This window comes from Mytilus galloprovincialis, chromosome 12, assembly GCF_965363235.1.
Source record: "Mytilus galloprovincialis chromosome 12, xbMytGall1.hap1.1, whole genome shotgun sequence".
Taxonomy (NCBI): Eukaryota; Metazoa; Mollusca; class Bivalvia; order Mytilida; family Mytilidae; genus Mytilus; species Mytilus galloprovincialis.
The window spans coordinates 53,932,373-54,076,551 of NC_134849.1; the positions used below are offsets into that span (position 1 = coordinate 53,932,373).

Consider the following 144,179-nt stretch of genomic DNA (forward strand, 5'->3'; position numbering starts at 1 on the left):
ATACGCTTTATCCGGTTAGCAATAATCTTTGGTGACTTGTTTAATTTGTACTTTGAACTGATCTAATGCATTGATATAAACATTTTGTTTTAATATTTTCCTTTTATACCACTGTCCAAAATAAGGGTTGAGGAAAGTAAAACCATTCAATAACATGTAATGCGTCTATAACCAGTAACTAGAGGCTTTAAAGAGCCTGTGTCACCTACCTTGGTCTATGTGAATATTAAACAAAGGAAGCAGATGGATTCATGACAAAATTGTGTTTTGGTGATGGTGATGTGTTTGTACATCTTACTTTACTGAACATTCTTGCTGCTTACAATCATCTCTATCTATAAAGAACTTGACCCAGTAGTTTCAGTGGAAAATGTTAGTAAAAATTTACAAATTTTATGAAAATTGTTGAAAATTGACTATAAAGGACAATACTCCTCAGGGGGTCAATTGACCATTTCGGTCATGTTGACTTATTTGTAAATCTTACTTTGCTGAACACTATTGCTGTTTACAGTTTATCTCTATCTATAATAATAGTCAAGATAATAACCAAAAAAAGCAAAAATTCCTTAAAATTACCAATTTAGGGGCAGTAACCCAATAACGGGTTGTCCGATTCATCTGAAAATTTCAGGGCAGATAAATGTTGACCTGATTAACAATTTTATCCCTGTCAGTTGCTCTAAATGCTTTGGTTTTTGAGTTATAAGCCGAAAACTGCATTTTACCCCTATGTTCTATTTTTAGCCGTGGCGGCCATCTTGATTTGATGGGCAGGTCACCGGACACATTTTTTAAACTAAATACCCCCAAAGATGAGTATGGCCAAGTTTGGATTAATTTGGCCCAGTAGCTTCAGAGGAGAAGATTTTTGTAAAAGATTACTAAGATTTACGAAAAATGGTTAAAAATTGACTATAAAGGGCAATAACTCCTAAAGGGGTCAACTGACCATTTCGGTCATGTTGACTTATTTGTAAATCTTACTTTGCTGAACATTATTGCTGTTTACAGTTTATCTTTATCTATAATAATATTCAAGATAATAACCAAAACAGCAAAATTTCCTTAAAATTACCAATTCAGGGGCAGTAATCCAACAACAGGTTGTCCGATTCATCTGAAAATTTCAGGGCAGATAGATCTTGACCTGATTAACAATTTTACCCTGTCAGATTTGCTCTAAATGCTTTGGTTTTTGAGTTATAGGCCAAAAACTGCATTTTACCCCTATGTTCTATTTTTAGCCATGACGGCCATCTTGGTTGGTTGGCCGGGTCACCGGACACATTTTTTTTTTACTAAATACCCGAATGATGATTGTGGCCAAGTAGTTTCAGAGGAGAAGATTTTTGTAAAAGTCAACGACGACGGACGCAAAGTGATGGGAAAAGCTCACTTGGCCCTTTGGGCCAGGTAAGCTAAAAACGAAGGTCGGGATTGATTTTTGGTGTTATGGTCCCAACAGTTTAGGAAAAAGGGACCAAATAAGGGCCCAAATAAGCATTTTTGTAGTTTCCAGACAATATCTTGTGTTAGTTTATGAATCTGTCGGAAAATATACCACAAGATTCCACACCCCAAACAGATGGTTAGTATTGACTTTGGGGGGTTATGGCTCAAACTTTAAGTAGGAGCAAATAAGGTGAATCAGAAATGGTTTTGCTGATTTATGAACAATTTAAAAGCAGTGTAAGGGAGGTAATCCAAATACATTTATAGTACGTTGTGAATGTATTAATTTACCTCCCTTACACTGCTTGTAAATTATGTAAAAAGAAATGGTGCATTGTCTTAAGATAATTAGTCAATTTATTTTTATCATTTACTATTAATTTATATTAATTTCAGCCATGATTATTTATGTAAAATTTTCTATTTTAAAACTTTTATGATGTAGTAAAATTGGTAGTTTGAGAGTAAATAAAAAAAATGTGGGAGGGGACAACTTGTTCTCATTTCAGATTTCAGATATTAAAAAGATAATTTCTTCAAATACATATATATATATATATATATATTGGGGGGGGGGGGGGGCAACTTGCAACAACAAAGTGTATTGCAAATAAGCAAATCATTGAATATAAACTCAAATCATATAAACAATTCCATTTACAGTTATTATGTGTCAGAAACCTATTATGGTTCAAATATTTGATTACAATCCAAATTCAGACCTGTATCAAATGCTGATATTGTGTTCATTTTTGCCCCAACTGTTCAGGGTTGGACCTCTGCAGTCGTGTCCAGCTGCGCTTAGCAAAGCATATTATTGCATATTGAGATTCTGTCTTGAATCAATAAAAGTACCCCGGTTTATGCCCCAGTATAAATTTTACTATAGGCTTATTACAAATGACAGCTCCTTAAGTAAAGAAATCTTAATGGCGGCAGAAAAATGAGATACATATGTTTCCCAAACATTTAGAATTATTAGTTTTTTTTAGTAGTAAAAGTATTTAGTGTTTATAAGTATAACTGTTGCTACTTTTTTTTAAAGATTTTGACAGAAAGTGCAGGAACTGAACTTTAAAGACTCATGTGATGCTATAGGTAAACTGGACTTGCTAAATTAACTCTAAAGTCTGGTTTGCATCATATGATTCTGGTAGATTGGATCTTAACAAATGAACATCGAAGCTACAACTCAGGTAAATATGGTTTTTTAACTTGTTAATTTCTTTATTTCATTATTACACATTATTACACATTTACAAACAAATTTCCACTAATACATGTACAGGTACATGGTGATTATATAGTTGATATGGAATTAGCAATATTAAGATGACAATTTCTGCTGCATGTGATCACATTTTAAAAATAGTCATTAACAATCTAATATTGTACCAAATTGAATAAATAATTCATCAGAATCATGTCTCTATTATAAATGATTGCCTCCTATCTAAAGAGGCTTGGTCTTCTGCAAATCTGTTGACATGGCAGTATAGTACAATGCATATGTATTTCCCATGACGTGTATGTTTGATTTAGTGTTCAATTTCAACTTCAATCGTCATACCTGAAATTAAACAAATTAAACCTGAACAGATACAATAAGTTACTGATTGATTGATTATTGTTAACTCAACGTCCAGTAAAATTATATAATGCACGTTGATAGGGCCTTGGTGACAAAGTGTTCTTAGAAGTCGAAGTTGTTGTCATTTCAATAAAACTCATCATAGATACCAAAATTTAGTATATACGCCAGACGCGCGTTTCGCCTACAAAAGACTCATCAATGACGCTCGAATAAAAAAAAAGTTAAAAAGGCAAAATAAAGTACGAGGTTGAAGAGCATTGAGGACCAAAATTCCTGAAAAAAATGCCAAATACAGCTAAGGTAATCTATGTCTGAGGTAGAACAGCCTTAGTATTTCAAAAAATTTAAAAAAAATTTAATAGCAAATTTATAAATATAACCATATCAATGACAATTCATGTCAGCACATACAGTGCTGACTACTGGGCTTGAGATACCCTCGGGGAAATAAATCTCCACCAGCAGTGTGGCATCGACCAAGTGGTCCAATGTCTGGGTTTTGTGCCGGGAACTCCAGCTTCCTCCACCAAAAAAGGGGCAAATGTTCTCACACAGAGTATCAGATTTAGCGTCCCAATTCTGACTAGACATGGCCAATTATTAATATATCTCGTAAATTCAGACTCGATTTCAGGCGTAACAAAACTCACAGTTGGCAAGAAAAATCTCAATTTGATGACCAAGGACACATTTTAAATCACATGGAATCATCCCTTCGTCAAATTGACTCTCAGTATTCACTGCCGGTTTCAAGAAGACCAAATATGATCATATTTCTACTCCTATTTGTTGTTTCTGTTTGACAGAATAACTTTAACTGACCGAATAAGAAGACGAAGCTAGAATGATTATTTGTATCAGATAAAGTAAAAACTGCCTTAAACATGACTGGTATAATTATTAAACATTAATAAATAGTTGTCGGCATACACTTATACTTGAATACAAACAAGTCTTAAATAAAAACAAAAGGACATTCAAAATTACAGGAGAAAACCACAATAAAAGCTCCAAAATCAAAATATTTAAAGTACATTTACCTAATATTGAATTTTCAATTGATTTAACATCCTCAGCAGAAACCATTTTAGCCAATATTTTGTTTAGTTCATCTGTATACAGCCTTGTTGGTTTAATGTGGTGATCAAACCGGTTTAAAACGTCGCTTAATATATTACATAATTCATAGAAACGTATTTCGTCAAGCTTAAAAAACTGAGAATGCTGTAATTCGTTTCTTGTAAGTCTTATGCGCTCAATATCATCTCCAATAGCTATGTCCGTATGCAGAATATCTTGCCAACATCCTCCCCATGGCCCAGGAGGACATCGTCGGTTGTTTGAATTACTTGGAACATGTTTATTTAGTTTCCTGTGCTCACTGTATAAGTATGTTATATCGCAATAACACCTTGGTCGTAGATGTGGTTTATCTGGTTTCAAAAGATCATATAAAACATCAGCAAGAATATTCAGTGCTATCATTCCCATCTTTGTAAAATTGATTTCCTCTTTTGTGAACTGGAAAGATATAAGAATGAAGAATTGTGATGTACAATATGAAAAAGGCCAATATAAATTAAGTCTTAACATTAGTTTTGGTTGAATCAATTGTCAGTTAACTTGCCCAAATACTTGTAGAAACCGCTCACCTTGATATAATTATGTGCATATCAAACAAAGGATACTCTCCAACATTGTAGATGAGAATAGACTTCATGACAAAAACCTCTATTTTGTTGATATTGAATTACTGATCTTTTAGTCTGTTTGAGCGTTCTCTATTTTCTTTAGTGTTTGCTCAAAACCTAAACAAAAGCCACCTTTAAGGGCAACCATTCCTATGAGAGGGACAGTACTAACTATATTGGCAAAATTTGATTTTTCAATAGATCTTGCCTTTCTGACCACCTTTTTAGTCAAAGTGTGTATTTCTCTATTATAATTCAAATCTTAAAAAGCATAAAGGGAAAAAAATGCTTCTCTCTTAATATCATAGTTTTCAGAATAATAATCAAAAATGAAAAAAATGGTAAAATTTGACATTTATGGGCAATAACTCTTATTAGAACTTGTTTAACAATTTGAACTTATATGTACAATTGGGAGAGTTCATTAATCAGAAAATTTTTGCTCTTTTCAGATTTTCTCTATTTATAACCTGCATTATTTTTAGTAATGTCTTAGGACAATGTTTTTAAAACTTGATATCCAAATAATGATTTCGGCCAAGTTTGGTTAAATTTGTTTCAGTAGTTTCAGGAGTAGATTTTTGGTGAAGACTACAAAAAAAATAACAAAAAAATTACTATTAAGTGCAATGACTCTGTATTGGGCAAACTGACCATTACTTATTTGAAGATCTTACTTTGCTGAACGGTTTTATCAACAATTTATCTCTTTCTATTTTAAAATTTAAGAAAATAACCGCAAATTGCCTTGAAATTACCAATTCAGGGTCAGAAACCTAACAGCGGGCTGTCTAATGCATCTGAAAATCTCAGGGCAGATATATCTAAATATATATTTCACTTAATTTCCGATTTGCTCTGAAAGCTTTCGTTTCAGAGATATCAGACAAAAACTTCATTTTATCTCATATTCTATTTTATGCCATGGCAGCCATCTTCTTTGATGGGCAGGGTCATCAAATACGTTTTTAAACTAGATATCTAAAGACGATTTAGGCCAAGTTTGGTTTATTTGGCACACTAAGTAGTTTCAGAGGAGAAGATTTTTGTAAAGTTAACGGACGATAAAGACGGACGACGAACGCCAAGTGATGAGGAAAGGTCACTTAGTCCTTTTGGGTCAGGTGAGCTAAAAAGGGCAATTGCATCAATCTTCAAACGTTAGACTTTCTCAACCAACTGAACAAAAGATATACCTAAACGTCTTCTGTTTTATTCGTTTTAATTTTTGAGAACTGAATTAGGCTTTAAAATACAATGTGGTGTTACATACCCCTGTAAAACTGGATGTACCTGTTGCCTCTGTATTGACATTTGAAAATACTCTATCACCAGCCTGGACATGGACACATACCTACAAAGAAATAAACAGAAAACTTCAGGAAAAGATAAGACAGAAAACTTTGTTAATATGAATAGCAACTATCATTTCTTTACACTCTGTTTTGATAAACAAAGTACTGGTTTAATTATTCAACACGGCTAACCATGCTATGTCTAAATTCTTGGGCTTATGCATTCCTTTGTTATACAAAAGAAGAAATGAAATCCGTGATATTAAAAATAAACATACCTTGGTGGATGTTTCAGATCTTTGTATTTTACCGGTGCTCTCTGGGTAAGGATTCAAACTTGAAACATTTTCAGAACTTTGTGACATCTAAAATAATTGAAAAAATAAAAGTTACTAAATTAATCACTATTGAATGTACATTTACCATGTGTACACCACCGTTTAAATAAGACATCTCTCTTCTTAAAACTATACATCATTATGAAAACTAATAAAAACATTAACTTTTATATAATTTTAATTAAGTCTTTCCACTTTTCTGTGGAAAGACTTATTGTTTTTCTTCTGATTATTATTTTTTTTTTTTTTTTCCGCCAAATTTTGTTCTTGCGATAAATGTTTGTTTCGCAATATGTCGCTTAGATATTTCTCATATTGTAACGTATAGTTTATGCGCTTTTAAATTTCACCCTGCTAAACCGAACCATTTTCTATGTAAGAGTTATCTCCCTATTCACTGTTTATCATCTGTGTGCATCTCCTTCGCAACAAAAAAAGATAGCGACAAAATTCTTTTTACAAATTGTTCGTTACATCCTCAGGAATTTTTGGCTCATTTGGATCGAAGCGATTCGATGAAATTTTATAGGAGTTATCTACCTTTACAAAATAAATTTGTCGGTATGTTTTTTTAACTCATAAACAGTTAACCGTATAACCCTGGAATGTTTTTATTTGAGTCCCCAATGTCCTAACTTAGAAAATGAGGTCAAGGTCAAAGGTCAAGGTCAAGTTCTCAATTGTGACTTTTGCTTGTTTTTGCATTTTCTCTGACACTTTGAAAGATACATATAAAAGAACAATTGCAAAATGTCTGCTTAATAGTTATGAAGATATGCTACATTAAGTCTGATACAATTTAATGGCATCTTGTAGGAGTTAGTGCCCCTAATATGTCTTGATATGAAGTTATTTGATTATAACTTCAACTAAGTTCATTATAAAGGCATTTGACTTTAAACAAAAGGTTAGGTGACAAATGACCTTGAAAAATGACTTCCGGAAGTGACCTTGAGAAAACCGGAAGTAGCCTTTTTTGCAATTTTTTCATATAAGGTACTCAAAATCAATATATTTTGTTATATAGATACATAAACTGATTACTGAAGTCTAAAAATGACTTCCAAAAGACCGGAAGTAGCCAATTATCTCCCATTCTACATACAAAAGTATATAGAAACTATATATTTTTGGAATCAGTGTGAAAGAAGCTATGATATGAGACTGGAAGTGACATTCATTTCACCGGAAGTAGCATATTATCTCCCTTTTATCACTCAAAAATATAATTAAACCATTATTTATTGTATCAGTATGAAGAAACTATCTTCTTATAATAAAGATTTCTTTGATGTGGAAAGACTCTCTGGCGTTGTTCAAAATTCATCTGACGTTGCAATTTTAATCGTGACGTCAATCATGTGCAGCCCATGTTCTATTTGAATTAGAACATGGCTTTGTACCCAAAGCTTAAGAAGAACATCATATCAGAATATTCAGAGAACAATTGGTTTTTAATTCTGATATGATGTTCTTCTTAAGCTTTGGGTACAAAGCCATGTTCTAATTCAAATAGAACATGGGCTGCACATGATTGACGTCACGATTAAAATTGCAACGTCAGATGAATTTTGAACAACGCCAGAGATCAAAATGGACATTTATGTTGGTGTTGCTCGCTAGGAAATTAAAAAAAAATCATTCTAAAAGTAAGTTTAAATGTTTCCTTTTTTTTATTGATAAACTACTGATTTTCTATAACGTTTTTGGTTCATGAAATCAAAATGGCAACATTCCAAGTGTCTACTACAGGTCTGCTTTGAAGTGAAAAAGTTCAAATATTCCCTATTTGAATCGAAATAATTCTATCCTGCCATGCTCTATGCTCATTTTAACATGGGTAGGCATTATATTTGTAAACATTTAAAACCTCGCTGACGCTCGGTATTAAGATATTAACAAATATAATGCCTACCCAAGTTAAAATGAGCACACAGCATGGCAGGATAGAATTATTTCTTAATTATAGCATACATGTAGCATCTTGCACAATCAAATGTAAGCTATTTTACCAATAGTAACTTAAATAATCGTCTTTTCTTGATTTAAATTCTGAAGATGTTGAATTTAGAATAAAAGTTGATAATTGATATGTCAAGGACAGAAAATCTCTTTTCAAACTATAGATTGTGTAGTCCTTTTATTTTCTGAAATATTCAGAGTATAAGATGTCACTATCAGTGACCGCTGCCTATTTCTGAATTTAAATATATTTTTACTTCTGTTATCTTTAAAGAAAAAAATTGAACTGTCAGCTTTTCCTTACTCCTTACTTAGTTCCTTTCTTAAAAGCTTACATACAAAAGACCTGATTAACAGAAAAAAATGGAACTGTCAGCTTTTCCTTACTTCTTACTTAGTTCCTTTCTTAAAAGCTTACATACAAAAGACCTGATTAACAGAAAAAAATTGAACTGTCAGCTTTTCCTTACTCCTTACTTAGTTCCTTTCTTAAAAGCTTACATACAAAAGACCTGATTAACACCCGTGTATCAACAAACAGAGATGCAAGAATTGTTGATGATAAAGACATCAGGCAATATGAATCAATCATTGTCCATATTGGTGGGAATTATGTTCGCAATGTCAAAGAAGAAGATTCCTTAAAATGTGTGCGATCATAGACATAGTAGATTGGCACGTTATGGCAAAGTCTCGTATGGCATTTTCAGTCAGAATTCTATCTGATTATCTCCCCATTACGCAAGCAAGTGTTTTCAATCGTAAAAATAGAAGCCATTGTGGGGATAACGCGCTTCCAACCTAGCTCTTGAAAACCGACAAATTTATTCACATAGCACTATTACGATCCTTATATGCCAGTTATATTTCAAAAGACAAATGTATCTTTTTGCTAAAAAGCATCATTTAATGTACTTTCTGCATTTAGTTAACTTTTGATTATTGATTGTTGGGTGGTGGGTTGATTTTCAAAAGATCAAAATCATTTGAAAAAAAAATCTAATTGAATATTTTGGTGGACTAAAAAGATTGAAGGATAATAACCAAAGATGACAAACACAAAAATGATGTTTTTTAAGCATTTTAAAGGTCCACTCGTAAGGTCTGTCGCCAAGTACTTTAAGTAAAAAGTTAATATTCAACCACTCTGTTGGTATGACTCATTATAAAGGTATTTCACTTGAGCCATATATTTCATTTATTAGAACTGTGAAATTTTAATATTATTTAATCAACATTTAGTCTAAATATATAAAAAAAGATAGTATCTGAAGCGAGATGATGTATCAGATATTATTGTACTTTTACATTTTCAAGACATTATAGTTAACACAAACACGCCCGAACATAACACAGGTGCACTTGACTTTCTCTTTTCGATTTTTGGGATTTTATTTCCAAGAAACTCTCGCCATGGGCAGATATGCAAATAATTGCTTTACACAGATCAATCTATCATCTTTCTGTGGTGTTCTTTTCGGTGCAATTGATGCGTATGCACGGAAAAGTTCCACTTGTATGTGCACCTAACACAATCATCTGCTTTATAAAAAAAATTCTATATTTACAGTTTCCAAATATCTTGAAGGTCCAATTTTTAATTTAAGTAAAAACCTGTATTTACGATGCATGAAATCCTATATTATGCATCTATGCAGTTATTTAACTTGTACATGTTGTAAAGACCATATAAACATATGTAAACAATTCAAGTGTACCATTTTGACTTTATTCCCTTCTCTAACAAAAAGTTCCATTTCTTTTGTATAATTTCAACTGGATGTTCGCCTGTTTTAGGATAGATGATCCAAATAATCTATTGACACAGAGATATGTCGTGCCTGTCAACACAACATTTAAAAAAAGACAATCTGATGGACATCAACATCATGACATTGCTTATCATCTCAAAGATAATGAACTAAAATTTGGCAGGTGCTCGGAATGTCAACAAACTGAGATGTACAGACAGTAATGTAACTTTATTGAACATAGATTTATCTTTTGTAAGTATATAGTTCCTTTCAAACTAACTTAACCAGAACAATTGACATTGAAAATTGATTATCTTGCATCTTAATTATGGTGTAATCTTTTTTCTCTAATTTTTGTGCAAATGATTAGTTGAAATTTGATTATGATGTCTAAATGTTTTGTTTTCTTTTGAATTTTCCTATTGTGACGTCATGAATAAAGGGCTGCGCTTTAGCGCATGATACGCCTGTTGCTCTTTTAACTTGTCTTTTATGCTTTAAATGAATTTATATGATCAACTAGAAATATATATACAAATCAAAAGGGATGTTACATTAATATATTCACCAAAATTTCATAAAATCCCCCTTTTTTAAGTATAAAAATTCAGTACTTAAGAAAACGTAAAATCTAAAATGTATAAAAATGGAAAGGGAACTTATGTCAATAGATATAAACAATTTATCAAAGTTGCATAAAATTTTGTGAAAGTGTTAGTTATTGTCCCAAAATTGGAAAATTCCCCCTTTTTTTAAGCATAAAAATTCATAACACGGAAATGTAAAATCTGAAATTTATAAAAATTGAAAGGGAGCTTACATCAATAGATATAAACAATTCACCAAAGTTTCATGGACATTGGTGAAAGCCTTTTTGAGTTATTGTCCGAAGTGTTGAAAAATTCCAACACTACAACAAGTGTATTACGATATTTCTCACTCGCGACAGTTAAATTTTAGTTATTTAAAGACCTCGGCAAGCCTCGCGCTTTAAATAATAAAATTTAACTGTTTCGAGTGGAGAAATATCGCAATACACTTGTTGCAGTGTTGGAATCTATATACATGTATACCGTCTAAGATATACCACTGAAAGAAATCTTCCATTTTGATATTTTTTTCAATATCAGGTCATCTTTACAAATTAGTTTGAATACTTTTAATTTACTAGATCAAATACTCCCATAGTAATTGTGTTTGTCAATTGTATATGAGGTTTTTGATTCTGCTGTTTACCACACATTGACATAATTGAATCATTGTTATCAAAATGCGATCGTTGACAGCTTCTTATCCAAATTTTAAAACGCGTTGACGACAAAACTACGAAAAATTATAGTTGCCTAAATTGCAAACGAAAAAATAGTATATTTTTCTTCTTGAATTAGGATCCAAGGGGCTGTAGATTTATCCCTGACGCTGGACCATGAGTTAGGAGGAATGTCCTGGAAATAGTTTTCAAACTAATATGTACTGATAGTAATGCAACTTCATACAACATATCATTGATGCATCACAAGTAGTTCCAATCGAACCAATTTTAGCAGAAAACGTGCCATTGAAAATTGCTTATTAATTGAAAGCCGCTTGTCCATGACCTATAGATCAGGACCTTAAAATTGAACTGATAGTAATGCTACTTTATACAAAATATCATTTGATCTATCACAATAAGTTCTTTTTTAACTAACTTAAGCAGAACTCAGAGTTCAGTATTTTTGTGATTTTAACTTTTTTTAACAATTGTTGACGCCAATGCCAACATCGATGTTGCAGGAAAATCAATACATATGTCTCACCTTCCATGACTTTTATCTCAGTTGAGACAAAAAAAAGTTTTCTTGGACAGGCAGATGGAAGAATAGATAAAAGTTAACCAGTACACCATATGATAACCAGATGCTCCGCAGGGCACAGCTTTATACGACCGCAGAGGTTGAACCCTGAACGGTTGGGGCAAGTATGGACACAACATTCAAGCTGGATTCAGCTCTAAATTTGGATTGTGATTAAATAGTTGACACAGCATAGGTTTTGGACACAGAATGAATGTGGTCTAATGAACTTAAATTTTTTTTGTTTTGCCTTTGAGCAATTCACTATGTTGTTGAATATTAATCCTCTCAAAAAAATGTTTGAAGAAATTTTCTTTTTATTTATGAAATCTGAAATGAGAAAAATTTAACCCCCTCCTCATTTTTTTTTCACATCCCCCTTTCCCTTATTCCAAAACTGATCTCAATTCAAATTTCATAACTACTCATTTAAATACATCATAAAATATTAAAATGTAACAAAAGGTGCTTGTTGTCACTGAATGGTAAAGATTGTTTTAATTTATCAGTTGGTAGTAAAAGTGAATATACATTGTATATTGTATAAAACAATGATTTAAGTTGATTCAACTACTATTCTGGACAAAGAAAGATAACTCCAATCAATTGAAAATTTCTTGCTATTGGCACAATATTGTGCAATTAGATATTTCTTGCTATTGCGCAATACTGTGCAATTGAAAATATTTGCTATTGCACAATACCGTGCAATTGAAGATTTCTTGCTATTGCTCAATACTGTGTAATTGAAAATTTCTTGCTATTGCACAATACTGTGCAATTGAAGCTTTCTTGCTATTGCTGAATACTCTGCAATTGAAAATTTCTTGCTATTGCACAATACTTAATATAATAATTTTGGATCCTGATTTGGACAAACTTGAAAACTGGGCCCATAATCAAAAATCTAAGTACATGTTTAGATTCAGCATATTAAAAAAGCCCAAGAATTCAATTTTTGTTAAAATAAAGCTTAGTTTAATTTTGGACCCTTTGGACTTTAATGTAGACCAATTTGAAAACGGGACTAAAATTAAGAATCTATATACACAGTTAGATTTGGCATATCAAAGAACCCCATTTATTCAATTTTTTATGAAATCAAACAAAGTTTAATTTTGGACCCCGATTTGGACCAACTTGAAAACTGGGCCAATAATAAAAAATCTAAGTACTTTTTATATTTAGCATATCAAAGAACCCCAAGGATTCAATTTTTGTTAAAATCAAACTAAGTTTATTTTTGGACCCTTTGGACCTTTATGTAGACCAATTTGAAAACAGGACCAAAAATTAAGAATCTACATACACAGTTAGATTCGGCATATCAAAGAACCCCAATTATTCAATTTTTGATGAAATCAAACAAAGTTCAATGTTGGACCCTTTGGACCCCTTATTCCTAAACTGTTGAGACCAAAACTCCCAAAATCAAACCCAACCTTCCTTTAGTGGTCATAATCCTTGTGTTTAAATTTCATAGATTTCTATTTACTTATACTAAAGTTATGGTGCGAAAACCAAGAATAATGCTTACTTGGGCCTCTTTTTGGCTCCTAATTCCTAAACTATTCAGACCTCAACTCCCAAAATCAATCCGAACCTTCCTTTTGTGGTCATAAACCTTGTGTTTAAATCTTATTGATTTCTATTTACATATACTAAAGTTATTGTGCGAAAACCAAGCATAATGCTTATTTGAGCCCTTTGTTGGCCCCTAATTCCTAAACTGTTTGAACTAAAACTCCCAAAATCAATCCCAACCTTCCTTTTGTGGTCATAAACCTTGTGTCAAAATTTCATGGCTTTCTATTTACTTAAACTAAAGTTATAGTGCGAAAACCAAGAACATGCTTATTTGGGCCCTTTTTGGCCCCTAATTCCTAAAATGTTGGGACCAAAACTCCCAAAATCAATCCCAACCTTCCTTTTGTGGTGTTAAAATTTCATAGATTTCTTATCACTTTTACTAAAGTTAGAGTGCGAAAACTAAAGGTTGCATTTCTGTAAATATTGACAATGCAATTTCCCATAGGAACTCCTTTTACGGCTAAAACTGTACCACTTTTACTATGAAGGTTTGAAAAAAATCTTATCCTAGAATTGAAAGTTCATTTGCGCCACAATTTTTTTCAAAGGTCAAAATATAGGGCTGTGCGGCATATTTTCAACGTTTATATGTCCCGAACTTCTCAGAGTTGAAACTTACACTAATTTTCTTAACTACCCCTACCTCGAATGAAAGGTTACCACAGATTTCAATGTAAACAATATGCACGTGTTTATTTACTGGTAACATTCCCCAGTTCTGTCTCTGCGATATGGAACACAGAGAGCATAACTGGGAACCAGTATGTAAACAAAATTAATTTTCTATGAATATTCTATTTCTCCCCAAAAGAGGCGTGTTGTCAGAAACAGCTGTATTTACAAAGTGCAACCTATACAGACATTTATTCAAATAGAAAACTCTCTAAAATCAGTTTTTCTCACATTATGACTCATTTATCAGAATTATAGTCTTAAAGAAATCACTGTGTATACTCTAAGTTTTTCTTTACTATACATTTTATACCCCCTCCCCTGTTGCAATTTTTTAAAGAATTTGAAAACAAGACTTTAATTATTGCCAGCTTACCCTATTTACATATTTTCTGATAAAAAATACCTAGAACCTGTTAAAAACTGTTTTGATAACATATTGAAAGCATATCAGAATATTATAAATGTAATGTTTAGCAGTCAATCATCACAACATTCAAGATTATATAAAGTATCCAATCCAGCCTCTGTCTCCAGTCCACATCTTACTGTATGCCTATTTGTCAATTAAAGAACACATTTTCTGCCTCAAATGGTCAATTTAGAATTCTTGTCACAACAGTATCATCTGTAACCATATATCTGACACAATTTAGCTACTATATATACTAGAAGTGTTCAAACAAAGCCATATTTGCAATAGTTGTATGTATGCAGATACCAGTCTGAGATATAAATTCACTTAAAATGTTGTAGAGATGACTGCTAACATCTGATTTTTGCATAACTTCCAAACATAGTTATTGTTTCTATATCAAGAACTTTAAAATCAGAAAATCATAGCATTTACAAGTTAAATTATTTGTTTTATGACCCAGGGGGTAGGCAATTTTCTATGTTTTTTGCCCCCGGGGCCTCAAATTTCCTAAATCATTCTGCTGTTTCTAGCAATTTGAAATATTTAGTACATATTCAGGATAGAACACACTATTGTAAGTTTTCTTGAGATATTTTTGTTTTTCTAGCTTGTATTTGTTATGCCGTGGTGACAAAAAAGAAGAATTAGGTGTTGCGGCTTAATTTTGGGTTATCGAAAGGATACAAATACTCCATAAATAATATTCAGGAAGGATCTATGAGTTTCAATGACTGCGAAGAGTAAATATAAGCACTTTTTAACAATTTTACTTACAAATATGCAAATGTTATGAATTAATTTTGTATCCAGGACTTTAAGTAAACTATGTATACTGTAAACTGTGAATTTATGCTGAGTCATCATATCTAAGGCCCAGGATTCTATCAATCTTCATTAAATATTTATAAAACTTCATATTTGAGTTAATTTCTTTAAAATCTGTGAAATAAAGCAAATTTGGTTAAATTCTGAATGTTCCCCTTTTTCACCCTATATAGGTTGCATTTCTGTAAATATTGACAATGCAATTTCCCATAGGAACTCCTTTTACGGCTAAAACTGTACCACTTTTACTATGAAGTTTTGAAAAAAATCTTATCCTAGAATTGAAAGTTCATTTGCACCACAATTTTTTTCAAAGGTCAAAATATAGGGCTGTGCGGCATATTTTCAACGTTTATATGCCCCGAACTTCTCAGAGTTGAAACTTACACTAATTTTCTTAACTACCCCTACCTCGGATGAAAGGTTACCACAGATTTCAATGTAAAAAATATGCACGTGTTTATTTACTGGTAACATTCCCCAGTTCTGTCTCTGCGATATGGAACACAGAGAGCATAACTGGGAACCAGTATGTAAACAAAATTAATTTTCTATGAATATTCTATTTCTCCCCAAAAGAGGCGTGTTGTCAGAAACAGCTGTATTTACAAAGTGCAACCTAAAAGTATTCGGACGACGACGACGCCAACGTCATACCAATATACGACCAAAAAATTTTCAATTTTTGCGGTCGTATAAAAATCACACTATCTATGTAATATATAATTTTTTCACTTACACGAGGCGTTCTAACTTTTAGATCTGACCATTCATTGTTGAACTCGTGTGTAGTTGTACATGCCTCACAATAATATTCGGTATCCTGCTCTGCACTAAATTCAATCAGTCCGGTAACAGAGTCTGGGTTTTTAAGGTCACATTTCCACTTTTTCTCAAATTTTACATTTGACATCTTGAATCTTCTATTTATTATCTTCTGTATTTCTTCTGTTACAAAGGACGCAATGTTTTTGTACATGCCTGATTTAATTTCCTTTTTGAATTCTAAAATCTGAATTTGAATCAAATTTGGACATGCCATTACAAGTAGTTTTCTTAACTTTATTGTCTCCTGTAATTCAAAGACAGCAATACCTCTGAAAAGAGCAACTTGACTTTTCTCCTTTTCAGTGGTATCTACTACTGCAATTTTATACTTCCTGCTCAATGAAGCAATCAAATGATTAATAAGATGTGGTGGTAGAAACCTAAACTTAAAACATAACCAGGTGGATTTCTTACAGGTATCATTGGTCACATTGAACATCTCATATATGTCATATTTAGGTTTTGATTTGACCATGCAAGGTACATAGTAGCAAGGTTTTTCATCAGAACTGCTTCTGGTTGCAGGTATGATAATATCAAATTTCTCCATAATATTCAGAATATCATCTTTATGTTGCTCTTGTTTATACAAAACATTTCTTTCATCTTTAAATATGTTGTCTAAAACCTCAGTATGTAATATTCCTCTTACATTTAAATCCTCCAATTTTTCCTTCATTTTATGTCTGCTTACATCAAATTGAAATTTCTCTGCTGTTACTATGCATTTAAATGCGTCAGACAACCACTGTGTATCTAAAATGACAAAATCAGGAAGATCCTCAAAATATACTATAGCTCTTATTTCATGGTGATATTTCAAAAACAGTATAAGTTCTTCATCATTCATTGGCATTGGTGTTTCAAGAGAGATTTTCATCAGTTCATGAAAAGTTATAATTGGAATTTGTAACTCTATCTTTTTCTCTTGAAGACATTTTTCCAGTTGTGTAAATTTCAATGGATAGTCTTTATTCCATGATTTCATTCCTCTGGCTAAGGTTAAGATGTTCAGTTTTATTTTCTGGAATTCACTATCATCATCTTTTGTATTTGAAATGAAGTATTCAGATCGTATATGACCACATGCATCATCTGAAACATCTTTCACGTAGCTTTTAATCTGCTTCTTGCATTCAGTTCCTATCTGTGATAAAAAAAAATATTTACTAAGTCTGTGGTAAAGGAAACTGAAAAAAACATGTTATTGTTAAAAAATTCTACTATGAGGTTAACTGACATAAATATATTAGAAAGGGAAGAAAACAGTCAGCACTCATGGCTATCTACCTGTATACTTTGAAAAGTAGTACAGTACTACGGGAATACTAAATACATTGTTTAACTGGTAAAGTCTTAAAAAATATATATATCCGTCAATGCCCACAAAAGGACTAGATTATGATACTACAAAAAATGGAGGCATTAACAAACAGTGAAAATGATAAGGTTGCAAAAAAACAAACACTCAAAACACAACATTGTGTTACAAATGCCCTACCTCCATGACAAATATGTTTTTGTCCCCACAAATAATGCCCCATGCAACATTGATTTATTGGATAAATAACATTACATGAAGTGCTTGATAATTGAACTAGGTATTGGCAATGCATTTGGAAAATCAACATATATCCCATGCCCCTTACCGAGAAAGAAATCCTGGTTAAAAATAGATATATTCATTCTGCCTACATTATATAAGTATCCCTACACATAAAATTATACTATTGTGTCCTCCAGGTCCTTCACAAAACCTCTTTCTGAATTATTATCATCAATTTTACCAACAATCAAGGCTGGACAATACAGTAATGTAAAGGCGATCTGAATCAATTCCAAAGATCTTTTAGAGTACACACAATCAAAAACTATTTGATCTTGCAAACATTTCTACCGTTTTCACAAGTATTTCCCAATTAAAACTTAAAGACTATTTGAAAGAATTGGTCCCGCATTGTTTCATAAAAAAGAACTGCCAATGTATATACAAGTACCTTAGGAAAGGATACACGGTGTACCTTGTAAACAATCACTCTGATGAAAACAAACAAACTGCGGAAACTGAGATAACTATGGTTGATTTCGTGATTGACAACATAGTTGTTATGATTGGGGGACGTGATTTTTTTTTTATATCCAGCATATAGAGAATATCTTCTTGAATATAGATAGATCTTAGTATTATACAACTAAACAATACATTACATAAAAAGACATACATATAGATTGATTCATACGACTTTTGTTATTTCTGCTCACATCGTAACGTTTTTTTGTTGTTATGTGTGTTTACTTTCTCACAGAATTCCTGTGAAGTTAGAATCTACTTATTCTAGTATAACAATTTGAAGGATTTATTTGTCAAACTCACATGGTTACCTATGCTATGGCTAATGGAAATAAATATAAAAGTAAGTTATATGATGATATTAGATACAAATCAATAAATTATATTTTCAACGATGTATTTTTTGGCACCTCGTAGTATATTATTTTTACATGGAAAGTCGTTTTGTGAAACATATGCACTACAAATAACACTAACAGGGATAACATAAGTTCTAGTATTCATTTTCCCAGCAATATGTTGGCCTTTTGTGTTTCAAAGGCAGATGAAGGAAGTCCACTTAGAAGTACTGTGATTGTATATAAGGGTACAATATGTTTCTTATTTATCTATGAAAAACTGCAGTGTGTATATTTACCATGTTTACAATATAAGTTTTGAAACCCATTGAAATTTGTTCTAAGAGAATTATTAGAAAAAACTTTCAAAATTTTATTAAAATGGTATAGAATGACGGTGGGCAAGGATAACAAAAATAAGCTCCGTTGAAAGTTGGTCATGATACAATTTGATTTCAAAGAATAGTCCTGTTTCAGCCTCATATCATGATTGAAATCTAGAAATTGACAATGAGGGTCGGTTGAAAATAGAACTTTAAGACAAAAGTGATGATTTTAGCTTCCCAATTGTCAACTTTCAATTACTATTAGTAGCAACATTCCGACAGTGCCTACGGACATAATATATATCTGTTTATTGAAACGATATTTCCGGGCTTGTTTTTCCTACAATGATTTTCGTTATAGAGGGTAGCTGCTTACAAGGACGCTTTTGCACCAAGATTCAAAATACAGTCAAACCTGTTTTAAGAGACCACTTAAGGAAGAACTAAAAAGTGGTCTCTTAATACAGGTTCAATTTTTATGCAATGTACTACAGAGGGATTTAAAATTGGTGGCCTTTAAATCAAGCATGACTGTACATTATTGAATAAATCCAACTTCACATGCAGTTTTGTGTGTTTGTACAAGTCTATTTAGAAAATAATGTTTGTATTCAGGTAAGTAAATTAATGAGGGTTGGATTTATCTAAAAAGAAGTTTAAAGGTCCTAGAGAAAAAAATACTCAGAGAACAACCATCGCAATAGCTATTTTATTTATTCAATTGGAGAATAGAACTAGTCCAAAGAGTTTTAATACCTTTGCCAAGAGGAAATTACTTTGTTGAAAAGTAGCATTTGTTTCCGAAATTTATACACTTTCAACAAATTTGCCTCTCCCTTTTCAGAAATATTGATTTGTTGTTTTTTTGCCAACACAATTACCTAAATCTTTTTAATTTCTGTAATCCTAACCCTGTTTTTATATTAATACAAATACATTTTTCTCTGTTTTACTTATGGATATTTTGATATTGTACATGTTGTATGCATGTTTGCCTGTGATCTCACATACCGTTTCTCCCTTTGAATGTTTGACTTTGTCTTTATGTGAACCAACAAGAATTACTGGTGGGTCACACATGTTCGTATCCTCTTTCTCCGTACTTTCATCAATTTTAGCAGTAAAACTTTTTGGTTTATTTTTCTGATCATCAAGTCTACAGTAGCAATGTATTGAGTTCATCCACAACTGAAACATTTCTACAAAATAATGATTGCAACATGTATCAATTTCAAGAGGTGTTCATTTTAGTTATTATCACCCCTTGCTTACATTATAACATGTTACTACAGGAATTTGACAAGAAACAAATATTTTCGTGTTTAACAGGGATCTACCTAGCATAGACTAGTATTTTCATATGAAGCTTTATACCAAATACAGAAAGCCCTTACTTGTAGTTCTCGCAAGAAATCCATTATACATAAACATTATACGTAATAATATATAGACATGACAGATGTTCAAGATAATAATAAAAAAACTAGATACATATAGGAACATTCATAATAACATAATAATGCAAAATATATCAGCCAAATATTTTTAACAAAAACGTTTGAATATGTTGCGTTTGGTACTTAAAACTAAGTAAAAGGACAAATTTACATAATTGACAGCATGGTAATTTCAAACACAAAAAAACAACAACATCATAATAGGATAAAACTTTCTGATAATAACAGCTACCTGTAGTTTCTTTTAGTTAATTTATTCCGTAAACAATGATGAAAAATGGAAAATCATGAAAATAGGGTATTTCAAAGGGGCGTTGTTAAAAAAAGGAGCTCAATATGATCTTTATTCCGATTGGTTTACTTCATCTTTATTGAAAGCACAAAAAAAAATTAAGTTGTGATTCTGTGATTTTTTTCACGATAAAAGCCTAAAAATAGGTAAACAATGATGAAAAATGGAAAATCATGAAAATAGGGTATTTCAAAGGGGTGTTGTTAAAAAAAAGGAGCTCACTTTGATCTTTTTCTTCACTCAATATTTTTTTTTTCTGACAGTATAAACCAAAAAAAATCATGATCGGAAAAACAAAATAATTCAAGAAATGTTTGGCTCCTCTGGTTGATAAAAATGTAGTGTTCTAACATCATATATCAATAGTTACCTTGTGCATTTTTGTCATCAGCCTCATTCAGTTTTGTTACAACAAGATAAATTGCATCTTGGGACAGAAATGTTTGGTGTGTGTGGTAAAATTCTTCATCACCAGCAAAATCCCATAATAAAAAGTTGACATACTCCTCTTTGTCATGTAAATCAACTTTAAATTTGTTCATCATGGAATTGATATCCTTATATGCTTTTGCTAATGGTAGGTTTTGTTGCTGTTGATGGTTAGTATTGGTTTCTTTGGACTTTGGTTTATCTTGAGTGACTATTGGAGGTTTCATTTTTTCTTGTTGCTGAGAAAACGTCTTTGAATCCTTTGATTCATCAACACGACTGTACAAAATGGTTATGTGGGTATTGTCTTCAACAGTTTTATGAGCTCCATTGGAATGTTTAACTTCAGTGTTTTCTAAGTTTTTTTCTGTATAATCAATGGCTACTAGGCATTTAATTTGAGTGTCTTCTGGTGGTTCTTCTTTATATTCAGTGCCTACTGGATGTTTTAGTTTTGTAGGCTGAGACATTGATAAAGGTTCCTTTGATTCATCAAAATCTTTCGGTGAAGTGGTGTCCTTAACGGTATTGTGGGCTGCTTTTTCAGTACTGGCTAGGCTATTCTTATTGGCTAGTTTTTCTTCGTATGGTTTTAATAATCTAGCATGAAGTTCAGTTTCTCTATAATTGTCTATAATAAAATAAAATTCAACTACTATATTTTGCCTTTAAAACGTGTTAAAAAGATATGAGATGAACTATTCGTGTTTTTTTTTTAAAGAAATATGTATATGAGGACACCAATACTTTATCTCAAGCTTTGAAATATTCCAATTCAAAAAGGAACACAACTATATAACAGAAAACGACTTATAGCACTAATTAAGGTCTTTCCCCTACGCGAGGAAAGACCTTATTGTTTTTCTAATGTTTTTTTCTTCTTTTTTTTTCTTTTTTTTCTTCCAACATTTTTTTGACATGCCCGCCCCTTCATTCTGTTAAAGTTACCAAGACCAATATGGACCATTGATAGACCTCATCATGCAGTATTACCAAATGACCCTATTAAGGATTTCATCATCCTCTTTAGAAGTTATCTCCCTTTTATTGTTTTTTTTCAACACGGCACCCCCTCGTTGTTTTTTAAGATATCATGACGTTATTTGGACAATAGGTACATCTTATCATGATTTATTACCATATGAGGTTGAATAGAATTTCATTGTTCCCTATGAGAGTTATATCCCCTTCAAACAATTTCTTTCCTTTGCATTTTTCTCTAAAAGTATGAGAGATAGAATCGATTTGAAAACGGCAACATGTACAGGAACAGATGGCAATGTTAATGAACATATACAATCATTTTGTTATTAACCCTTATAAGGAGTTATTCCCCTTGAAACATTGTGTACAATTTTAGAAAAATTGTATTTCCAGAACCGGAAGTCGTAGAGACTTGGGACCTTCACCAATAATCTTTAATTCATGTGACCTTTAATATGCACCCAAGGTCAAAGGTCACAGAGTGCAAAAACTAGAGGCTCTAAAGAGCCTGTGTCGCTCACCTTGGTCTATGTGCATATTAAACAAAGGACACAAATGGATTCATGACAAAATTGTATGTTGGTGATGGTGATGTGTTTGAAGTTCTTACTTTATTGAAAGATTTTGCTTCTTACAATTATATCTATAATGAATTTTGCTCATTAGTAACAGAGAACTATATTTGGTAAAAATTTACATAAATTTACCAAATTAATGAAAATTGTTAAAAATTGACTATAAAGGGCAATAACTCCTTAAGGGGTCAATTGACCATTTAGGTCATGTTGACTTATTTGTAGATCTTACTTTGCTGAACATTATTGCTGTTTACAGTTTATCGCTATCTATAATAGTATTCAAGATAACCAAAAACGGCAAAATTTCTTTAAAAATTACCAATTGGAGGACAGCAACCCAACAACCAGTTGTCCAATTCATCTGAAAAATTCAGGGCAGATAGATATTGACATGATTAACAATTTAACTACTTGTCAGATTTGCTCTAAATGCTTTGGTTTCATAGTTATAAGCCAAAAACTGCATTTTACCCCTATGTTCTATTTTTAGCAGTGGCGGCCATCTTGGTTGAATGGCCAGGTCATCGGACATATTTTTCAAAATAGATACCCCAAAGATGATTTTGGCCTAGTAGTTTCAGTGGAGATTTTTGTAAAAGATTACTTAGATTTATGAAAAATGGTTAAAAATTGACTATAAAGGGCAATAACTCCTAAAGGGGTCAACTGACCATTTCGGTCATGTTGACTTATTTGTAAATCTAACTTTGCTGAACATTATTGATGTTTACAGTTTATCTTTATCTATAATAATATTCAAGATAATAACCAAAAACAGCAAAATTTTCTCAAAATTACCAATTCAGGGGCAGCAACCCAACAACGGGTTGACCGATTCAACTGAAAATTTCAGGGCAGATAGATGTTGACCTGATAAACATTTTTATCCCATGTAAGATTTCCTCAATATGCTTTGGTTTTTGAGTTATAAGCCAAAAACTGCATTTTACCCCTATGTTCTATTTTTAGCCGTGACGGCCATCTTGGTTGGTTGACCGGGTCACGCCACACATTTTTGAAACTAAATACCCTAATGATGATTTTGGCCAAGTTTGGTTAAATTTGGCCCAGTAGTTTCAGAGGAGAAGATTATTGTAAAACTTAACGACGACGGATGACGACGACGACGACGACGGACGACGACGTACGCCGGACGCCAAGTGATGAGAAAAGCTCACTTGGCCCTCTGGGCCAGGTGAGCTAAAACATTACGCTGCAATTTCAAGCTTACATATTAGGAAAACGATAAGACTTTGCTGCATACATACAGCGTATAAAATGTTCCTCTCGACAAGCTCTACATTTTATACAAAAGCCCAAAAATGTCCGACCGTCTGTTCAAAAGTTACAACGGGCTGATTCTTAAAAGTATAGTATTTTGTGTATATCTTTTTAAAGGTCACAGATATCAACCTACTATAAACTTCAAAGATGATCAGTAGTTTAACACCTTCAATTTGAGGTCAATGTCAGGTCATAATGAAATTTCATCTTGACCTTCACATTATAATATGACCTTGACCTTGTGATATTTGAAAGGTCAAGTGGTCCTGAGTTGAATGGTGATAGTCCCATGTCTCAATGACTTCCTGTTCTCAAGTTTGGTATTGCATCATATATTTGATGATTAATTGTAACCTAGGTGAACTTTGAAATTGTCCCAATTTTTTTTTTCTTTAATGTTGTCCTTTAACTGTAGATCATTTACCATTTAACAGATTTGAGATATCTATTGTCGTTTTAGAGATAATGCAGTTTGAAATTTTGCGAGTGGCGGCATGTATTTCTGAATCAACAACAGCTTACCACTTAAAATGTTTAAGAAATTGAAGAGGTTCACATAGTTATATGTTTGACCAAATACCAAAAACATTCAATGGAAAAAAACACCAAAAAACCATTTTGAAATTTTCATGTTTTGCATTGACTTTGTAAATTTCATAACTTCTATTTATATCGTTGATATTGCATCATTTTTGACACTTTGTCAAATGGGGTCAACTGATATATCAAATTGAAGGTCTTAATAAACTCTGCTTAAAAATGAAAATTTTAAATCTCTTTTTCATTCCAGGGGGAAGGGTGGGGGTCATTTAGTGCAAAAATTCAAATTTCTTAGATGGTAAGGTTGTCGCATATCAAATGAAAGAACATAAAGCGTACATTTCAAATTTCAAATTGACGTCCCCCAAAAATTGTTTGGATGTGGTCATTGAGTGCAAAAAAAAAAACTTTTACTATAGGGTTGTTGTTTATCAAATAAAAGGTCATGATGTGTACATTTGAAATATCAAATTCCCGACCTCCAAAATTTAGTTGGATGGGGTTATTAAGTGCAAAAATCAAACTTTCTAGAACATGGCGTTGTCGCATATCAAATGAAAGCTCATCTATCCTGTGTTACATATATCATACTTCCGATCTCAAAAATGTAGTCAGATGAGGTCATTAAGTGTAAAAAGTGAAAAGTTTCAGAAGGTATGCCTGTCGTATATCAAACGAAAGGTCGTACAAAGTACATTACGAAAACATCACTTTTACAGGAAAGACCTTTCAATTGTTTTACAAACAATTGAGATACTAGTTCGAACTTTGATTTTGTGTTGTGTATGAGTTTCCTAAAATTTGCATGATGCACACTTAAGTTGTAAGTCAACACTTAAAGATTTGAAACAATGCAATGTTTTCAAAGTCATAAAGAACGTCAATTGACTAATTTCCAAATGCGATTTTTGGTTCTTAGCATTGTGTATATGTTTCGTAAAATTTGTAATAGGCAAACTTAAGTTAAAAACAGAAAAGAAAGAAACAAGTGAAACTGCGAGCTACTGCTCACTGATGATACCCCCGCCGCAAGTGGATAATATTAATAGTGTAAAAATATGCAAGTGTTCGGTAAACAGGAAGTTGTCGAGTGATGAATCTGAAAACGCATCACACGGTGTAGCTGACTTATATAAATCCTGAAACCAAATTTCAGAAATCCTTGTATTGTAGTTCCTGAGAAAAATGTGACGAAAATTTTCAACTTGGCTATCATGTGTAAAATCAGACAAGTGTTCGGTAAACAGGAAGTTGTCAAGTGATGAATCTGAAAACGCATCACACGGTATGGCTGACATTTATAAATGTTGATACCAAATTACAGAAAGGGTGGATGTGTAGTTCCTGAGAAAAATGTGACAAAAGTTTCATGGGACGGACTGACTGACGGACTGATGGACGGACTGACGGACGGACTGACAGACAGAGGTAAAACAGTATACCCCCCCCCCCCTTTTTTAAAGCGGGGGTATAATTACAATATTCCATGTAATAATGGAATAACTATAGAATGGTAAGTAACTCCCTACCTAAATTTAAACTCAGTGTGCAAGTTTTGGTTTATGAATTTTGTAAGATTTGGATGACAATTACCTAAGTTAAATGCAGAAACTCAAATGGGAAAATCAAAACCCGATCTAGGTGTCCAAAATTCGTTCGATTCAATGAAGGTTAAGCAAAGTTATTTATGACTGAAAAACTGTAACCTCAAATTGATAATGAATGCTAAATGTAAGTCTAGTTACAAGGAAAATTTTTGCTCTGGATACATTGTACTGTATTTTGGTCATTAGCCTGTGTCCAATTTTCTTTATTTAAGTTTTGCACTAATACATTATAGTATGCAGTTTTTTTTGGTACGACAAAAAAGAAAATATTTGATTGAGGGTAGGGAATCTCACTCTTTTACAAGATATCTCAACATTTGCATATGAGAGGTGAAATATATGGTTTCGGGGAAGGGATCGATCTCAATCCTTTACAAGATTCTTGAGCTTCTTAGATAGAAGCAGTTTAATCCTTGGTGACCCATTCTATGTTTCATTTTATTTTTCTTGTCATGTTTAATATGTTCCGTCTCTTTTATTACATCAAAGCGCTGTAAGCACTGCAGGCAGTTCACCAAAAACAAAGGCAAACATAATTATGATAACTGGCAATGTTGCTTCAATATTTTTTTAAAGATTTAAAAGAACAAACATTAAACATTAATATATAATTGTACATTTATGTTCATTTAATCAATTAATCATTAAGGCAAATAATTCATATTTTATCAAGGTTTTCAATAGCAACGCATATATCAATTATATTTTTTTTCGTGGTCATGAGTCTTGAGTCAGCTGTGGTACACATTAGCAATGATTGCAGTTCTTCTGGTTGATCGTAATTGTTAGTATTAGTTGACTGTTAGTAGTTCAAGTTGACTTTAGTACGAGCTTGTAAAAGTATGAATGGACTTGCTTCCCTAGAAAAAAACTGAGTTTGTGTTCTACGTCAGTACAAAAGTTATGAGACACAAATCAGACAAATGTTTACTACTACAGGGATCAATGGTGAGGTCTGACTGACCTGTCCATAGTAAATGTAAATGACTCCCACCTTCACCCCAATTGTTATATTGTCCCATACATGAATATATATGGTTTAGGGGTGGGGATCTTGACCGTTTTCAAGTTATCAAACAGGAGGGGTGGGATGACCCACAGGGACTCCCCATATATTTCATTTGATTTATTATATTGTCCCATACATGAATATATATGGTATAGGGGTGGGGATCTCCACTGTTTCAAAGTTCCCAAACAGGAGGAGTGGGGTGACCCCAGGGACCCCCCTGTATTTCATTTGATTGGTTATATTTTCCCATACATGAATAAATATGGTTGAGGGGTGGGGATTTTGACTGTTTCCAAGTTCTAAAGCAGGAGGTGGTGGGTGACCCTAGGGACTTCACCTATATTTCATTTGATTAGTTATATAGTCCCATACATTAATGTATATGGTTGAGAGGTGGGGATCTCATCCGTTTCAAAGTTATCAAACAGGAGGGGGTAGAGTGCCCCAAAGGACTCCACATACATATCATATGATTTGCTTACATTCAGCTATCATATAATCTAGTTGCACTACATGTGTAAAATAAGAAACTTCCAGCTATTTTAACTGACCCATCAAAATTGAGAAGAAAAAAATACCCATTGAAATTGCAGTTATATGTTTAAAAGCATCTAACTTGCTTTACCAACATTTATCACTGATAAAGAAAATTGATACTGTCAACAGGACCATATATATTGTTAGATATACTGTTCCCAGCTGTCACAAAGACTCACATTGTATTGGATTATGACATTAAATTTTGTCAAAAAGTAATTTTGAGTTTCAGTACAAAATATTTTCTGTTTTTTCATTATTTTACATATATCTTTTGGTTTCAATTCTAGTGTATATTTATTTACCATTCAAAGATGTATTTTGTCATCTGCCTGATTTTTTTAAAAGTTGATCACCAAAATCCGGAATTATCCATATCCGCTTCCGGAATCGGATCCAATATTGTAATTTTCTTCTCACGTCAGCCATTTTCTTTATGTTATGTTTGTCAGATACAATTTTGCTCGAATTTACACATTATTTGTCGGCGATTTTCTGTATAAAGCTAGCGGTTGAACAAAATGAACATCGCTGTCATGAATAATAATGCTAAAAACAAGTTTTGAGATCGTTTGTTAGTAGACTTTGGTAAAAAGGTTTGCAAAGTTATTTTTTATTTTCTCTCAAGTAGGGCATGTCGAGCGTAGCTAGTAACCAAGTCGAAAGTCCGACTGCAAAAGTGGAAGGTCGCAGACCTCGGACAACCGCTAATTTGAACCCCTGTCTCCAAATTGAAAAGATACAAAAATTTCGTCTTATAATTTAAAATTGCCGCCAACAGCATGAACAGTGGAACTTATTTTAAGACTACTGACGAAATTGACTACGTATTGACGACAAACAATATTCCTACGACTTTTGCCATTTGGGAAATCTAAACTACTTGTCTTTAGAGATTTTCGGCGATTAAACATTTCATACATTTGTTCTTTGACAGCTTAGCTAAAATCTCAGGGGATAACAAATTACATAAAGATTCCTAATGTGCCCTACTTCCTATGTGCAACTTCAAAACTTTTGGATAAACCGACGATCATTTAAGGTTTTTCTGGTCATATTTTTTGTTATCAAGAATTAATAGTATCAAAAAACTGTCCAATTAGTTATAAATAACATAACATCCAGCTAGATAATAACAATGGCACATATTTCAGCATTTATTGGGTAGAACACAAATCTAGGAGGCTGGCATAAGGCAGCTTAACTGCCTAAAATACAACGTTTCAAGTCAAAGTCAAAGGTCATTGAATTGGTTACCATTGACCCTTTAGCCATGTAATCCTAGGATCAGAATTGATGACCTCATATCACGTAATAATCCCAAGTAAAAATCATTTAAACATGAAAATAAAAGTGTCATAATAGGATTCTACTGTGAACACTTATCTTCTATTTGGCTTCTTTAAGAATCTCTTAATACATTGCCATGGACAAACAATGCACCAAATACACAACATACATTAAATTCTAACATACTCTTGAACCTGAGGTACATCTGGCTTACACTTAATTTTTAGGACTACTGTTCACACGTTCAAGAGAAAATAAAATGGTTAAAAGAAGAAGATTTCAAATTATTATACTACAGATAATGCACAAAAAACACAACAGGCATTAAGTTTTAAAATACCCTTGAACCTGAAAAACATCTTAACTTACATTAAGTTTTTTAGTCCGGCAGCTACAAGCATATTTCAGACGAATTGTGCACAACCTGCTACAAGCATGAAATTTGGCATAGACCTTCCTCAACTATTACTCTTTTATTTCAGATAGGGAGGCATTTGAAAACCAGATGCTCCGCAGGGCGTAGCTTTATACGACCGCAGAGGTTGAACCCTGAACGGTTGGGGCAAGTATGGACACAACATTCAAGCTGGATTCAGCTCTAAATTTGGATTGTGATTAAATAGTTGACACAGCATAGGTTTCTGACACAGAATGAATGTGTTCTAATGAACTTAAAATTTTTGTTTTCTCTTAGAGCAATTCACTATGCTGTTGAATATTAATCCTCTCAAAAAAATGTTTGAAGAAATTTTCTTTTTTATTTATGAAATTTCAAATGAGAAAAATTGAACCCAATTTTTTTAATCACATCCCCCTTTCCCTTATTCCAAAACTAATCTCAATTAAAATTTCTAACAGAGTTTGCAACAATAACTACTCATTTAAATACATCATAAAATATTAAGATGTAAAAAAACTGCTTGTTATCACTGAATGGTAAAGATTATTTTAATTTATCAGTTGGTAGTAAAAAGTGAATATACATTGTATATTGTATATAACAAAGATTTAAGTTGATTCTGGACAAAGAAAGATAACTCCAATTAAAAAAAAATCTTGCTATTGCACAATATTTTGCAATTAGATATTTCTTGCTTACTATTCTGGACAAAGAAAGATAACTCTAATTAAAAAAAAATTTGCTATTTCACAATATTGTGCAATTAGATATTTCTTGCCATTGCGCAATACTGTGCAATTGAAAAGACTTGCTATTGCACAATACTTAATATAATAATTTTAGATCCTGATTTGGACCAACTTGAAAACTGGGCCCATAATAAAAAAATCTAAGTACATATTTGGATTCAGCATATCAAAGAACCCCAAGATTTCAATTTTTGTTAAAATCAGACTAAGTTTAATTTTGGACCCTTTGGACTTTAGTGTAGACCAATTTGAAAACAGGACCAACCAGATGCTCCGCAGGGCGTAGCTTTATACGACCGCAGAGGTTGAACCCTGAACAGTTGGGGCAAGTATGGACACAACATTCAAGCTGGATTCAGCTCTAAATTTGGATTGTGATTAAATAGTTGACACAGCATAGGTTTCTGACACAGAATGAATGTGTTCTAATGAACTTAAAATTTTTGTTTTCTCTTAGAGCAATTCACTATGTTGTTGAATATTAATCCTCTCAAAAAAATGTTTGAAGAAATTTTCTTTTTTATTTATGAAATTTCAAATGAGAAAAATTGAACCCAATTTTTTTAATCACATTCCCCTTTCCCTTATTCCAAAACTAATCTCAATTAAAATTTCTAATGGAGTTTGCAACAATAACTACTCATTTAAATACATCATAAAATATTAAGAAGTAAAAAAAACTGCTTGTTATCACTGAATGGTAAAGATTATTTTAATTTATCAGTTGGTAGTAAAAAGTGAATATACATTGTATTGTATATAACAAAGATTTAAGTTGATTCTGGACAAATAAAGATAACTCCAATTAAAAAAAATCTTGCTATTGCACAATATTTTGCAATTAGATATTTCTTGCTTACTATTCTGGACAAAGAAAGATAACTCTAATTAAAAAAAAATTAGCTATTTCACAATATTGTGCAATTAGATATTTCTTGCCATTGCGCAATACTGTGCAATTGAAAAGACTTGCTATTGCACAATACTTAATATAATAATTTTGGATCCTGATTTGGACCAACTTGAAAACTGGGCCCATAATAAAAAATCTAAGTACATTTTTGGATTCAGCATATCAAAGAACCCCAAGATTTCAATTTTTGTTAAAATCAGACTAAGTTTAATTTTGGACCCTTTGGACTTTAGTGTAGACCAATTTGAAAACAGGACCAAAAATGAAGAATCTACATACACAGTTAGATTTGGTATATCAAAGAACCCCATTTATTCAATTTTTGATGAAATCAAACAAAGTTTAATTTTGGACCCCGATTTGGACCAACTTGAAAACTGGGCCAATAATCAAGAATCTAAGTACATTTTTAGATTCAGCATATCAAAGAACCTAACTGATTCATTTTTTGTCAAAATCAAACTAAGTTTAATTTTGGACCCTTTGGACCTTAATGTAGACCAATTTGAAAAGGGGACCAAAGGTTAAGAATCTACATACACAGTCATGACAGTTAGATTCGGCATATCAAAGAACCCCAATTATTCAATTTTGATGAAATCAAACAAAGTTTAATTTTGGACCCTTTGGGCCCCTTATTCTGTTGGGACCAAAACTCCCAAAATCAATACCAACCTTCCTTTTATGGTCATAAACCTTGTGTTTAAATTTCATAGATTTCTATTTACTTATACTAACGTTATGGTGCGAAAACCAAGAAAAATGCTTATTTGGGTCCCTTTTTGGCCCCTAATTCCTAAACTGTTGGGACCTAAACTCCCAAAATCAATACCAACCTTCCTTTTGTAGTCATTAACATTGTGTTTAAATTTCATTGATTTCTATTTACTTAAACTAAAGTTATTGTGCGGAAACCAAGAATAATGCTTATTTGGGCCCTTTTTTGGCCCCTAATTCCTAAACTGTTGAAACCAAAACTCCCAAAATCAATCCCAACCGTTCTTTTGTGGTCATAAACCTTGTGTCAAAATTTCATAGATTTCTATTAACTTAAACTAAAGTTATAGTGCGAAAACCAAGAAAATGCTTATTTGGGCCCTTTTTGGCCCCTAATTCCTAAAATGTTGGGACCAAAACTCCCAAAATCAATACCAACCTTCCTTTTGTGGTCATAAACCTTGTGTTAAAATTTCATAGATTTCCATTCACTTTTACTAAAGTTAGAGTGCGAAAACTAAAAGTATTCGGACGCAGGACGACGACGACGACGACGACGACGACGACGACGCCGACGCCAACGTGATAGCAATATACGACGAAAAATTTTTCAAATTTTGCGGTCGTATAAAAATGAAGAATCTACATACACAGTTAGATTTGGTATATCAAAGAACCCCATTTATTCAATTTTTGATGAAATCAAACAAAGTTTAATTTTGGACCCCGATTTGGACCAACTTGAAAACTGGGCCAATAATCAAGAATCTAAGTACATTTTTAGATTCAGCATATCAAAGAACCTAACTGATTCATTTTTTGTCAAAATCAAACTAAGTTTAATTTTGGACCCTTTGGACCTTAATGTAGACCAATTTAAAAACGGGACCAAAAGTTAAGAATCTACATACACAGTCATGACAGTTAGATTCGGCATATCAAAGAACCCCAATTATTCAATTTTGATGAAATCAAACAAAGTTTAATTTTGGACCCCTTATTCTGTTGGGACCAAAACTCCCAAAATCAATACCAACCTTCCTTTTATGGTCATAAACCTTGTGTTTAAATTTCATAGATTTCTATTTACTTAAACTAAAGTTATTGTGCGAAAACCAAGAATAATGCTTATTTGGGCCCTTTTTTGGCCCCTAATTCCTAAACTGTTGAAACCAAAACTCCCAAAATCAATACCAACCTTCCTTTTGTGGTCATAAACCTTGTGTTAAAATTTCATAGATTTCCATTCACTTTTACTAAAGTTAGAGTGCGAAAACTAAAAGTATTCGGACGACGACGACGACGACGACGACGCCGACGCCAACGTGATAGCAATATACGACGAAATTTTTTTCAAATTTTGCGGTCGTATAATAAAAATAGAAAATGACATCATAGTCATGTCTGGCAAATGTCCAACATACATTATCTAAAAACATTTTAGATAAGATGAGGAAAAAAAGCTTCATCAGCAACATTTTATATTGGCAAATTTCCATTGAAGTTATTTACATAAAGTTATTGGCAAATAAAAATAGAAAATGACATCAGTCATGTCTGGCAAATTTCCAACATATATTATCAACTACTATTCTATACAAAGAAAGATAACTCCAATTGAAAATTAATTGCTATTGCACAATATTGTGCAATTAGATATTTCTTGCTATTGTGCAATACTGTGCAATTGAAAATTTCTTGCTATTGCACAATACTTGATATGGAATCCTGATTTGGACCAACTTGAAAACTGGGCCCATAATCAAAAATCAAAGTACATATTTAGATAAAGCATATCAAATAAGCCCAAGAATTTAATTTTTGTTAAAATCAAACTTAGTTTAATTTTAGACCCTTTGGACCTTAATGTAGACCATTTGAAAACTGGACCAAAAATTAAGAATCTACATACACAGTTAGATTTGGCATATCAAAGAACCCATTTATTCAATTTTTGATGAACAAAGTTTAATTTTGGACCCCGATTTGGACCAACTTGAAAACTGGGCCAATAATCAAGAATCTAAGTACATTTTTAGATTCAGCATATCAAAGAACCTAACTGATTCATTTTTTGTCAAAATCAAACTAAGTTTAATTTTGGACCCTTTGGACCTTAATGTAGACCAATTTGAAAACGGGACCAAAAATTAAGAATCTGCATACACAGTTAGATTCGGCATAGCAAAGAACCCCAATTATTCAATTTTTGATGAAATCAAACAAAGTTTAATTTGGACCCTTTGGGCCCTTTATTCCTAAACTGTTGGGACCAAAACTCCCAAAATCAATACCAACCTTCCTTTTATGGTCATAAACCTTGTGTTTAAATTTCATAGATTTCTATTTACTTAAACTAAAGTTATTGTGCGAAAACCAAGAATAATGCTTATTTGGGCCCTTTTTTTGCCCCTAATTCCTAAACTGTTGGAACCAAAACTCCCAAAATCAATCCCAACCTTTCTTTTGTGGTCATAAACCTTGTGTCAAAATTTCATAGATTTCTATTAACTTAAACTAAAGTTATAGTGCGAAAACAAAGAAAATGCTTATTTGGGCCCTTTTTGGCCCCTTATTCCTAAAATGTTGGGACCAAAACTCCCAAAATCAATCCCAACCTTCCTTTTGTGGTCATAAACCTTATGTTAAAATTTCATAGATTTCTATTCACTTTTACTAAAGTTAGAGAGCGAAAACTAAAAGTATTCGGACGACGGACGACGACGCCGACGCCAACGTGATAGCAATATACGACGAAAAATTTTTCAAATTTTGCGGTCGTATAAAAATGTCTAACTTCCGGTAACATCCAAAATGACAGACATCATACTTTAATCGGCCCAATATCGAAGACTAGTATGTGAAAAGGTATTATTAGCATGCTGCTATAATAATTTTTGGCACAAACCTTTGTTATGTACTACTTTTTGATATATTATATAGATCAGTTGTTTTTAAAAACCCTACTTCCAGTAAAATCCAACATGGCAGCAATTGTACTAAAATAAGCTTATTTTTAGGGGGGTTATTGAAATGTGTTTTTACGTATTGTTACTATCATTAAACTGTGCAAGAACCTTTCTTTGATGCTTCTAAGGGATACAATGTATAAGACATACGTCTTAAAATCCTTACTTCCGGTAATATTCAAAATGGCGGACATAGAAATATTATTTTTTTATTTTCATATTCAACTTCTTTTCAAAATGTGAAGAAAGTGTGTTCTTGTCATTAAATTTTTGGCTTTCAGTTATCCTCTCAACCATAAATCATGTTCTGTAGTTGATATTTAAATACAAAGTTAACACTTCCGGTAAAAAAAAAAACAATATGGCGTAAATGTCAAAAGATGAGTCCTCTATCCATATCTTCGATGTAGAGTTTTGGATAGATTGATTAAAACAAAATAAAATCACTTAATTACTTAAACATATCTGGCCAAAAAAACATGTTAATTCCCAGTCACCACCACATGCACACGACGCAGGGCACGGAAGACTTGATTTTCCACATTAACGACAACCGTTGCAACCTTTCTTACATCCACAATGTGCAAGCTTCTGACAAAATGATGAGGCCTCAGAAAGAGTTTTAAAAGTGATCCTCTTTCATGTCTTTGTCCCTTCGTCATCCATTAGCACCTAGACTGGGTAGCATAAGAGCCAATTTCAAGCTCGTCCCCTAAACTCGTGTCTTGGTATATTGTACGTTTTGAATGCTGGAAAATACTAGACTAAGTTAAGGGAATAGCCTCAATTAGCCTTCCCTTTTGCGTAAATAGTTCAATTATCATTCTTTATGTTAAAGTCACATCTTCAAATGCCATCAATGTCTCCCACGCAGTCTTTTTCTCCCCTTTTCAAGCAAACAGAAAACCGTATCACAACTGGTAAATACATGGATCACAATATGTGTGTGTGATCAGTCATCGCTAGTGCATTTGAAAGGTCATTGATAGATATTTTTCCAAAGCTTTTTACCCCTCCTAAACACAATCCATAGTTCGTCCACCCCTAGATCACGGAATAGCGAAACAGTAATGACAGCATCATCAGTAAAGACTCGTTTAAGTTCGTGTTTCATTGCATCAGACACATGCACCATGATTCTAGTTTTAGCCTGTTAATGTGAATATGGTGCTTAACTTGAAATACATCACGTGGTGGTTAAGATAGAATATCCTGAACATGTGTTGAAACAACTACCATATGCATCCAAGACTTCATCTACTCTTGTAGTTTCACGGGTTTTTTTTACGGTAAGGGCAGAATACCCTATCAGCATACTCGTTATAAAACACCTTGAAACTGTAACAACAGTGGGTGTAGTCTCGGATGCGTAAATAGACAATACCGGTAGTTTGAAGGCTGCTATAAGATACAAAAGCTACATTTAGGGGAAAGGGATACATAGACGAATCCAGGTTCAAAACAAATTTCTCAAAATTGGCAAAGTTTTCTGAGAGATGACGACATTAAGAAATAACTTTTTAGTTTTTATTCACAGGAGGTTGCTCTATAGATTTTGAGGAAAAGGTAGTTGTAGCAACAAATGCTCAGGCTGTTCTGTGTTATCCACAACACAATTGTGTTTCAGATGTAGCCCCATGTTTACGTGAAGAGGCTTATACTAGAATCAAGATACATGTGTCTGATGCAGTGATACACAAACTTAACTGAGTCAGGACTCGAACAGTCGATACTAATGTTGCTGTCATTGCTGTTTCGTTATTCCGTGTCATAGGGACAGACGAACTTTTGCTTGCATTTGGAAGTGGGAAAAGCTTTAGATATATATCTATCCATGACCTTTCAAATGCACGTTTACTTGAAAGGGAACTTCGTTGTTGACACAGATGGCGTTTGAAGAAGTGACTTTATGATTTAGAATGATGATTGATCAGCCAACATCACCAGATATGGATTTGATAATGTCATTGATAATACGATACCTGGTTTTGTAGTTAAATCAAACAAACTTATCAGATGGGGTTTAAGCTTTGGAAGAGGAAAGACTTATTGAGGCTATTTGAACGACTCGGTCTAGTTTTTTTCAGCATGTAAAACGTGCAATATACCATGGCGGATGTGGATGAGTAACAGGCTTGGAATTGGTTCCTATGCTTACTAGTCCAGACGCTTATGAATAGCGAAGGGAAAAATATGATCCATTGGAACCCTTTTGGACAACTCTTTGAGAAGCCTCTTCACCTTATCAGGAGCTTGTACATTATTGATGTAAGAAACAATACCACGGTCTTAATGTAAATGAGGAAAATCAGCTCTGCGATTGTGAATAAACATGTATTTGCGGCCATGAATCAGTTATTTTAAAGATGTTTTAGTACTTTAGTGAATTTATTTTATTTTAATCGATTTATCCAAAACTCTACATCGAAGATATGGACTGAGGACTCATCTTTGAAATGTACGCCATATTGGGTTTTTTTACCGGAAGTGTTAATTTTGTATTTAAACATCAACTATAAAATATAATAAGTGGTTTAGAGGATAACTTAAAGCCAAAATTTAAATGACCAGCACAAAAAAAAAAAACCATGTTCTTTACATTTTGAAAAGAAGTTAAATATCGAAATAAAATAGTGATATTTCTATGTCCGCCATTTTGAATATTACCGGAAGTAATGGTTTAAAAGACATATGTCTTATACGTTGTGTATATTAGCAGCATCAAAGAAAGGTTCCTGCACAATTTAATGATATGATAGTAGCAATACGTCAAAACACATTTCAATCACCCTCCCTAAAAAATAAGCTTATTATAGTACAATATCCGCCATGTTGGATTTTACCGGAAGTAGGGTTTTTAAAGACATCTACCGTAATCTATATGATATATCCAAAAGTAGTACATAACAAAGGTTGTTACCAAATATCATTATAGCAGCATGATAAAAACATCTATTCACACACTAGCTTCTGAAACGGCTGATTTAAGTGTGATGTACGCCATTTTGGATTTTACCAGAAGTGAGACATTTTTTTCAAATGCCTCCCTATCTGAAATAAAAGAGTAATAGTTGAGGAAGGTCTATGCCAAATTTCATGCTTGTAGCAGGATGTGCACAATTTTTCACAAAGCTGCCGTACTATTTAGAACTGCTGAACTCACATTCATGAGAACAGAAATGAAAAAAAGAAGAGAAGACTTAAAATAATTTTACTATCGGCCTAGCCACAATCAGATGTGCATTTTGTGTTTCACATGAAGTCAAAAATGAGTTTCACCTCAGGGAAAAACTCTGATCTTACACTTCCGGAGCACCTAATTAGATCACCCCTAGTTTTTGGTGGGGTTCGTGTTGTTTATTCTTTAGTTTTCTATGTTGTGTCATTTGTACTATTGTTTGTCTGTTTGTCTTTTCATTTTTAGCCATGGCGTTGTCAGTTTATTTTCGATTTATGAGTTTGACTGTTCCTTTGGTATCTTTCGTCCCTCTTTTTTAACTCCTTGGCTAGAGATCAATCTCGCCTGAATGATGCGTGTTTCTGGTACCTTCGAAAACTATATTCAGATAGCGAAAGGAAATGAATATAAACATTAACCAGATGCTCCGCAGGGCGTAGCTTTATACGACCGCAGAGGTTGAACCCTGAACAGTTGGGGCAAGTATGGACACAACATTCAAGCTGGATTCAGCTCTAAATTTGGATTGTGATTAAATAGTTGACACAGCATAGGTTTCTGACACAGAATGAATGTGTTCTAATGAACTTAAAATTTTTGTTTTCTCTTAGAGCAATTCACTATGTTGTTGAATATTAATCCTCTCAAAAAAATGTTTGAAGAAATTTTCTTTTTTATTTATGAAATTTCAAATGAGAAAAATTGAACCCAATTTTTTTAATCACATTCCCCTTTCCCTTATTCCAAAACTAATCTCAATTAAAATTTCTAATGGAGTTTGCAACAATAACTACTCATTTAAATACATCATAAAATATTAAGATGTAAAAAAACTGCTTGTTATCACTGAATGGTAAAGATTATTTTAATTTATCAGTTGGTAGTAAAAAGTGAATATACATTGTATATTGTATATAACAAAGATTTAAGTTGATTCTGGACAAAGAAAGATAACTCCAATTAAAAAAAATCTTGCTATTGCACAATATTTTGCAATTAGATATTTCTTGCTTACTATTCTGGACAAAGAAAGATAACTCTAAAAAAAAATTAGCTATTTCACAATATTGTGCAATTAGATATTTCTTGCCATTGCGCAATACTGTGCAATTGAAAAGACTTGCTATTGCACAATACTTAATATAATAATTTTGGATCCTGATTTGGACCAACTTGAAAACTGGGCCCATAATAAAAAATCTAAGTACATTTTTGGATTCAGCATATCAAAAAACCCCAAGATTTCAATTTTTGTTAAAATCAGACTAAGTTTAATTTTGGACCCTTTGGACTTTAGTGTAGACCAATTTGAAAACAGAACCAAAAATGAAGAATCTACATACACAGTTAGATTTGGTATATCAAAGAACCCCATTTATTCAATTTTTGATGAAATCAAACAAAGTTTAATTTTGGACCCCGATTTGGACCAACTTGAAAACTGGGCCAATAATCAAGAATCTAAGTACATTTTTAGATTCAGCATATCAAAGAACCTAACTGATTCATTTTTTGTCAAAATCAAACTAAGTTTAATTTTGGACCCTTTGGACCTTAATGTAGACCAATTTGAAAAGGGGACCAAAGGTTAAGAATCTACATACACAGTCATGACAGTTAGATTCTGCATATCAAAGAACCCCAATTATTCAATTTTGATGAAATCAAACAAAATTTAATTTTGGACCCTTTGGGCGTCTTATTCTGTTGGGACCAAAACTCCCAAAATCAATACCAACCTTCCTTTTATGGTCATAAACCTTGTGTTTAAATTTCATAGATTTCTATTTACTTATACTAACGTTATGGTGCGAAAACCAAGAAAAATGCTTATTTGGGTCCCTTTTTGGCCCCTAATTCCTAAACTGTTGGGACCTAAACTCCCAAAATCAATACCAACCTTCCTTTTGTAGTCATTAACATTGTGTTTAAATTTCATTGATTTCTATTTACTTAAACTAAAGTTATTGTGCGAAAACCAAGAATAATGCTTATTTGGGCCCTTTTTTGGCCCCTAATTCCTAAACTGTTGAAACCAAAACTCCCAAAATCAATCCCAACCGTTCTTTTGTGGTCATAAACCTTGTGTCAAAATTTCATAGATTTCTATTAACTTATACTAAAGTTATAGTGCGAAAACCAAGAAAATGCTTATTTGGGCCCTTTTTGGCCCCTAATTCCTAAAATGTAGGGACCAAAACTCCCAAAATCAATACCAACCTTCCTTTTGTGGTCATAAACCTTGTGTTAAAATTTAATAGATTTCCATTCACTTTTACTAAAGTTAGAGTGCGAAAACTAAAAGTATTCGGACGCAGGACGACGACGACGACGACGACGCCAACGTGATAGCAATATACGGCGAAAATTTTTTCAAATTTTGCGGTCGTATAAAAATTAAACAATGGTAAATTATTTGATGGACGGATTCGATCCATAAAACTCATGCTTATACAGATACATACGATGATTAAAATATATGTTTAACCTATACATGCTATACTATGTAATAAAATGAACCTAGACAATCCAATTACAAGAGGTTGCTATGTATTCACATTGATGTTTATGATTATATTGCGTATATGACCATCGGCAGCATTCGGGGGTCAACTCAATAGTCAATTAGATAGCATCTACACTAAAATACACACGGAACGATGATACATATTATAGAGACCAGAACTTGTAGATGGTTAATTTAAGACTTTTTATAATTTGGATATACCTTTAAGCATGTTATAAAGCAAATATGAGAATTTGAGTAGAATCGGTTGGACAATAAATAACATTGAACTATACACCATTATAATGAGTTCAAGGTCAGAGGAAGGCTTCCAAACAGACATGTACACACAATTTTTTTACACACCAGATATAGTTTAAGGAATGTTTCCTTCAAGTCATGCTCTATGTTCATTTTAACATGGGTAGGCATTATATTTGTCTATAATATACACTGAGCGTTCGCGAGGTGTAAAAATAAAAAGAATACAGAAACTAAGAAATATGATGCAAGACTATCATTGGTATGTCTCTATCTGCAACTTTTGTCACAAGGCAAAACAAAAAGGCTTAATATGGATGGTAATAATGATTGGTGGCTGCTTAACATACAACCGTGAATTAAATGAATGATAAGGATGAGAACAGGTTTAATGTAATGTGATTAATTATCCTTCTTTGAACAAGAAGAACTTTCTGAGCCGGATTGTTCACGACCAGACTCAACCTAGCAACCAATTCCAATTTATGTAAATACATATAAGATAATGTATAGTATGTTTGTGAATGCAGCGGAATAAAAATCGTTCGTGAACAAAGGATGTATTAATATGAAATGAAATGACATGTATGTACGTTGTGTAGTTCCGGTGAGATAGGCGACGAATTTCATTATGTGTTTTGCTGTTCGCATTTGAGGAACGAAGACAATTATTTCTACAAACTGAATTTTCAAATATTCTAAACATAATTTCATTTTGCTCACTAGTTAATAGTAAAAAGCAATCTGTTTGAAGAAAACTGTGTTTATTTATCAAGCATAAAATATAAATGTAATCGCATAAGCATCATACTGATCTTTTTTCCATTCTATTTAATTTAATTATACATGTCCCTAAACATGTATGCCATCATAATTTTATTGTATTTGTTTTCTCTCTCTCTCTTTCTCAAGTGGTCGATGATATTGGTTGCAAGCTTGATTGGTCTCTGGAATTGACCTCTGGCTCGAGTCTGGATTTTTTACATGCTAATTCCCAAGATTCATAGGAAGACATGTCATCCTACCCAGACACCGAGCTGATGAGTTTTTGTTCTTTCTTCTTAATGCTTAATGTTGATCAGAGAAGCAGGAAATGCAAACTTTTAAATCTTTGATTGATGACACCAGTGTTCAAACCCATAACCTTTCGCATTTGAGGCGAACAATCTTCACGAGACCACAAAAGCAGTTTCTTGAAATCAGCCAACATTTTTAACTGAGATGCACAAAGTTCAAAAGGAGTAATCTATTTTTTTTAACAGAAATGGATAGTGGATAGTGCTATACATTTAAAGCAATTATTAAATAGACATGGTGACTAAATAGAGCTGAATCTAAAATTAGTATGTTGCGTTTTGATTCAGGTTGAAAACTTACATCCATACATGTATGTGTTAATTTATTACATAATTTGTGATAATAGCTCTGATCTTTGATGATATAATGGCTAATTCATACATTTAAACATGTCTGATAAAAGAAATTCAGTGAGGTCAAACTTCCTAAATGTTAATACCATATGTGCCATACCTTCTAATTTATTCCAAACGCTATCACCGGAAGTTGCTTTACATTTTGTCACATGAATTTCTATTCCATTCGTGCTTGTTACATCTGCATTATTTTTTCCAAACAATCTTTTGAAAAACGATGTTAGTCCACCATCTTTCTTTCCTTCTTTGAATAACCTGTTAACCAATGAAGTCTTACCCGCACCTTTCATCCCAACTATTACTAAACGTATGTCTCTTTTTTTCTCAGATCCAGACTCGAGTAATTTGAGGTACAAAGTAAGAGATTTTCTGTAGGTCATTACTTCTATTTCAGTTGGAACTTTATTATCTACAAAGATATGATAAAGAGCTGTTTTCATAAATGAGAACATTATTCTTTTATCTATTTGAAATAATATGTTATCAATGAATGGAACTATCAAACATTCCGTTTAAAGTAAAGTAAATATGCTTAACTGCATGTAAAGCTAGACCGTCTCGACATTTTAGCTCCATGTTTGAGGACTCACTGAGGATTTTAAACTAGAGGCTCTAAAGAGACTGTGTCGCTCACCTTGGTCTATGTGCATATTAAACAAAGGACACAAATGGATTCATGACAAAATTGTATTTTGGTAATGGTGATGTGTTTGAAGTTCTTACTTTACTGAACATTCTTGCTTCTTACAATTATATCTATAATGAACTTTGCCCATTAGTAACAGAGAAAAATATTTGGTAAAAATTTACATAAATTTACCAAATTAATGAAAATTGTTAAAAATTGACTATAAAGGGCAATAACTCCTTAAGGGGTCAATTAACCATTTAGGTCATGTGGACTTATTTGTAGATCTTACTTTGATGAACATTATTGCTGTTTACAGTTTATCGCTATCTATAATAGTATTCAAGATAATAAACAAAAACAGCAAAATTTCTTTAAAAATTACCAATTGGAGGGCAGCAACCCAACAACCGGTTGTCCAATTCATTTGAATATTTCAGGGCAGATATATATTGACTTGATTAACAATTTAACTCCTTGTCAGATTTCCTCTAAATGATTTGGGTTTCAGAGTTGTAAGCAAAAAACTACATTTTACCCCTGTTCTATTTTTAACCGTGGTGGCCATCTTGGTTGGATGGCCAGGTCATCGGACACATTTTTCAAACAAGGTACCTCAAAGATGATTGTGGCCAAGTTTGAATTAATTTGGCCCAGTAGTTTCAGAGGAGAAGATTTTTGTAAAAGATAACTAAGATTTACGAAAAATGGTTAAAAATTGACTATAAAGGGCAATAACTCCTAAAGGGGTCAACTGACCATTTCGGTCATGTTGACTTATTTGTAAATCTTATTTTGATGAACATTATTGCTGTTTACAGTTTATCTCTATCTATAATAATATTCAAGATAATAACCAACCAGATGCTCCGCAGGGCGTAGCTTTATACGACCGCAGAGGTTGAACCCTGAACGGTTGGGGCAAGTATGGACACAACATTCAAGCTGGATTCAGCTCTAAATTTGGATTATGATTAAATAGTTGACACAGCATAGGTTTCTGACACAGAATAAATGTGTTCTAATGAACTTAAATTTTTTGTTTTCTCTTAGAGCAATTCACTATGCTGTTGAATATTAATCCTCTCAAAACAAGAATGTGTCCTCAGTACACGAATGCCCCACTCGCACTATCATTTTCCATGTTCAGTGGACCGTGAAATTGGGGTAAAAACTCTAATTTGGCATTAAAATTAGAAAGATCATATCATAGGGGACATGTGTACTAAGTTTGAAGTCGATTGGACTTAAACTTCATCAAAAACTACCTTGACCAAAAACTTTAACCTGAAGCGGGACAGACGGACGGACGAACGGACGGACAAAACGGACAGACGGACGGACGCACAGACCAGAAAACATAATGCCCCTCTACTATCGTAGGTGGGGCATAAAAATGTTTGAAGAAATTTTCTTTTTTATTTATGAAATTTCAAATGAGAAAAATTGAACCCAATTTTTTTAATCACATCCCCCTTTCCCTTATTCCAAAACTAATCTCAATTAAAATTTCTAATGGAGTTTGCAACAATAACTACTCATTTAAATACATCATAAAATATTAAGATGTAAAAAAAACTGCTTATTATCACTGAATGTTATTTATTATAATTTATCAGTTGGTAGTAAAAAGTGAATATACATTGTATATTGTATATAACAAAGATTTAAGTTGATTCTGGACAAAGAAAGATAACTCCAATTAAAAAAAAATCTTGCTATTGCACAATATTTTGCAATTAGATATTTCTTGCTTACTATTCTGGACAAAGAAAGATAACTCTAATTAAAAAAAAATTTGCTATTTCACAATATTGTGCAATTAGATATTTCTTGCCATTGCGCAATACTGTGCAATTGAAAAGACTTGCTATTGCACAACACTTAATATAATAATTTTAGATCCTGATTTGGACCAACTTGAAAACTGGGCCCATAATAAAAAATCTAAGTACATTTTTGGATTCAGCATATCAAAGAACCCCAAGATTTCAATTTTTGTTGAAATCAGACTAAGTTTAATTTTGGACCCTTTGGACTTTAGTGTAGACCAATTTGAAAACAGGATCAAAAATGAAGAATCTACATACACAGTTAGATTTGGTATATCAAAGAACCCCATTTATTCAATTTTTGATGAAATCAAACAAAGTTTAATTTTGGACCCCGATTTGGACCAACTTGAAAACTGGGCCAATAATCAAGAATCTAGGTACATTTTTAGATTCAGCATATCAAAGAACCTAACTGATTCATTTTTTGTCAAAATCAAACTAAGTTTAATTTTGGACCCTTTGGACCTTAATGTAGACCAATTTGAAAACGGGACCAAAAGTTAAGAATCTACATACACAGTCATGGCAGTTAGATTCGGCATATCAAAGAACCCCAATTATTCAATTTTGATGAAATCAAACAAAGTTTAATTTTGGACCCTTTGGGCCCCTTATTCTGTTTGGACCAAAACTCCCAAAATCAATACCAACCTTCCTTTTATGGTCATAAACCTTGTGTTTAAATTTCATAGATTTCTATTTACTTATACTAACGTTATGGTGCGAAAACCAAGAAAAATGCTTATTTGGGTCCCTTTTTGGCCCCTAATTCCTAAACTGTTGGGACCTAAACTCCCAAAATCAATACCAACCTTCCTTTTGTAGTCATTAACATTGTGTTTAAATTTCATTGATTTCTATTTACTTAAACTAAAGTTATTGTGCGAAAACCAAGAATAATGCTTATTTGGGCCCTTTTTTGGCCCCTAATTCCTAAACTGTTGAAACCTAAACTCCCAAAATCAATCCCAACCGTTCTTTTGTGGTCATAAACCTTGTGTCAAAATTTCATAGATTTCTATTAACTTAAACTAAAGTTATAGTGCGAAAACCAAGAAAATGCTTATTTGGGCCCTTTTTGCCCCCTAATTCCTAAAATATTGGGACCAAAACTCCCAAAATCAATACCAACCTTCCTTTTGTGGTCATAAACCTTGTGTTAAAATTTCATAGATTTCCATTCACTTTTACTAAAGTTAGAGTGCGAAAACTAAAAGTATTCGGACGCCGGACGACGACGACGACGCCGACGCCAACGTGATAGCAATATACGACGAAAAATTTTTCAAATTTTGCGGTCGTATAAAAACGGCAAAAATTTCCTCAAAATTACCAATTGAGGGGCAGCAACCCAACAACAGGTTGACCGATTCATCTGAAAATTTCAGGGCAGATAGATCTTGACCTGATAAACATTTTTACTCCATGTCAGATTTCCTCTAAATGTTTTGGTTTTTGAGTTATAAGCCAAAAACTGCATTTTACCCCTATGTTCTATTTTTAGCGGTGGCGGCCATCTTGGTTGGTTGACCAGGTCACGCGACACATTTTTTAAACTAGATACCCCAAAGATGATTGTGGCCAAGTTTGGATTAATTTGGCCCAGTAGTTTCAGAGGAGAAGATTTTTGTAAAAGATTACTTTAATTTACGAAAAATGGTTAAAAATTGACTATAAAGGGCAATAACTCCTAAACGGGTCAACTGACCATTTTGGTCATGTTGACTTATTTGTAGATCTTACTTTGCTGAACATTATTGCTGTTTACAGTTTATCTCTATCTATAATAATATTCAAGATAATAACCAAAAACAGCAAAATTTCCTCAAAATTACCAATTCAGGGGCGGCAACCCAACAACCGATTGACCGATTCATCTGAAAATTTCAGGGCAGATAGATCTTGACCTGATTAACATTTTTATCCCACGTCAGATTTCCTCAAAATGCTTTGGTTTTTGAGTTATAAGCCAAAAACTGCATTTTACCCCTTTGTTCTATTTTTAGCCGTGGCGGCCATCTTGGTTGGTTGACCAGGTCACGCCACACATTTTTTAAACTAGATACCCCAAAGATGATTGTGGCCAAGTTTGGATTAATTTGGCCCAGTAGTTTCAGAGGAGAAGATTTTTGTAAAAGTTAACGACGGACGACGACGACGACGGACGACGGACGCCGGACGCCAAGTGATGAGAAAAGCTCACTTGGCCCTTTGCTGAACATTATTGCTGTTTACAGTTTATCTTTATCTATAATAATATTCAAGATAATGACCAAAAACTGCAAAATTTCCTTAAAATTACCAATTAAGTGGCAGCAACCCAACAATGGTTTGTTTGATTCATCTGAAAATTTCAGGGCTGATAGATCTTGACCTAATGAACATTTTTACCTCATGTCAGATTTGCTCTAAATGCTTTCGTTTTTGAGATATAAGCCAAAAACTGCATTTGACCCCTATGTTCTATTTTAAGTAACGGCGGCCATGTTTTTTGACGGATCAAAAATCGAAGCACACACTTTGTGCAGGATAATCTAAGGAACAATCATGCTAAGTTTCATTCAAATCCATTCAGTAGTTTCAGAGGAGAAGATGTTTGAAAAATTATTAACGGAGACAGACGACGACGACGGACGCCAAGTGATGAGCTCACATGGCCTTTTAGGCCAGGTGAGCTAAAAAGGAACGAATTATATGTATGACCTCCATTAATTAAAAATACTTTTTTTTTACAGATTTGGGGATACTTAGTTTAAGATCCACAATGCCTTTTAACTTTATACGTTTAACTTTTTTAGGTATGGATGATAATAACTTGAAGAACTATTAAGTTTTGCTTATTTTAAACAAGGTATAATAGTACTTAATAAAATATAAGAATGTGAAGTGTCTGTTAAAAACTTTGCCCACCAAAAGTAACAAGTTCGTTGTGCAAAAAAAAAATCAAGCAGCATTTCAGTTTAACAGTTATGAACTCATGTTTGGATCAGGATTTTCGAGTAATATCGTCTGTTACTTAAAACTAGAGGCTCTAAAGAGCCTGTGTCGCTCACCTTGGTCTTTATGAATATTAAACAAAGGAAGAGGATGGATTCATGACAAAATTGTGTTTTGGTGATGGTGATGTGTTTGTACATCTTACTTTACTGATCATTCTTGCTGCTGAAAATTATCTCTATCTATAATGAACTTGGCCCAATAGTTTCAGTGAAAAATGTTAGAAAAAATTTACAAATTTTATGAAAATTGTTAAAAATTGACTATAAAGGACAATAACTCCATAGGGGGTCAATTGACCATTTCAGTCACGTTGACTTATTTGTAAATCTTACTTTGCTGAACATTATTGCTGTTTACAGTTTATCTCTATCTATAATAGTATTCAAGATAATAATCAAATACAGCAAAATTTCCTTAAAACTAACAATTCAGGATCAGCAACCCAACAACGGGTTGCCTGATTCATCATAAATTTCAGAGCAGATAAATCTTGACCTAATAAACACCTTTACTCCAGATTTTTTTTTTTTCATTTTGGTTGGATGGCCGGGTCACCGCACACATTTTTGAAACTACATACCCCAAAGATGGTTGTGGCCAAGTTTGGATTGATTTGGCCAAGCAGTTTCAGAGGAGAAGATTTTTGTAAAAAAATTACTAAGATTTACGAAAAAATGGTTAAAAATTGACTATAAAGGGCAATAACTCCTAAACGGGTCAACTGACCATTGTGGTCATTTTGACTTATTTGTAAATCTTATTTTGCTGAACATTATTGCTGTGTACAGTTTATCTCTATCTATAATAATATTCAAGATAATAACCAAAAACAGCAAAATTTCATTAAAATTACTAATTCTGGGGCGGCATCCCAAAACTGGGTTGTCAGATTCATCAGAAAATTTCAGGGCAGGTAGATCTTGACCTGATAAACAATTTTACCCCTGTCAGATTTACTATAAATGCTTTGGTTTTTGAGTTATAAGCCAAAAACTGCATTTTACCCCAGATTCTATTTTTAGCCATGGCAGCCATATTGATTGGATGGCTGGGTCACCGGACACATTTTTGAAACTACATACCCCAAAGATGGTTGTGGCCAAGTTTGGATTGATTTGGCCAAGTAGTTTCAGAGGAGAAGATTTTTGTAAAAGATAACTAAGATTTACGAAAAATGGTTAAAAATTGACTATAAAGGGCAATAACTCCTAAAGGGGTCAAATGACCATTTCGGTCATGTTGACTTATTTGTAAATCTTACTTTGCTGAACATTATTGCTGTTTCCAGTTTATCTCTATCTATAATAATATTCAAGATAATAACCAAAAACAGCAAAATTTCCTTAAAATTACTAATTCAGGGGCAGCAACCCAACAACAGGATATACGATTTATCTGAAAATTTCAGGGCAGATAGATTTTGACCTGTTTAACAATTTAACCCCTTGTCAGATTTGCTCTAAATGCTTTGATTTTTGAGTTATAAGCCAAAAACTGCATTTTACCCCTATGTTCTATTTTTAGCCATGGTGGCCATCTTGGATGGTTGGCCAGGTCACCGAACACATTTTTTAAACTAGATACCCCAATGATGATTATGGCCAAGTTTGGTGCAATTTGGCCCAGTAGTTTCAGAGGAGAAGATTTTTGTAAAAGTTAACGACGCCAGACGACGACGGACGACAGACGACGGACGACGGACGACAGACGACGGACGACGGACGCCAAGTGATGGGAAAAGCTCACTTGGCCCTTTGGGCCAGGTGAGCTAAAAAGATATTTTATTTACCTTGATCATGTTTGGATCCGCATTTGGCAACAAAATCTTATTATCTTATGTTGTTTAATGAAATTTACCTCACACATTTCTGTTAATTATTTATTCATGAAAATGAATTTGGTGACCCCCTTTTAGATGTTTATCAATAAAATGAACATAATAATCTGAGTTGGTTCACTTCAAGGGATATCAAATATATTCCCTGGAAATACATTTTGTATTTGGACTCCGATAGCATTCTCGTTAAACAAATTAAAACAGATCAATCCTGAATTGTACACACCTTAATGTCTAAAAACTAGAGGCTCTAAAGAGCCTGTGTCGCTCACCTTGGTCTATGTGAATATTAAAGGAAGCAGATGGATTCATGACAAAATTGTATTTTGGTGATGGTGATGTGTTTGTACATCTTACTTTACTGAACATTCTTGCTGCTTAAAATTATCTCTATCTATAATGAACTTGGCCCATTAGTTTCAGTGGAAAATGTTAGTAAAAATTTACAAATTTTATGAAAATTGTTAAAAATTGACAATAAAGAACAATAACTCCTAAGGGGGTCAATTGACCATTTCGGTCATGTTGACTTATTTGTAAATCTTACTTTGCTGAACATTATTGTTGTTTACAGTTTATCTTTATCAATAATAATATTCAAGATAATGACCAAAAACAGCAAAATTTCCTTAAAACTAACAATTCAGGGTCAGCAACCCAACAACGGGTTGTGCGATTCATCTAAATATTTCAAAGCAGATAAATGTTGACCTGATAAACAATTTTACCCCATGTCAGATTTGCTCTAAATGCTTTGGGTTTTGAGTTATAAGCCAAAAACTGCATTTTACCCCATGTTCTATTTTTAGCCATGGCGGCCATCTTGGTTCGATGGCCTGGTCACTGGACACATTTTTCAATCTACTAACCCAAAAGATGATTGTGGCCAAGTTTGGATTAATTTGGCCCAGTAGTTTCAGAGGAGAAGATTTTTGTAAAAGATTACTAAGATTTACGAAAAATGGTTAAAAATTGACTATAAAGGGCAATAACTCCTAAAGGGGTCAACTGACCATTTCGGTCATGTTGACTTATTTGTAAATCTTACTTTGCTGAACATAATGGCTGTTTACAGTTTATCTCTATCTATAATAATATACAAGATAATAACCAAAAACAGAAAAATTTCCTTAAAATTACCAATTCAGGGGCAGCAACCCAACAACGGGTTGTCAGATTCATCTGAAAATTTCAGGGTAGATAGATCTTGACCTGATAAACAATTTTAACCCACGTCAGATTTGCTCTAAATGCTTTGGTTTTTGAGTTATAAGCCAAAAACTGCATTTTACCCCTATGTTCTATTTTTAGCCGTGGCGGCCATCTTGGTTGGTTGGCCGGGTCACCGGACACATTTTTTAAACAAAATACCCCAAAGATAATTGTGGCCAAGTTTGGATAAATTTGGCCCAGTAGTTTCAGAGGAGAAGATTTTTGTAAAAGATTACTAAGATTTACGAAAAATGGTTAAAAATTGACTATAAAGGGCAATAACTCCTAAAGTGGTCAATTGACCATTTCGGTCATGTTGACTTATTTGTAAATCTTACTTTGATGAACATTATTGCTGTTTACAGTTTATCTCTATCTATAATAATATTCAAGATAATAAGCAACTAGAGGCTCTAAAGAGCCTGTGTCGCTCACCTTGGTCTATGTGAATATTAAACAAAGGAAGCAGATTGAAAATTGACTACAAAGGTCAATAACTCCTACAGGGGTCAATTGACCATTTCGTTTATGTTGACTTATTTGTAGATCTTACTTTGCTGAACATTATTGCTGTTTACAGTTTACCTATATCTATAATAATATTCAATATAATAACCAAAAACAGCAAAATTTCCTTAAAATTACCAATTCAGGGGCCGCAACCCAAAAACAGGTTGTCCAATTCATCTGAAAATTTCAGGGCAGATAGATCTTGACCTGATTAACAATTTTACTTCATGTCAGATTTTCTCTAAATTATTTGGTTTTTGAGTTATAAGCCAAAAACTGCATTTTACCCCTATGTTCTATTTTTAGATGTGGCGACCATCTTGGTTTGATGGCCAGGTCACCGGACACATTTTTTAAACAAGAAACCCCAAAGATGATTGTGGCCAAGTTTGGATCAATTTGGCACAGCAGTTTCAGAGAAGAAGATTTTAGTAAAAGATATATAAAATTTACAAAAAATGGTTAAAAATTGACTTTAAAGGGCAATAACTCCTAAAGAGGTCAACTGACCATTTTGGTCATGTTGACTTATTTGTAAATCTGACCTTGCTGAACATTATTGCTGTTTACAGTTTACCTATATCTATAATAATATTCAATATAATAACCAAAAACAGCAAAATTTCCTTAAAATTACCAATTCAGGGGCCGCAACCCAAAAACAGGTTGTCCAATTCATCTGAAAATTTCAGGGCAGATAGATCTTCACCTGATTAACAATTTAAACCATGTCAGATTTGCTCTAAATGCTTTGGTTTTTGAGTTATAAGCCAAAAACTGCATTTTACCCCTATGTTCTATTTATAGCCATGGCGGTCATTTTGGTTAGTTGGCGGGGTCACCAGACACAATTTTTAAACTAGATACCCCAATGATGATTGTGGCCAAGTTTCAAATAATTTGGCCCAGCAGTTTCAGAGGAGAAGATTTTTCTAAAAGATTACTAAGATTTACGAAAAATGGTTAAAAATTGACTATAAAGGGCAATAACTCCTAAAGTGGTCAACTGATCATTTTGGTCATGTTGACTTATTTGTAAATCTTACTTTGCTGAACATTATTGCTTTTTACAGTTTATCTCTATCTGAAATAATATTCAAGATAATAACCAAAAACAACAAAATTTCCTTAAAATTACCAATTCAGGGGCAGCAACCTAACAACGGAATGTCAGATTCATCTGAAAATTTCAGGGCAGATAGATCTAAACTTGATTAACAATATTACCCCATGTCAGATTTGCCCTAAATGCTTTGGTTTTTGAGTTATAAGCCAAAAACTGCATTTTACCCCTATGTTCTATTTATAGCCATGGCGGCCATCTTGGTTAGTTGGCGGGGTCACCGGACACAATTTTTAAACTAGATACCCCAATGATGATTGTGGCCAAGTTTGGTTAAATTTGGCCTAGTAGTTTCAGAGGAGAAGATTTTTGTAAAAGTTAACGCCGGACGCAGGACGACGACGACGGACGACGACGACGGACGCCGGACGCCAAGTGATGAGAAAAGCTCACTTGGCCCTTCGGGCCAGGTGAGCTAAAAACTGCAAAATTTCCATAAAATAACTAATTCAGGGGCAGCAACCCAACAACGGGTTGTCCGATTTGTCTGAAAATTTCAGGGCAGATAGATCTTGACCTGATAAACAGTTTTACCCCATGTCAGATTTGCTCTAGATGCTTTGGTTTTTGAGTTATAAGCCAAAAACTGCATTTTACCCCTATGTTCTATTTTTAGCCATGGCGGCCATCTTGGTTGGTTGGCCGGGTCACCGGACACAATTTTTAAACTAGATACCCCAATGATGATTGTAACCAAGTTTGGTTGAAATTAGCCCAGTAGTTTCAGAGGAGAAGATTTTTGTAAAAGTTAACGACGGACGACAACGACGATGACGGACGCCGGACGCCGGACGCCGGACGCCGGACGCCGGACGCCAAGTGATGAGAAAAGCTCACCTGGCCCAAAATACTAACATATATATTAAGGAATTTCTTTATCAATATATTTTATGATAAATTAATGAAAAATATTTTGGTTTAGAAAATAAATGGAAGCGATAGTCATATCTAAATTTCAACCTTTATAAAGAGAGATTCTGAAAAATTCTGCTCTCAATATATCTGAAATTGACAAAAACATTTCCTTATAAATATATTCCCCGCAACAAATATATATAATAGAAAGATAGATAAACTATAAAGAAAGATAACTCGAATCGTAAATATGATAGGTATGGGATTCGTTTGTTAGTACGTGATTTTATGTCAGTAAAACAAAGGAGGGAATCTGGAAAACCATGTAATAACTAAAAATACAATATCAGTATGTATCAGTTTTCGTCATAATGAAATTATTTCATATGGAGGAACATTCCATTGGAAAAAGCCTTGGAATACTTTATTCAAACCTTAGCGACGCATCCAATCAAATTGGATGCTTGGCAATAACCCGTCCAATTACGGCCGTTGTCGAGTTACGTATGTATGCCATTTTATTGGAAATCTCTAATAATGCAATAAAAAATACCTATTATCCTTTGTTCAGTAGTCTGAAAAAAATAAAATATATTGTGAGTATATCAGGAGACTTGTAGAAAAGTTATATATAAAGTATATAAAACCCCAAAACATAGTCTGCATAACCAATTATGGAAAACAAATTGATTTATTTTTGGTGTCCAATGCTACTTTATGTATAACTATTGGCTAATTCTTGCTTCCCAACTTTTATTCGGTCAGGAAGCTGGAGTGCACAAGAACAACATTACTATGACAGGATAACTGGCAAGTTTGACATCCATGAGATCAGGACTAAGCAGACAGGGCCAAATTATCTCAATGGTAATAAGATAACAGTAGAAATCAAAAGCAGTGATTAGCAATTGAATAAAAATATCACTACTTCAAGCAAATCTTATATAAAAGTATCAATAACATTACTTGCTGTAGCCTCCTGATGGGGTATTTAATAAATTAAAATAAGTAGTTCATCTGACACTGGCCTAATCCCTAACTCTAACATGTAAACAATGTATAAAAGTCAGTAGACTATTACTGAAGGGTTGGGGCCAATAAATCTAAATGAAAAGAAGATGCATTATTGCTAACACAACTGTATTTCTGCTGGTATTAATTCCTAAGGGCGAAGACAGAGTTTATTACTACTGTTTGTTAGAGTTCAAAAGTGTATCATATGCCAAGTAGACGATGTTAAGTACAACTGCTGGCAAGGGTACCCAAGTTTAACATCTTTAGACAGTGTCTAAAGCCATTGATGATATATAAAATTGAAAACAGAAATGGGGAATGTGTCAAAGAGACAACAACACGACCATAGAAAAAACAATAGCAGAAGGTCACCAACAGGTTTTCAATGTAGCGAGAAATTCCTGCACCCGGAGGCTGGCCCCTTAACAAATATATACTAGTTCAGTGATAATGAACGCCATACTAATTTCCAAATTGTACACAAGAAACTAAAATTAAAGTTATACAAGACCAACAAAGGCCAGAGGCTCCTGACTTGGGACAGGCGCAAAAATGCGGCGGGTTACATATGTTTATGAGATCTCAACCCTCCCCTATACCTCTAGCCAATGTAGAAAAGTAAACGCATAACAATACACACATTTAAAATTCAGTTCAAGAAAAGTCCGAGTCTGATGTCAGAAGATGTAACCAAAGAAAATAAACAAAATGACAATAATACGTTAATAACAACAGGCTACTAGCAGTTAACTGACATGCCAGCTCCAGACTTCAATTAAACTGATTGAAAGATTATGATTTCATCATATGAATATCAGGCACAATCCTTCCTGTTAGGGGTTTACTATCATACCATCATAACATACATGTATATGAGAAGAACATAACCCGTGTCATGCCAACAACTGGTTTTTGAATAAATGTGTTTAGTTCCGATGCATAGACCCTATAAGTGAATCAATATTAATGCCAAAATATGCAATCTTTAATGACTTGACAACAGTATCGTAACTATATCCCTTCTTAATAAGTCTATTTAAAGGTTTTGTTAGTTTCTGAGGTGAATACTGACATTTTTGTGCTTTATAAAGAATATTTCCATAAAAATTGGATGTGAAATACCTTAACGTATAAGAAGTCTGCATGTAGAGCTATATTTACGAATAATTTCCTTATACCGATGATAAAATTTAGTAAATGTTTTAACTAGTTTGTGATATCGAAAACCCTGGTGTGATAATTTTTCAGTAATACAAAAAATTTTCTCATTAAAATCTAAAACATTGCTACATACACGAGCGAATCTTTTTATATATACATGTATCACAGTGTATCATCTATCCAGTAGAGTGTTTTGCATCACTGTTGGTAAGAGTACCTAAGTGTATTAACTACCCTGTAGATTGTTTATCACCACAGTTGATAAGGGTGCCTAAGGTAAATTCATGGTATACCACAATCTTGGATTGTACAATCCCAGTACAAAATTGGTCTAGTTATTTGCCCAAATCTTCTAATTTGGAGACAGGTTTTCAATTTTTTAATTAGACTTTATTTCTGTAGAGAAAAACTTGATGATTTATTTTGTAATCCAAAATATTTAAACAATAATCAAATTTTGTGATATAGGAATCATTTTTTCAAATAAGCCATTTAAGGGGAGATAACTCTTTAAGTAAAAAATATAACCTGAACTGATAGGGAAATTAAAAAAAAAATTAAGAAAACAAGTTCGGTGACACCATTTCTAATTTTTATTTTCTTTAAAAATAATACATTGGATTATAAAACCTATCTTCTCACAAGTTATTTCAACATTCGATCTCATTTTTTTTTTTCATGCACACAAATGTGTTTTTTCATGAACAGTCTAATCGATTGTGTTTGGTATGCTACTGGTGCTAATATTATCTACCTAACAGACTGTGTTTAGTACCAATACTGGTAATGATATCAATTATCATCTAACTAACAGAATGTGTTTAGTTCAACTGCTAAAAGTAGTATCTACTACATAAAGGACTGTGTTTAGTACCAATGCTGGTAATGATATCATCTACCTAACAGACTGTGTTAAGTACCGCTGCTAGCAAGGGTGTTATCTACTAAACATACTGTATTTACTTAAACAGCCATTAGTTGTATCATTTACCTTACAGAATATGTATAATTCAACTGCTAATAGTAGTATCATATACCTAACAGACTGTGTTTAGTACCGATGCTGGAAATGATATCATTTAACTAACAGACGGTATTTAGTTCAACTGCTAATAGTAGTATCATATACATAACAGACTGTGTTTAGTACCGATGCTGGTAATGAAATCATCTAACTAACAGACTGTATTTAATTCAACTGCTATTAGTAGTATCATCTTCCTAACAAACTGTGTTTAGTTCAGCTGCTATAAAAGAGGGACGAAAGATACCAGAGGGACAAATAAACTCATTGATTGAAAATAAACTGACAAGGCCATGGCTAAAAACAAAAAAAACAGAAAAATAATAGTACATAAGACAAAACATAGAAAACTTAAGACTAAGCAACACGAACCCTACCAAAAACTGGGGTTGATCTCAGGTGCTCCGGAATGGTAAGCGGATTCTGCTCCACATGCGGCACCCGTCATGTTGCTCATGTTACAACAAATCCAGAAAATAGTCTTATTTGGTCGGTCACATTCGTGAAAAGGGAAGGGTATTGTAGTTACGACATAAGGAACATATCCGATACCAGAGGTATCATCTACCTTAAACAGAATGTGTTTAGTTCAGTTGCTTTTATTGGTATTATCTACCTAACATACTGTGTTTAGTTCAATTGCTATCAGTGGTATCATATAAATAACAAACTGTGTTTAGTTTAACTGCTATTAGTGGTATAATCTTCTTAACAGACTTTGTTTTCGTTAGACATATTTCTTTTTGTATCCATCTGATGGGTTAAGTCTTTTTCAACTGATGTTTATAGTTAGTTCATATGTTCTACTGTTGCATCACTGTCTCAGGTAAGAGGGAGGGTTGGGCTCCCGCTAACATGTTAACTCATCAACAGTCTGTATCATGTGTATGTATGTGCCAAGTCAGGAGTTTTCGTTTGATCATGTGTTTCATATTTGTTTTCCGTTCATTTTTGTTACATTAATTAGGCCGTTAGTTTCCTAGTTTTGAATTGTTTTACATATATCATTTACATAACAGACTGTGTTTAGTACCCTGCTGGTAAGGGTATTATCTACCTTACAGACTGTGTTTAGTACCCTGCTGGTAAGGGTATTATCTACCTTACAGACTGTGTTTAGTTCAGTGGTATTATCTACCTAACAGACTAGGTTTTTTTTAAATTTAATTTCAAGCCTAGTTTACTCTCCTGGAATATCCTGGTTTTGTGGCCTTTTCTTACAGTTATATCTCTTTAAATTGTGTAAATGAAAAAAAATATAAATGAATTTGTACCCGATTTATTCTAACTGTAACATGTGTAATCATTTGAAATTCCCAATATGTACCTCTAAGTATTCCATCACTTCTTTATACTTCCTCAATTTTCCTCCTGCTGCTGCTAGATCGTATGGAGTCTCACCCTGAAACACAGACAAATCTATTTATTGCTTTAATCTGTTAAATTCAGACTTTTGTAACACATATTATAACAGTTGGTAAGACCAGTAGTAGCTGAGTGGTGTTTTTATTTTTTTTTACAGCTGCTACTCTTATTATTTTCATGTATAAAGTATAACTCATAGAACAACATTCTGATTATTTTTAAAGCATTCCTGTGGTCTTTTAAATTTTTTAGCTGTTTATTGCTGTTTCTAAAAGAATATGAAATAATGCTCCATCTGTGAGCATTTTTTTAACTTCCTTGTTGCAGTTATTTTAATGGGGTAAATACATCTTTATGTCTACATAAAGGTTGTAGGGTTTGGTAGGTCTTTTAACTATTTCATGTTTTATTTTTGGGACAAATTGTTCTCATTTTTTTTTATATATTTCATTATTCCCGTTATTCTCTTTTTTATATTTTTGCACCCATTATTTTCTAGTCATTATCTGTTTGTCCATTTTTTTTCCATTTTAAATGTTGTTCCTTTATTCATGATTGTCTGCTCCTTATACCCATCTACACCTTCCTAAATGTTAATATTGTTATTTAACAGCATTTGATGGTTTGTAGTGTTATTATTGACATTGTATAAATAAGGAAATTAATGAATTATGGCAATCATCAGAGGTTTTTCTGCAACTATTTTTACTAGATAGCATGAATACAAAAATTTGGAAATGTGCAGTCCTAATAGGATTATCATCTTCAAACTATTACACTAAATATTTTCAAACTGCTAACAATATGAAAATTATGTTGATGCACCTTTTTATTTCCCTTATTCGATCCGTAGAAATATTTTCTGGTAGTGTATATTTCTTTATTCAAAACATTTTTGCCCAGCATATATGTTAACTATTTAAAGGAACCTATGCCAATGTATTGCTTATACTATTTTCATACTTTATATCTTTGTTATCAATGTCACGACAACAGATTGGTGTATGTGTTTTTTGACAGTTTGTTTATACTGGTTTTATTGACAGCAAGAGCCATATTACCAGGTCTAATTTTGCATCAATACAATTTATTATTTTTGATATCAAAAACTATTTCATCTATTTACTATTACGTTATTAAGTCTTTACCCTAAAACTGAGATATTTATATGATTTGTCTTACATATTTTGAAATCATCAAACTATTCATTTTAAGTATAAATTATTACCCAAAGTGTGTTAGTGGTCTAAACGAAATCATTATGTTTTTGAAATGTTGAAAACAAATATTGGATTTCTTTTATAAAATAACCCATGTTTATGTGTTTTATAGTAAAACTTAGCCATTCAAGTCTATAAAATATTTTCATATCTTTAGTTCAATGTCTATTTATAATCTTTGGGAAAAAATCAAGTGTACCAAACATACCTTAAACATCCTTTTAGTGGTGAATACTTACTTCATGTAGCAGTCGTTTAAAAATATTGGGCATATACTATATAATATTACCTGATGTGTTTTAATCATGGGATTACTACCTCCTTCTTCTACGAGACATCTTGTGATCTGTAGATGTCCCCACTCCGCAGCTAGATGTAAAGCTGTTTTTCCTTCATTCTATAATAATACCATATCTAAATGAGATCTCATTTTATATTTATATAATTCTAGCAAGTATTTGTTGACATAGTAATGAAATCTGTCTGATTAACAGGGTTCATAATAATGATCAATTTAAAAAAAAACTTTTTCAAAGAAATATGAAGAACAGTTACATTTCCTGATTAAGTACGAGCAGACAAGAACCAGGTGCTCCGCAGGGCGCAGCTTTATACGACCGCAGAGGTCGAACCCTGAACAGTTGGGGCAAGTATGGACAAAAAATTCAAGCGTGATACAGCTCTGAATTTGGATTGTGATCAAATTTTTGACATTACATGGTTTTTTTTTACACAAAACAAATGTCAAGATTTTACAAATCAATTAAAGATTTCTTCTTCAAACTTTTTAAATCTAAAATTAAATAGTTGACACAGCATAGGTTTCTGACACAGAATGAATGTGGTCTAATGAACTTAAAAGATTTTTTTTGCCTTTGAGCAATTCACTATGCTGTTGAATATTAATCCTCTCAAAAAAATGTTTGAAGAAATTTTCTTTTTATTTATGAAATCTGAAATGAGAAAAATTTTTTCACATCCCCGTTTCCCTTTTTCCAAAACTGATATCAATTCAAATTTCTAATGGAGTTTGCAACAATAACTACTCTTTTAAATACATCATAAAATATTAAAATGTAAAATAAAGTGCTTGTTATCACTGAATGGTAAAGATTGGTTGGTGGTAAAAGTGAATATACATTGTTTATTGTATAAAACAATAAAAAAAAACTTCATCAGCAACATTTTATATTGGCAAATTTCCAATGAAGTTATTTACATAAAGTTATTGGCAAATAAAAATAGAAAATGACATCATAGTCATGTCTGGCAAATGTCCAACATACATTATCTAAAAACATTTTAGATAAGATAAGGAAAAAAAGCTTCATCAGCAACATTTTATATTGGCAAATTTCCAATGAAGTTATTTACATAAAGTTATTGGCAAATAAAAATAGAAAATGACATCATAGTCATGTCTGGCAAATTTTCAACATATATTATCAACTGCTATTCTATACAAAGAAAGATAACTCCAATTGAAAATTAATTGCTATTGCACAATATTGTGCAATTAGATATTTCTTGCTATTGTGCAATACTGTGCAATTGAAAATTTCTTGCTATTGCACAATACTTGATATGGAATCCTGATTTGGACCAACTTGAAAACTGGGCCCATAATCAAAAATCAAAGTACATATTTAGATAAAGCATATCAAATAAGCCCAAGAATTTAATTTTTGTTAAAATCAAACTTAGTTTAATTTTGGACCCTTTGGACTTAATGTAGACCAATTTGAAAACTGGACCAAAAATTAAGAATCTACATACACAGTTAGATTTGGCATATCAAAGAACCCATTTATTAAATTTTTGATGAAATCAAACAAAGTTTAATTTTGGACCCCCATTTGGACCAACTTGAAAACTAGGCCAATAATTAAAAATCTAAGTACATTTTTAAATTCAGCATATCAAAGAACCCCAAGGATTCAATTTTTGTTAAAATCAAACTAAGTTTAATTTTGGACCCTTTGGACCTTAATGTAGACAAATTTGAAAACCGGACCAAAAATTAAGAATCTACATACAAAGTTAGATTCGGCATATCAAAAAAGCCCAATTATTCAATTTTTGATGAAATCACACAAAGTTCAATTTTGGACCCTTTGGGCCCCTTTTTCCTAAACTGTTAGGACCAAAACTCCCAAAATCAAACACAACCTTCCTTTTGTGGTCATAAACCTTGTGTTAAAATTTCATTGATTTCTATTTACTTATACTAAAGTTATTGTGCGAAAACCAAGAATAATGCTTATTTGGGCCCTTTTTTGGCCCTTAATTCCTAAACTGTTGGAACCAAAACTCCCAAAATCAATCCCAACCTTCCTTTTGTGGTCATAAACCTTGTGTCAAAATTTCATAGATTTCTATTCACTTAAACTAAAGTTCATGTGCGAAAACCAAGAAAATGCTTATTTGGTCCCTTTTTGGCCCCTTATTCCTAAAATGTTGGGACCAAAACTCCCAAAATCAATACCAACCTTCCTTTTGTGGTCATAAACCTTGTGTAAAAATTTCATAGATTTCCATTCACTTTTACTAAAGTTAGAGTGCGAAAACTAAAAGTATTCGGACGACGACGACGACGAAGACGACGACGACGACGACGACGCCAACGTGATAGCAATATACGACGAAATTTTTTCAAATTTTGCGGTCGTATAAAAATGAGACTCCACTTTATATGATTCTGACAAACATGAGTTGTCCATTTCACCTGTCTAATTAACATGGTTTTGTGTTGATTATAAGTAATGTGATCAAATTTAGTAGATAACATACTGTTGTGATTTCTGTTTTACATCTGTTCTCCAGGAGAAATTGACACACTTCCAAATGATCCCACCTGGCAGCCCACATTAATGCTGTCCATCCATTACGCTGAAATAATACAACTGACATCAAAACTGGTCTAATACACTGGAGAATGTTGTGTTATAAATATAAACAGAAATGACCAGTCACATCAATTAAAACTGTATGATTAGCAACATGATTCTGTATAGATTCAGTTTAATCACTTATTTAAATAAAGTAATTTTTTCAACGAAAAGACAAATATTTGTTGTCCATTAAACCTGAAAAATTAACAACATGAGTTTGTGTTAACAAGATTTAGTGTAGATTGAGTTTAATCATCACTTTTAATAAAATAAATTATTCAAAAAAGCATGAAAAAAAGTTTTATTTTCTGATTTAGTACAACACAAAGAGAGGAGACCTCTTTAAAAAATATTTATCATTATTATAATTATTTTTATTACAAAAATTTGTTGTCCATTAAACATGTCTAATTAACAACAGGATTTAGTGCAGATTCAGTATAATCATTAATTTTTTTTAAAAATCAAAGAAAAGTAGTACAGTGAAACTTCTCAAAACCGGCCGCCCGTCGGACCACGGGATTCGGCCGGTTTTCAGGGGTGGCCGGTTTGTTGAATTTGAAATTAACAAGAGTTACTTCCCTTCAATATTTGTGCATTTGGTTTTTTCACCATGTATTGTACCTCAATCATAAAGTTTGTTTTGTTGTGTAAATTTAGCTTTGTATTCTAAATTGATTATGAAATAAATATTAAAACATCATTTGTATCTTTATTATTTTTTTATTTTGCAGGAATAACAAATAAAATGCAACTATATAACAAAACAGTTTTAATATCGATATATTATGTTATTGAACTTAATTGACATACATTCATCATCGGTACCATACGATGATAATACATAATAAGCAGTACACCACCTTACAGCACTACACATGTTCCCAAATGCATAACGACGATATCTATTTACAATTTATTTTGAAAGATCAATGTGATAAATTTCTGTATAATTTGCCTAAAAGTTATTTTTTTTTAAATGATGAAATAAAGTAGCCAAATTAAAACATTTAATGAAAATTAATTATCATCATTGATTAGCGTGGGTGAAGATCATAATCTGTCAACCGATAATTTATTCGGGTATTGATTTGACATTGACAGGTAAACACTACTCAGTGGCCATGCAGGTGTCTAATTGACCGGATTAACTTGTTTGTTTATATAACAGTATTACATATGGACTAATGATTACAAATGACAAGGCCGGTTTTATGAGGTGATATTTTATTGATTTTGATTACACAAATACACAAATATCGGCCGGTATCCGGTTTAAAGGGGTGGCCGGTTTTATAAGGTTACCTGACCGTTTATTTACATACACGCCGGCCGGGACTTGTTATTTTGGCCGGTATGAAGGGAGAACCGGTATTTAGAGGGACCAGTTTAGAGAAGTTTCACTGTATTTTCAGATTCAGAACAATTATATGAGAAAAACGGAATTACATTTTATAAGAATCTAAGGACTATTTGTCCTTTTTACAAATTGTTTCTACATTAGATCTTTATACATATCAATATCTGACCAAAGTTGTTAAAACAACATCATGTGAAACCTTAGTGTATAAGATTGTTTCTTGTCAAGAAGCAAAATAAGAACTTCACGAACCAAAACACAAACAAAAAGACAAATATTTTAAAATTAAACCCTGCATGCATTTTTTCCATTAAAACTGTCTAATTAAATTCAGAATTTTGATTTAATGTTGATTCAGTATAATGACTAAGTATCAGTTTCCATACAGACCTATGCTATTTCCTCATTGTCGGTTTTATAATTGTGTGTTTTATTTCTAATACCAATGGTCTAAACCATGTGTTGTTTGTTATATTTGTTTGTCAATCTACTCTGAGTAGTTAGGTCAGGTCCAGACCATGTGTTGCGAGTTGTTATATTTGTTTGCCTTTTTACTCTGAGTAGTCAGGTCAGGTCCAGACCATGTGTTGTGAGTTGTTATATTTGTTTGTCTATTTACTCTGAGTAGTCAGGTCAGGTCCAGGCCATGTGTTGTGTGTTGTTATATTTGTTTGTATATTTACTCTGAGTAGTCGGGTCAGGTCCAGACCATGTGTTGTGTGTTGTTATTTGTTTGTCTATATACTCGTCAGGCTAGGTCCAGACCATGTGTTGTGTGTTGTTATATTTGTTCATATATTTACTGTGAGTAGTCAGGTTAGGTCCAGACCATATGTTGTGTGTTGTTATATTTGTTTGTATATTTACTCTTAGTAGTCAGGTCAGATCCAGACCATGTGTTGTGTGTTGTTATATTTGTTTGTCTATTTACTCTCAGTAGTCAGATCAGGTCCAGACCATGTCCATGTGTTGTGTGTTGTTATATTTGTTCATATATTTACTGTGAGTAGTCAGGTCAGGTCCAGACCATATGTTGTGTGTTGTTATATTTGTTCATATATTTACTGTGAGTAGTCAGGTTAGGTCCAGACCATATGTTGTGTGTTGTTATATTTGTTTGTATATTTACTCTTAGTAGTCAGGTCAGATCCAGACCATGTGTTGTGTGTTGTTATATTTGTTTGTCTATTTACTCTCAGTAGTCAGATCAGGTCCAGACCATGTCCATGTGTTGTGTGTTGTTATATTTGTTCATATATTTACTGTGAGTAGTCAGGTCAGGTCAAGACCATATGTTGTGTGTTGTTATATTTGTTCGTATATTTACTGTGAGGAGTTAGGTCAGGTCCAGATCATGTGTTGTGTGTTGTTGTATTTGTTTGTCTATTTACTCTGAGTAGTCAGGTCCAGACCATGTGTTGTGTGTTGTTATATTTGTTTGTCTATTTTAATTTTACACTGAGTAGTCCAGACCATGTGTTGTAAGTTGTATTTGTTTGTTTATTTACTCTGAGTAGTCAGGTCAGGTTCAGACCAGATGTTGTGTGTTGTTATATTTGTTTGTCTATTTACTGTGAGTAGTCAGGTCCAGACCATATGTTGTTTGTTGTTATATTTGTTTGTCTATTTACTCGAGTAGTCAGATCCAGACTATGTGTTGTAAGTTGTATTTGTTTGTCTATTTACTCTGAGTAGTCAGGTCAGGTCCAGACCATGAGTTGTTAGTTGTTATATTTGTTTGTCTATTTACTCTAAGTAGTCAGGTCAGGTCTAGACCATGTGTTATCTGTTATTACATTTATTTGTTTATTTATTCTGAGTAGATGCAGAACATATGTTAGTATTAGTATGTCAGTGTTATGCTTTAAAAAATAGTAGGTTTCACATTCAGTGAAGTACACTGATTACATGAATGTTTCAGAGTTGTGTCATGATGTGTCTCATTTTCTCTGTGGAATACCAGTGGTGTGTCCTGTTGTGTCTCATGTTCTGTGTTGAACATCAGTGGTGTGTCCTGATATGTGTCATGTTCTGTGTTGAACAATAGTGTTGTGTCCTGATATGTGTCATGTTCTGTGTTGAACATCAGTGTTGTGTCATGTTGGCTCTCATGTTCTGTGTCGAACAACAGTGTTGTGTCCTGATATGAGTCATGTGCTGTGTTGAACATCAGTGTTGTGTCATGTTGGCTCTCATGTTCTGTGTTAAACAACAGTGTTGTGTCCTGATATGTGTCATGTTCTGTGTTGAACATCAATGTTGTGTCCTGTTGTGTCACATGTTCTGTGTTGAACATTAATGTTCTATCATATGATTCATGTCCTGTGTTGAACATGTTGTTTCATGTTGTGGCTCATTTGTTGTGACGAACAACAGTTATGTTATGATGTAGTTGGTGTTCTATGTTGATCTTCAATGTTCTGTAATTATGTGGCTCTTTTTTTGTGTTGAACACCAGTGTTGTGTCATGTATCTCATGATATGTCCCATCTTCTGTGTTGAACATCAGTGTTGAACATCAGAGTTGTGTCATGATGTCATATTTTGTGTTGAACATCAGTGGTGTGTCAAGATGTGACTCACATTGTGTTGACCATATTTGTGTTACATGTTGTGTTTTACACCAGTGTTGTGCCATGATGTGTGTTTTATGTTCTGTGTTAAAAATCAGGGTTATATTATAATGTATCATGTTTTATGTTGAACAGCGTTGGTGTGTCTTGATAAGTTTTCCTACATTCTCGTGGGATTTTGTCTATATGTGTTACATTTTAGTGTTATGTCGTTGTTCTCCTCTTATATTTAATGCGTTTCCCTCGGTTTTAGTTTGTTATCCCGATTTTGTTTTTTGTCCATGGATTTATGAGTTTTGAACAGCGGTATACTACTGTTGCCTTTATTCCTACTTTGTTACAAGTTTACCTACTTTGTTACAAGTTTACCTACTTTGTTACAAGTTTACCTACTTTGTTACAAGTTTAGCTACTTTGTTACAAGTTTACCTACTTTGTTACAAACTTACCTACGTTGTTACAAGTTTACCTTCATTGTTACAAGTTTACCTACTTGATATTCAATGTTACAAGATTACCTACTTTATATTCAATGTTACAAGTTTACCTATTTGATAGTCAATGTTACAAGTTTACCTCTTGATCATTAATGTTATCTCCGTACTCTAGGCAGAACTTCAAATCTTCTACTTTTCCTTTTTGAGCAGCTTCAATAAGACTTAGTGTCTGTAAGAAAGAAATAGAGTTGACATTTAACAGAATGTAAAGAGTGTAGTAACTTATAAATGTTTTTTTCACCAGACAATAAATATTAAACACTTTAGAATGACCGATTTTTATTGGTTAATAAAAAGGAGACATTGTAGTCTTTAGTATACAACAATGTGACAAACAATAGTTAGGGAAACATTGAAATGGCGAAAATATATTTTCTTGGCAAAGCGTGTGGTGAAAAACAAAATAGACCCAGAGGAATTCCTGATTATGATTAAAGCGTATATTATTCCTAAGTTTTGAACAAGGAAAATACTTTTTTAAAAACATTTGATCCTCACATAAAAAAGCTGATATGAGTGAAAATTGTGTTTCAATATCTAAGGCCACGGTTTTTTAATTTGTTGGTTTACGGATTTTTCGCATAAAAAAGTCGGGTCGGTCGGTCGGAAAAAAAAAGAAAAAAAATATCTTTCAAAACAGAAAAAATATGCAAAATAAAATATATATTTCACCTTACTAACAAAATGTTGGTCTTATATGCTGTTTTATCATCATTTCTTAACATTAAGTTCGTTGAAATATTATTGATCAGTGATCATGAACATCGCATGACATCGTTTAATAATTTCCTGTAAAAAAGGGGGGCTGCACGGACAAAGACGAAATTAAATCGTCATTTCACAAACAAGAAAAACAGATTCGCGTAGCTCTCAATCAATTCCAGAAAACTTGGTGAATAATGATCTTCAAGCACAAAAACTGATAAAGAAAAAAATATAAAAACGTCGTACAAAAATAAGTTTCAACACACGTGTCGAAAAACGTAATAGACTCGTCCACTGGAAAAACGACAATATCGGGTTAATCAGTTGTCATGCAATCCGGTTTTTATCCCAATGATCGATATTTTTTGTTATCTATGAAACATGAAAATTTCAAATGATTTGTTAATATTCAGTACTTTAATTGATGTATTCCACCTGTCCACATTTGGACAAGTCTATTTTCTCTGAGATGATGCATCTTACGGACTGATGACAAATAAGGGAAACAAACTTATTTTGTAAGTGGTTTTAAACACAGGTTTCGTTCCACAAAATTATTTGTGCAAAAGACATTTCAAGGTCAGTTATAATTGATTTGTCTATTTTTAGAAACGTAAATTATTTTTCACAACAGAAAGGGTTACAGTCAACTTTGTTAATGATTAATGCATTTCATTTCATAATAAAGAAAAATTTAATTATTTTTCAGGGATAATGCATTTAAAAGGGTCGGCGGGAATAAAAAAGCATGAAAAGTCAATTTTATTTTTATTCTGAAAATCAGCAAAATCTGGTCAGCGGATCCGTAAACCAACAAATAAAAAAACCGTGGCCTAAAGGAGCAGTGTAATATTTTTATGTTTGATGATATAATTTTATTTGACAGATTTACTTTGAATGTCTCTGATAAAGACATAACAGTGTTGTTTTTAATATTTAAGCCCAAAAACATATTTTCAATGAAGAAAAAGAAATTAATAAATAGTGACTATTTAATGACCAAGTAGCCTTTTTGTCTGTGAGAACATATTTGACACTTATGTGTTTTACAGGTATTAATCACTACCTTAAGTTAAATGACAAAACGTAAGGTAAGCTTGGGTAATTAAAATGAATAGACCGCTCTCTAGTTCGTTGCATTTCCGTCAAAAACTTTTGTTTTCGTGAAAATCATTAGACGTGCATTTTGGTTCTTCACTTCTTTCCCATGTAAAGTGAGCAGTTAATAAATATAATGCTGTATTGTACAAGCTACATTGGTTACTGTTTTTTGTTTATAAAAAAGCTTCTGTCCAGGTTTCTTAAAATTCAATGAAGGTTTGACAAAGTGATTGATGTATAACCAGGTGCTCCGCAGGGCGCAGCTTTATACGACCGCAGAGGTCGAACCCTGAACAGTTGGGGCAAGTATGGACAAAACATTCTAGCGTGATACAGCTCTGAATTTGGATTGTGATCAAATTTTTGACATTACATGGTTTTTTTTTACACAAAACAAATGTCAAGATTTTACAAATTTTACAATTAAAGATTTCTTCTTCAAACTTTTTAAATCTAAAATTAAATAGTTGACACAGCATAGGTTTCTGACACAGAATGAATGTGGTCTAATGAACTTAAAGGGGCACTAGCTACGATATATATAAAAAAATAAAGTATGATTTTTTTTAGATCAATCATTAATCAAATTGGAATAATGAAATAATAATTGGCTTTAAGCAATCAATTTCCTTTAATTTTTTTGAAATAAGCGATTAAACATAATTTTTGACTGATTCACTTGCAAGTGAAAACGTCATCATCATTCTAACCGGTATTCATGTGAACTTCAAGTTAACCCCTAGCTAGAGATTGACAACGCATGCATTGTACGTGTACTGGTTATTTAAAGGAAAAGAATGTCAACAATGAAAGTGAAACTACGGTAAACCATTTGATTACTAATTCGATGCACATAAAATCATTCTTATATGGTTAAAAACAATGAAAAACATCTATTTTTAATCTGTAAAATAAAATCAAACAGACCTATAAAAATGCAATTGCACGTGTTGGTTTAATCTATTCGTATCTTTATTTTTGTTTACATCGCTTATATAGTCATCTGAGGTCAAATCGATAGTTAATTAGATGGCGTCTGGACTAAAATACACACGAAACGAACCTATATATTATCTACCCCATGCTCTGTAAACTGTTTATTTTAGACTTTTGATAGTTTGGATAAATGTTTTACATTGTTATAAACCAAATATGAGAATTTGAGTCAAATCGGTTACAATGAATTTGACAGCTAGTGTCCCTTTAAAAGTTTGTTTTTGCCTTTTAGCAATTCACTATGCTGTTGAATATTAATCCTCTCAAAAAAATGTTTGAAGAAATTTTCTTTTTATTTATGAAATCTGAAATGAGAAAAATTTAACCCCCCCCCCCCCTTTTTCACATCCCCGTTTCCCTTTTTCCAAAACTGATATCAATTCAAATTTCTAATGGAGTTTGCAACAATAACTACTCTTTTAAATACATCATAAAATATTACCAGGTGCTCCGCAGGGCGCAGCTTTATACGACCGCAGAGGTCGAACCCTGAACAGTTGGGGCAAGTATGGACAAAACATTCAAGCGTGATACAGCTCTGAATTTGGATTGTGATCAAATTTTTGACATTACATGTTTTTTTTTACACAAAACAAATGTCAAGATTTTACAAATCAATTAAAGATTTCTTCTTATTTAAATCTAAAATTAAATAGTTGACACAGCATAGGTTTCTGACACAGAATGAATGTGGTCTAATGAACTTAAAAGGTTTTTTTTTGCCTTTGAGCAATTCACTATGCTGTTGAATATTAATCCTCTCAAAAAAATGTTTGAAGAAATTTTCTTTTTATTTATGAAATCTGAAATGAGAAAAATTTAAACCCCCCCCCCCCTTTTTTCACATCCCTGTTTCCCTTTTTCCAAAACTGATATCAATTCAAATTTCTAATGGAGTTTGCAACAATAACTACTCTTTTAAATACATCATAAAATATTAAAATGTAAAATAAAGTGCTTGTTATCACTGAATGGTAAAGATTGGTTGGTAGTAAAAGTGAATATACATTGTTTATTGTATAAAACAATAAAAAAAACTTCATCAGTAACATTTTATATTGGCAAATTTCCAATGAAGTTATTTACATAAAGTTATTGGCAAATAAAAATAGAAAATGACATCATAGTCATGTCTGGCAAATTTCCAACATACATTATCTAAAACATTTTAGATAAGATAAGGAAAAAAAGCTTCATCAGCAACATTTTATATTGGCAAAATTCCAATGAAGTTATTTACATAAAGTTATTGGCAAATAAAAATAGAAAATGACATCATAGTCATGTCTGGCAAATTTCCAACATATATTATCAACTACTATTCTATACAAAGAAAGATAACTCCAATTGAAAATTAATTGCTATTGCACAATATTGTGCAATTAGATATTTCTTGCTATTGTGCAATACTGTGCAATTGAAAATTTCTTGCTATTGCACAATACTTGATATGGAATCCTGATTTGGACCAACTTGAAAACTGGGCCAATAATCAACCAGATGCTCCGCAGGGCGTAGCTTTATACGACCGCAGAGGTTGAACCCTGAACGGTTGGGGCAAGTATGGACACAACATTCAAGCTGGATTCAGCTCTAAATTTGGATTGTGATTAAATAGTTGACACAGCATAGGTTTCTGACACAGAATGAATGTGTTCTAATGAACTTAAAATTTTTGTTTTCTCTTAGAGCAATTCACTATGCTGTTGAATATTAATCCTCTCAAAACAAGAATGTGTCCTCAGTACACGAATGCCCCACTCGCACTATCATTTTCCATGTTCAGTGGACCGTGAAATTGGGGTAAAAACTCTAATTTGGCATTAAAATTAGAAAGATCATTTCATAGGGGACATGTGTACTAAGTTTGAAGTCGATTGGACTTAAACTTCATCAAAAACTACCTTGACCAAAAACTTTAACCTGAAGCGGGACAGACAGACGGACGGACGGACAGACGAACGAACGGACAGACTGACGGACGCACAGACCAGAAAACATAATGCCCCTCTACTATCGTAGGTGGGGCATAAAAATGTTTGAAGAAATTTTCTTTTTTATTTATGAAATTTCAAATGAGAAAAATTGAACCCAATTTTTTTAATCACATCCCCCTTTCCCTTATTCCAAAACTAATCTCAATTAAAATTTCTAATGGAGTTTGCAACAATAACTACTCATTTAAATACATCATAAAATATTAAGATGTAAAAAAAACTGCTTGTTATCACTGAATGTTATTTATTATAATTTATCAGTTGGTAGTGTATATTGTATATAACAAAGATTTAAGTTGATTCTGGACAAAGAAAGATAACTCCAATTATAAAAAAATCTTGCTATTGCACAATATTTTGCAATTAGATATTTCTTGCTTACTATTCTGGACAAAGAAAGATAACTCTAATTAAAAATAAATTTGCTATTTCACAATATTGTGCAATTAGATATTTCTTGCCATTGCACAATACTGTGCAATTGAAAAGACTTGCTATTGCACAATACTTAATATAATAATTTTAGATCCTGATTTGGACCAACTTGAAAACTGGGCCCATAATATAAAATCTAAGTACATTTTTGGATTCAGCATATCAAAGAACCCCAAGATTTCAATTTTTGTTGAAATCAGACTAAGTTTAATTTTGGACCCTTTGGACTTTAGTGTAGACCAATTTGAAAACAGGACCAAAAATGAAGAATCTACATACACAGTTAGATTTGGTATATCAAAGAACCCCATTTATTCAATTTCTGATGTAATCAAACAAAGTTTAATTTTGGACCCCGATTTGGACCAACTTGAAAACTGGGCCAATAATCAAGAATCTAAGTACATTTTTAGATTCAGCATATCAAAGAACCTAACTGATTCATTTTTTGTCAAAATCAAACTAAGTTTAATTTTGGACCCTTTGGACCTTAATGTAGACCAATTTGAAAACGGGACCAAAAGTTAAGAATCTACATACACAGTCATGACAGTTAGATTCGGCATATCAAAGAACCCCAATTATTCAATTTTGATGAAATCAAACCAAGTTTAATTTTGGACCCTTTGGGCCCCTTATTCTGTTGGGACCAAAACTCCCAAAATCAATACCAACCTTCCTTTTATGGTCATAAACCTTGTGTTTAAATTTCATAGATTTCTATTTACTTATACTAACGTTATGGTGCGAAAACCAAGAAAAATGCTTATTTGGGTCCCTTTTTGGCCCCTAATTCCTAAACTGTTGGGACCTAAACTCCCAAAATCAATACCAACCTTCCTTTTGAAGTCATTAACATTGTGTTTAAATTTCATTGATTTCTATTTACTTAAACTAATGTTATTGTGCGAAAACCAAGAATAATGCTTATTTGGGCCCTTTTTTGGCCCCTAATTCATAAACTGTTGAGACCAAAACTCCCAAAATCAATCCCAACCGTTCTTTTGGGGTCATAAACCTTGTGTCAAAATTTCATAGATTTCTATTAACTTAAACTAAAGTAATAGTGCGAAAACCAAGAAAATGCTTATTTGGGCCCTTTTTGGCCCCTAATTCCTAAAATGTTGGGACCAAAACTCCCAAAATCAATACCAACCTTCCTTTTGTGGTCATAAACCTTGTGTTAAAATTTCATAGATTTCCATTCACTTTTACTAAAGTTAGAGTGCGAAAACTAAAAGTATTCGGACGCCGGACGACGACGACGACGACGACGACGACGCAGACGCCAACGTGATAGCAATATACGACGAAAATTTTTTCAAAATTTGCGGTCGTATAAAAATCTAAGTACATTTTTGGATTCAGCATATCAAAGAACCCCAAGATTTCAATTTTTGTTAAAATCAGACCAAGTTTAATTTTGGACCCTTTGGACTTTAGTGTAGACCAATTTGAAAACAGGACCAAAAATGAAGAATCTACATACACAGTTAGATTTGGTATATCAAAGAACCCCATTTATTCAATTTTTGATGAAATCAAACAAAGTTTAATTTTGGACCCCGATTTGGACCAACTTGAAAACTGGGCCAATAATGAAGAATCTAAGTACATTTTTAGATTCAGCATATCAAAGAACCTAACTGATTCATTTTTTGTCAAAATCAAACTAAGTTTAATTTTGGACCCTTTGGACCTTAATGTAGACCAATTTGAAAACGGGACCAAAAGTTAAGAATCTACATACAGTCATGACAGTTAGATTCGGCATATCAAAGAACCCCAATTATTCAATTTTGATGAAATCAAACAAAGTTTAATTTTGGACCCTTTGGGCCCCTTATTCTGTTGGGACCAAAACTCCCAAAATCAATACCAACCTTCCTTTTATGGTTATAAACCTTGTGTTTAAATTTCATAGATTTCTATTTACTTATACTAACGTTATGGTGCGAAAACCAAGAAAAATGCTTATTTGGGTCCCTTTTTTAATTACAGACCAATATTCTGAAAAGAAATTTATTTTCATCTTTTATCACATGTTAAATTGAACATTATATTCGGTGCTGATTTCAATTCTTTAGAAAAGGTGTGTATCATATTTCAGGTAGGTAACTAAGACCATTATTTTGGATTAGCTGTCACAAATCAGAAAGGATTGTTTTGAGATACTGGAAATTCAGAAATTATTGTAAGGTTTTCATAAGGTTTTCATAAATGCGAATAATGCGACTCTGTGGGTACAGCAATAAAAAGATCTTGCATTCTAATATCTAGTACATATATTTTTATGCTGTTTTATTTCCTAAAATCCCAATACTTAAACTCACATTCTTGCCCATTCTTCAGTAATTGCAATAATAAATGCATGCAACAATTTCTGAATTAACAGTATTTAAAAAAAAATGCAATTGTCATTGCAACTGTGGCAAACATCTTCTTTACAAAAAAATTAAGAGTATTCTGGTATATATCTGTAGGACTCTAAAGTGCGATGGTACGCTAAAGTGCGATGGTCACGCTAAAGTGCGATTGTCTACGCTAAAGTACGATGGTGTATCACGCTACAGTGCAATGTCTGTTTTTTACGATGAAGTACAAGGATTTTATCACGCTTAAGTGCGATGGACCAATTGGGTATTTAGGATCGAGGGATTAAACGTTAAAATGCATGGATTTTAAAAAAAAGTCGTGTTGTAAACGCTAGTAAACTAAGGTATAACATATTTTATAGCCTTTATAATTTATCAGAAGGCTAAAATGATTGTTTCTAAATTTAGTAGACCGACCACGTAATAATTGCCAAAAAGGTAATTTAGGTGTCACAAAATACTGTATTTCCTGTTAAATATTTTTTTAAAACTTCAAGAGTATTAGATATGTTGATAACTGGTGAAGCTTGCCGCTCATTCAGTCTATAAATAATGTGAACTCCTTCCCTTTCAGTCGTCATTGTAAATAAAAGCACAAAATGCGTTCATTGCCGGAACAAGTAACATTTTTTTGTACATGGCTTTAAGCTTGGAATAAAATACAAGAAAAATGCGATATTCACGGAGCTTTCTTTTTTTTCATATCGAGTACAAATACATGTTGTATTTTCCTACACTGTTCACACTATGTTTTAGCTGTCAATGTATAAATACGCTTAAGAATATGTATCTTTATTTTACTGACTATAAAACTCAAAACGAAAATATTTTAAAGGGACTTCAACGTACAAAATGATTTAAATGTATTCTTTTGCTTCCAATAGAATCTGCATACACGACACCTATGCGAATACTAGTTTGTATCTATATAGTAAAATGGTCAACTGCAGGACACATTGTCAAGTCCTTCTTCCCGAACCCAATTTAAACACATTTGCTTCAGCCGACAAATGCACGGTTAGGTCTGAAATTAAGTCATGGACATTTAGATTAAAAGTTGTCAATCAAATATTTGTCGTTCAGCATATTCAGTTGGAAAGCATGTCCTTGGCTCATTTTTTGGTTTGTATAAACAACTGTTAACGTCATAATCCAACTACGTTTCTTACGTCCATACTTTCGCAGACCATCGGACTTTAGCGTATTGAGGCATCGCACTTTAGCGTAGACCATTGCACTTTAGCGTAACCATCGCACTTTAGCGTACCCATCGCACTTTAGATTCCTACATATCTAAACTATTTTCCCAAGTAAACATGAACCATTGTCAAGTGGATACCTTGCACCAATCATACTTTCACATTTCCTTTCACATTTCCTCATTCAGTAAACAGGGAAATTAGGGTAAACAAATTTGGCATTTAATTTTAAAAGTTGATTTCACAAACAACCTTTAACTGATACAGAAGAACAAATAGGCTGAATGTAAAGCACATTTATTCATAGACTAGAAAACAGAATGACCCAAACTAAAAAAAGGCATGCTTTAACATTTTTAACCCCACCACATTCTGTATGTATGTGCCTGTCCCAAGTCAGGAGCCTGTAATTCAGTGGTTATCGTTTGTTTATGTGTTACATATTTGTTTTTCGTTCATTTTTTGTACCTAAATTAGGCTGTTAGTTTTTTCATTTGAATTGTTTTACATTGTCATTTTGGGGCCTTTTATAGCTGACTATGCGGTGTGGGCTTTGCTCATTTTTGAAGGCCGTACAGTGAACTGTAATTGTAAATTTCTGTGTTATTTTGGTCTTTGGTGGAGAATTGTCTCATTGACATTCACATCACATCTTTTTTTTTTATATGCAATAAACACTTACAAATCTTGCTTTAGGAATCTTGCTGGGAGAAATTTCTGTACCTGGTTTAATCTGAGCATCTTTTCTCTGTTGTTGCTATAAGTAAATTGAAAATACCTCTCTCAATCTTGGTTAAATATACAAAATCTATTAACTTCTGAATTACAAGAATAGGACATCAGCTATTTAAAAGTGTTTAAATCATCTCATTTACTGCTTATAAATTCCATGAATTCATTAAAATTGAAGGCAAAATTAAGCTGTCAATTTTGGTTAAATAACATTACCCGATACAAGATATTCATAACTTCCATAGCCTCTAAAAACAATAATTGCTTTTCAATGGAAGGTATCTTATTTTTCACAAATCTTTTAAAAATTATTTATTGTTGATAGACAAACTATAATTGTTTACAGAATTGATCTGATGACATCCATGGATCAATATTTAATATTTCATTTGAAAATAATAACATTGCATTTAAATGCAAGATTCTAAGATAAAAGTACAAAAGAAGTGATAAAATCATCACAACAATAGTACATCATGGACATTCTTAATACAGTCAAAACTGCTCAACAGGTCAACTCTTTTAAGCGAAAATATATCTTGCGAAATTCACCCTCTTTTATTTCACACTGTAGCAATACATTCGCATTATGAACTTTAAAGGTCCCTTCTCTTATATAAGTTCAGTTTTCTCTGGTCATGAGGATGATCTTTGTATACAAGTTTGACTGTACCGTACTTGAAACAAATAATGGATCTAACTGCTGCCAGATTGCCTCATTTGATTCTCACTTCTTTCAATGGTAGAAAATCTCTTAATCTACATGTCAGAACTTATTTATCTCTGTCACTTCTGTTGTAGACAGTAGTGTAACGATTGATATTAAGGTGGTACTTTAAATTCAGAAATTATTGCGTGCATTTATTATTGCGATCTTTGAACAATGGACAAAAGAGCCAGATTAATTATTGCGATGTCAGGAAGATCTGCATACAGATGTATGTATCAGATATAAGAATAGGAGTTCTTAATATTGAGATACTCACTCAAGCGCATTATTCGCATTAATTAAAACCTTGCAATAATTTCTGAATGTACAGTACATAACACTACAGGGAGATAACTCTGTAAAAATCAACTGAACGTTTTTATTACAGTCTATGGTTTCGAAAATATTAAGCTTCTCAATGATCAAAATGAGTGTTTGTCAAATTGCAGTATATCCAATGAAGCTTTCTGATAAAGTGAGTGGTTAAAGTGTTGATTTTTTTTTTACTTCGTCAGAGGGTTTAAGTAAACAATGATATTGTTTGCCTCAAATTACAGCCCAAATTCGGCCTTTTCCCCTAGAGAAAATTCCCAATTACTAAAAAATATGGCTTAAAATTCCTCCCAAAAAGTTTTACATTTTCCCAAAACAGTGATGGCATTGGTAGTAATGTATATAAATATCTTATTCATGTTATTATTTTGATATTAGAAAGCACTTTTGGGATCCGTTTTTTTTTTTTATCAGAATCATCATGGTGTTTGCAACACATGTAGTTTTCAATGCATTAAGTACCATCATTGCTTCTGTTTCTTTCCCCTCTCCGAAAAGTACCTTTCAGGTTGAAAATGTCTGACAACCAAAATATACATGAAAAAACAGTGCAAAAAAGACAGCTAAGGTCAGGGCTATTCCAGTAAAAATTATCCAGGGGGGGTGGAACGCCACTTATTTTTTGACCCCCCACCTATGGAAAAGATTAAAAAAATACACCCCACCTAGAACATGTATTTTCTTCCAAGACCCCCTACCTAGAGAAAAAAAATAAAAGTTAGCTAGTTTTTTAAAGTATACAAAAATGTTGCATCCTGTCAAATAAATGTAAAATTTGTTGGTTTATCTATTTCAGTGCATCCAAAAAGGGGGGGGGCCCGGGCCCCCCCTAAATCCGCCTCTGGTCTCAATGGCAATCATACCACATCTTCTTTTTTATACTAGCTATGTTGCTATTAAAATATAAAATGAAACATGTAACAATGTTATGGAGCAGCAGACGACAGATGCAACATGACGGCAATAGCTCACAGTGACCGAAAAAGGGGGGTGCGATTTTAATTATGGCCCATTTTATTTTTAAAACTGTCAATAACATTTTCAGGTACGACATATTCTTCAGGTGGGGAAACTGGTTGGCACCAACCATTTGATGTTTCAGAGTTTAGTTTGAGCCATAAAATATTTTTGGTAGGCACAATGTAATTCTTTTTTTATTTTTTGTATTTCTTATATACATTTTTTTTTTCAATAGGCAAATGTTGAGGAAGATGATATACTCTCCTGTGTAACAAGGCCATATTTTTCCGCAAAAATTAGGCCATTTTTTCCCTTCAATACCACCCACGCAACATGCGCAATAAAAATCTAATTGTCTGTGCCAAATATAAATATTTTTTTATGGACCGCATAGTTTGGATGTCACCCACACATATTTTTTTGTGGGGAGACGGTATACAAGGGAGAGGGTACTTGAAGTTGTTATAAACTGTATGCAATAAAATATTATTTGGGACAAAAATTGCAAAGAATTGGCCAGTCCACCTTATTAAGGACATATTCTTTGCAAGGAAAGAGATTTAAGTACAGCAAATTCTGCCATTTCAATTTCAATGAATATACAATAACTTCTTCCAACCGCAACAATATTTAAGTTAACCTTTATTTACAATGTTTAAACTGGTACTGTTGCCTTGTTCATGTTCATGTTGGTTTTTTTTACATTAAATTTGGGTCTTCGTCGATACCATACTTATTCCAGACGTTCCGTATCAGAGGACATTTCAGGCAATTCCTCTGCACTTCTTGTATCATTATATCTTCATCACGGTGACAAGAATAACAGTATAGAGTACCATTAATTCATAGAACAAAACAACAAATCGCTGAAGAAGTCATGTTTACAAAATGTCAAAATGAGCCAAAGACCAAAAAATGACAAGGACAGTTAAGCGTCTTTTATGGAGACAAAAACTATATTCCTAAAAAGTCTTTGGGGTTCTTCAATCGAAATAATAGCAAGCTAAACTAAATGAGATTATTATAAGGGCTAAATCTCGTCTGTACTAGCCAAATTTAACAAATTTAAAGTTGTTTATAAAAAAAATATATATCATGAATGATGGTTAATTATTACGTTTTTCGGGTTATCAGTTAGACCGCATGGTTTTATTATTACAATAGGAAAACACCCGAGACGTGAAATCGCATGGTTCTATTATCATAGGTAAACATCCGAGACGTCCCAAAAATATATAGGTGCTCCTATTATTGGAGGAACATTACACAGTTGTGTACACACACATGGCGGCATGGAACACGATCGGAAATTCATTTGACGATATCTAAACGTTTCGAAACGAAGTGAAAAGTATCGTGCGCCACGTGGGCGCTTACATTTGTCACTGTATGCGCCATTTCTTGTCAATATGCGCTATAGGCGCAGGGGGCACGTCCTTCCCGATCACTGGTTTGACAAGAACACGAACGGACGCTTAAAATTAGTGGTCTGCCAACTTTATTTGCAGTCGGATGACCTTTTCAGGAGAATCTTCCTTCATAACAGGGGGAACAATATGTTTAACCTATCATTCAGAAACCCCCCACCAACAGAAATGAATTTAAATCGGGACCACCACCCTCCAGAATACAATTATGTTGATAACCCCCCACCTATGGAAAAAAATATCGTCGGCGTTCCGCCCCTCCTAAGTAAATTTTACTGGAATAGCCCTCAGCAAAAAATCGGAGATGTGTTTAGAATAAAATATACAAATTTCCCAATTTCAATAAAAAATATGCATTTTTCCCAATAAAAAATGGTAGAGAAAAAAAGACAACAATATCACTGGTAAATAATTTGTCAAAATTTTATAAAATTTAAGCGATTTTATGAAATTTTAGTCCAGGTGTTTGATACCATCTTCTTAAGTTTGTTGCAAACCTTTGATTCAAGTTGTTCCTTTTCCCACTCTTCTGTTTCTCTGACCATTTCTTGTTCCTGTGGACACAACAACAAACTAGCATGCAAAATCAAATGTTAACAAGCAAATCATGCACACACTCGTCAATAAAACAAAATCAAAATCAAAAGTAAGCTTGGCAGCCATAGCCTGACTGTTCCTATATTTTAATCAGTTTTGATCAACAATTCAGGTCTATTTGTTTCCCTCATTCAATTCTCATTTTAAAATTTTCTGAACACTACATTTTTTTTAATTTCAACAATCAGTCAAACTATGGCAAAGTATTTAAGTCTGGTTTGATAAAAACATTCATATTCTATTTCAACTTATGCATTCCCTGGAGAAGATGCATGTATTTATTCCCCAAGAAGGAAAGGATGAGGGTTAAAGCATTTAAGGATAATTGAATTAAAAAGCATTTTTTTTTGTAATTAGGCAGATATTTTATCAGCAAAGAGCAAAACAAACACAAGCCAAACTATCATAACTTATATAGAAACTTTATGCAGTCTGAGTCACTCTTGCTCTACCATACTATACTATTATCTACTTTTTCGTATATAAAAAAGTACTGTACCAATTGGATCAGCTAGATCATTACTTGACCTCCCAATAATATAAATAATTTTGTCTTCTTTTTAGTCATTCAAGATTTGGCTTTCAAAAATGGGACATAAATGGGACACAGAAAAGGCACTTTGAAATTTCCTTTTTGAAGGGTTATCAAAGTACAGTGGAAATGCGAAACTCTTAATTTGCCTATATATAGGTGGTGACCTAATTTTGATAGTGAATACTCTAGGTACCATGCATTTTTTAAAATTTTACTATTCTATTCTTGATGTTGAAAAACGAACAAAGTTTTCTATTGATAAACATTTTTGTGCCAATGACTTCCATTTCCAGTTTTTATTCTATTTAAACACAATTTGAGTATTTACTCAAGGTTTTTTGTTATATAAGCATGATAAGGAAAATGCAAGAAATGAATAATAAGCTAAAATACAAACAAACATCAACTCTCTCACATAAAGGTGTAACTGTTTATGAATTAGTCATTAAATCTACATATTAAAAGGAAATCATCACACAAATGTTACTATGGTTACCATAGATTGGTTCCAAATTCTGTAAACATGGTAAGTTTCCTGAAGTTTTGTTAAATTTCATATTCATTGTTTTTATCAAATTTTGCAAACAAAATACATAAAAAACTTAGAAAAATACCACAAAAGATTGTAATTATTTCTTTAAATACAGGAATTTATTCAATGATTTCTCCTCAACTTGCATACTTAGAGCGCATTTGTTTCTAACCTAAACGATGTAAACGACTACACGTATAGTCGTTTAATCCATTTGTTTCTTACATTTTTTGGTCAACGTTGACATCGTTCACATAAACAATGTACGTGCAAAATAGTCGCGTAGTCGTTGATCGTTTATCGTTGAGACGTGTAAACGATCAATTTGTTTCTGCATCTGTCGTTTAAATAATTACGAGCACGTGTTGTTTTCGCAAAGTCTTGGTTATTTATTTCCCGCACTTTTACCTGTTTGTTTACAGTGCGTGAGTGTAATCTATTTTTGTCTGACAACGTGGAATCGAAAAAGTTTATTAATTTGTTTCTAGCAGCTTAACGTTTACTAAACGATAGTCATCGATGACAAAATTTCGGGTTAGAAACAAATGCACTCTTAATTCTTTAAAATTAAGATTGTTTTTCTCACATTATCTCTGCTTCAATATGTAGAAAATGCTATAAGCAATGTTTTTTATTCTTTGAAAAAATAACTAAAATCTGCCATAAAAAACTCATGTATCCATGTGAATCACTATAACAGGTTAATCACTTACAGATCATGCTTCAACGACTTGTGCACGCATCATGCTTTTAAAACAGTTTCTACCACACGATAAACACAACATACTATCATTTATCTTACCTTGCGAATAATGTTATGGTCTTCATCATCTTTGTCAATACTGGACACAGATCCGTCTCGTAACCTTGGCGGTACTGGAGCGTTCGGTGAATCAGGTGATGTTAAATTAGGTGAATCTGGGTCCTCCCCCTCGCAGATCATAATGATCATTTTGTCTGTTACACTACGGAGAGCACGGACAGCTTCTTGATGAGTACTTCCTATCAAACTTGTACCGTTCACCTTAAATTAAAAAAAACATTGGATCAAAATCATTTTTATTCAGCATTTTTTACCTTCCCAATTGTCAGCACTTTTGTGTTGATGATATGGTCATAAATGTAAATTACTGTTTTACAAAATATTGAAATACTACCGATTTTCTACCTCAGTAATAGATTATATTACTTCAGATGTTTGTCAAAACCTTATGAATTTTTGGTCTTCAATGTTTTTCAATATGATTTTTTTTTTACCTTTTTAAGGTTTATATGAATTGAACATCAATGACGAGTATTTTGAAGACCAAACAGACGTCTGGCATATTTTTTCTGTAATCCTGGTATCTAGCTATGATGAGCTTATTTGCAACATAAAGAAGTAATGGTCAAGGTAATAAAATTATACATATATTGAGGATCAATTATATGATATAAAATAGCCTATACAGGTTTTAAATTGTATACATTTTTTAATCAAAATTGTTCTGTTTCAGATTCTTAGAATTTGATTGTAAGTTGAAAAGTTATCAGTTCAATACTTTTCTCTGTAAGTAACCTACCTCCAGAATTCTCTGACCTACTTTCAATCTACCATCTCTAGCTACAGCTCCATCACTAATGATCTATAAATAGAACATTAGCAAATTATAAGCCATTTTACTGTACACAATTTATAAAGCACTTGCTATATACCATATAGAGATATTCATTCTTGACCTACAAATGTTTATTTTTCAATATCTTGTATTGGTGGTAAGCAGGTTTCTGTATTTTTACCATATATTGCAATTTCGTCATATATCACAATTATATGTAGATTACAGTCCAGACTTAATAATAATCAAAGTGCTTGATAGCACTGAATGGTAAAGATTGCTTCAATTTATCAGTTGGAAGTAAAATTAGATATTGCATTGGTTGTTGTTGATTTAACAGCTATTCTAGACAAAGGAAGATAAATCAAATTTTATTTAAAGATGAGGTTAACAATGACATTATTTATATTGTTTATCAGATATAAGATTCCTGCACCTTGCAAAATTTATGTAATTTTGTTGACAAGTGAAACATCATTTCCTGCCTTGAATATCTGAGCATATATTACATCGATAAATTTCTGGAAATGTTCATGCATAGTATGTATAGAAAGTTATGATCAATGCTCTATATTTTGTGTATCAAAAAGGTAATGATCAGCCTTGGAACATTTAGATATCAAGTCAGTTTCATAAGGTTTTGATTGTATTTTATGCAATCTTTACCTAAAAAAAACATAACTCATCAGTTATATTCATTAATGTAATAAAGTAAAATGTATTCCTTTTTTTTTTTGCTCATTGTTAAAGGAAGTACAGTGACATATAGTTGTTAATGTCTGTGTAATTTGGTCTCTTGTGGAGAGTTGTCTCTTGGCAATCCTTCCAATTTTTTTTTTATTTTGACATCAAAACTCACCTTAGAGATAAATATTCCTTCATCTAATTTTTCGTCAGGATTGTATGTTCCCTTAGAACCTCCTTTTATACTCATCCCTAACTTTTCACCAGGTGACTTGAATACTGATAATTCCTGAAAAATATGCAAAACTCATGATTGATATTATCGAGGGGAGATAATAACTCATTATTGATGAGTCAAGGGGAAATAATTAAGACTGTTTATTGTCGTTTCGAAATTTTACCAAAATAAGCATTGGCTTTTATACTGAGGCAGAGTCTCTCAATGGCTGAGAGAAAAATTGAACTTCATAATCCATTATACTTAACTGAAAAAGAAATTATTGTTTAACACCAACATGCAGAATACAAAATATTAACAAGGTCTATTTGAGAGAACCAACCTGTAAGCCTTTAGGAGGAGGGTCATGTCTTACAACTAGATGTATATGTGTTCTAATGAACTTAAAATTTTTGTTTTCTCTTAGAGCAATTCACTATGCTGTTGAATATTAATCCTCTCAAAAAAATGTTTGAAGAAATTTTCTTTTTTATTTATGAAATTTCAAATGAGAAAAATTGAACCCAATTTTTTTAATCACATCCCCCTTTCCCTTATTCCAAAACTAATCTCAATTAAAATTTCTAATGGAGTTTGCAACAATAACTACTCATTTAAATACATCATAAAATATTAAGATGTAAAAAAACTGCTTGTTATCACTGAATGGTAAAGATTATTTTAATTTATCAGTTGGTAGTAAAAAGTGAATATACATTGTATATTGTATATAACAAAGATTTAAGTTGATTCTGGACAAAGAAAGATAACTCCAATTAAAAAAAAATCTTGCTATTGCACAATATTTTGCAATTAGATATTTCCTGCTTACTATTCTGGACAAAGAAAGATAACTCTAATTAAAAAAAATTTGCTATTTCACAATATTGTGCAATTAGATATTTCTTGCCATTGCGCAATACTGTGCAATTGAAAAGACTTGCTATTGCACAATACTTAATATAATAATTTTAGATCCTGATTTGGACCAACTTGAAAACTGGGCCCATAATAAAAAATCTAAGTACATTTTTGGATTCAGCATATCAAAGAACCCCAAGATTTCAATTTTTGTTAAAATCAGACCAAGTTTAATTTTGGACCCTTTGGACTTTAGTGTAGACCAATTTGAAAACAGGACCAAAAATGAAGAATCTACATACACAGTTAGATTTGGTATATCAAAGAACCCCATTTATTCAATTTTTGATGAAATCAAACAAAGTTTAATTTTGGACCCCGATTTGGACCAACTTGAAAACTGGGCCAATAATCAAGAATCTAAGTACATTTTTAGATTCAGCATATCAAAGAACCTAACTGATTCATTTTTTGTCAAAATCAAACTAAGTTTAATTTTGGACCCTTTGGACCTTAATGTAGACCAATTTGAAAACGGGACCAAAAGTTAAGAATCTACATACACAGTCATGACAGTTAGATTCGGCATATCAAAGAACCCCAATTATTCAATTTTGATGAAATCAAACAAAGTTTAATTTTGGACCCTTTGGGCCCCTTATTCTGTTGGGACCAAAACTCCCAAAATCAATACCAACCTTCCTTTTATGGTCATAAACCTTGTGTTTAAATTTCATAGATTTCTATTTACTTATACTAATGTTATGGTGCGAAAACCAAGAAAAATGCTTATTTGGGTCCCTTTTTGGCCCCTAATTCCTAAACTGTTGGGACCTAAACTCCCAAAATCAATACCAACCTTCCTTTTGTAGTCATTAACATTGTGTTTAAATTTCATTGATTTCTATTTACTTAAACTAAAGTTATTGTGCGAAAACCAAGAATAATGCTTATTTGGGCTCTTTTTTGGCCCCTAATTCCTAAACTGTTGAAACCAAAACTCCCAAAATCAATCCCAACCGTTCTTTTGTGGTCATAAACCTTGTGTCAAAATTTCATAGATTTCTATTAACTTAAACTAAAGTTATAGTGCGAAAACCAAGAAAATGCTTATTTGGGCCCTTTTTGGCCCCTAATTCCTAAAATGTTGGGACCAAAACTCCCAAAATCAATACCAACCTTCCTTTTGTGGTCATAAACCTTGTGTTACAATTTCATAGATTTCCATTCACTTTTACTAAAGTTAGAGTGCGAAAACTAAAAGTATTCGGACGACAACGACGCCGACGCCGACGCCAACGTGATAGCAATATACGACGAAAAATTTTTCAAATTTTGCGGTCGTATAAAAACAATGACAACAGAATGAAATTTAATGTTGAAGCCGTCGAGGTAATTTAGGTTTACATTGTCTCGCTTTCACGACATAAATGTTGCAGGCTCGATAAAAATCACTTGACTGTTTGACTATAAAGAACAAGAAATTTTACCTCATTCCAATCTTCCATATTTCCTATTTCATGGCAGTTGAGGCCGAGCTTGTGGTAGGCATTATTAATATAAATGCGGATCATGGAATATTAATTATTGGTCTATATATGCAAATAGTGATAAAAATATTTTAATAAATGACTACATTGCAAAACTAGATTTGCATATGATTGGAATAACTGAATCTCAACTTTTGAAAAATAATATTATTAAAATTGACAATTACAAATGGTATGGAAATAATCGTAGTCATATCCATACCCGAGCAAAATCTGGATCACGAGGCGTCGGTCTTTTAGTTAAAGAAGAATTACTATGTTCACATAGCATAAATGTTGAAGATAAATCCACAGATGGAATAATATGGGTAATATTCAGCGATAAAACAAATAATATAAATATATTCTATGTGTGCGTTACATATTTACCACCTGAATTTTCAGCTAGATCTACTAATGTACATGATTTTTTTGACACCCTTATGTCACAAATATATTCTATCCCCAATGATTACGTTCTATATATGTGGTGATTTCAATAGTCGGAAAGGTGAAATAGAAGATTTTATTCCAGGAGTTGATCATTGACCTATCCGAGAAGTGATTGATTTTAAATCCAACACCTATGGAGAATTGTTTTGTGATTTTTTGTCAAATACAAATTCTAATGCAACAACGTTTGTAACGTTCATTTTGATTGGATAGCGTCACTTTCTTACATGGCATCAATTGACAATTGATGCTATGGGACGTACGCGCAAGCGCAGACGGCATATGACAGATTTTAAATACATGTTTTAACGTTGTTTTCTGTCAGTTTCATTAGAATGGAGATAACAATATTGTATTTTAAGCTCCGACGGCATCAATTTTGGATTTGATGGTCGCAAATACCCGTTTACTGTCTCCGCTAACGCGTCGCCAGTAAACTTAATTTGCGACCATCAAATCCCCAATTGATGCCGTCGGAGCTTACAATACAATACAGTTATCTCCTAATTGTTGTGTATTAAATGTTAGAAATAGTATGAAAAATGATTTAACCTACATATCAACACGGGGTTCATCAGTTGTCGATTATTGTGTCGTACCATATGAAAATTTAAATTGTTTCAAGAAATCTGAAGTAATTAGAGCTAGTGAAGTAGGTAATGAAAGTGTTTCTATAGGGTCAGTTGAACCCAGATTTATTCCTGATCATTCCATATTATGCTAGGAAATGGAAAGTTATATGTGTGGTAATATTGAAAAAGAAAATATCAATGTAAAAATCATAATGTTCAGAAACGTGTTATACATGTATATGATGTAAAAAATATTCCAAATAGTTGGTTTGAAGATGGAAATGTGATTAATAGTATAAATTCATGCATTAGAGATATAGAAAAAAGTAATAGTGATCAAGATGATGAAGATAATATACATTGTGAATTTGTTAATATGATGCATAATGAGAGGAATTCCAAACTGAATACAAAAACAAAACTGTTGAACAGAACGTAGTAACAATAAAAGAAGACGTTTCAAGAAACCGTGGTGGTCCAATGACTTGACTTCAAAGTGGAATGAGACATGTTCCGCCGAGAACTGTGTTGTACGAACAATAGCAATAAATCTGCATTAACAACTCTGTATTTGAACAAGAGAAAGAACTTTGACAAACTTGTTTAGAAATCTAAACTCTGTTTTTGGCACCAATGTCAAGAAGACTTGTTATATATGAACACTAATCATGCTAATGACTCCAAACAATTTTGGCAGCAAATTGGTAAGTTAAACATTGGTATAGGAAATGAAAGGCAATCATCTATTCCGAATGAAGTTGTGCTTTCAGACAGCTCTGTAACAAACAATTTGGACTCAGTATTGCATAAATGGAAGGATTGTTTTTATAATTTGTTAAATCAGATAACAACTCAGATCCTAAACTTGTAAAAGAAGATTTAAATTTAGAAAATATTATTGTTTCTGATTTATTAGATAATGGAATAACTGTTGATGAAGTTCATAATATTGTCATGAGTTCAAAGAATAATAAAAGTCCAGGTGTAGATTTGATTCAATCTGAATTGTGTAAAAGTTTCTTAGTTATTTGTACTTTTACAAAATTATTTAATTTATGTTTTAAATCTGGTAAAATTCCAAATACTTGGAATAAATGTATAATTAATCCAATACCAAAATGTTCAACTTCTGATCCTAGAGATCCATTGTCATACAGAGGTATTACTTTAGCACCATGTGCATACAAATTTTATTGTAGTGTTTTGAATTATATTAACAGAATGGTTAGATGAAAGGGAGATAATTAATGATGAAGAAAATGGTTTAATCAATGGCAGGAGTACTATTGACCATGTCTCCACTTTAACGTCAATAATTGAAACTAGAAAAAAATGTAAATTGTCAACTTTTGTCTCTTTTATGATTTTAAGAAGCATATGATACAATTGACAGGTCACAATTGTTTAACAGATTTAGGTATAAGTACAAAGTTTATGTGTGCTTTACAAGCCATTTATTCAAATATAGAATGCTGTGTTCGTGTGAACGGAAATACTACTGATTGGTTCAGTGTAAATACTGGTTTGAAACAAGGATGTGTTTTATCCACAATCATGTTTAATATTTTTATTAATAACTAAATTGATGATATAAAAGCATTAAATATTGGTATAGACATTGACGTTAAAAGGTTGTTATTTTATTATATGCAGATGATCTTGTTTTATTGTCTGCAAATACAGAAGATATACAGTAATTGATTAATGTATTTGGTGTATGATGTCAGTGGCGTAGCAAGGGTTGAAATGATGTGGATGTTCCGCCGAGCCGAGCAATGCGGACAAAAAATTTTGGACCTTTTCATGCAGAAAATTATTTTTTTATTTAAGCACATGTAGGTCCCCAGAATCCGACACTAGTTAGATTTTTGTTTAAATTCAAAATACCCACCAATTCATATATTTATATTTTTAATCAAATTTTACTATTTCCTCGAAACTGCCATCATTCAATTCATAAATATTTGATGTAAAGTTTTTCACCCAATCTTATATTTGACATATCAAAAACGCACCCCATTACAGCAGCAATTCTGTATAATTTAGGAACTTTGGAATATAGGAACTTTCCAGGAATTTGAGTCTACAACCTTGGGTTTTGATTTTTTATTACTGAGCTAAACGCATTGCAGGAGACATAAAAAATGTGAAGCTTTTATTTCTTTTAAGATTTTGAAAATAAAAAAGAAAAAGAAAAAAGTGTTTTTTTAGTTATTCCCTTGTTCCTGGCCCTTTGATAGATAAAATATGACATGTCACTTTAAACTAAGGCAGGGTGAAATAGTATAAAACTAAAAGTAACTTCAAAATAAAGCACAGTGAAATAGTATGAAACTACAAGTAACTTCAAAATAAACCACAGTGAATCAGTATAAAACTAAAAGTAACTTCAAAATAAAGCAGAGTGAAGCAGTACAAACCTACAACAGTGGCGGATCCAGGGGGGGGGGTTCCGGGGGTGCGCACCCCCCCCTTTATTTTTGTCGATCAATGCATTTGTATCGGGACATATGTTTTGCACCCCTTGCACCCCCCCTTTGCCCTGGGTTAGCACCCCCCCTTTCGAAAATTCCTGCATCCGCCCCTGTACAAGTTACTTCAAAATAAAGCACAGTGATATAGTATAAAACTACAAGTTACTTCACAATAAACCAAAGTGAAACAGTATAAAACTATAAGTAACTTCAACATAAAGCAGAGTGAAGCAGTACAAACCTACAAGTTACATGAAATATTAGTATTTGAACCTAGATAGAAACGGGAATTCATAAGCCTAGGACTTATCATAATCTATTACAAATTGATTTTTTTATCATGTCGTTTACCATGTTGCGAGAAACAATATCAGGATATGGTGTTTTAGTTGTTAGTTGCTATAGTCAAATGAGAAGCCATCACTCCACAAGGTTCAATTTCAGATGCGTATCAGTCCTCTCTGATTGCCTATGTCGATGATGTAGACTGTTTGACGAACAAAAGTTAACTTAAAACACTATTCTGCGGTTAACATAAACTAAATTATCCTAAATGAAAGACCAGGCATACTGCTTCAAAAATGACTGGACCTTATCCTCATATCCTCAGCCTTGTTACATTTGGATACTTCCGAGTTAAACCGCTGCTATTTTTTTTTGTCAAAATGATGTGGATGCTTGAGCATCTGAACATGCATGCAAGCTACGCCACTGCTTTAATAAACTATTGAATCTGAATCTCAATCCTAAAATAGAAAAAAAACATTATTAGCCTATTGAGTAATTATTGCCAGGCTAATTGTTACTGCTAATTGCAAATTATCAACAACCACATATTATCTGAAACGGTAAATACATAAGTGATACTGAACCTTGCCTGTGTTTAGTGCTCAATAACATACCTTTACCATTTCGTAATGTATATCAGCTGGGTTTTTTCTTTTTCCTCAAGATACCAAAAAATCTTTTAATTTTCCAAATGACCAAGGACCATAACTCTAGAAAAGAACACACCAAAATGACTAAAATAAAATTTCACCATTGCTTAAAGGTATAAAAAACACACTGGAAAGCAAAGAATGGCAAACTGTAAAGTTGAAGGAATTGTAAACATACGAATATACATCTTTATCATGATTCTGTACGGGGGATATAATCATAAGAAGACCAGATACTGATATTATTTTCCATTAAAATTTGCAAAACTTGAAAAAGTGTATCTCTCTCAAATATAAGAAATATTGAGTATGCATTGTGTACCCATGGTAGCAGTTTATAAACCAAAATGTCATGGTACATGTAATACATCCCCTTAGAATTAAAAAAAAGGAAAATTCTATTAGTAAATAATGTTTCTTAAATTTGGTTTAATTGATCAATCAATATATATACACTTTCAAAGGTCAACACCAAATAACTATGTAGCAGGATTTTTTCGAAATTATTCTACGTGCAAAGATTTTGAGGTTCGACTTATATTTATAGAGGATCCGAAGCAGGTAAACTCAAGATTTCTCAACTGAAAATGGTACATATGTATATAAGGGGTAACAACTAAGACTAATTTACCTAAATACATGTGGATACATGGTTTCAATTAAAATAATTTTTGTATTAACCATTTCTTGTTTTAATGTTATCTTTACTATAAATTGAATATCCAGCACTAAATAGGGTGACACGTTGTTGCTACACTACTTTAAATATACACATGTCATAATTACATTGGCCTGAGGGTAACTTGATAATTAGAGCATCAAAGGATTTATTTTAAGACAATCAAAGGCAGCTATCCCTATATTTTATTACTTTGTTGATTTTATGATTAAAAAGACGTTATTTGTTACATAGATTTGAAGAAAAATACCTTTTCACCCTATCATATACATAAGATTTCTTTTTTTTTGAAAATGACAAATGCTGAATCTAAGGATATTGCAAACTTTATTTCCACATCTGTACCTAGTGCTCAAATGTATAGCATTCTAAATGAAAACTGGAATCCACCTAGTTATTTCCCTTTCATAAACGTAAAATGTACGGGTTAAACAGATGCTTCTAATATGCGTGGCTGCACTTTTTTCCATGCATTGTCTATTCAACTTCACAGGATGGATTTTTTTGCAAATTGTGCGTTTTGTTCGCAAACCCAGACAGTTTGTTAAAAAACACGTTCAGAATTGGGTAAAGCAAATGGTGAATGTTAATCTCACAAACAAACATAAAAATACCACCAAACAGCCTGATTAAGATAACAAAACTTTACCAACACACATGATAAGACGCGGCTAGTGGAATAGATGCAAGGAGTGATACAGCAATTGCAGAACGGGTAGATACGATCTGTTATTAAATCATTAAACTAATCTAAAAAGTTTATTTAGAGTAACCACATGCCGGATAAACAAAAAGTGTGCCAATTATTGAAAAAACATATGGTTTGGTATAACAAGAAAACCTCTCTTGTGTTCAAAAACATTTCTCAATTTCAAGTAAAAATAAAACGGAATTTCTTGCTCGTCGTTTTACCATTAAAACAAAGGCATTTCTTTTAAAATAACCAACAAATTCCACTGTATGTTGCAACATAGTTCACATACAACATGTACAAAAAAAATAGAAGCGAAAAGAAAAATAAACTGTGATAATATTTGCAAAAAAAGAAGAAGAAGACAATTCTAGTAAAAAGAAAGAAAGAATGTCTACCTTTCTAACATGACTGTGCAAGTGTTGTTGTAAGTTTATCATGATGAATACATATGAAAGTTAATCTATTAAACAAGTGACTAACCAGATGCTCCGCAGGGCGTAGCTTTATACGACTGCAGAGGTTGAACCCTGAACGGTTGGGGCAAGTATGGACACAACATTCAAGCTGGATTCAGCTCTAAATTTGGATTGTGATTAAATAGTTGACACAGCATAGGTTTCTGACACAGAATGAATGTGTTCTAATAAACTTAAAATTTTTGTTTTCTCTTAGAGCAATTCAATATGCTGTTGAATATTAATCCTCTCAAAACAAGAATGTGTCCTCAGTACACGAATGCCCCACTCGCACTATCATTTTCCATGTTCAGTGGACCGTGAAATTGGGGTAAAAACTCTAATTTGGCATTAAAATTAGAAAGATCATATCATAGGGGACATGTGTACTAAGTTTGAAGTCGATTGGACTTAAACTTCATCAAAAACTACCTTGACCAAAAACTTTAACCTGAAGCGGGACAGACGGACGGACGAACGGACGGACGAACGGACGGACGAACGAACTGACAGACGGACGGACGGACGGACGCACAGACCAGAAAACATAATGCCCCTCTACTATCGTAGGTGGGGCATAAAAATGTTTGAAGAAATTTTCTTTTTTATTTATGAAATTTCAAATGAGAAAAATTGAACCCAATTTTTTTAATCACATCCCCCTTTCCCTTATTCCAAAACTAATCTCAATTAAAATTTCTAATGGAGTTTGCAACAATAACTACTCATTTAAATACATCATAAAATATTAAGATGTAAAAAAAACTGCTTGTTATCACTGAATGTTATTTATTATAATTTATCAGTTGGTAGTAAAAAGTGAATATACATTGTATATTGTATATAACAAAGATTTAAGTTGATTCTGGACAAAGAAAGATAACTCCAATTAAAAAAAAATCTTGCTATTGCACAATATTTTGCAATTAGATATTTCTTGCTTACTATTCTGGACAAAGAAAGATAACTCTAATTAAAAAAAAATTTGCTATTTCACAATATTGTGCAATTAGATATTTCTTGCCATTGCGCAATACTGTGCAATTGAAAAGACTTGCTATTGCACAACACTTAATATAATAATTTTAGATCCTGATTTGGACCAACTTGAAAACTGGGCCCATAATAAAAAAATCTAAGTACATTTTTGGATTCAGCATATCAAAGAACCCCAAGATTTCAATTTTTGTTGAAATCAGACTAAGTTTAATTTTGGACCCTTTGGACTTTAGTGTAGACCAATTTGAAAACAGGACCAAAAATGAAGAATCTACATACACAGTTAGATTTGGTATATCAAAGAACCCCATTTATTTAATTTTTGATGAAATCAAACAAAGTTTAATTTTGGACCCCGATTTGGACCAACTTGAAAACTGGGCCAATAATCAAGAATCTAAGTACATTTTTAGATTCAGCATATCAAAGAACCTAACTGATTCATTTTTTGTCAAAATCAAACTAAGTTTAATTTTGGACCCTTTGGACCTTAATGTAGACCAATTTGAAAACGGGACCAAAAGTTAAGAATCTACATACACAGTCATGACAGTTAGAATCGGCATATCAAAGAACCCCAATTATTCAATTTTGATGAAATCAAACAAAGTTTAATTTTGGACCCTTTGGGCCCCTTATTCTGTTGGGACCAAAACTCCCAAAATCAATACCAACCTTCCTTTTATGGTCATAAACCTTGTGTTTAAATTTCATAGATTTCTATTTACTTATACTAACGTTATGGTGCGAAAACCAAGAAAAATGCTTATTTGGGTCCCTTTTTGGCCCCTAATTCCTAAACTGTTGGGACCTAAACTCCCAAAATCAATACCAACCTTCCTTTTGTAGTCATTAACATTGTGTTTAAATTTCATTGATTTCTATTTACTTAAACTAAAGTTATTGTGCGAAAACCAAGAATAATGCTTATTTGGGCCCTTTTTTGGCCCCTAATTCCTAAACTGTTGAAACCTAAACTCCCAAAATCAATCCCAACCATTCTTTTGTGGTCATAAACCTTGTGTCAAAATTTCATAGATTTCTATTAACTTAAACTAAAGTTATAGTGCGAAAACCAAGAAAATGCTTATTTGGGCCCTTTTTGGCCCCTAATTCCTAAAATATTGGGACCAAAACTCCCAAAATCAATACCAACCTTCCTTTTGTGGTCATAAACCTTGTGTTAAAATTTCATAGATTTCCATTCACTTTTACTAAAGTTAGAGTGCGAAAACTAAAAGTATTCGGACGCGGGACGACGACGACGACGCCGACGCCAACGTGATAGCAATATACGACGAAAAAATTTTTCAAATTTTGCGGTCGTATAATAACTTTTTACAGAATGTGTCGTAAAATATTGAATATATCCTCATTACGTACCATATAATTGAAAACATTCTGCTATGTTGTGTCCTTTGTGCTAATTAAATATACCAATGTGCTCCTTTATTCAATAAGAAGGTCTTTTTTGGTAATCCTACGGATTTGGAACTTTCCAAAATACAGCCAAAAGAGGGGTTTGTATAAATATTATGACGCTAATTTATTGCATTATAATTTGAACTTGTCTGCGGGCAACCCATACAAAAATAAAATACTTGTCAAGTTGTTCAAATCTACGAGCTGGGAATAGCCATACATACACATAATAAATACCCCCACTTAAAAAAGTGAATTTGATATATGTAGCTTAGTTAAGAAATGACCCTTTATCGAATCTTTTACAACATAAAATAAGATGTGTTCTGAATGCTAATTACGCATGTCTCCACCAGATACCAAATGACATAGAAGTCAAAGACTATAGATCACCTCACGGCCTTTTACTATAAGCAACAACTGTACCGCACACAGGGATGGGTTCGATTACTTTAAAATGTCATCGATTAAATTACATTATCTTTCAAATTGCAAATTTGATGTAATTGAATACATTACAAATACACCTAAATTAATATTTTTTTCATGATTACTTTAGATTACTTTCATGACTTTGTATACTGTGGTATTGAAGAATAATTTTGTTTCTTCATATTTTAAAGATAAACATAATTTTTCATATGAAAGTTATTTCTTTATATTATAGTTTGGAAAATAGTAGGAAGAAATAAAAACAATCAGTAAAATTTGACATTGAAGGGCAATAACTCATATAAGAAGTCGTCTTATTGTAAACAAACAGCAGGTAGATTTAATGTTTATAATAGCGGGAAGGGTCATCTGACATTTTTTTATTTTGCTTTTTTGTTTCAAAAGATGTCGCTTATTTTTTCATGTTTTTCATATATATATATAATATCATACATCTAATATATGCTTTTAAAACTGACCTGTTTAACCGAACACTTTTCTGTTTAAGAGTTATCTCCCTAAACACTGTTTTCTTGTTATGAGATTTTCTTTGCAACTGTAAAAGAAACCGACAAATGTTTGTTTTTCAAAATGCTCAATATGTCCTCAGGTTGTTACGTTTTATTTCGAACGAAGCTATCCAGATACTCCAATTTGGAGTTATTTCCCCTTATGTATTTGATATAACTGAGATGCATTTATAACTAGTAACCCTTAAGTGATAGGGACTAAGGGTCTTTTGATTTGAAGGGGGGCATCGGTGGCAGAGTGGTCTAAGTAGTAACTACTATAATCACTAGCCAGTCAACACTGAGGTTGTGAATTCGAACCTCGCTTGTGCTGGTGCACTCGAATCCAATCTTAATTGACTAGGATTGTAAGTTTTCCTATCTAAGGTCGGTGATTTTCTCTGGTCACTCCGGCTTCCTCCACCAATACAAACTGGCAGGTATGAAAAAGCTTAAAAGTTGAGTCAAACACCAAAAATCAAATCTTTTTACTTGAGGTACATAATGTACTTGGTTCAAAAAAAGGAAATTAGATCAAGGTCAGAGGTCAATGTCATATTTTAAAGGTAGATTTTGGCTTATTTTGAAAAAAACGTGTAAGATACCGACGACATATTTTTACTAAAGTTAGTTGAGACATGTCGTAAAACTTACATTTTGGTTGAAAAGGTAGGCAACAAAAACAAGGGGTGATCTTAGGTGCTCCGGAAGGGAAAGCAGATCCTGCCATGTGGCACCCGTCGTGTTGCTCATGTTATAACAAATCCGTTCAGCCGGTAAATAGTCTAATTCGGAAGGTCTCATTCATGAATGGGAAGGGGATAGTAGTTACGACGTTAGGAACATATCCGATATCATCTGTGAAAAGATTATTTCATAATGGTCAACCAACTCGTGATGGTGTCCGTAAAATTTACGAAGGGATGATTTCAAATTCACCATTTGAAACTCTTGGTTTAAGGTTCATCATAACAAACGAACAACTATGGCTGTATTTACATGCTAAAAACTACTATGAGTACAGACTTACCTGTGAAGTTGGAAAAGTTTTAATGTCTGGCATCCTCTAGATGCCTATATTAAATTTAAATGCATTTTGTGATTCAGAAAGTTAAAATCTCTTTTGGATTTTGATGGGCATTTTTTTCCTTCATGCTTAAGGTGTGAAAATTAACTAATTAACTAACATAGATGGTCCGCAAATAGTCAAAAAATAACATAAGGACCTAAGAGCTACGGTTCCATAGATGGTCCGCAAATAGTCAAAAAATAACATAAGGACCTAAGAGCTACGGTTCCGCAGCTACTTCCTGGTGAGCAGCAACCCTGACAACCCTCTATCAAGAAAACCATGATAGGAAATACAAGCACGGGAATATCTTACAATGCGGAATAAGTTATATTTTTATCTTGTGTAATTGGTGCAATCAACAGTTTCTTTTCTATGACGTCATATAATTTTTAAGAGGGACATGATGATGATGCATAAGTGACCCTTAGTGGTGGAAAGGTTATGATACAGGCACATATCACATTATCAAAACTGTATGAAATTCATAGATTTTTACCTGGCATTGCAAAAAAAAAATCTAGTTTAGGTCTTTTTGGGATTCAGTGTCAAGTAGGCTATCCGAAGAGATCATTTTCATAAAGGGAAGTAACAAATTATCTCCCTTATATAAAAAAAAAATGGGGAAGGTCTAAAACGCGGAAGTGAAAAATGGGTGTATTATAACTAATATCTCTGGAACTCTGGAACGGCTTAAGCTAAATCGATAAATAAAACTGATTCTGAAAGCTATTATAATAGGCTATAAGATGAAATTAAAAACATATTTATTTAAATATGCTTTTTTACCGGAAAGTTGACCGGAAGTCTTTCTTAGTGTGACTCTGGCAACACATTTTTGAACATTAAAACTTAAATTCACGAAAAATCATATAACCCGGTCAAAATCTGTAAATTGATTCTTGAAGACATTTAAATGACAAATAATATGATATAAACAAAAAAATAAATATATTACTATAAAAGGGCAAAAAGTTGACCGGAAGTCACCCTTGTACACAAATGTTGAAGTGAAATTTTCAACTTTGAATTAAAATTCACAAAAATATAAAAAGCCCAGTCAAAGTCTGTCAATTGATTCTTAAAGACATTTAAATGACAAATAATATGATATAAAGAAAAAAAATATATATATTACTATAAAAGGGCAAAATGTTGACCGGAAGTCACCCTTGTATACAAATATTGAAGTGAAATTTTCAACTTTGAATTAAAATTCACAAAAATATAAAAGGCCCGGTCAAAATCGAGAACAAGATTAGAAAAGACAATTTAATAACAAATGATTTGATATAAATAACAATAAAAATATATCAAACTAAAATTGCAAAAACTTGACCTGTGGCCTAGCTTGTGTTTTAATCTTGACCCCCCCTTTTATGGAAAAAAAATAATGACTAAAACTAGATATAAAATACTTGCTATTTTTATTTCATTTAATCAAATTTCAATAGTATATCATTTCCATTTATTTCTGGAAACTCAAATTTCAGAAGATTTTGCGTTGAAATAATGATATCAGAACATAGATACTTATTATTTAAAATATTTTGTTTGTGCTGTTGACTGCAATACCCTATCCACGGGAGATCTGATAGAGTTTTTGTTTTTTCAGTGGGGTTTCCATTTCATCTAAGTTGATATCGTCTATCTTCCTTTTTTTTCACAGGGAGTGATTTATTAATTTCGGTCGAATTTTTTTTCTCATCTATAATATGTGTTTCCCCCGTATCTTCTTCAATTACACTAAGTTCAAGTTTTTTTTTCGATTTAGGAGTTGAAAATTCTGTTGATATTTTAGGTGTTTTATTAGGTTTTATGCTACCATTCGTTGAAGGTGTTGTCATCAATTTTTGCTTTAAAGGAGTATTTATAGAAAATTGTGAATCTGGCGCCGATTCGAATTCAATTCCATAATCATTTGCTCTTGGTTGTTTTCTTCCTGATTTTTTGTCAATTATTTTGTTGCTATTTTTTGAAAGTGCCCTTAAACTAACGACGTTATCTGTTTGTGTTGGCTGTAACCCTATACTCATTTTTGCAGCCAAAATATGAAAACAAGTAGATGAGGATTCACATTGACATGTTTCTTTTGGAAAAAGAGTTACACAGTATTTTCCTTTCCTGCCATTTACAATAAACGCACCTTGTTGTGGAACCAAAGTAATTAAATTATTGTCAACAATAAACCGTGCCAAACTTTGTTGACTGCTACTACAATGGCGGACAAGATAGAAGGTGTTGAGTGTCGCTCTTAAATTTTTTTAGTTTAATATGAAACCAAGAAATAATTCTGAGTTATGACCGTGTACTATCATTAATATATTGGATATTGAACATTTAATTCTACACAAAAAAGCAAGTATGTACAACAGAGCCAAGTAATTAACATAAAATGATACTCTGAAATTGACCATTGTTTACAATTGTAAACAAAAATGGCGGACCCTGAAAATCGCATTGTAAATCACTCATTAGTGGACACTCCTGTTGGAAATTCAATCGAAAGTGCACGTCAAGTTTTATATGGACAGCATCTTAACTATGTACCTTTCAACACACCAGCAAATCTGCATGGCAACCCACAACAGAAATTGGTTTTCTCCGATCAACCCTCCCCTCAAATTTCGAACGCACAAAATACACAAATATGTCTAGAATCTATATTAAATGACATTTATACAAAACTGTCACATCTTGATGTTTTACCGTCGATTGATAAACGTCTTGGGGGGATCGAAAGCAGATTCTCATCATTAGAAACAGAACTTGCCGAGGTCAAGCAAGATATGAAGCAAATAGAAGGCAGAGTAACTGGATCTGAACACGTAGTTAAAAAGATTGAAAACAGATTTTGCTTTATAACGGAGGAATTCGATAATATGAGACAAGAAAATATGGAACTAAAAGAAAAGCTTCTCGAAGTTCAGTCAAGGTCGATGAGGGAAAATCTTCTTTTTGGTGGTATACTCGAAGATCCGAGGGAAAAAGATGACTATGATAATATTGAAACGGAAACAGTCCTTAAGAAATTTATCAAAGAAAAACTTAAGATAAACGAAGAAATCAAATTTCATATTGTTCACCGCCTCCGACCACGCAAGGACGCTAAACCAAGAACCATAGTAGCTAAATTTGAAAGTAGAAAGGATAGAAACAAAGTTCTTAGAGCTGCCCCTGCTAAACTGAAAGAAACATCTTTCAGCGTCTTTGAGCAATATCCATACGAAATGGTAGAGAGAAGAAATGTTCTATGGCCTATTTTCAAACGAGAACAACGTCTAGGAAATCATGCACGTCTTAAGGAAGACAAGCTATACGTCAATGGTCACAGAATATATCCTGAAGATGTAATTGAAGCTCAGAAAAATGCATCCAATGTACCCAACAACCCTTCGCAAGACAACATGTATCCATCTCAACAAGGCAGTCAATTTCTAAGGAAGCACTTTGGCTCACGAGACGAATCAAGAGCAGGTTTTGGCCGTCCCCGCCACATATAGGACAGGCAAACAAGAGGACAGTTGAACTTTAAACCCAGTATATGTAACAATTCTCACTCATTAAATATTTCATGCTTAAATGTATGTGGCCTAAAAAATCGATTAATATTTAAAGAATTTACTGATTTGATTGAACTAAATGACATTTTTGTATGTATTGAGTCAAAACTAGATGATTTAGACCAGCTTAACTTGCCGAAGGGATATGATTATTTTACCAAAAATAGAAAAAAATTTGAACGAAAATCTGGAGGTATAACAGTTATTTTTAAAAAATGTTTAAAAAATTTTCTTACAGACTCTTACAGACTCTGAGTTTGTACTTTGGGTTAAAGTAGATATTCCAATGCAATTAACTAAAATTATGTTTGGTTGTATTTATGTACCTCCCGAAAATTCAAGGTACTCCTCCAAGGATGCCTTTGATGAAATTGAAACAGAATTAATTACGTTAAAAGATCAAAGCACTGCAACTGCACTACTTGGTGATTTTAATGCCAGAACAGGGTCTCTTTGTGATTATATTATACCAGACGATGAACTTTCAAAAATTTTGAATTATGATGGAATAGATGAGATAGATAGATGTTTATATGACTATTACAATTTATGTTTATATAATGTATCCTTACAAAGATCGTCTGAGGACAAAGGTCGCATCAAAGTATATGGTAACAAACTGTTGCAATTATGTAAAAACAATTGTTTATATATTGCCAATGGCAGAATTGGTAACGACAAAAATATGGGCAAAGTAACTAGCAAAGAAACTAGTCTAGTTGATTACTTAATAGTATCAGGAGATTTGTTCCCCTATATTACGGAATTTGAAGTTATTGATTTTGATTCGTTATTTTCTGATATTCATTGTAGATTGCGATTCAATCTTTCAGCGATGTTACCTGATGATTTGCTTGATAAAAACAATTCACCGAATGTGCCTAGTAAGCATATTCGTTGGATTGGTGACAAAAGAGATCAATTTGTTGACAGCGTTGAAAGTAAATTGACCATTGATAACTTGTCGAACCAGTTAGACACGCTTGATATAACTAATGAAAATTTTCAAACTGACCTTAACGAATTAGTCGAAAGTTTAAATAAAGTGTTTCTTGATTCAGCCATCGAAAATTTCGGAAATAAACCCGCCAAAATTAATCGAAATTCAAAACAACATCAACCGTGGTTTAATGCGCAATGCCGTTTAAAACGAGATAATTTTCATCAAGCAAAGAAAACACATAATTTATTTAAAACAGAGGAAAGTAGATACGATTTGAAAAAAGCTAGTAAGGCATATAAAACAGTAATGAACAAAAGTTACGAGGAGTTTCAATTTAAAGCTGAAAACGAGCTGCGTAGTATGGATCAACATGATCCAAAAAAATTATGGAATGTTTTGAATAATTTTGAAAGACCACAGGATAAAAACACACCGATCGATCTTGATGAACTTCACGCTTATTTTAAAAATTTGAACACAAACGGAGAACGAGATGATGTAGATTTTGAAATACCAGATTGCAATGACGAACGTGTAAATGCAATCTTAAATGGTAAAATTACAGAAAATGAAATTTTTAAAGCCGTTAAAGATTTAAAAAACGGAAAAGCGCCAGGTTACGATATGGTCATCAATGAATATGTGAAATCTACCATTCAATTTATGATGCCCCTTTATCTTAAGTTATTTAATAAAATATTAGACTCTGGAGCCATTCCTGAAGCTTGGACATTAGGTATTATTTTGCCATTTTTCAAAAATAAGGGGGACCCCCTTAATCCTGACTCATACAGAGGAATTACTCTAGTATCTTCTCTGGGAAAATTATTTACTGCCATACTGAATGGGAGACTTTCAAAATATGCAGACTTATTTGAAATAATTCCAAAAGCACAAGCTGGCTTCAGGAAAGGCTATTCAACTCTGGATAACATATTCTGTTTACATGTGCTGATAGAATTATATTTATCATTTGGTAAAAAACTTTATTGTACGTTTATCGACTTTAAGAAAGCGTTTCGATACTGTTTGGAGATTGGGGTTATGGCAAAAGTTGGTAAAAAATCAAGTTACAGGAAAAATTTAAGAGTGATTTTTAATATGTATGATAACATTAAATCTTGTGTCAAAAAGGGAAATGATATTTCTGGCTTCTTTTCGAGTGATCTCGGGGTACGCCAAGGAGAAAATTTATCACCTTTTTTGTTTTCTATTTTTCTTTCGGATCTAGAAGAATTTTTGTGTGAAAATAACATAAATGGACTTGAAACAGTATCAACGCATTGTCAAGAACATATTGGACTATATTTACAAATTTTTATCTTATTTTATGCAGATGACACTATCATACTTGCTGAAACAGCAAGTGATATGCAAAATACATTAGATATGTTTGAATTATATTGTACTCAATGGAAACTTTCTGTGAACACAGATAAGACAAAGATTATGATATTTTCAAAAAGAAAAAGCAAAAGAAACCACTTACATGATTTTAAATTATATGGTTCTGATATTGAAATAGTAGATTTTTATCCTTATCTAGGCTTGCTGTTTAATTGTAACGGTAGATTTACAAATGCCAGAAAAAAATTGATAGAACAAGCAGAAAAGGCACTCTATGCTCTCTACAGAAAAATAAGGAATTTAAATATTCCTATTGATTTGCAACTAAAATTGTTTGATTCTTTGGTTGAACCCATACTGATTTACTCTTGTGAAATATGGGGTTTCGAAAACATAGATGCTTTAGAAAGAGTTCAGTTAAAATTTTTGAAAAGAATTCTTTCATTAAGAAGCAGTACTCCTAATTATATGGTGTACGGTGAAACTGGCACGTATCCCTTGGAAATTAAAGTACGATTACGAATTTTATCATTCTGGTCAAAATTATTGTTAAACAGCACGAAATTATCAGGATTATTATACCAATTTTTGTATAAGATGCATAATTCTGGAAATATTGTTTCTAAGTGGATTAATTGTATTAGATCTACATTAGACAACACAGGTTTAAGCTATGTATGGAACAATCAATGTATTTTAAGAAATGTTGACATCAAAATATATGTTAAGCAAATTTTACAAGATCAGTTTATTCAAAAGTGGTTTAGTGATGCTGAAAACTCTTCTAGAGGTGGATATTATTTACTGTTTAAACACGCTTTTTGTTTAGAAAATTATTTGGTAAGATTAAAAAAAGAAAATAGAATATATATTACCAAACTTAGATGCTCAAATATCAAAATTCCACTAGAAACTGGTCGATGGCATAATATTCCAAAAGAGGAAAGACTATGTACTTTGTGCAAAAATAATTGTATTGGAAATCAGTTTCATTACTTATTTGTATGTCAAAATGACGAGGTTAAAAAATTAAGACGTGCATATATCCCAAATTACTATATTGTTAACCCCTCAGAATATAAAATGAAAGATTTGATGTCTTTATGTAATGTAAAAGTCTTAAATAACTTGTCTATTTTTATCAAAAAACTTATGAAATATCTATAATTTTAATATATTATCACTTACATGTAATCGACTGGCTATCTCAGATCCCATTATTATAGCTTTGAATAATTATCACTGTTATGTATGTGTATACTTGTGTACAGAGAATTAGGTATAATGAACTATGTATGTATATTTCTTTCTATCTTGTTCACCATTGTAATTTAAATTATTACTTGTATTATTTGTCTGCCTCTTGTTACAGTGTAAACTGTCTAGAGTGTTAATAAAAGTTGAAGTTGAAAGTCGGGTATTCTATGACCGGTTGTTGATTACCTATTACCTCATTATTTTCTAATTTGACCTGATTAGTACTAGTGTTCTCATCAGAGTTTGTTTGTTTTATGATTTCCTGTGAATTTAAATTGCCTAAAGGATCAGTGTCAGATTGGAAATTAAGAATTAGACTGAAAAAGTGGCTTGTCGTTTTTTAAATATTCAATTACTTCATCAGGACTTACAATTCTTTTTGGAAATATAACATCTGATGGTGAAATAAATGCTCTACTAAACTCTTTTTTCAAATGATAATTTTCTAAACCAGAACGTCCACGTAAAATTTCATAATTCTCAAAATTTTGTATGTAATAAAAACCCAAAGCCAGTAAATCTGCTGGTAGCTCTTTCCAATCCTTTTCTCTTTTTAAAACGGCATTCATACTTTCGGAAAGATTGTTTGTTATTCCAGAATAAGGATCAAACATGCCGGGATATTTTTCAATTAACCATTTACCAGAGTGATTTTGAATTGCCGGAGATATATGTTTATTGAAATGTTCTAAAACTACGGGAGTCCATTTTGATGTTAATTTCAACTTTGTTTCCAAAAATTCTTCTTCATTATCAGAATGCAACATCTGATTTAAATAATCTATATAAATTTTAATATTATCACTATCTACTTTGCCTTTTAACCAGAATTTAAAATCTTCTTTTATATGATTCCAACTTAAAACATAATCGGACAATTCGAAAAGGTAAACGGACAGAAAGTCACAGGACATAAAGTCACAATTTTGGTAGGACAACAAGTCACAGGACAAAAAGTCACAAATAATTTATTGACAATTGTTTTAATATATAAGAATATATTTTGAAATATTTACTTTTAAATACAAATATTCATATTAAAGTTTAGGAAATGTGTCATTATACTTAAACCAGATGCTCCGCAGGGCGTAGCTTTATACGACCGCAGAGGTTGAACCCTGAACGGTTAGGGCAAGTATGGACACAACATTCAAGCTGGATTCAGCTCTAAATTTGGATTGTGATTAAATAGTTGACACAGCATAGGTTTCTGACACAGAATGAATGTGTTCTAATGAACTTAAAATTTTTGTTTCTCTTAGAGCAATTCACTATGCTGTTGAATATTAATCCTCTCAAAAAAATGTTTGAAGAAATTTTCTTTTTTATTTATGAAATTTCAAATGAGAAAAATTGAACCCAATTTTTTTAATCACATCCCCCTTTCCCTTATTCCAAAACTAATCTCAATTAAAATTTCTAATGGAGTTTGCAACAATAACTACTCATTTAAATACATCATAAAATATTAAGATGTAAAAAAACTGCTTGTTATCACTGAATGGTAAAGATTATTTTAATTTATCAGTTGGTAGTAAAAAGTGAATATACATTGTATATTGTATATAACAAAGATTTAAGTTGATTCTGGACAAAGAAAGATAACTCCAATTACAAAAAAATCTTGCTATTGCACAATATTTTGCAATTAGATATTTCTTGCTTACTATTCTGGACAAAGAAAGATAACTCTAATTAAAAAAAAATTTGATATTTCACAATATTGTGCAATTAGATATTTCTTGCCATTGCGCAATACTGTGCAATTGAAAAGACTTGCTATTGCACAATACTTAATATAATAATTTTAGATCCTGATTTGGACCAACTTGAAAACTGGGCCCATAATAAAAAATCTAAGTACATTTTTGGATTCAGCATATCAAAGAACTTCAAGATTTCAATTTTTGTTAAAATCAGACTAAGTTTAATTTTGGACCCTTTGGACTTTAGTGTAGACCAATTTGAAAACAGGACCAAAAATGAAGAATCTACATACACAGTTAGATTTGGTATATCAAAGAACCCCATTTATTCAATTTTTGATGAAATCAAACAAATTTTAATTTTGGACCCCGATTTGGACCAACTTGAAAACTGGGCCAATAATCAAGAATCTAAGTACATTTTTAGATTCAGCATATCAAAGAACCTAACTGATTCATTTTTTTGTCAAAATCAAACTAAGTTTAATTTTGGACCCTTTGGACCTTAATGTAGACCAATTTGAAAACGGGACCAAAAGTTAAGAATCTACATACACAGTCATGACAGTTAGATTCAGCATATCAAAGAACCCCAATTATTCAATTTTGATGAAATCAAACAAAAGTTTAATTTTGGACCCTTTGGGCCCCTTATTATGTTGGGACCAAAACTCCCAAAATCAAACCCAACCTTTCTTTTATGGTCATAAACCTTGTGTTTAAATTTCATAGATTTCTATTTACTTATACTAACGTTATGGTGCGAAAACCAAGAAAAATGCTTATTTGGGTCCCTTTTTGGCCCCTAATTCCTAAACTGTTGGGACCGAAACTCCCAAAATCAATACCAACCTTCCTTTTGTAGTCATTAACATTGTGTTTAAATTTCATTGATTTCTATTTACTTAAACTAATGTTATTGTGCGAAAACCAAGAATAATGCTTATTTGGGTCCCTTTTTGGCCCCTAATTCCTAAACTGTTGGGACCTAAACTCCCAAAATCAATACCAAACTTCCTTTTGTAGTCATAAACATTGTGTTTAAATTTCATTGATTTCTATTTACTTAAACTAATGTTATTGTGCGAAAACCAAGAATAATGCTTATTTGGGCCCTTTTTTGGCCCCTAATTCCTAAACTGTTGAGACCAAAACTCCCAAAATCAATCCCAACCGTTCTTTTGTGGTCATAAACCTTGTGTCAAAATTTCATAGATTTCTATTAACTTAAACTAAAGTTATAGTGTGAAAACCAAGAAAATGCTTATTTGGGCCCTTTTTGGCCCCTAATTCCTAAAATATTGGGACCAAAACTCCCAAAATCAATACCAACCTTCCTTTTGTGGTCATAAACCTTGTGTTAAAATTTCATAGATTTCCATTCACTTTTACTAAAGTTAGAGTGCGAAAACTAAAAGTATTCGGACGCCGGACGACGACGACGACGACGACGACGACGACGACGACGCAGACGCCAACGTGATAGCAATATACGACGAAAATTTTTTCAAAATTTGCGGTCGTATAAAAATGAAGATTTATTTAATTCTAATCATGCAAAAGATGTTTTTCTTGGCACCATGAAGCCATTTAAGTGCCAAGTCACTTTGACATTTTGTTTTTTTTAACAATTATTTGATAATCTTTGATATTTTTTTGATATATTTTGTTTAAAAAGTTGGTTTATATACAATAGTTTAAGAAAAATACAAAAATATTTTTGTAGAAATAAGCGTTTTTAATTCAAAGAAAATAATCAGTAAAAATGAATTGTGACTTTTTGTCCTGTGACTTTTTGTCCGTGACTTTTTGTCCTGTGACTTTCTGTCCTACATTCAAAATACAAAATTTGGAAAAGTATCTCGAATTTCCCTTTTTAAACCTGGTTCTTTTATAGTAATATCAGGGGTCGACTTAAGAAAAAAGAAGTACCTGGCCCAAAGGGCCCAATTTTTTTTTGATCAGCTGGCCCACTCAAAATCTTACTGGCCCGAGAAATGTCGGTCCACGAAGTGGGCTGATGCGGTGGGGGGGGGGGGGGGGGGGGGGGGGGGTTTGCCCCTCCAAAATTTTTTTATTATTATTGGCACAAAATCCTGCAATCTGAGAGCTTTTGATGCATTATTTAACTCCATTTTTCTTTTTGATTTTTCATATTCTTTTCCTTTTTGGTTGCTATCGGTTTCAGCTTTTCTTTTTTGGGGGTAGTTCTTTAGGAAACGTTCCATATCATCAATTTATTTAATTTAACTAGGGGCTGCCATTTTTAACTCGACAAATCCCGAATAACGAATCTCGTGCATTTTTGGGGAACCTCGGAATTGTCGATTTTTACCGAGTAATTTGATTGGCCGGCTATTATTACCAGTTGATTTCAATAACACGGAAGTATATGCAATCTTCCGCGTGGTAGAAAATGAAAGTTGCTGGCCCAAGTGACCCGAGAATATTGACTGGCCCGTCGGGCCGTTCTTTGTTAAGTTTGACTGGCCCGACAGTAAATTTACTAGCCACGGGCCAGCGGGCCAGCGGTTACGTCGACCCCTGAATATATTTATTTTTTAGTCTATATCATATTATTTGTCATTTAAATATCTTTAAGAATCAATTTACAGACTTTGACCGGGTTATATGATTTTTCGTGAATTTAAGTTTTAATGTTCAAAAATGTGTTGCCAGAGTCACACTAAGAAAGACTTCCGGTCAACTTTTCGGTAAAAAAGCATATTTAAATAAATATTTTTTTAATTTTATCTTATAGGCTTTTATAATAGCATTCAGAATCAGTTTTTATTTATCGATTTAGCTTAAGCGGTTCAAGAGATATTAGTTATAATACACCCATTTTTCACTTCCGTGTTTTCCACTTCCGCGTTTTAGACCCTCCCAAAAAAATGTGGGGTTACACTAATGACTGGACCGAATGACAGGACCGAATGACAGGACCAAATGAAAAATGCTAATAACTTTTTCATTTCTCCAAGGATTGATCTCAAATTTGAAATATAATAAGATTTCATCATTTGATAAATAGATTTAAGAAAAAAATAAAAAAGTTTTGTAAGAAACTTTAGAAAATGTGACATGACCAACTTTGATAATGACAGGACCAACATCGAGAATGACAGGACCAAATAAAAATGGTAATAACTTTTTTTTTTTTTCAAAGGAATTATTTCAGATTTGAAATATAAAATGGTATGTCATATTTTGAAACCAAAATGTTATAAAAATTATAGATTTATTTTCAAAAACTTTCGAAAACGTGACATGACCATCGCTGATTGACAGGACCAACATCGACAATGACCGGACCAGATGAAATTGCTAATTTCTCTTTTATTTCTCAAAATATTTTTCTGAAATTTGAAATATAATAAGATTTCATCATTTATCAAATAAATTTTTAAAACTAGAGGCTCTAAAGAGCCTGTGTCGCTCACCTTGGTATATGTGAATATTAAACAAAGGAAGCAGATAGATTCATGACAAAATTGTGTTTTGGTGATGGTGATGTGTTTGTACATCTTACTTTACTGAACATTCTTGCTCCTTACAATTATCTCTATCTATAATGATCTTGGCCCAGTAGTTTCAGTGGAAAATGTTAGTAAAAATTTACAAATTTTATGAAAATTGTTAAAAATTGACTATAAAGGACAATAACTCCTTAGGGGGTCAACTGACCATTTTGGTCATGTTGACTTATTTTTAGGCCTTACTTTGCTGTACATTATTGCTGTTTACAGTTTATTTCTATCTATAATAATATTCAAGATAATTACAAAAAACGTCAAAATTTCCTTAAAATTACCAATAATGGGGCAGCAACCCAACAACCGGTTGTCGGATCCATCTGAAAATTTCAGGGCAGATAGATCTTGACATGATAAACAATTTCACTCTGTCAGATTTGCTCTAAATGCTTTGATTTTTGAGTTATAAGCCAAAAACTGTATTTTACCCCTATGTTCTATATTTAGCCGTGGCGGCCATCTTGGTTGGATGGCCGGGTCACCGGACACATTTTTCAAACTACATACCCCAAAGATGATTGTGGCCAAGTTTGGATTAATTTAGCCCAGTAGTTCCAGAGGAGAAGATTTTTGTAAAAGATTACTAAGATTTATGAAAAATGGTTAAAAATTGACTATAAAGGGCAATAACTCCTTAAGAGGTCAACTGACCATTTCGGTCATGTTGACTTATTTGTAAATCTTACTTTGCTGAACATTATTGCTGTTTACAGTTTATCTCTATCTATAATAATATTCAAGATAATAACCAAAAACAGCAAAATTTCCATAAAATTACCAATTCAGGGGCAGCAACCCAACAACCGGTTGTCGGATCCATCTGAAAATTTCAGGGCAGATAGATCTTGACCTGATAAACAATTTTACCCCATGTCAGATTTGCTCTAAATTCTTTGGTTTTTGAGTTATAAGCCAAAAACTGCATTTTACCCCTATGTTCTATTTTTAGCCATGGCGGCCATCTTGGTTGGTTGGCAGGGTCACCGGACACATTTTTCAAACTACATACCCCAAAGATGATTGTGGCCAAGTTTGGATTAATTTAGCCCAGTAGTTCCAGAGGAGAAGATTTTTGTAAAAGATTACTAAGATTTATGAAAAATGGTTAAAAATTGACTATAAAGGGCAATAACTCCTTAAGAGGTCAACTGACCATTTCGGTCATGTTGACTTATTTGTAAATCTTACTTTGCTGAACATTATTGCTGTTTACAGTTTATCTCTATCTATAATAATATTCAAGATAATAACCAAAAACAGCAAAATTTCCATAAAATTACCAATTCAGGGGCAGCAACCCAACAACCGGTTGTCGGATCCATCTGAAAATTTCAGGGCAGATAGATCTTGACCTGATAAACAATTTTACCCCATGTCAGATTTGCTCTAAATTCTTTGGTTTTTGAGTTATAAGCCAAAAACTGCATTTTACCCCTATGTTCTATTTTTAGCCATGGCGGCCATCTTGGTTGGTTGGCGGGGTCACCAGACACATTTTATAAACTAGATACCCCAATGATGATTGTGGCCAAGTTTGATTAAATTTGGCCTAGTAGTTTCAGAGGAGAAGATTTTTGTAAAAGTTAACGACGACGGACGCAGGACGACGACAGACGCAGGACGACGACGGACGACGGACGACGGACGCAAAGTGATGGGAAAAGCTCACTTGGCCCTTCAGGCCAGGTGAGCTAAAAATACACAAAAAATATGTAAGAAACTTTAGAAAACGTGACATGACCAACTCTGATATATAATGACAGGACCAACTTCGACAGAAAGTACTGTTATAGATAGAGATAATTGTAAGCAGCAAGAATGTTTAGCAGTCAGGGGACTTACTGAAATAAGTGATTTTTAAATCACTTATTTGAGTAGCAAATTCGAGGTTTTGTCACAAATTGGGATTTTGAAGTTTTTTTTAAATTTTAAACACATAGGTTTAAATAATATCTTTTAATTAGTAAAATTTAAAAAAATGAACTTTTTGCTTCTTTTAATTTAAGGAGCAAGGTTTATGCCTTTGATGCTATCATTTAGCTAAAAATTCTATTTAGTTGAAAAAAATGCTATAAAAAATGGCTTTACATAATGAACTGATACTTTCTTAAAAGATTTTTCCCAGCAGTGGGAGTATTTTTCCTGTGAAGTTCAAGGTTTCATCTTTCAGATTATGTAATAAAATTCTACTGTTCGCGATAAAAATTTCACTGTTCGGGGGTGTTGAAATTAGTGGGGGTTATTAAAAGAATGATACTTAAAGAAGTGATTTTTGGGAAGGAAATTGAGGTCTGATACTTAAACGAGTGATTTTTATGTCATTATCCTAGATTCAGTACAAGGTCATCACCTGAAATGACCTGGTCATCTAGACAACACAGATGTTGGTTCTGATAAGTTTAGAAACATAATTAGTTCCTGGATCATTAGTATTCTATTTTTAAAGGTATAATAAAATTAAATCACTTCTTCTAGTGATTAATTTGTACTACTTAAATCGGTGATTATTAAAGAAAGACAACTCTAACTTCCAACCTTTATGGAAATAATATTACTTGAATCAGTGATTTAGAAAATCACTTATTTAAGTAAGTCCCCTGACTGTTTAGTAAAGTAAGATCTACAAACACATCACCATCACCAAAACACAATTTTGTCATGAATCCATCTGTGTCCATTGTTTAATATTCACATAGACCAAGGTGAGCGACACAGGCTCTTTAGAGCCTCTAGTTTTAAATTATAGTATTTTCTACTTAAAAAACAGTGCCTCAACACTAGTACAGGCTATTTAGGAATGAAAATTAAATACATGACCTGCTTCATTAATGCAATGATTCAATCTTTGTTCTTAACATGATTTTTGTCTTGAACTAAAGTCCAGTGGCAAATATCCCATGCATATTCAACAGTTCAATAAATAACTGAACAGCTAAATGGGGAGAAAATACACCCTAACAACAGCTTAAGCCAGAAGGAACATACTGAGACAGGCTTACAAACTGGAAAGTGTTAAATAATAATACGACTTCGCAGGTGTTAAAAGGTACAGATACATCTGGCAATTATAACCAGTTAGCTGCATAGGACATGTTGCTTGCTGATATACCTAATCTGCAAATTACACTGATACAGCAGGGGCGGATCCAGCCATTTAAAAAAGGGGGGTCTTTACCCAGGACAACTTGAACTTGTAGAATTTGTCATTTGAAGATATTTTTTTTTGTTGTTGTTGACTACACATCTCCATTCTTGCTTTGTTGGGTTGCGTTCTAATCAACATATTCTGTTTTCAACTATCGCGGAATTTATGATGTTTTGTCCTACCTATTTCTCATTGGCTTGATGTCAGTGTGGGATATAGCCTTAGCACTCAATCATGTCAATTTAGATGGAGTGAACGTTAAACAGTATGGTTGTGTTACAGTGGCGAATCCAGAATTTTTCATAAGTGGGGGCCCGCTCCAGTCACGCTTCAATGATTCCCTATATAAGCAACCAAATTTTTTCCAAAAAGGGGGGCGGGCCCCCTGCCCCCCCCCCCCCCCCCCCTAAATCCGCCTCTGTGTTCTACTGTCTTTTTAAGATAGTTGATTAAGCTCCGGCAAAAAACTCGCATTTTTTTTAAAACCTGACATAAGTTTACATATGAGTTCAACCAATCTATTTTTTTTAGGGGAAATAATTTTGCAATAATGTCATCATGTTCTCTGGCTTGTGTGTCTTGTTTACTATAAAATATAATTATTGGTCTCAACTTTAATATCATGAATATTGTTTAAACTATTTGTTAATTATCTCCCCTTTTAGAGTTTGAATATTTTACATTCGAAACAAATTTCAGTAGGACATGATCCTATGTAGTTCACATAATTTATAATGTACTTACCCATAACAACAGTCTGGCAAGACAGGGACCAAATCCACTGGACAAGGATCAAATCCACTGTACAAGGTTCAACTTGACTGGACAAGGATCAACTTGACTGGACAGGGATAACATAAATACTGATTAGATATAAGTTTAGAATGAGAATATAAATGTTCCTATTTTAGGGTGAAATAATACTTAGCTAAAATGTTATCAAATTGTGTGTGCATTGCTTAATTCAATTTTCACCTCTATTTGTTTGGTTACTGTCTCATTGATATATATACCTCTAAATAGGCGAAAATGAACTTAAATTTATATTAAAAAATAATAAAATCGCAAATCACTATATGCATAGATTTTTCTTTCAAAATTGATATGTAAATAAATATTTTTCCGTTTTGATAATTTGAAATAATGAGACAGTTCAAAGTTTAAATTCTATTTTCAAATCGCCGTCTTCCTACATTTTCCTACGTGTAGGATGAGAGGTTTCCGCTTCTTCGAGAATAAGCTCTTTGATCATGTATGTCATGAAGTATAAAGCTAAACACAAGTCATGTTGATAAATAAAATCAAAGTACTGAAGTACTGAACATCAGAGGACCTCAAGTTGTGTTGAATTATTGATAAATGACAGGTGTTTATATTATACCTACCAGACAGATATGTTCACCATACAATATAGTACAAATATTAAATATAATATATGCTAACATATCTGAGATACTGACTTGAACTAGGAAACTTAACTTTGTGAATTATCAATGATTACTTGGTCAAATGAGAACTGTTAGATTGGCATTATGACCATATAGTTGCACACATACAAAAATCGTTAACGTATAACTTATAATAGATAATCAACATAGCAAACAATTCTTCGAGTAGCTATATAGTCACTCACTGAACTATGAAAAAGAGGTTCAAGACAATCATATCAAAACAGATAAATTGTAATATTGTGGCTAATTAAAAAATAAAGTGGGGAAAAATATATTGTTTTGGCAAAAGGGGTGGCGAAAAAAATAATTGACCCAGGGGAAACTTTGGGGCTAAAGATACCAGATGAACAGCAAACTCATAAATGGAAAATAAACTTACAATTCCATGACTAAAACTGAAAAAGACATGCATACAAATAAAAGTACACTAGAAACAACATAGAAAACTAAAGACTGAGCAACACGAATCCCAACAAAACAGGTGATCTCAGGTGCTCCGGATGGGTAAGCAGATCCTGCTCTACAAATGGCATTAATTAACAATGTTTGTACATGTAGTATCCAGGTCTTTTTTCTGAAACATTTAGCTTTTGGATCAATTGCTAATTAAATGGATGTTAACACAGCAAGATTACTATCCCTTATTCTAGATTTTTGTTGCAGTCAACACAAACTCTTTAAAGGTTCATAAATAGCTTCACTGAGTTACATTTGTATCATCAATCATTTATCCATTATATTTTTTTTTTAAATTAGCAGCTATACATGTACATTGTAGGTTCTGTTTTCTAATTAGGTCTTTCCACCTTTCCGTGGAAAGACCTATTGATTTTGTTCTGATTATTATTTTTTTTTTTTCTTCCGCCTAATTTTTTTTCTTGCGTAATTTTGTTGTTTCAAATAATGTCGCTTAGATATTTGGAATATGATATCGTATAGTTTATACGCTTTAAAACTGACAAACGCGCAACTAGATACTTTGCGTTGTAAGAGTTATCTCCCCAAACACTGTTTTTCTTGTGGCCACTACTCCTTCGCAACCGTAAAAGATTACGACAAATTTATTTTACCAAATTGCTCGTTACATCTTCATGATTTGGAGTTTAGTTTTTTAATCGAAGCTATCCGGATACTCCATATGAGTTATTCCCCCTTATGTATTTGATATAAGTGATTTGCATTTCTAACTGGTAAACCATAAGTGCTAGAGACCTAGGGTCTTTTAATTTGAGATCCTAGGTCCAAAAAAAAATGAAAATTAGGTCAAGGGTCAAGGTCATATTCTAAATTTTTTATTTTGGCTTATTTTTACTTATTTTCAAAACCTTATAACATATCTACATCTTATTTTCACTAAATTGTTAGTTGCGACATGCCGTTACTTATAAATTTTGGTTGAAAGGGTGCGTAAACAATAAATAGGAGTTTTTGCCCATCTTATATTTAGAATTATGTGTAAAGTCATATAACTCATTAACCATACATAATAAAGACCTAGGGTCTTTTGATTTAAGATCCTTGGTTTATGACCTTGAAATTGAGGTCAAGGTCATAGGTAATTTGCACGTTCTAGATTTTGACCTTTGCTTTAAATTCATATTTATATATTATAAAGCCATAGGAACTGACATTTTAGATTGATTTTTAATATTTTGATAATAAAATAGATCTTCACTTGTGGAAAGACCTTCAATTGTTCTTTTTAATTATTAAACGGTTCATTGTAAATATTACAATGTATTATATGTAGATAGCCATTTGCTAATGATGGTATTTTTGTTAATTGAATATCACAACATTTGGATAGTTTTTCAACTGTTAGTTTTTTTTTACTTTGTTAGGTTTTTTTTACTTTGTTCTGGATTTAATACTTTGGATACCACTGGTTTAGCAATGAGAACATTTTGCACTATACATATAGAACACAACTACCATATGAATGTGTCGGTCCTTTGTAAGAAACCTGTAATTCAGGCCTTGTAATTTTTTGGTGTATATCTTGATTTCCCGATTGTACATTGATGTGGTCATTAGTTTTCTTGTATATATTGTTTAACATTTGACATTTCATGGCTATTTCTAACTGATTTATGTATAGTTTTTTTCTGATTGTAAAAATGTTGTATGGTTATAAGCTTTATTTCTTTTTCATCATTTTGTCTAGAGCTGGTGTCTGATTTATACCAATCATACCTCCCTTTTCTCTTTTTATGAATAATGACAAGTTTGGTTTTAATTTTCATTTATGTATGTACATGTAACAATATAAAACAGTATATATACATGTATAATCTCATTCCAAATATTGGTCATTGTCGGTATATATTTATCTTTAAGTTTAACAATGTACTGTGAAAGAGCTATCTTCTAACAGATACTTAGTATATAATGGTTATTGTGAAACCACTGATTCAAAGGACAAGTTTCACTTATTGCCCAAAATAGCCTAAACTATAAAACTCCAAAAAGTTCTCAATTTGGTTCGTAATTTGGGTCTATTTCAAAAGTCTTAACACTCAATAAATCAGTTCTTTTCATAAAAATACATTTTATGTTCCAAATTTGTCAAAATGTGATGATTTTGGGCAATTTTCAGACCTGAAAGCTTTAAGCCTTTAGGAATAAAGATTTGGCCGCTACCTACATGTACCATCCAAAATGTTTTGTAACCAAAAGAATCCAAATCTGATATACATAATTCATCAATATAAAAACTTTTTAGATCTTGGATGGCAGCCAAGTTTAATTATGCCAAAAACAATTAAAGTTTTACCATAGTTATCTGTGGTATAATTTTCACAATTATTCAATGGTTTTGTTGTGTCTGATTTTCGAATAAAAAAATAAAGATGGAAGACCTGAACGATGCCGCCTAATTTTTTTAAGTAACATATGAACAACAGAGTCAGTGTGGGGCCACTAAGCTAAACTGGTCGCTTTGCACCAGCCAATATAAATGAATGCCTTGGGTGGGAATCGAACCCACATACACCAACTCTGTTGTCCCTATATTTTTTTTAAAAATAAACAAAAAATTGTCAAGAACAAATTTAAAAATATAGCGCTCATAGGTTTGTCTCAATAAAGATTTGCTTAGTTTGCTCATGCAGTATCCCAATATTGCTCTCAATAGTATAAATAGGCTCATGTGTGCTCAAATAACCATTTAGATTAGTCTCAATATTGATATATATCTAACTCAATTGAGTAGATCTAGCTCAAATTTTACTCAACATATAACTGATCATATTTGCTCAATTTAAGATCTCATGGGTGCTCATAGATAAAGTTAACTGATTGTATTTCTCATAGATATAACTAATCATATTTGCTCAATTCAAGTTCTCATATGCACATATGCATGTATGTGTGAACAAATGTCTAATATAAGTTACTAAAATTTGACATGGATATGGTTACACATTTAAATTAAATAATGCTGTAGAGAATGATAAGCACAAGTACATTTATGTATGTCATCAAATTATCATATAATTTTGACGATACATGTCATGTATGGTCAAAATAATACAATACTACAAGCTAAGAGTAAGGAAGACTTAAAAAACAGGACAGTTAATCTATATTTATATCTCCAAAACTGTAAGGGTTCTCCCAATACATTTGTATATCTATAGTAATTCAGTAAATGTGATTAACCCAAATTCTGACATTTCAGTGTAAAGTAAGACTCTTGATTTTACGAGCAAGAGTCTTTATACACTCAAAAAGAGTCCAACTCTATAGGAAGAAGAAAAAGTCGAAGATTCTCTGAATATTATATAAACAATAAATTCAACCAATAATTATATATTAGAATTACTTACATAGACATAGTCAAAGTCATTACAAATTCCGCGTATTTTCCAGTCAAGGGACATATTCACATATATATACTAATGCAACAAACTAAGTCGGAGAAGGAGCGAAAATCCGAAACAGTATCTTAAAAAAAAACAGAAAATAGTTCCGTGTGTGTGTCCAAGTGATCAATCTACTTGTTATTTACGAAGAAAAGAAATTTAACTCAAAAAATTGTTGAGATCTTTATCAAAACAAATTGTTGTTATAAAAAATACACAAATAGTAACCTTATCTTTAAAGGCCTTGCAGGTTCTTGTTACGCCTACCCAATCTGCTGGTATTTTCAAAATGGCTGCGGGGGACGTGACCTGATAATTTATTTTAATATTTAATATGACAGATTAAATTTTCCTGGTTTTGCTACGTTAATATTATAGACAAATATATGCTACAAACGGTTTAAAAAGGTTACTCCAAATCAAATAATTGAAATATAATTACCTTTCTGTGTATAAATGTGTGAATTGATTTCCTCTCGATTTTCTACACGCTCGCTCTTGCCCTCTTGCGCACTCGTGGTATTCATCCGCAACAACAATTTTTTGACACGTCATTGATACTAGAACACACCCGCGAAATCGCGGTCATTCAGAGCGTAGTTTAAAGTATGTAAAGTGTTGTTGGAAGAATTTTGTAAAATATTGAATAACTGGAGAATTTCAGCAAAAGTATCATAAGTTATAGGTCATTATTTCCAAAATTCCCAATTTTTGGTTTTCTATCAATTTCAACATACATTTTTTAGTATGTTATGAACATTTAAGTAAGGATCCTGTAATTCAGTGGTTGTCGTTTGTTTATGTGTTACATATTCGTTTTTCGTATAAATAAGGCCGATTGTTTTCTGGTTTGAATTGTTTTACATTGTAAGTTCGGGGCCTTTTAAAGCTGAGTATGGGGTATGGGCTTTGCTTGTTGTTGAAGGTCGTACGGTGACCTATAGTTGTTAATTTCTGTGTCATATTGGTCTCTTGTGAAGAGTTGTCTCAACATGGCAATCATACCACATCTTCTTTTTTTTTTTGGTAATCAATGAATTTTGTAAAAGATTTAATGACTGGAGAATTTTAGAAAAGGTATCAAAAGTTCACATGAATATTTTTAGCGCTTATCTAGAGTTGTCGCAACATGGCAATCATACCACATCTTCTTTTTTTTTTTTTGTAATCAATGAATTTTGTAAAAGATTTAATGACTGGAGAATTTTAGAAAAGGTATCAAAAGTTCACATGAATATTTTTAGCGCTTATCTGTATATTATGAACATTCATTACAGTAACTATATAAATATAGTGTATTTACTTTCAATTCTAAGTTTACTAATCGATTCATGGTGGTCATTGCTATAGTATACACACGTGAGTATACAGACTCTCTCTATTTAATAAACTCTGTGACCGCCGTAGATAGTAAATTCTAAGTTTACTAATCCGTCCATGGTGGTCATTGATAGGGTATACAGACTCTCTCTATTTAATAAACTCTGTGACCGCCGTATGTTCAAAGTATACAGAAAAACGCAAACCGGAAGTCTAATCTGACTTAAAATTTCGTCCAATGACGGGACAATATCCGGATGCCTTTTGGTGTCAGACCACCAATTAAAAATCCCTATCTGTTCAACCAAATTTTGCAATTTTCACAGCTTTCTAAATATTTTACCTTAAGTTTAACTTCAAGGAAACCAGGTATATCCTGAATTGTACATGTATCACCTTCCTACATGCCAATTTTCAACCAATGTTTAAAGTCTTGTAACAAATTTCTGATTTTGAAAAGACACGTACTACCAAAATAACTCCCGGTTTTCTGGAAATCTTAAATTAGTGTACTATGTAGCGCATTAATCCTGAGTTTTTAATGCAAACTCATAGACAAGTGAATTTGGGCTCAAAATGGTCTAAATATATTTCCCTTTCACCAAAAGTTTCATTTCTGCAAATTTGTTGGTTAGTTTAAGTAAACAATGACATCAAAAGCACTATTTTGTGTCAATGTAGGACTACTTTTACATACGTTCTAAATTGGAGGGAGTAATTGGTGGTCTGACACCTTTTTTCTCGTTTTTCTCCCAAAATAACTCAATCTGAATAATCATATGAATGGATGACAAATGCGACTATGTACTGTACCTATAGGACACAGAGCCGTGTTGATTAATTTATTGTGGAAAGAAGAGAAGCGACACCCAAAATGAGGTCTTCTCGTTTAATAGTATAGATGAAGATCGTTTGATTAAAATACAAATATTTCTAACGACAAAACATTTTCATATTATAAATTTTGCATTAAGAAAAATTAAAAAAAACTGAGTATCCATTGAAAACATGATTTTAAAAGAAGCGATACGGAATTTTATTCTGCACTATATAGGTCCGCGGGTCTATAATGTCGGTTATTATTCCAAAACTAATTATATATGCATCTCTTTGATCTTTGTGCGAATTGAAAAGTAGGCGATGGCACACAGGCACTTGTCTCAAAAAAAAATATCCTATATACCTTAATATAACACTTAAGGTATATAGGAATTTTTTTTCTGAGACAAGTGCCTGTGGATGGCAATACACCCGAGGCCCTCAGGGGCCTCTGATGTAAAAATCTTTTGACAATCATTTTACTATACAGTTTTTGACAGGTCCAGAAATTTTTCAGAAATATAAGCTAGTAAATCTTTGGTTCTGACGCTACCAATTGGACAGGTTTCAGCAAAATAATTCATTATTTTCCTTGTCGTCAATGAATTCTTCCGACGGATTTGCATTGTGATTGTGTACTTGTGAACGCATTATATTATTTATTTCATTCATATAAGCTTTACACTTTCGAGTAACGACCTTACTATATTTAGTCTTTCTATAAAATTATTTGAAAGTAATATATTTTTAAAATTCCAATTTCCCCACGGTTTGAAAAGGCATATATTCCCATTTCTTAAAAGTTGAAAAAAAATATCTTAGCCTAATGAAGGAAAATTAATATGCTGTCATAAAACTTATCATATTTACCTTTCTGAGCAGTACTTTAGACAAATCGCCTTGCTTCCTTTAAGGCCACATCTCGATAAGTAATGAAAACAGGAAGAGAAAATATTTAGTGAAAACGAGACGACATTAAAAGTAATGACGTACTGTCAACTCTGACTTTATTTCTTGGTCTGTTTACACCCATACCGCTTGGCACGCTTTAAGACAAACAATTTTTTTTTATTTGACTTTATATAAATGAGGAAAATGTAGGGGGAGAAGGGTTCGATACATGGCTTTGATATATGATTTTTGTAATTCTTATAAATATTGTAGAACTAATGAGATCATAAAAAGAGTTTTCTTTTTGTCAGCGTAAACACTTATTATAAACATAAATTCTGGTGAGCATTTGTTTTTATTTTAAACTTTTAAATTCGGTGTAGTCTTCGTGTTGGAGAATTAACATGTCCCAAATGTTTTGTATTTGATGACGTCTTAGTGACAGAAGACATTATCGAGTCCCTATTGTAAGACACCTAATCAATGGAAATGACTGATCAATGTGTAGTAAGAGTTACACGACGGGATTTCCATGTGGAGATGGAACTTTTGTTTTACCGTTCCGATGCACTCTGCCACCGATTTTTTCCTTTGTCTTTTTTTTCTTAAATATTACTACATTGGTAATTTCGGAGTGATTCTTTTAAAACAAAAAAGTGCGCAGTTGTATTATAAGCATTTAAAATCGACTAAAAAATTATCATAATTGTCATAAAATAACAAAATTTTCAATTGCCAATGCATAGATTTTTTTAAAGAATAGATATGATGTTGAGTTGAAATTATAAATTTTCGTTTTAATGATGTAGAATGATACAACAGTTCAAAGTTTAAGTTTTAATTTTGATATCCACTTTGTATATGTCTCAACGAGTAGAGGTTTCCGCGTCCCCGAATAGCCTTTTATTTGTGTTCATCAAATTTTGTTAACTAAAAAATTGTCTTATAAATCATGTTTACCATTCCAAAAATTATGTGCATTTTGTCCGAACTGTAAGCATACAGTTAAAACCTTTATCCCATTTAGCGGATCCAGGGGGGGGGGGGGGGCTTCCTCCTATTCCCACTTTTTAAAAATACTACTCCTTCTATTCCCACTTGCAAATAACAATACACGTTTTGATAAATAATTAGTTTTTATAACAATCAATGTAAATTAGAATTTCACCTAAGATTTACCTGTATTTTTTTTTAAAAGCATTACATATTTGGTACACTGTTTAGGTATAATACCTTGTTTATTTGTAAAATGTTTCTTTTTTCATCAAAGAAATACTTAAAAGTAAAGAAAAAGGATGATAAATAAATTGGAGTCAGATTTATTTAAGTTGATGAATTTGTATATAACCTTAACAAAATTACCATAAACTGTTGATCAAATCAACACAGATGGTATATTTGGACACGTACAACCAAAGGTGATCCAATCCTGCTACCAGACGACCACACAGTAGGGTGTATGCTAATCTTCAGTACGCAAAAGGATATAACACACTTATTAGTTGCAGATATCAAATATCAGCTGAATATGGTGATGGTATATTTTACACAAATAAATTCAAATATATTTTATTGCTAATCAAAGCGCCCACAAGGAGCAGAACAATCAACATTAATTACATACAAATGATTACAAGTGATTCAATATGATTAAGACACAATGTTATAAAAAAAAAAAAATAACCAAACCAAAAAATATTTGTTAAGACAAGTACAAGAATACAACAAGCACAGTGTTTAATAATATAAGGGGGGTCACTGGGCATTTCTATATCTATATATCATTTAAGGAAACTTTCCTATATGAGGATAAATTTTCCAATAATTCTCCGAGTTTCTGGAGTATGAAAGTATCTTCAGAGGACATTAGCCAAATAAATTGTGATTTAATATCTAAACCACTAAAATTTTTAAACCATTGTTTTATTTCATTTAAAAAGTTGAAACGAATATTTGAAAGTTTGTGGCACTGAAGAAGAAAATGAATTTCATCCTCAACCTCAGTACCGCACAATTTACAGATACGTTCTGACACTGTCAGATTTTTGTACCTTCCCCTCTCAATCTCTAAATCGTGAGCACTGATACGGAATTTTGTTAAATAATGTCTGTATCTAAAATTTTCCTGCAAAAGGTAATTTTCTAAGCAAAATCTGCTTTTAAAAAGTCTATAATTTCTGAGCTTGTTACCACATAGTTTATTGCCTCTGAAATCATTATTAAGCTCAGTTTGCCATATTAAATCATATTTTTTATTGCATCTTTTTGCATAAATAGTTTTTAACTTCGTCTTTAAATTAAGTGCATAATTTTCATTGATGCTAAAGTATTTAAATAAAGATTAAATACTGGTATACCAGCTCTTTTTCTGCTCATCATGTAGAGATTTTGAGAGGTTGAAAGCCTCTTTTAATAATAAGTCATCAGATTTTTTAAAACGTATATAATTTTTAAACATATTTAACAAAACCTCCAAAAATAAAGGGTATCTGCCCAGTTCACCCATAACTGCAATATTTGTTGCTTTTTTACTTATATAACCGGAAGAAAAGTGACGTTGGGAACTTTTACCATAATTCGAAAAGTGCTTTATATGAACTCCCATTTTAGATTGAATATTGATATGAACTCTCGTTTAAGATTTGATATGTCTATGAACTCTCGTTTTAGTTTTAAATTGAATATTTCTCCTTTTAGTTTTAGCTGAATATTTCTTGTTTCATTCTTAAATATAATGTTTCTTATTTCAAATATCCAAAGAGATTATAGATTTACTATTTTACAACTTAATCCGATGGCTGTCAAGAGTGTGAGAGATAATACATGTATCTAACACTTGAACTACAAAAGCAATTATCGCTATTTTATAAAGTTAAGCCGGAGGACAATAATAAGCTGATCATTGTCCTCCGGCTTAACTTTACAGTGGCGTAGCCAGGGTTGAAATGATGTGGATGCCTTCGCCGAGCGGAGCGAGGCGAATTTTTTTTTTTAGACTATTTTATGCAGATTTTTTTTTCAGACATTGTTCCTATAAGCACATGTACTCCCCTAGAATCCGACACTGGTTAGATTTTTGTTTAATTTCAAAATACCCACCAATTCATATAATTATTTTCAAACAAAATGTTAATGTTTTCTCGAAATTCTCGAAATTGAATGCAATTCATAATTTATTTATTTGATGTAAAGGTTTCCCACCAATCTTATTTTTGACATCTCATAAACGGCCCTATCACAGTGGCACTTCTGCAGGGGCGGATGCAGGAATTTTCGAAAGGGGGGGGTGCTAACCCAGGGCACCCAGGGCAAAGGGGGTGCAAAACATATGTCCCGATACAAATGCATTGATCGGCAAAAATAAAGGGGGGGGTGCGCACCCCCGGAACCCCCCCCCTGGATCCGCCACTGCTTCTGTATAAAGGAATTGAAGTGATCCCCTTTCCTAGCATTTCTCAAAAAACGGCCCCACCACAGCGGCACTTCGGAATACAGAAACTGAAGTGATTCCATTAACGCGTCGCAGGGGACATCATCGAAATTCCTGGTGTCCGTCCATCCGGTCTTGTTTGCACTCTCATGTGTACAATTCTTGCCAGATTTTTATATCATCAGCAATGACAATTTCGAAAATAAGTCCTTAGCTTTGACCTTTTGAAATATAAATTATAACGGAAATATTATTGCATTTTCTCTAAAGCTTTTATTTCTCCATTAAAAATAAAAGGAAAAGGAAAAATATTATTTTTTATTTGTTATTGCCCTTGTTCCTTGCATGGTTACATAAAATATGTGCAACACAGGGGACATAGGAACTTTGTTCTTTTATTGAAAATAAAATTAATATGTGGACCTAGATAGAAACTGGTATTACTGATAAGCCTATAGGAATGATCACACTCTATTACAGATTAGTTTTTTTTCACGTCGTCTTTCATGTCACAGGAAACGATATCAGGATATAGTGGTTTAGTTGTCAGTTATGTTGTTAGTCAGTTGTAGAAGCCATTGCTCCGCTAGGCTCAATTTCCGATGAAACATGTCCGAGGATCTGTGCATCGTCCTCTGCACTTGCCGTAGCCGACGACGTAATCTTTTTACGAAAAAATATCGAGAACACTTTTCTGCGATTTATCCATCTTGTTTTATTACATGAACTAAATTATCCTTAATAAAAGACCACGCATACATTTTGTACTTCATCGGAATATAATTGGATGTTATCCTCATATCCTTACCCTTGTTACATACGGATACCTCCGAGTTTAACTGCTGCGAACATATCTTTTTTTATAATTTTTTTCCTGTCAAAATGATGTGGATGCTTGAGCATCTGAGCATACATGCAAGCTACGCCACTGCTTTATAAAATAGCGATAATTGCTTTTGTAGTTCAAGTGTTAGATACATGGTCCGTGTAACACTTATCAATTCAAAGTTTTAAAAAGTTTTGAAATTTTAGACTTTTAGAATTTTGATCAAAGTTTTAAAATATCAAAATTTCAAATTGTGTAAAAGTTTTGAAATTTTGAAATTTTAACCAAATTATTAAAATATTAAAATTCTGAATATCGTTTATAAATTTGATAGTTTAGGAATTTGATCAAAATTCTAAAATATTAAACCTTACGTGCAATTTTGATTATTTCACTTTTTGAAAGTTTGATTTTTAAAATTTTTGATTAAAATATCAAAATAGAAAAGGGGCGAAAAGAGGGGTACCTGTAAACACTGATGTAAACAAGGCTCCGATAATAGTCATTCTTAGTTATAAATAAATAGCACGAAATATATCAAATCATTTTTATGCCCCACTTACGATAGTAGAGGGGCATTATGTTTTCTGGTCTGTGCGTCCGTCCGTCCGTCCGTCCGTCCGTCCGTTCGTTCGTCCGTTCGTCCGTCCGTCTGTCCCGCTTCAGGTTAAAGTTTTTGGTCGAGGTAGTTTTTGATGAAGTTGAAGTCCAATCGACTTCAAACTTGGTACACATGTTCCCTATGATATGATCTTTCTAATTTTAATGCCAAATTAGAGATTTTACCCCAATTTCACGGTCCACTGAACATAGAAAATGATAGTGCGAGTGGGGCATTCGTGTACTGAGGACACATTCTTGTTAATTACAAAATAAATAATGAAAAGAAGAAGTCATTTTTTTTCTTAAAACATATTAGACATCACATGGGATAACAGTATCCGGAAATTTTAAGGTTGTGCATCTATCAAAAAAAAATAAAGAATGAAAAACACACAGTAATACGAACAGTAAAACGCACTTGAAAAGGAAATACAAGTCATATGTCAGAATAGGAAACAAAAGAAACTAATCAAAATGACAATGATAATGAATTAACAAAGGACTATATATAAAGCTAGCAGTTACTAGAATTTTTTTTAATAAAACAGTTGGTTATGTACTGATGATACTTCAGTCTGGGGAAACAAGATTTATTTCTTTACTAGTATCACTAGCTTTGAATAAACTTCCAGTAATTGCAAATACTCTTAGTTCGATGCGTCGAGTCTTTTGTCTTAATGTTAGTTGGCCGGTTTCTTTTGTGTGTGTGTCTCGTACCGATCGTCTAATTGCAATGATTCGCGCATGTTGTTCTTATATTGTACTGTTACACCACTGTCCCAGGTTAGGGGATTGTTGTTATCCCGCTGACATGTTTAATCCCGCCACATTCTGTATGTATGTGCCTGTCCCAAGTCAGGAGCTTGCAAGTCAGTGGTTGTCGTTTGTTACTGGGTTACTTATTTGTTTTTCGTTCTCTTTATTTTGTACTTTAATTAGGCTGTTAGTTTTTCTCCTTTGAATGGTTTTACATTTGTGATTTCTGGTTCTTTTAAAGCCGACTATTTGGTTAAAACTTGCTTATTGTTGAGGGCTGAATGGTGACCTATGGCTGTTATTTTTGTGTCATTTTGTCTCTTTGAAGAGTTGTCTCATTGGCAATCATACCACATCTTCGTTTTTATATCAACCCCTACCATATTCTTTATGAACCTGTTTAGTGGTTGTCGTTGGTTCATGTGTCAACTCATATTTGATTTTTTGTAAATTGTTTTGTTTTATATAGTTAGGCCGTAAGTTTTTTCGTTTGAATTGTTTCATACTTCTCATGTCCGTTTAAAACGGCTTTACAGATCTGGTTTTGTCATTGTTGAAGGCCTTAAAGTTGCATATAGTTGCTTACATCCACTTCATATTTGACTCCGCCCAGTCAAGTGAAATAACTTGAGTAATACCAATATCAATGAATTATCAATGGTGGTTCACCATACCTAATCACAATTAAGTTCAACATGGTACCTGTCAAATGTTTCAGTGTTCATACCAATTCGAGAATGGAGCCATTTTTTTTAATTTCACAATGAGTTGTGCAACAACAGATATTACAAAAATCACTGACCTAGAAATGACGACTTAATCACAAATTTTAACAATTCTTACAATTTCATAAGCTCTTGTTCTCATAGGCTATTTCAATTTATTTCACAGTTATGAGTTCTAGTAATGTTTACAATTTTTTTTTATCGGATTGTTATCTCATAAACATTAATCGTCATCTCAGTATTTTCCAATTTACAACAAATAACAATTTACAATTAAAACAAGAAGACAACTACCAGTCTGAGAAAAATAGCAATAACAGCAACAAATAAATGACCAAACAAATACATGTAGTGTTCCGAATTAAAATTAATTATCTAATAGCATATAAAACTATGTGAAGTTAAAAAAAACACCAAACACAAAAAGGTTATACTAGAAAATCCACTAAAAAAATCAATGTGACCATAGAATCTGCATAAATATATTCGCGACTACTACACTGTATCAACATTTCTGCCATTTTAAACCTAAACCGAAACCGAAACCACAAACCATCCTTGGAAATGGTTAGAATAGTTTCTGGAACCAGTTTGGGTTTGAGAATAACAAACGGCAAACCAGTTTAGGTTCGAACTTTCAAACTGGTTCTCATTAACTAATGAAAAGTTAACAAACTAAAACTGGTTTTGCACTAACAAATACGCCTTTTATAAGAGATTTAAATCAACTTATTTGATTCCGGTTCTTCTGACATCAGACTCGGACTTCTCTTGAACTGAATTTTAATGTGCGTATTGTTATGCGTTTACTTTTCTACATTGGTTAGAGGTATAGGGGGAGGGTTGAGATCTCACAAACATGTTTAACCCCGCCGCATTTTTGCGCCTGTCCCAAGTCAGATGGAGCCTCTGGCCTTTGTTAGTCTTGTATTATTTTAATTTTAGTTTCTTGTGTACAATTTGGAAATTAGTATGGCGTTCATTATCACTGGACTAGTATATATTTGTTCAGGGGCCAGCTGAAGGACGCCTCCGGGTGCGGGAATTTCTCGCTACATTGAAGACCTGTTGGTGACCCTCTGCTGTTGTTTTTTATTTGGTCGGGTTGTTGTCTCTTTGACACATTCCCCATTTCCATTCTCAATTTTAAATAGGTTTAACTATTTTTTTTATATAGATGCACAACCTTAAAATTTCAGGATACTGTTATCCCATGTGATGTCTAATATGTTTTAAGAAAAAAAAATGACTTCTTCTTTTCATTATTTATTTTGTAATTAAAAATAATTTGATATATTTCGTGCTATTTATTTATAACTAAGAATGATTGTTATCGGAGCCGTGTTTACATCAGTGTTTACAGGTACCCCTCTTTTCGCCCCTTTTCTATTTTGATATTTTAATCAAAAGTTTAAAAAATCAAACTTTCAAAAAGTGAAATAATCAAAATTGCACGTAAGGTTTAATATTTTAAAATTTTGATCAAATTCCTAAACTATCAAATTTATAAACGATATTCAGAATTTTAATATTTTAATAATTTGGTTAAAATTTCAAAATTTCAAAACTTTTACACAATTTGAAATTTTGATATTTTAAAACTTTGATCAAAATTCCAAAAGTCTAAAATTTCAAAACTTTTTAAAACTTTGAATTGATAAGTGTTACACGGACCATACATGTATTATCTCTCACACTCTTGACAGCCATCGGATTAAGTTGTAAAATAGTAAATCTATAATCTCTTTGGATATTTGAAATAAGAAACATTATATTTAAGAATGAAACAAGAAATATTCAGCTAAAACTAAAAGGAGAAATATTCAATTTAAAACTAAAACGAGAGTTCATAGACATATCAAATCTTAAACGAGAGTTCATATCAATATTCAATCTAAAATGGGAGTTCATATAAAGCACTTTTCGAATTATGGTAAAAGTTCCCAACGTCACTTTTCTTCCGGTTATATTTACTCCCAAGTATAAATTTACAAAAGCTTAAATGAGCCTTTTCTACTGCCAGGTCTCCACATAGTTTTTTGAAATAGTTATCCCCTTGAGTGTTTAGTTTGTGAAAGTTAATGTCACCCCATATTTCACTGCCATACATTAAGACGGATTTAACTGTATGTATGATCAAAAACATGAATGAGAGTTTTTGTTTTTGGTTTATGACCTGAGAAACATTTTTTTAGTTTAAATAAGGCCTTTAACCCTTTATTATACATTTCATTATTACGCATGTCCATCAAATATCGCGACAAGAGGTGATATGGGATGGACATCGTGTTGGACTAAACAACGTATACACTTTTGTCGACTTTTGTGCAGACTTTCACGTACTTATGAAACGATAAAATCATATAAAATTTTCAAGTAGATTTCACGTCGAAAAAAGGACTTTCAAAGTTGAAAAGACCATTAATCGGTTGTATGTTAAAGATACGGTTAATGACTTATCTATATCAACAAAATGTGCCATTCAATTGATTAGTGATAAACTTGTTGACCTTGACAATACAGAATAGTATACAGAACTTTTTAATGACAGATCCAACACACGAAATGGGAACACGCTTCGGACGTTTCGTATGTATAAAAACTCTGCGAAAACTGAAATAAACGTCAAATTTGACATTTCTAGAATGGAAAGACGAACTATGGCCCTCTTCCGCTCAGGCTCTCTTCCGCTTGCAATTGAAGTATGGAGATACTCCAGGCCGCCTATGCCTACAGAGGAACGAGTGTGTGTATCGTGTGATTCTAGAGCCATTGCAGATGAAAACCTTTTCCTACTGGAATGTCCTTTGTAGAGTGACCTAAGATGTGACTTATTTTACGAATGTTCTAAACAAATTACGAATTTTTACAATCTGATCATTAATGACAAATTTCTAAGTATTATGAATGGCAATGAAATCCAGCATTATTTTTTTAAAGTCGTAACACTCCACACTTTTAATTTGCAAAACACTCATTTGCAAATCCGCCGACGCCTCAAATAAGAGCTACAATGTCATGTATATAACCAAAATGTGCGGAATTACATGGGATTCAATAATGTCATTGATTTTCTACTATTACTAGAATATTTATTTTGCTATTTGATTTATTAAAACATGGGATTTTCAATATCCCATGGGACATGGAAAATTCCAATGGGATCGACCATTATCCCATGGGATTTTTTTGGTCCCATGGGATAATTGTAGTCCAATGGGATATTTGTTGTCCCATGGGACTATAATTATCCCAAAGGAATTTTAATATCCCATGGGACACATTAAAATCCTATATAGCTATGGGATTCAAATTATAAATATATACTAGAACACACCCGCGAAATCGCGGGCATAAGCAGCTTGTAAACTGTTGTAAGAGGATTTTTTGTAAAAGATATTATGACTGGAGAGTTTCATATAAGGTATCAAAAGCCCTCTCCTTTTTTCCAAAGTCCGTTATGTGTTTCCTGTCTGTTAAATTCATTTTTTTTTCGTGTTTCTGGCCTTATACCACAATTATTAATCCCCTTTGCTACAATGCATTTTTTGGTAAAAGTCAAATTAAATTAAAAATTTGCACCGCTTCAACATGAAATAAATGAAACTGCTTATATACCATTATTATTCTAATAAAATGTGCTTCTACATGTTCTAGGACAATCCATCAGTGCTTTTCCTTTTGAGAGCCCTATTAACATGTTACATGCCAATGATAGGATTTGAATCTTGAATCATAGAACCACAGATAGTTTGTTTATATTAAAATCTTTAATTTCAAAATATGTTAATAAAAAGAAAGAAAAGATATTTGCCTGCTTTGTTGATTTACGCAGAGCATTTGACACTTTGTGGCATAATGGGTTACGATACAAACTCATAAAAAATGGGCTTGGGAAAAAATTTTATGAGGTAATTAGTGATATGTATAACTTAACAGAATCTTCTATTAAAATTGATAATAAAATTTCTAAATCCTTCATATTGGAAAGAGGTGTTAAGCAAGGGGATAGTTTAAGCCCTACTATTTTTAATTGTTTTATTAATGATATACATCAGATTTTTGACAATACTTGTAAACCTTTAGTCCTTCAAAAATCTGAATTGTCCAGCTTGAGTTTTGCAGACGATTTGGTAATAATGTCAAGTTCACATATAGGACTGCAGAATGCAATAAATAAACTAGAGAAGTACTGCTATGACTGGCAATTAACAGTTAATACTAAAAAAACTAAAGTTATGACGTTTCAGAATAAATTTTCTCCCACCCCTGTGGTATGCTATAAAAACATCCAATTAAATGAGACTAAAGAATACAATTTTTTAGGAAACATTATTAATTATAAGGGTAATTTTAAAAATGCTATCCAAGAGTTATCAAAAAAGGGATTGAAGGTCCTATTTGCTTTAAAAAGTAGATTTTCTAACTTTCAATCCATCCCTGTTAATTTATCATGCAAACTTTTTGATGTCTTAATAAGACCTGTTTTATTATATAATAGTGAGGTATGGTTTATGGAAGATTATTTATCCATGTTTAAATCTTTGAAACGTTCAGAACAACATGGTTCTGTTTGTGATACTTTGTCGTTAGAAGATAAATTTTGCTATGAAATGATTCATAATAAATACTGTAAATCTGTCCTAGGACTTAGAAAAACTGCATGTAATATTTCAGCCAAAACAGAACTGGGCAGATTTTCTATGGCTTCATTTATTAAACCACAAGTTATGCTATATTTCTGTAGATTTCATACCAATGATATTAATCCTCTGTTAAAAGAAGCCTATGAATTAAATAAGTCCCTGCATAATGATGGTTTTCATAGTTGGTATACATTTGCTCTAAATATTTTTAAAGAGACTGGATTAAATGCTAAAGATTTTGAAACTTGTGATAAACCATACAATAAAATTAAATATTCCTTAAAGATGAAGTTTAAACAGGTATCACATGAATTTTATACAAAAAAAGTCTTGAATAAACTTTCTTCTATAACAGACAGTTCGAAATTATTTCTATATGGTCAAATAAAAACTGAGATAAAAATTGAAAATTATTTATTAAAAGAATCAAATTTTAAAACCAGACAATTAATTTCTAAATTAAGGGTTAGTGACCATAACCTAGAAGTTGAAATGGGAAGATATAAAAATGTACCCAGAGATCAAAGGTTATGTAAACTTTGTAATAAAATTGATGATGAATACCATTTTTTACTATACTGCAAACTAAACTCAACTTTAAGAGATTGCTTATTTTTAAAGATTAATAATTTAAATCCTGATTTTACAAATTATCAACCACTTTTAAAGCTAAAACAACTTTTAAATCCTAAATCTGAGCTTTTGACAGAAATTGGTGACTTTATAAAGCAATCATTAGAATTGCGAAAATGAGGTCCATGTTCATCAAAGGCTACATTAATTACCATTTATTACTATGTTTTTTTTTATGTTTATATTTGTAATTCTTCACTGTCTGTATTAAATGTTGTATTTGTGTTTGCTTGACCCATATGGGTGTATTTTTGCAAATAAAATTATTATTATAAATGACTAAGGCTCATCTGAGGGGTGGTCTGAGGGGTCCTGATCCCGAAATCCCGGGCGTAAAAACATGATATCCCGAGGTGCGTATTTCAACGAAATTGATATCCCGACATCACGAAATTAAAAAAAAAAATATTCTCGCATCCCGTAGAGATCAATCCCGAAATTCCGAGCCTAAAAACATCCGATCCCGACATCCCGAATATTCCTGCCTCCGTCTAATCTCTACCCTACTTTCATTTTGGTCAAATCACTACTTTTACTTTCAACAATAAATTTTTATGCCCCATTTATGGGAATTATGTTTTCTAGTCTGTTCGTCTGTTCGTTCGTTCGTCCGTCCGTCCCACTGTCCCGCTTCAGTTTAAAGTTTTTGTCGATGTAGTTTTTGATGAAGTTGAAGTCCAACCAACTCGAAACTTAGTAAATATGTTCCCTATGATATGATCTTTCTAATTTTAATGCCAAATTAGAGATTTTATCCCATTTCACGGTCCACTAAACATAGTAAATGATAGTGCCGATGTGGCATCCGTATACTATGGACACATTCTTGTTTCGGAAATTCCACATGTTTTACTTATTTCAATATATATTGTTACGGCCAGAAATCGCCTTTAAATTGTAGCCAACAAAAGACACAAATCAGTTATAAAAATTAACAATATTTATTATACAAAAGTTTACAAGAAGTATTTTACAAATATTACTGATAACTTAACTGTCAAAATATGAGTCCACTCTTTTATCTTTATCTGTATCCGGAAATCTTTCGGAATCCAATCTGAATATTATGTTCACTACTAAGGTCACAATCCAGTATGATGTTGTTTGTAGAATAAAAGTGTCAATCCAAATGCCGTGAATACTAATGTCTATCAATGTCTAAGTCCAAGTTTAATTATGAGAGTTTAACTTTAGTGTCTGTATATATAGTGTTGTCATGGAAAATTCTAGAACACTCTATAATGGAACATTGTGGAAAATCCTGGAAAGTTACAACGGAAGTTTCTGGAATAACGTAGAAGTTTAAATTACGCATCTTTTATAAGGATCATTCTAGAAAGTTCCAATCATTCTGTGATTGTTCCAGTGATTCCTAAACTGCACAGTTATAAGATTATTTGGTAAACAACTATCAGGCCATACAACACAAATTAGGCCAACATAAATAAACATAATAATTACAATATCATAACACCTCCCCCCTTAAAAGAAGTTTTAGTGTAACAAAAACTTATCATGAATAATATGAACAAAAATACATAATATATACAAAGTGATTTAATAAGCTCTAGATAAAGCATCAGCTATTACATTATCTTTACCCTTAATATGTTTTACAATTACATCATATTCCTGTAACAATAAACTCCACCTAGTCAACCTCTGATTCTTGTTTCTCATTTTATGCATGAAGGTGAGAGGATTATGATCAGTATAAACAAGAATAGGATATACAGTGGGATTCAAATATACATCAAAATGTTGAAGTGCTGACAACATTGCAAAACACTCTTTTTCAATAGTTGAATAATTTTTCTGATGTTTATCTAATTTCTTAGAAAAATATGATATAGGTTTTTCAACATTATCATCTGTCTCTTGATACAAAACAGCTCCAATTCCTACATCGCTTGCATCAACGGCAAGTTTAAATTGTTTTTCAAAGTCTGGAGTAATCAGAACTGGACTATTAATTAAAAGTGATTTGCTATTTTCAAAAGCTTTTTGACAATTTTCACTCCAGATAAATTTAGAATCTTTTCGTAAAAGATGAGTCAATGGTTGAACAACAGTAGCAAAATTTGAACAGAATTTCCTGTAAAATCCTATCATGCCTAAATATCTCATAAGTTGTTTTCTATTTGTAGGAGGTGGAAATTTGGAAATAGCTTCCACTTTAGCCATAATAGGTTTTACTTGACCTTGGCCAACTGTATGCCCTAAATAATCAACAGTGGCCTGACAAAATTCACTTTTACCAAGATTAACAGTCAAATTTGAATGTGACAATCTATCAAAAGTATCATACAAATGTGTTAAATGCTGTTCCCAGCTATCACTACATACAATAAGATCATCAATATAAGCATAACAACAGTCTAAATCTTTTATAACATTATTGATCATTCTTTGAAATGTAGCTGGAGCACTTTTCATGCCAAATGGCATTACAGTATATTGAAATAAGCCATCTGGTGTAACAAAAGCTGATATTTCACGAGCTCTCTGTGTCAATGGAACTTGCCAATAACCTTTCAATAAATCAAATTTGCTCACAAATTTTGCTTGACCAATATTGTCAATACAATCGTCTATCCTTGGAATCGGATAGGAATCAGATTTTGAGACTGAATTTACTTTTCTGAAATCAGTCACGAAACGAAAAGTTTTATCTGGTTTTGGCACAAGGAGACAAGGAGAGCTCCATTCACTGTTACTCGGCTCAATAATATCATTGTCAAGCATATATTTAATTTCTTTTCTCATAACTTCAAGTTTGAGTGGATTGAGCCTGTAAGGATGTTGCTTAATTGGAGAAGCATCTCCTACATCAACATCATGACAAACAGCAGTGGTTTTGTTTGGCACATCTGGAAAAAGATTTTTAAAAGAAAATACCAAAGTTTTTATTTCTTCTCTATGATCAAAAGACAGATGTGCAAGTTTTGAGTCTAAATTTGACAAAATTTCTGAATTTTTCAATCTAACTGTCTCTTCCAAAGTTTTAGAACTAAAAGGTGGTTCAATTACATCTGGTTTGTCATGATTGTTCTCAAATTTAACCATGCCTAAAGTGGCAACTGGTTTACTATCACATAGAACATTAGTACGCTCAAAATATGGTTTTAACATATTAATATGACACACTCTATTTTGTTTGCGCCGACCTGGAGTTTTTACAATATAATTCAAATCATTAATTTTACTCTCTATTGTATAAGGACCACAATATTTAGCCTGTAAAGGATGTCCAGGGACTGGCAAAAATACAAGTACCCTATCACCAGGCTCAAAAACTCTGTCCCTGGCATCTTTATCATACCATATTTTCATCTTGTTCTGTACATTTTTTAAGTTTTTCTGAGCAATTTGACAAGCAGTATACAATTTTTCTTTAAATCTAGATACATAGTCTAAAAGATTCAAGTCAGTATGTTCAGTAAGCCACTTTTCCTTAATCAATTTTAACGGTCCCCTTACAGTATGGCCAAATACCAACTCAAAGGGACTAAATCCAAGGGATTCTTGAACAGCCTCTCGGACTGCAAAAAGTAGAAAGTGAACTCCATCATCCCAGTCTCTGTCAAATTGAAGACAAAAAGTTCTAATCATGTTCTTCAATGTTTGATGAAAACGTTCTAAGGCACCTTGAGATTCTGGATGGTACGCACTTGATCTATACTGAGCAATTCCTAGCTGGTACACGACTTGCTGAAATAAACCTGACATGAAATTTGATCCCTGGTCGGACTGTATAGACTTAGGAAGTCCTACTAATGTGAAAAATTTGATAAGTGCTTTGACAATAGTAGGTGTCTTGATATTTCTTAGCGGAATAGCCTCAGGAAAGCGAGTGGATGTACACATGATTGTCAATAAATACGCATTTCCAGGTTTGGTCTTTGGTAAAGGTCCAACGCAGTCAATTAGAACTCTGCTGAAAGGTTCGTCAAAGGCTGGAATAGGCAGAAGTGGTGCTGGTGGTATTTTCTGGTTAGGCTTACCAACAACCTGGCATATATGACAGGATTTGCAGTATTCTGCAACATCATTTCTAAGTCTTGGCCAGTAGAAATGCTGCAAGATCTTACGGCAAGTCTTTCTTATACCTAAGTGTCCAGCCAAGGGGGTGTCATGGGCAAGACCAATAATTTCTTGCCTATAAACTTTAGGCACCACCACTTGGTGTACCACTCTCCATTCCTCTTCTGGGGTAGCATCAGGAGGCCTCCACTTCCTCATTAAAATGCCGTCCTGATGGTAATAGCATTCGGCCACTTTGTCTGCTTCCTCCTGTGGTTGAGCCCGCTGGTTGAGCTGAAGAACCTCAGGGTCTTTATGTTGTTCTTCGAGTAAATTATTTCGGTCTAATGAATGACTGTTTACATCTGGCCATGGCATAATAACATTTTTGTTAACACTAGGTGGTTTTATAATAGCCTTTTCTGAGTTACCAGGATCTTCAATATCAGCTATAAAAGTGTCAGAAAGGTCCATGTAATCAAACTTGTCTTCTTGCAAATTCTCATTTTGTTGTTTTCTAGCCATCGCCCTAGTAACAACACAAGCTGGATACAATTCAGCATCATCTTCAGGTGATTTAACATCCACCACCGGTTCACTGGTAACAATTGGTTCAGCAACCACTTTGTTCCTAGCTAGATCATTTCCTAGCAATAAGGTAACACCCTCAACAGGGAGATTAGGACGAACACCTACAACAACTGGTCCAGTTATCAAATCTGACTTCAGATAAATACGATGGAGAGGAACATCTATACAACCTAACTCTACGCCTTGTAACAAAACGGAGGCACCAACAGAAGTCTTCTCGGACAAAGGCAACACACCTTCTAACAATAAAGACTGAGAAGCTCCCGTGTCCCGTAAAATCTTAATAGGCTGAAGAGTGGTATCATCAACAATAGAAATAAACCCATCAGACATAAAGGGTTTATATTCCTCCATGTAATCACAAAAACTGGACTTAAAAGCCTGACTCGCAGGACATTCCAACGTACTGGTAATATAAGGTGTCGTACACGCACTGGACTTCGGCTTATTATCTCGTTCATTCTTCTTCTGGAGTCTAAAACAATCAGCCATCAGGTGACCAATCTTCTTACAATAAGCACAAGTCAGTGACTTCTTCTCAAAAATATCAAATTTTGGACTAGACATATTATAACTGGACTGACTCTTATTCTGTGGAACAGGCTTACTATCAGTATGCTCAGTGCTTTGATTTTTGTAATTTCCACTGGAAGTATTAACATTTTGACCCTTGAAACTTCTTTTATGTGAAAGAGTATAATTATCTGAAATTACAGCTGCATCATGTATTGTCCCAACAGTTTTGTCGTCTAAATGTGTTTTTAAGTCTAAATGAACACATTATTTGAACTCTTCTAATAACATCAATTGTCTTAGGTTATCAAAATTGTTATCTGTTTTCTTTGAAGTAAGCCATTTATCAAATAGATCTTCTTTTTCCCGAGCAAATTCCACATAGGTTTGTGAATCAAACTTTTTATAAGATCTAAATTTCTGTCTATATGCTTCTGGTACTAGCTCATAGGCTTTCAAAACTTCCTGTTTCACAGTGTCATAATCGGAACTTTTTTCTGATGGAAGTGCGGAGTATATTTCAGCGGCCTTACCCTCAAAAACACTTTGTAGCATTGTAGTCCAATATGGCTTTGGCCAATTCAAATTACGAGCAATTTTCTCAAACTGTGGAAAATATTTATCAACTGTTTTTTCACAAAATCTGGGAACCAAACGTTTATTTTTTGCTGCATCAAAATAATCTGATTTTGATAGGACTTTAGAGTTGCTTTCTTCTTTAATTATTTCAATTTTCAGTTTTTCCATCTCTAGCCTTTCTCTCATTTCAAGTTCTTTTATTTTCTCCCTCTCCTTCATTTCCAGTTCTTTTAATTTAAATTCATCTTCTTTTTCTTTCTTTTCCATTTCTAACCTTTCCTTCATTTCCAGTTCTGCTTGTTTTAATTTAAATTCATGTTCTAATTCAAGCTGTTTTAATTTAAAGGCATCTACATTTTCGACCTTAAGTTCAAGAGCCTCTTCACCTAAAATTTCTGCGTCAACTAATTTGTCTATAACCAAATTTTTTATAATTTGTTTTCTCATAGATACTTTAAAAATTAACTGCAGATGTTTAGCAAGCAACACTAATTCGTCTTTCTTTAAATTATCAAAACTCTCCAGGTCTGGTGTTTTCAAAAATTTACCGGCATCAAATGCCATTTTGTAGAATTTTGTTGGCTAGTTATAATAAAAATATTGAAAAAATTTTGAATAATATATTTTCAGTATCCCGGACGAGCCCCCAATTTCTGTTACGGCCAGAAATCGCCTTTAAATTGTAGCCAACAAAAGACACAAATCAGTTATAAAAATTAACAATATTTATTATACAAAAGTTTACAAGAAGTATTTTACAAATATTACTGATAACTTAACTGTCAAAATATGAGTCCACTCTTTTATCTTTATCTGTATCCGGAAATCTTTCGGAATCCAATCTGAAAATTATGTTCACTACTAAGGTCACAATCCAGTATGATGTTGTTTGTAGAATAAAAGTGTCAATCCAAATGCCGTGAATACTAATGTCTATCAATGTCTAAGTCCAAGTTTAATTATGAGAGTTTAACTTTAGTGTCTGTATATATAGTGTTGTCATGGAAAATTCTAGAACACTCTATAATGGAACATTGTGGAAAATCCTGGAAAGTTACAACGGAAGTTTCTGGAATAACGTAGAAGTTTAAATTACGCATCTTTTATAAGGATCATTCTAGAAAGTTCCAATCATTCTGTGATTGTTCCAGTGATTCCTAAACTGCACAGTTATAAGATTATTTGGTAAACAACTATCAGGCCATACAACACAAATTAGGCCAACATAAATAAACATAATAATTACAATATCATAACAATATGCGACTGGTATGACCCCTTAAATAGTAAATATTTCAGAAAAAAATTGACAGAATACAGAGAGTCTCTGTATATTATAGTAGTATAATCGTAGTTTACAGGTGGATAAACGCGAAAAAATAATTGTCTCTAAGGAGGTATAATAGTTTTGGTTCTTGCGATCTAAAAACCATGATATGGATAACGCTCTGATTGGCTTATTTATTTTTCATTTTTGTAATCTATCATACGATTGGTTGTTTTTGTGCATGTTTAAAACCGGAAGTCTTAAATATGACTAAAAGTCAGTGTGATAACGGAAACAATATCCGGACACCTATTTTGTCATTTTTCTCCCAAAATAACTCAATCTGAATAATCATAATAATGGATGTTACCTAAAGAACACAGAGGCATGATGATTCATTTATTGTGGAAGGAAGAGAAGCGACACCCAAAATGAGGTCTTCTCGTTTAATAGTATAGATATATAAAATATATACAGTAATGTGTGTGTTATAATGTATTCTATTTGGTAGTAAATTGTTATAAGATGTATCTTTTTAATTGAATATCTTTTTTCTTTGGAAATGTTAATTCAACATATTGTTCTATAACTGTTCAAAACTAAACTTTTAAACAACAAAGCAGATAATGTAAGTATCAATATTTGTTTATTTATGAATTATAGAATACTTTCTTGAAACACTATTATTTACTATTCGAAATCAATATAAAACTCTATTATAAGGCTGAACATACTAGTACTGTCAATTCAGAAATTATTACATGCATTTATTATTTGAATTTTGTCATTTAAGACTAAAATGCGATTTAAATTTTTACGAAAAAAATCCAGTTTAATTCATATAAAATATTTCAAAAAGGGAGTTTAAATTATTGCGTTTACTGTGTTGCAATTTTCGCAAAAATAAAAACCTCACAATAATTTCTGAATTTGCAGTAGCTACATTTGTATTTAAGAAAAAAAATGTCTTCACAATATCCCTCCACACAAAACATTAATAGTTTCTTATCGTCCAGCATTGTGTGATCGTATAGTCCACGTTTTGGTCATTCAGCACAGAACATTGACATTATTGTGGTTTCAATATCTTTTGGTATTTAAAAGAACTTCAAATCATTGACTGAATGATGAAAATAATAACTGATCCAACTTTTGTCTTTGAATTTATTCTGGTCTTGTTTCTATGTTTTCTCCAATTATTCTAGGTGATGAATTTCAATCCTTCTGAAAACGAACCAATAAAATCTGAAGTTATGTATTATACAAAACTGTTTGCATACATGTAGCAATAATATGATTTTCAATAAAAAAAAAATTAGCTATGCGGTATGGATTTTACTGTTTGTTAAAGGTTGTCCAGTGTCATCAGTTGCTAACCTCCTACATCCTTTGGTCTCTGATGGAGAGTTGTCAAATTAGCAATATACCACATCTTCCTATTCTAATACTATATAACAATCAATTAATGTATTCTTCTTTATAACATTTGGGTATTTTCCCAAGTTATATATATCGTATATATCTAAGGAGCAATGTTAAAACTTTAGGCAATTATAATAACATATTCCGTTATTCACAAGAATTTGCAATATATTATACAAAACGCAGACAACAGAACCAATATTTCTTAAAGCTTTTGAAGTTCTGACAGAGTTCAACTTGTCTTTTATTTCAATGAAAAAATACCTTGAAATCTTCGGCCATATTGGAAATTATAACATTGATACAAAAAATTAAATTGTTTTATCCTTTATTCGGGCCAGGTGAGCTTTTCCCATCCCTTTGCGTCCGTCGTCCGTCGTCGTTGTTAACTGTTACAAAAATCTTCTCCTCTGAAACTACTGGACCAAATTAATCCAAACTTGGCCACAATCATCTTTGGGGTATCTAGTTTAAAAATGTGTCCGGTGACCCGGCCATCTAATCAAGATGGCTGCCATGGCTGAAAATAGAACATAGGGGTAAAATGCAGTTTTGGGGTTATAACTCAAAAACCAAAGCATTTAGAGCAAATCTGACGTTGGGGGTAAAATTGTTTATCAGGTCAAAATTTATCTGCCCTGAAATTTTCAGATGAATCGGACAACCTGTTGTTGGGTTGCTGCCCCACAATTGGTAATTTTTAAAGAAATTTTGCTGTTTTTGGTTATTATCTTGAATATAAGTATAGATAGAGATAAACTGTCAAGAGAAATAATGTTCAGCAAAGTAAGATCTACACATATAAGTCAACATAACCTAAATGGTCAGTTAAAGAGTTATTGCCCTTTATAGTCAATTTTTAACAATTTTCATTAATTTTATAAATTTTTGTAAATTTTTACAAAATATTGTCCTCTGTGAAACTAAAGGGCCAAGTTTATTATAGATAGACTAAGAGAACATTGTAAGTAGCAAGAATGTTCAGTAAAGTAAGATCTACAAACACATCACCATCATCAAAACACAATTTTGTCATGAATCCATCTGTGTCCTTTGTTTAATACATGTATGCACATAGACCAAGTTGAGCGACACAGGCTGTTAAGAGCCTCTAGTTGTATTAATCTATTTAACAATTCAGTTATGTTGATCTGTAATGTGCATTTCTTTCTAATAAACTTGACCAACTTCTTAAAATTGGGCAGACTGTACGCGTACAGTCTAAATACTCACATGTTTTGGAACATAAACATGATTAACAAGCATTCGACAGGATGTCATGCTAAAATCCCATTAATATTAGTACTAAATTTTGAGTATATACATGTAAATCCACAAGCTACTTACTGAAATCCATGGCGAACACTCACCAAAAACTTAAAGAGAATTATGACCGTCACCAGGGAAAGGATTTGCAAATGTGATCAGGAAAGGACTTGTGACTGTCACTTGGGGAAAACATGTGAATATCACAAGAAAAGGAACGTGTGACTGTCACCAGAAGAAGGACTTAGGCCTGTGATCGTCGATGGGGAATATACCTGTCACTGACACAAGGGAAAGGAATATGATGTCACAGGAAAAAAATGTCAAACAGTTCAAAAATAGCATGTGGGTCGACAACTTAAACATATGTGTAATATTCCTGAAAATTCATGGATATGGGTTGACAACTGTAGGAGGAGTTGATAACACAAATTTGTACCTTCTTAATTTAATAGTTTGATTTGGAATAGAATAGCTTGTACACATTTTAATATATATTTTTGTTATCATGAAGATTATTTGATTGTTTGACATGCCCATAAATCTTAAAATTGCCTTAAATGCAAAGAACAACAACCGATATTTACAAGGGAATACAATATAACAGACGTGTTAGTCTGAAACTGATTACTTGAATGATGAACTAATAAATGAAAAGGTAAACAATGATGTAGGCTGAAGCATTTTACTAACGCGACAGCAACTAATGACCCAAATAAATAGAAGACATCTAGAATGCAACTTTCAGTCTTCAACAATAGCCAGATGTCTATGCAGCATGTAATATTTACATCGTTCCGAGTCAAATATTATTACATCCCAGCTCCTTTGTTCTAACAGGGGTGATCTGAGCCGGATCACCCCTGCCAGATCACCCTAGTTTGAGTTTTTTGTTATGCATGCTTTCCTTTGTTCTGCAACATTTTGGCGGGAATGTCAAATCCACTATAAAACTTATAATTAATTTTACGGAAAAGACTATCTATCAAAATTCACGTAGAAAAAATCCAGTAGATATGCTGGGATTCGAACTCAAGACCTTTAGCATATCAAGCCACGACACATACCACTACACCAGGACGACTTAATACGATATTGTAGTAATTTGACATACTTAAAGGAAGCAAGATATTTTTATTAGTGGGGCGAGTTGTCAAACCTTTATTCAGTGGGGTTTTAACCTTTTACGTTAATTTGTGAGTTTTCAGACTGATTGTTTAATTTGATTTTACACTTTTTCAAAGTGGGGCAAGTCGGTAAACAAGATTGGGACGATATTTTTATAAAGTGGCGATATAGCGTGGGCCGATTGGCAAGTGGGGCGAGTTGACATTATTTGATATCTACTCATCGTGTTTGGGGGTCAAAAAGGGTATACATCATAAAGCAATATATAAAGTATATTGTTATGATTGTGTGGCGTTCTAAACTAGATTTTATGAATTGTAAATGGTTTTTCGTCTAATCTAAAACAGCTGGGATGTAAAATAGTTATCCCAGTCGGACTTGGTGTGTCAGTGTTAGATCACCCTCTGGCCTCCGGCCATCGGGGTGATCTTACACTGACACACCGCGTCCTTATGGGATAACTATTAATGACTGATGCGGAAATAATTGTTCCCATTTTTATCAAACATCGTTCACAACAATAGTAGACAGTACTTGAACTTTGACAATTGTTTGATTCAATATGAATGAAAACCACGTGACAGAAAACACTTGAAATCACGAGATAATACTTAAACATGTTAAAGACGATGGTCTGGATAGGGCAATTCTACAGAAAAATATAAAAAAGAGAGAAAAATAATGCAAAACAAAATAACGAATAGAGAAAACGGACGGCTAGAACATAACAAAACGTACAAAAATTTGCGGCTAGAACATAAAGAACAGAGAAAAATGACCTTAAAAAATATAAAGAATACAGAACTGAGGGACACTAGAGCCAGACCATCAGAGACGGAAATTTTTATAAGAATTTATATATAATGAATGATAAAAATAGAATTCAATACATGATACATAAAAGTCGAGTATCGAGAAAATATAGTAACTTAAGACTTAATTTTAACAACCAGAAACCAATTGAAAGCTTGCTACAATGTATCTGAAATAATGAAGAGCTTATAGGTTTGAATAGTCTATCATGAAGGTGTGATCCACTTAAAGTTTAAAACAATTGTTTATTGTTGTGTTAACTTTTCAGATGATATAACAGATGCTGGTTTTAATCCTGATTACAAGGTTCACTGAACACAGAACTGTAATAGTTTGAAATTAGTACTTTTAAATTAAACTTATTTCAGATGACAAATTTAGAGATGGTTTCACGGTTCACTGAACTTGGACATAGGATAGTTATCGGGTAATCTGTTATATGAAGTTCTATACAAATGTCAATAGACCGTATTGCTGTTTGTACGACTTTGCCCCCCGCAGAGCTATAGAAAAACAGTACATTAACGGGTGTTACACGGACTCTTTTTAGACGATACACGGACTCTTTTTAGTTGTTACACGGACACTTTTTATGAATAGAATCACTCGTGCATGATCAGTGAGTTCATGGGCACTTTATCTTTCAATTAGATTTGAACTTTTTGG

General features: G+C 32.6%; 2 protein-coding genes across 2 annotated transcripts; both read right to left on the reverse strand.

Annotated features, from left to right (window-relative positions):
- Window positions 1-2,694: 2,694 nt before the first annotated feature.
- On the reverse strand, window positions 2,695-81,290 carry LOC143054241 (uncharacterized). The gene is made up of 14 exons (XM_076227170.1): window positions 81,275-81,290; window positions 66,313-66,402; window positions 61,703-61,801; window positions 59,202-59,309; window positions 57,655-57,729; window positions 53,682-53,703; window positions 42,226-42,537; window positions 21,112-21,801; window positions 20,004-20,191; window positions 16,169-17,404; window positions 6,314-6,400; window positions 6,014-6,094; window positions 4,090-4,570; window positions 2,695-3,025 (listed from the first exon to the last, which is right to left on the reverse strand). Exons 3-14 carry the CDS (start codon window positions 61,778-61,780, stop codon window positions 2,994-2,996), a joined length of 3,390 nt encoding a protein of 1,129 aa, XP_076083285.1. The 5' UTR covers window positions 61,781-61,801; window positions 66,313-66,402; window positions 81,275-81,290; the 3' UTR covers window positions 2,695-2,993.
- On the reverse strand, window positions 79,779-89,995 carry LOC143054242 (protein scribble homolog). The gene is made up of 5 exons (XM_076227171.1): window positions 89,606-89,995; window positions 83,324-83,437; window positions 82,429-82,491; window positions 81,669-81,890; window positions 79,779-80,869 (listed from the first exon to the last, which is right to left on the reverse strand). Exons 1-5 carry the CDS (start codon window positions 89,606-89,608, stop codon window positions 80,807-80,809), a joined length of 465 nt encoding a protein of 154 aa, XP_076083286.1. The 5' UTR covers window positions 89,609-89,995; the 3' UTR covers window positions 79,779-80,806.
- Between the last annotated feature and the right edge of the window lie 54,184 nt (window positions 89,996-144,179).

Coding starts and splice junctions, on each gene's coding strand:
- LOC143054241 (XM_076227170.1), bottom strand. CDS start 61,780: ATGTGGGCTGCCAGGTGGGATCATTTGGAAGTGTGTCAATTTCTCCTG. Junction 57,730..59,201: donor CCATGATTAAAACACATCAG/GTAATATTATAT, acceptor TCTGTGTTTCAG/GGTGAGACTCCATACGATCT. Junction 17,405..20,003: donor AACATTCAAAGGGAGAAACG/GTATGTGAGATC, acceptor TTTTTATCACAG/ATAGGAACTGAATGCAAGAA.
- LOC143054242 (XM_076227171.1), bottom strand. Junction 82,492..83,323: donor AAGGAATATTTATCTCTAAG/GTGAGTTTTGAT, acceptor TTCTATTTATAG/ATCATTAGTGATGGAGCTGT. Junction 80,870..81,668: donor ACCATAACATTATTCGCAAG/GTAAGATAAATG, acceptor ACAAAACTTCAG/GAAACTTACCATGTTTACAG.